Source organism: Anabrus simplex, chromosome 1 (genome assembly GCF_040414725.1).
Source record: "Anabrus simplex isolate iqAnaSimp1 chromosome 1, ASM4041472v1, whole genome shotgun sequence".
Lineage (NCBI taxonomy): Eukaryota > Metazoa > Arthropoda > Insecta > Orthoptera > Tettigoniidae > Anabrus > Anabrus simplex.
Window position 1 is genome coordinate 878,768,959 of NC_090265.1, and position 144,179 is coordinate 878,913,137.

Sequence of the window (144,179 nt, forward strand, 5' to 3'; positions counted from 1 at the left end):
ACTACCTCTAAAAATAATGTATGGAAGTAATTATATTGGCTATAATATATATTGGAGACAGAAGATGAAAGGCAAGTGGAAGCAACAGAGATGTGGGTGTGAATAGCCCATACAAAGAGAAAAACAAATACAGAAGTGCTCAGAGGGGTCAATGAAAACCACACACCGCTAAATGTAATAAACAAAAGTAAAAGAAAGTTAATCGGGCACATGGTATGGCACACCAGTTTTCTTTCGAACATCATGGAGGGGAAAATGCCGGGAAGAGAGGAAGAGGACAGCCAAGAAGGAAACATATGGAAGAAGAGGAGCATGATGAAATTCACAAGATAAGAAGAGTTAGTTAAAAAGAGTGTTCAGAAATAAAAAGAGATTGTTTATGACAAGGCAAAGTCTTCAAAGCATCAAATGAATGATAAAATAATAAGTATATTTTCCCTTTGAAGTGATAATAGGAACTGGTCAAAAGTATTCCAATTAAAGATCTGATATGGAAGGAAAATTTACTGTATCAACTATGCAGTACACTCACAGAAAAGAAAAAACTCACCGTAAATGGGGAAACGTGAAATATATATAACATTTATTTTGTCACTGAAATCCTGAAAGTTTTAACAGACTGAAATTTAAACAAACAACACCAAGCCAACCTACACAATCAGAATAAATACAAAGTATTTTGTATATTCTTACAAATTTGATATTGCACTCTACCACTCTGTTTATGGTTTACCCTTCCCTGCCTTTTGTCTTTGGTGGGCTGAATTCTCCTGGCATTATCCCATAATGTCGGCCAAAGTATCTCTGAAAGTGACACTGGGATGCTGTATACACCTTTAGTTTAATATATCCGCTCATATTCTAGATACTTGTTTACAAGAGTCGTCTATACCTTCCATATGTCACCAACTTCTCAATAGTAATATGTGAACACTGACATAAACAAGATTCCAGAATTTTACTTTTTCCAGTTCATGCAGTAACTAGACCTTCATGTCTTGTTCAATAGTAATATTTTCAATTTGACATGATATTGTGCCAGAATATAATCCGCCTGAGGGTGGGAGTGGTAGAACACATCCACAGTACACACAGGCTAGTGACCCATCCCAGCTTTGCACAGGACTTATTTTGAAAATAGGATAATAGGCCTTACACGATTTCCTTCAGGAAAGCATTAGTTACCTACCTCCTGACGTATGTACATAGCTCACCAAGACAATTTTCCAAGGCCCTTCCATTTGTTTACCCGTTAGTTTGGTCCTATCTCCCAATGCGATATTTTAAACATTACTGAGTTTTCACTAAATCAACAATGCAAGTTATATACTACAAAAAAAGTAAATAAACAATTTATTTTGATACAAAGTACAGTATGTAATTAATAAATAAATTATTTTGATACGTGCTATGGGATTAATCTCAAAATATTATTTCTAATTGAAGTTTGTATTTTTACTGCAAACTGTAACATGAAAACACTTACAAGGGGCTACCTTTTACAGATAACTGTATACGACCAAATAATTTTTTTTTTGTAGAGATCTTTATGTTCAAAAATTCCTTCTCTCATACTTGGAGTCCATTGATGATTTAGGAAGTGTAAGCCATGAAAGTGGCCGTTCTTCCTTTGACTTCCAATACTAAAATTGCCACTCCTCAGCTCCCAAAAATCATAGATTAATGAATGCTTCACACACCTAAACCTTCCCTGGTAATAACTCTATGCAATGGTGAAACCCCCATCGAAATACGTTTAGTGATTTTTCAAGATTAGCCCATTCAAACACAGACACGCACCTATCAGAAACTATATTTTATAATATGTATTCATGTATGTAATGATATTTTTAATGTTTTATCTGGGTCAGGATAGGAAAAGAAATAATCACAAACTGCAGTTTAGAAACTTCCAAAATTATTTTATTTTTAATAGTTTACAATATTTACAGTTTGAGGAAAGCCTTGGCCATGACAGTCCCCAGCAAAGAGGACATGAAGGTGCCCAAGCTAGTCATTGAGCCTTGCTGGTTTACTATCCTGACCCAGACTGTACAAAGGCAATGTTTTCTAAATTTGTACTTATTATTCTCAAAAGAATCTATCATATCTTCAATGCTGATATCCATTACGCAGTGATAACAATTTTAATAAATTAAACCAATTTCAGTACTGTCTTTTAACAGCAAATAAATAATCCTGTATAAGTGCTTTCAACAGTTCAGGAACATTGATTTGCAGAAAAACTTTTGCAAACATGGTTTTGAGGAAGGTCTTTACCAAATAGCTGAGAGCACTCTGAGGCAATTCAGTTACAATGAAAGACAGTAGCAAAGTTGGTATGATAATTTATATCTATTCTCAATGAAGTAGTAGGGTAACACATGCCGGTTTTGTTAGAGAGATCCAAATACTAAAATTATGATCCACATAAAATATACTGTCAATGCTTTTCTTAAAGGAATACCAAAGAAAAATCTTTTAACAACTACACATATTATTCCAATGCTTAAGGAACTGAAAATACCGAATACACTTTAGGCAACTAATAACTTAGAATGAAATGACGTGACATTTGGTGAGAAAGAAAATGTTCCCAATAGTTTCTATTTGATATTACTTTACAGCATGTGATTTATGCTGTCAATATTCTCCTGTACTTGTAAGGAAATACAACAATCTTCTCACTGTAACTGAATGTGGAAAGGAAGGGTTCTGACCCTCTGAAGGAAGGAGTTATCAGCAAGAGAAAAGGACACACCTGGAAAGGCTTGAAAATAAAACGCTCCAAAAGCTTAACAAGCCTCGTGAGTCAGGATCAGAAGATAATGAGAATAGGCTAAGGACAGCTGTATAAAAAAGACGAAAGTAAGAGGAAGCAAGATATTTAAATAATGAATATGATCATAATTGGTATTGATTTGGCTATCTGTTAAAATGTAATAAGCAGGTTTTCTTTACTAATCATTCACAATGTAATGCTGTTAATACTGCTGAGTTACGTTACAAACTGGTGAATGTTGGATAATCTCTCAAGGGTACTCGAAAAGGTAGAGTGGAGCCGAGTCTAGTATTGCTTCCTTTTACTTTCACCTTTCCTGTCCAACCTCCGTTAAGCAGCTCTCATTTTATTCTGATCCCTACTGTGAGGTCTGCATTGGTTTCACCAGAATAGAAAACTACAAGATTATATAACAGCACCAAAACAAAAAGCATTAACACTACAGTGAAATGCTGATGTAACAGTGTACAGAGAAAACAAGAGGTTTCAGATAAATTTAGTGGAATGCTGATGTAACAGTGTACAGAGAAAACAAGAGGTTTCAGATAAATTTAGTGGAAGTAATTGTAAAAGTGCATTTCTCTACCCAATTCTCAAGAATGCAATAATGTTGCAAGTTTAAGTACCACTAAATACTTCTATAGTTTTCAGTCACCGAGGTTGATAGCAACAGTCGCTTAAGTGCGGCCAGTATCCAGTATTCGGGAAATAGTAGGTTCGAATCCCACTGTTGGCAACCCTGAAGATGGTTTTCCGTGGTTTCCCATTTTCACACCAGGCGAATGCTGAGGCTGTGCCTTAATTAAGGCCACGGCCGATTCCATCCCACTCCTAGACCTTTCCTGTCCCATCGTCGCCATAAGACCTGTCTGTGTCGGAGCAATGTAAAGCAACTTGTAAAAAAAAAAGTATTAGCATGTACTATATGTACTTGACATGTCCTGAAGAAAATAAAAGCTGAAAAGGACACTGGCCATTATTTAGAAAATTCACCAAGAAATCAATTAAGCATCTTTCACTACAAATATTCATTTTTTAAGGCTCTGTGCAAAAAATGTTGGTAAGAAACAAACTTCTTACAATAGTCCATGATATTGCAGTATGACTGCATCATTGCTGCTGAACTCTGTCAACACACAGCAATGACCATTGCACTTGTTGATAGGAAAACACTGCACAGTTTGTTTTTAGTTGGAATGCTCTCACTGTATGTTAAAACTGACTCATAATTATATTCAAGCCTTTCTGTGGTTGAGTTAAATTTTGAAAGGGACAAAGGCTCATTCTGATACAAGACGACCAAGCAAGCTGGCTGCACTGTTCGTGTCATGTAGTTGTGAGCTTGCACTTGGGAGAGAGTGCATTCGAATTCCACCAGCAGCCCTGAAGATGGTTTTCCATGGTTTTCCGTTTCCACACCCCGCAAATGCTGAAGCTATAGCTAAATTAAAGTCATAGCCAGTACCTTCTAAACCATAGCTCTGTCCCATTCTTGTGTCACCAAAAACTTTCAAAGCATTAGCATGACATTAAACCACTACAAAAAGGAAAAGACACAGGATGACAAAAAAATTACTCACCGTCCTATTGACAACACGACAGTCAAAATATCAATATAATACATATGTTTGATCCATGCTCTTGTAATGAAAACTGAAATTATATAAAGGATTGAATTACCAGTATTTATGGTTTTGGATTGCCTACATGGAAAAATTAAAATATCAAATTATGATCCAAAAGACAAAAACATACGTTTTGGATCAAATGACAGAAATATACGTCATTGTTCATTACTCTTACAATAGTAGTCACGTCATTCCTTTTCAAATTATGTCTACATGAAAATGCTTTATTTTGGCTGGCCTTCTGCAAAGAAAGTAAGCCACATAATATAACATGAATCCTCACAGAGGAAAATACTAAATATTATTTCTGACATATATTAAATTGGTAACAAATGTTGTACACAAATCTCAAAGGAAAGTATAGTTCTGACCTGTATACAAAATGTATCATAAGGCACCAATGATCACAACAGCATAACACACACATATGGATAACCATTTCTTTTATATTTACATTATACAGTTTCACAATGTACAGTAATGTGAACAAAATATCACAGCACTTCAAATCACAGTCATCATTTGTCAGAGTAAAACACAAAAGCAGAAGCCTACTGAAAATATTTACATTTATACATAGTTTTTATTTATTAGTAATGCAAACTCAATGTTATTTCACTAATGCAAAACTCAAACATTCAAGGAACCGAGCATGCAATAATAAACAATATTTTTCTCTGATTACATGGCTGAAGTAGAAGAAAATAATTATATTATATAAATGAGAAAGGAGGGGGAATGGACGGTTAGGTATCAACAAACAAAACATAGTGAAACCTTGAAAGATCAACCCTGCAAATGGAAGGGATTCCTGGCTTAATGATATCTATATCCTTCAAAGTTATCTCATACTATAAAGTAAAAATGCACAATAGTAAATCATACAAAACTTGCAACAAAGTATGTACAAAAACAGAATATTCACTAATTTGACACATCTGTGTGTAAAATATTCACTTAGCAAATGAAAAATTGTGATGATATTCAAAGCAAATCATCAGCCAGCTTCTGGCTGAACAACCAGAGTAGAGGTGCTAATTTTTGAGGGGGTTCTGGGTTCAATTTCAGTCCAGGTCAAGTGAACCACATCTAGTTAATTAGTAGAGTATTACCAGGATGGAAAATAAATACGACAGTCTACACTTTGAGAGATAAAGGAGAAGCTTGTTTGAACATCTGTGTATTTAGAGATTCTGTACCCTCTATTTAAACCCTGAGTGGTTTTGGTAACAAAGTCATTGGAACAGAATTAATTATTGCTTATGACCAAGCGAGTTGGTCGTGCAATTATTGTCACGTAGTTGTGAGCTTGCATTTGGGAGAAGGTGGGGTTGAATCCCACTGTTGGCAGCCCTGAAGATGGTTTTCAGTGGTTCCCCATTTTCACACCAGGCAAATGCTGGGGCTGTACCTCAATTAAGGCCACAGATGCTACCTTCCCAATCCCAGCCCTTTACCATTATTGCATCACTGAAAACCTTCAATGTGTTAGTGCGACATGAAGACCAATGGAAAAAAATCCTCATACATGTTTTCTAACAGGAAAGTTAAATTATCTGGTCCCCCAACGATAACACCTAGGTCAACTGATAAGAACACGCTTCCACACCACTAGTATTACAGTGGGAGCAGGCGCAGTAACAACACTTCAACTCAACACTCTCTTATCACTATTATTGCACATGCGAGTGACAGAGGGCAATATCCACCTATATACAGGAACCCAGCAGTAATTAAAATCAATATTTAATACTGATGAACCTGCAAACAGGGATGGTTACCATGCATATAAACTTTATCAACCAGAGGAATCTGGAGTATTGCTATGATGGAAAATAAATATGCACAATTTTGGTGCATTTGGGTATCTCAAGAGCACAGAATCTCTCTTTTCACAAACAGTACTATGCTTTGATCTACCAGTGCCAAGTTCCAGTGCAACAATGACCTGGCGACAGCAGTCAAAACAGCTTTGCTGTGTTCTGTTCAGAGTGTAAACTCTCCTCCTGTCAGTGCCTCCATAGCCTGGATCGAATGGCTCGATTATCAGTAATTATCAGAATATTTACAGTTCAGAGGAATGGCAAGACAAAATAAGTAAGCTATCCAACTCCACAGCTCCACTCTGCCAATATCTGGACAGAGGCTGTTCTACTCGGTGAAGTAACTCTACTAGATCACGCGTCACGCAGACACAACAGAGCTCACAGCCTGCTTAGGGACAAACAATAAATTCAAATATGGATGAAGGGGGTAAGGACATACATCAGGATAAAAATGTATGAGGCATGGAAGATCAGAATTTATTATTCCCCTCTTATTGTTAAAACATATTTTTTAGGCAAGATTTGCATTAACAATGGTAAGACGCAGGAAGTATTGTAAATTAAAAATAGTAAATATTTTTGTTATTATTTGCCATGTGTTCAATGTGTACTTCACATAAGATGTGGAATTTTATTGTTAACAACTTTTGTTATATACAGGTAGCTAGCACTTATTGATAGGACTAGTATTAGCGAAGAAAGTTGGGCATTAATTTCCAGACCTTCCCCTGAACTACTGCTTCACCCACCAGGAGTTATTTATAATCTAGATTGTAATGCCTTTTACCCTGACCTCAAAGACTGATTTTAATTAAATTCTGAATAGCAATTTTCTCATGATACATGAACGTACACATGCATACACGACAGAAATTTAAAAATTACATTTCCTGCTTATTCTGGACATGGATACACAAATACCAATGCTTAAACATTCTGAATAAAGTACAAACAAAACCAAACAAAACCTGTATTTATGTAATGACTGGTTGATTCAATTAACTTTTTATGTAATATGTACTGCCAGCATGTCAGTGCTGAGTGTCGGTAAATAACCTGACTCCCTAAGAGAGTCAGCAGCTTCAGATGCAGATGGATCAGCTCCTTTAGGTGGGGTGATGGTCCCTCAGAGGAAGAAATGCCACTGAAATCCATCCCACCACAGGTTCATCACTGGATATTATGGGCATTACTGAATCAGCATTAATAGTCATAACACTGTGGTTTGGAACGTATACCACACTTTCTTCCCAAGGGAATCTTTATGGATATGGCTAAGATGGAAACACATGCCTGGTGCCATCCCAGGTCCAGACTGAATGGTGAGAAATTGGCGAATAGGCACACAAAGGCAGAATCCGAGGCCTCGTGTGGGGAAATATGTGACTGGGTGGACTAACACCAAAAGAAGACCATCTCTTTGATGCCAAAGTAAAACAGCAACATGGAATGCAAAAGAACAAAACGGAAAGCCAAAATTTAGTCTTACTAGGATTATCCAAAACACAATGGCATGATAATGGCTTCTTCTTAACTACAAGGGGTAACTGTGTATTTTTCTGGACCAAATAAAGAAAAATCCCAATAGCATTGCAATTATTATCCCACCCAATGTCTCACAAATCTAGTAGACAGATGCTCATGTATTGACACAATTATTCATGTAACACTGAAGACAGCATCTTTCTTACGCTCCAACATCTGTTTCGAGCAAAGAGGAAATTGAGAAATTCCAAGGAGAATTAGATGATGTAATGAATACCCTCCCAAGTTGGAAATAACAGTAGTTCTTGAGATTTGAATGCAAAGATTCGAGAAACAACCATTGACAATGAGCTTATATGCATCATGGGCCATTATAGCATAGAGAGTTGGTTATGTGTAACCACCACACTCATTAAACATCATATTTGACAACTATATACGTGATGCTCCCCTGATGTTCTTTACAAAAATCAGATCTATTTTATTTTGGTCAATAACCACTGGAAACCTTTTGTTATCGATGCAAAAACATACCCTGCTGCAGACTGCAGCACAGACCACAAACTACTGTTTATGGCTTTTAGGCTGAAGATCAGAGAGATGTGCTTGTGTTCCTTGCCAGATAAAGAAACTCAAAAATGTCTAAGTAGTTTTGGTGAGGAAATGTTCTAGTGATGACCAAAAGGGACCACAAGTACTGTTGCAATGTCCATATGAGAAGACTTAAAAAAATATAATGACCATTTCAATGGAACATTCGTCTTCAACACAGATCACCGGAAGTGCTAGATTAGTGATCACACATGGCAGCTTACTGAATATCAAAAACAACTGAAAGAATCAGGCTTGTACAACGAAGACAGATATTCTAAACTGTGTCATGAAATTTAGTGCAATTGCTGCCAAGATAAATGTGAATATCTGTCAGGAATCTGTGAGGAGATTGAAGCTTGTGGTCACCACAATGATATTTTAGATCTGTATCATAAGGTTACACTGCTGTCAAACAAATTCAAACCACAAGTGTGATTCATAGCTGATGCTAATTGTCATAAAATACATAACTTGGGAAATGTACTGATTTTTTTCTAGTGGTTTAACATCTCACTAACACATTAAAGGTTTTCAGCAACGGAAGGATGGGAAAGCATTAGGATTGGGAAGATAGCGACCATGGCCTTAATTAAGGTACAGGTAACTAGATTTGGTGAGGAAATGTCCTAGTAATGACCAGAAGGGACCACAATACTGTTGCAATGTTCATGGCCTTGCCTGGTACAAAAATGGGAAACCACGGGAAACCATCTTCAGGGCTGTCGATGGGAGATTCAAACCGACCGTCTCCCGAATGCAAGCTCAAAGGTACATGACCCTAACCGCATGGCCAGTTTGCTCGGTATGTACTGAAGAGATGGAAATAGTACTGTAAAGAGTTGTACAAAGAAGAAATAGTACAGCTAATGTTAACTAAATGGCAAGACTTTAACAAAGAAACAGACATCTTACTTCAAGAGATAAAAAAGGCAATCAAATCACTGCAACCACACAAAGCACCTAATTCTGACAACAATACAGATGAATGTTTGAAAGAGACTGGCGATACTGGTGCTCAAATTATCCCAGACGTTTGCAATAAAATATGGAGAAATAGCAAATGGCCAGCTGAATGGGTTACATCCATCGTAATCCCTCTGCATAAAAAGGGTTCCACGATGAAATAGGACCTTATCTCAAATCTTGCATGATACGAATATCATGTTGCATGTTCTGAAAGAGAGACTCCAAACTTACCTTACTTCACAGAGTCTGCTGGAACAAGCTGATTTTGTTAAAGGGAAAGGCACTAGAGAACAGCTACAGAACTTCCAACAGCTAACTAATAAACGTAGAGAATTCTATCTTCCTATGATCATCTGCTTTTTAGATTATTGGAAAGCTCTGAACTGTGTTGTGGCAAGTTTTATTGGAAATGGCAGTTCACAGGCATCTTGTCTGGTTGATTAAAAAAAGTTTTTCTGAGTCTAACACAGCAGCTGTCAGGATACATGGCAAGGTGTCAGAATCTTCAAAACACAAAGGGGTGTTTGCCAAGGCTGTATATTGCAACCAGTGCTCTTTAATATTTATGGTGAATATACATCATGAGAGCTACGATGAGTGGATGGATTGGTGGATTTCCCATTGGCAGCAGGAAGATATTGAATATCTGATTTGCAGATGACATGGACACATTGTTATGGATGACTGAGAAATTACAGAGTTTCTGGACCATGTCAGAAATGAGAGTATCAGTTTCATTTTGTAGATCAACATGCAAAAGACCAAAATGATGGTAGCTAACAGAGCCAGCAAACCGATTGAAATAAACACCTCCAGTGAAATGAAAACGGCTTCTGAAATGTTATACCTTGGTGCTATTATACACAGCAATAGCAGCTTGTGAAGCAGAGATCAGGAGAAGGCTTGCCATGGCCAAGATCATGACTCAACTACAGTATCTCATATTTGAAGAAATTACTCCACTTTAGTCAATCTAGAGATGAGACTAGTTCAAACTCTGGTTTTCTCTGTCTTTCTCTACAGTTCTGAAACATGGACTACGGAAGTTGCAGATATGAAGTGGAGCAACTCATTTGGGACAGGGTACTGGAAAAGAATGCTTTGCATTCCTTGGACAGTACTTCGTATGAATGAGTCCATCCTGAAGGAGCTGAGAATCAATACCAAGTTACCATCAACGTGCCAGCAAATAATTCTAGAATGCATTAGAAGTGAGCCTTGAAAAGCTTGTAATTTTAGGGAATGTGCTTGGGAAGAGGGAGCATGGACAAGCTCCTACACAATGAACAGATTAAATAGAACATGCCAATAAGACAACCCTCATACAAGCAACCCGTTTGGCAGAAGACCCCAAAGAATGGAAATGAATAAAAGAAATATCCTCAAAGATCACAATCCTCAGGATTGAGGGAATGAGAAGTAGAAGAAGATAACGATTAACTGCTATGGAGGATTACAAAAACAAAACTGACAGGAAAAACCCCAGAGAACCCAGTGGAAACGTATTAAGTCTCTACTTTGTTGAGCACCAGTTTAGACTGAGTCACTTATGTCTCAACCCAAAATGCAGGGGTGAGAACTTAGCATCTAACCTCTAAGTTACAAAAAGACCAGCATGAATGGCATAGGAAAGGAAAGAAACCACGATCATTACTAAAGTAACGAATAAACTATATAGTGATAGAATGCCTGCCATTACCAAAATGATTGAAACTATATGTTACATTTCACGTTCAAGCACACATAACTACTTCTTAAAAATGTGTTCTAAATTAGGGTACTTGCCATACAAAATACTAAGCACTGAGAGCAATTTATATGCCATGTTATATAGTATATGAATGGCCCAAATATATCATGCGTCTATCTGCTTTCTTTTTCTTATAGTATTTCATGATTCTGTATTTTCCACCATCATTCATCCTCCCTATGTATAAATACGCATCCTAAATTCAAACTATTTCATTTATAAATTAAAATCATAACATTCTCACACTCAAATGAAGAATTTCCAGGCAAGATTAGGATGAAGTAAGCAGGAAAGGACTTATTTACAATGGAATTCAGACCAATAAAAAGCTAAGTATACAAAATCATCATTGAACAACAAATTTCTTGCACAAAGGATGTTTAAAAAATATTTCCCAACTACCAGCATGTAACACAGAGAATATAAATTAATTAATGTTAACTGCCAGATTCTTGTAAAACATTAGAGAGAACTTGAACAGGAAAGTAACCTGAATTTAACAGTGGATAATCACTTCTTTTTTTTCTTTTCAGAATGTGCTAAACTATGGAACTACAGCACTGGACAACAAAGTCTATATTTTTTTAGATCAATAACACTTCTTTAACATTCATGCAAATGGAATCTGAGATACCTGAAGCAAATTAAAATGACCTGGAGTTTTACAGTAAAATGCATAAGACATATATAGTCAACAAACTATTTTATGTGTCGTTCTAAATATTCTTATAAAACCTGAGAAATGTTTCCTTTTCAAGTAAATGCTACAAACACCATGGCTATGCTTTCAGGTAGCCTAGGTCTGCCAGCATGTGCAACCTAGTCTTGCACTGTAGGTGTATTTAATTCTTTAAGCAGAATATTTAGCCCTGGTAGAGTCTACCAGAGAAGTCGGCAAAATATCAGCATTTATAAGAGATAACACAAATAATCTCTCAAAATGCAACATCATGGTTAACTATTGAAGTTATACAAAATATGCTCAAAGTATCGTACACCTTTGCATACTAAGGAATGACTCAGGAACTAAAATTAGCACAGAGCACAAATCTTCCCTTTGCTCTGAATATGGCGAAATTGTTCTTTCAAAATTATGCTGCTAGTGAGCAAACATTACACTGTTTTAAAACATTTTGAACATGTGCATAGCTTCTTAGCACAGCAAGTGATATGTCCAGTCAGTCAAGCTGATTCTAGTACAGCTGTCTTCAGTAAGTAACACAGATGCAACATCTATAAGTATTAAAAGAGTTTACTAAAAACAGCTTTGGCAAATCCGTCCGTCCATTCTACTGGACCAATTTCATTCATTTTTGTTTTATTCTCTTCAGAATCACCCTCTGGTGAATCATGCAGCATTGATAGGTCTTTAAGTTCAGCCAAATTTGAGTAATCATAAAATCAAATCATTAAATGATCACTCCAAGGGGTAATTGCAGGTGAAGACTTACCCTAACCCACGCCCCACGGGCTCTGAACTTTGGAGCATAGGTTGGCAACCACGGGGTCCTCAGCTGAGTCCTGGCATTGCTTCCACTTACTTGTGCAAGGCTCCTCACTTTCATCCATCCTATCTGACCTCACTTGGTCAACTCTTGTTCTTTTCCGACCCCGACGCTATTAGGTTTGCGAGGGCTAGGGAGACTTTCATTTTCACGCCCTTCGTGGCCCTTGTCTTTCTTTGACCGATATCTTCATTTTTTGAAGTGTCGGATCCCTTCCATTTTTCCCTCTGATTAGTGTTATATAGAGGATGGTTGCCTAGTTGTACTTCCTCTTAAAACAATAATCACCACCACCACCACTTACCCTAACCCACAATACATTCTGTACTTAGCAGGTTGCTAAGCGACTAACACTTTAATATTCTGATATATGTGATTTTCATCCTTAGTAATGTCATTGCATGCAGCCATGTTTGATTACTATCTGTCAAGCCAGAGATCTGCTGTAGAGATCCTCTGATCACGGAAGATTACTATTCCCTGCTAGATACTCTGATTCTCTAACCTTTCCCAGCAACAGATGGCAAAGCATTCCTAATAACTTACATGCTGTTAAGAGAAAAAAAAGTCTATGTACAAACAGACCCCATCATGACATACGCCTTAGATATTATCTGGAAACGCCTATCGAAGAATAATCTAGCTACACTAGAAAGAGCGAAGGCCATGTATCTTAAAAAAAAGTTCTTTGACTGGCAGAAAACGCTCCTTTGAAACTAATCTATAAGCTCACAAGACAACCATTCTATATAGAAAAACTGCAATTAAAAATACCATTGCCTTCTACGACAAAATACCAATCAAGAACTGCAGGATTAAAAAGCAAATATATGGATAGATTTTTACCAAACAGACGGTAAGATAACATCAGAGTGGATGCATTCCGACTATGAACTGCGGTATACCATAACACACTTCTAATTAAATGTTCATAAAACCACCGAAAGGGGCAGGCAAAACAATATGACAGGCATATCAAGGCGAGTTATCTGACCTATTACTAACTAATGCCGTGGAGCAGCACGGGTCCTCTAGTTATATCATAAAATACAATACAAATAAAACACTCCCTTGCATGCTTCCCTAGGTTGTATATATGAAGATTCTGCATTGGCTTGACCTTGACTATTTTATTGGAGGCCGTCTTCTTTTACCAACTGACAGAGTAGGCCTGCATGGTATATTATTATTATTCAGTTTGCTTTTCTATGAGACGATTTTGTCTCAATACAAGTTACTTTCATACCTAATTCTCAGATGTCACAGATAGTTTTTTGCACCTTTTCTTTGAATAAACCATAGAGAAGCTACTGCACACTAAATTCTGCCAACTCTTGGTCTTTAATAATTTATTGATGACAATATGGACTGGATAAGTTTGAGAACATCGGTGATATTTGGCAATCTAGCTGCAAGAAGAATCCACAGGAGTTAATGAAGAATCTTCCTCTAAGTACAGTATATTACCCGCTGAAGACAATTATTCACTGCACAGTATTAAGCAATTCAGGTTAGAAAACTAGCATGCCATGAGGCTGGAAGCACATTATATTACTCATGAATTAATTGTACATAAATTTCTCGAGTCATTCTAATTACAAATTTAAAACTGACCTATAAATAATTACTGACATATAAATAATTCATACCGTAGACTAACTATTGAACAATGTCAACATATTGAAATGTAACAAGACCAACAGTTCTTTAGTTCTAATATGCAAATACTGCAGAATCTTGATTATTATCTGTCCTAATGAAGGGGAGAGGAGGGGAGGACTGGATCATTGGAAAAGATAGACAATCTGTTTGACTTGTTCTCACTGTTTTTTTATATTCTTTTATTAAAGACGCCTAACTTTCTGAATAACTTTACTACCAGCAATTCTAAAACTCTGGAGTAAAATAATGTTTGAGAATTAAGTGTCATCTTATTGTTCCATAAAATGTATGAGGATTTCTGCTGATTCAAAAGCAGTTTGTAGAGGCATACAAGACTGAGGTACAGTCTCTTCTCCCTTGTCAGGCTCGATTTGCAGTTTTCAAATCTTTAAATTATTCTCTTTTATTTCAATATATTTTCTCTTTTTAACTTGTTTCAAAGACTCTGTTTCACAAAACGTTTTTTTCTCAAAGTGAGAACTGAAGCCAAAAAGACTATAGCTAAAGAGTTGCAACCTTGTGATTGGCTTTTTAAAACTTCCGCAAACAATTGGTGACATTCAATAAGCCAGTCTCAACAGCAGCCAACAACGCTCCCACTTATTCAACAGACGAGAATACGACATGTTGTGAATGGCAACTGTAACCTCACACAGGGTGTCTTTTTGAACAATTTATACCTTACCTTTGTAAGAGCTTTGTTAGTATACTCTAGTAGGCACACAGAATTTTAGTTTGGATTATCTATATAAATAATAATGTAATTTTTCCTGTACACTTCAAATTTTGGCCTCATATTTCGTATTTATCTTGGATTAGGTGTACAAAAGTCGAAGTATAGTTCGGCATCAACCACAGCAATTTTGATGTGTCATTTAGTTTCAAGTTTGGATGTGTTGTTCGGACTTCATCAATGTTTTAAATTAAGATTGTAAATTGTGGAATACCAAAGTGTTTAATTTATTATTGGTTATACGTGTGCATGCGTCTTCCAATTGTAGCATGGCTGAAGATGACCCAATATATACAAGGTCGAAACTAGTCCCAGTTTTATAAGACAATATACAAGCTTGTGGTATTGAATAGGTGGACACTTCTCTACCCTTTGATAGCTAAGTGATAATACAAAAATCGAAAGACTATTGGATAATCCAATGATCGGTTAAGTGAAACAGATAATCGAGGTTCTGCTGTATAACTGCGATGCAATTATTACATATTGTATAAGAGTGTTTTTTTCTTCACAGGTATGCTACAGTATTATAGGTGTTATAATTGAAGGCACCCCTGGAAGAAGGGTCTAAGCCACATTTTTCAGCAAGTTGAGTTTTTTGCGGAATAAGGATCTATATCATCTTAGGTTATTGCATGCGAACTATGATAGTCATTAACAGAAATAGGTCTTTTATCTGTTAAAAGACTTCTTTGCCTGGAAGAAGGGTCTATGCCACTCATTCAAGATGGCTGCCAGTGTGTTGAATGTTTCGTCCAACGAGTTAAAAAACTTGAATAAAACCAGAAAAACTAAGATAAATATGGATAACTGGAAGGATAATGAACGTAAAAGGAAACAAAATAGGGGTGAGGCTTATACAACAACCAAAGGCGTTATAAAAGAAGTAAAATCGAGGCCACAACAGGTGAGTGGAATAAGGGTCTATAATAAATGGATTATGTTGTGCTAAGGAAGATCCTTAGAATAAATTTGGTCATTGTTACATAATGTATTATACAAACCATTCATTTAATTATCATTATGGTAAAATGGTATAGACCGAGCTCGATAGCTGCAGTCGCTTAAGTGCGGCTAGTATCCAGTAATCGGGAGATAGAGGGTTCGAACCTCACTGTCGGCAGCCCTGAAGATGGTTTTCCGTGGTTTCCCATTTTCACACCAGGCAAATACTGGTGCTGTAACTTAATTAAGGCCACGGCCGCTTCCTTCCCATTCCTAGGCCTTTCCTATCCCATCGTCGGCAAAAGACCTACCTGTGTCCGTGCGATGTAAAGCAAATAACAACAAAAAAAAAATGGTATAGGGTATAACATTATAATAATTTTCTGCTTCTTCGTTGTTTCGGGGCCGTGTGTATGATCCAGAGTTCTGTAACAAGAATGGGTGTATTCAGCTCACTCGACTGTGAAAAGGAGGAGTAGTGTACAGAATACTATACCATGGACCTTAATGAGCAGTCTTTGTTTCTTGTGAATAAGAGCCTCAAAATCTCTGAACCGAAAAGGAGGTGTAATCAGAGAACAGACGCCACTTCACGTCGGAAACCTTTTGAATACCACGTTCCAGCAAAAGGTAGCGACAGTAGTTCACTGCAGGTTTGTAAATAACTTTTTCAGACATGTTTAGTCTGTCTGTCCAGAGTTCTGACTCTAAAGACGCGAAATGTTGGTCAAAGACCCTAAATTCAAGGTTACTGAAGCAATGTGACTGAAGTTTTCTCCCACATCTGTGTTTATGGGAAATTGCCACAATTTGATTGTTCCTCGAGAAAGATATACCTTAGTTAAAGGTGTCAAGAACAGACGGAATCAGCTACTATTCCTGCCTCAAGAATTTCCACAACTCTACTGCTCAACACTGCCCATTAAGAAAGAAAAAAGAATGACCTACTGAAGATGTGTGACTATATGTCTCAAGAATTCAGAGGATTCTATAGTGATTTAAAGTGATTCATCTCGCAGTAAGTAACACTGTATTAAACTGTGAAAATGTGGTTTAGACCCTTATTCCATGATTTCAAAATGAGAAGGTGCTTTCTTACTACATTAATAAGGTTAATTTGTGATCATTCGGTTTTCAAGTGGTCCTTAAGCATTCTGATTTATTTCAAAATACAGTATATATTTTTCATTTTCTCATTATTCAGACGTTTTTTCTGTTTCCTGAACATTTTAGTTTTGTGGCATAGACCCTTATTCCGGGGGGGACCTTCAATTAGTGTTTGATAGACTGGAAAAATTTTGAAGTTACATTAACTGAGTAAACACTAAAATGTACGTATAGCTTCCTTCTTAAATTATTACATGGGTTAATATACATTAGGGTATGGAAAAGCTGTCCACCAGGTTGGCTGTGACCAACTGCTATATTTATGTCACCTGCCTGCAGGCAGCTATTTGTGTGCCACTCTGTATATTAAGCATATCGACGGTGTCAATGCAACGTGTCATATCTACATTATTTGCAATTTTCAGATTTTTATACAGCTTTGTTCGTAGTACCGTCAGAAACTGTTGCCATCTATCAGACGCATGCGCACATTCAAATTCGTGTTTGTAGTAGCGATCATCAGAGTTACAGACTACTAATGTGTTGTTCGTACAAGGTTTTCAAACTGTTGGAAACCATCAACAAATCGTTGGAACAGTTTCTGATGCTGAATGAATTATTGCAAGCTTCTCAGAGTGCTACTCTGAGAGATAAAATTAAAATATCAGATGACCAAACGCTGCATTGCAGTTTGACAAAGCTGACTACTTTAGGAAGTGGTGATCCTGCTTGTGAATTCTACAAAGCTACATGTGTTTTTTATCCTGCAGAAATTGCACAGATGATTGTTAACCACTCAGGCCGGTTCAACGAACATCACATCCGTGGGCAGCTACTCGTTCAGCCAGTTTGACGTACCACAAATGGCTGGTGCAGGCAAAAGTTAGTATGCCTATTAATCATCTAACACTGCTGCTTCGCGGGATTTGTTTTCACCTTATGAATTGAGAAGTTACGTACTTCCATGACATCTCTGTTTCATAATTAGAACTAATATGGAATTGATCGATATCTGTTGCTTTTTAATCATATTGATAAGGGATAGAATATGAGACGCACTTTATTTAGTTTCAAGGTATTTGCTTTAAAAGGTATCACGTCCTTTCCTGCCATCTCGAGAATATTTTGTGAATTATAACTTGAAAATTCTTGCAACTTATGAAGGGGAAGCACGAAAGCAAATACTGCGCAGATATTTTTTTCTTCGCAGGCTAGCAGCTACTTAGTAATACGAACAGTGACTATGCATAGCAAGAGGTTGATGGAGAAGTGGCAGACAGTGCAGATGAAGAAGAAATAGCTTCAGCCATAACAACTTTGTCCGCTGTTCAATGGTTGTGGCGAGAGGTAGATATTGTCATGAGCACACAAAACATACTCTTCATGGGTGTGCCAGGTACAAGAAAGCATTTTGCATCTATTGTAGAGGGTTTTTTTTTTTTTTTTTTTTTTTTTTTTTTTTTTTTTTTTTTTTTTTTGCTATTATTCGACGACAAAGTGGTTGACCTAATTGTTTGAGAAACAAATACGTACACGACAGAGTGTATACTTGGCGTGCCCTTGAAACCAAGGTCGTGCGTCCGGAAGTGGAAACCAGTGACGGGAGGAAATTTATATGCTCTTGGGGCTTGTAATGTTCATGGGGACAGAAATCCACCCTGAAGAGCTATTTCACCATGGATGGACTTTTAGAAACCCCTATATTCCCTCAAATAATGGTAAGGGCAAGGGGAAGGTTTGAACTGATCTTGTGATATTTGTTGATAAGTCTACGCGGGATACATACACGGGACAAAGCTTTTCAAAATTCAGCCTTTCCCGGAAATTATAAACGGAAATTTTCAGATGGCCCACATCCCCACCAAAAAATTTCTGTGGACGAGTGAGTCCCTTACACCCTGGAAAGGCAGACGTGGAATAAAAATTCATATTTCCTTATATATTTTTGTAAATATTGCATGTGATTATGGACAACGCTGAACAGCAGCCATCACGTATATTGCTCAGAAACATAGGACTTAATGTCAGTAAGTAGTCCTAAAAATTTTATTACGTTATATTTCGTAGATTTAACATTATGAATTCTTTAACTTGATGGTGTCTAAACCTCAACTGAGCTTCAATTTAAATACCGCCTGAGAATTGAGCAGCTCTGGATTAAATTGCCGACTAGAGGGCTTAATGGAAATCTTTTAAGAAATGTAAAATGTCTGCAGTCCTGTTTGAATAATAATGTTATTTGCTTGACGTCCCACTAACTACGTTTACGCTCTTCGGAGACGCCGAGGTGCCGGAATTCAGTCCCGCAGGAGTTCTTTTGTGTGCCAGTAAATCTACCAACACGAGGCTGACGTATTTGAGCACCTTCAAATAAAACCGGACTGAGCCAGGATCGAACCTGCCAAGTTGGGGTCAGAAGGCCAGCGCCTTAACAGTCTGCGCCACTCAGCCCGGCCAGTCCTGTTTGAATCTAAGTGATACATTGATGATAATAGGCTACAGCAAACTGCAGAGTACTGAAAATCAAGCTTAGTTGTGATGAAGAAGGGGACATTATTTCTGTATTGCAGAGAATGATCATAAACTAAGCTGATTTTGGCACAATCTGTGCTAAAAGTAATATGGATGCCATATGCAAATGAGACTGTGAACCCTTTCTCTCATGTTACAATAATGTTTTGCCTGATAGGTGCCATTGCTTGTCTACAGGAAACATCAGTCTTTTTTTCTGAAATGTATTTTGAAAGCTAGATTCTGAAAATACCAAAAAGTTCAATTAGACACTCCAATTTTCCCATTTTAAAGTCCTGCTTTCTGCACTTCCACCTCAACAATTCCAATCTCTATCTATGATTTAACAGCTTCCTGACCAATCTTACTGAGGGAAAGGTTCTGGAAAAGAGAGGATGAGGAAGATCGGACTAAGTACCTTCAAAATCTGATGCTAAATCTTCGATATACTACCTACCAAGAGATGAAGCACGAAGCTGAAGACAGGAAATTGTGGTTGCATCAACAAGGCTTCACATTTAAAAACTAACACGGCGTAAAACACTAGGTGCCCAGGACAAACACAAAAGGTGAAAAGGAATGCAACAAGTGAATGTAAGTAATGTAAAGGAACAAACAAATGTCAAATCAAATTATGTATATAAAGATAGGAACATTAATACAAATGTTCATTTGTCACTTATACACTATGTTCCTTTCCATAACTTATAAATTTCATTTACGAATTATCATCCTAGTCACTGACTGCTTCTCAAGTGTTGTGACCTCATATACATATGTTCTAGATGTGACCGCATCATCCACTGTTATCTTTCACCTTCAACAATTAATACTAAAAGGATACCCCTGTGATTATCTTCACTTGGCCTAGGTTTGGGTGAATCTGTGGAATTTGATTTTGGCTCTTGTTCCTGTTGTTTCCTTTACTCACAATGAAGATATTGCAGGGGAAAATTTAATAAAGGCATCAGCTGGGTTTAGTACAATGATTTTTTATGTAGGATTTTAACAGCTAATTTCTTTTTTAGTCTCTAAAAGAATTAGCCTTCTTAAAATGGTGCATAATTTCTGTAAACTAACCAGTATACATTTAAGAGAATTCCCTAGTTCTTAACAGACTGTGGAATGATGATATTCTAAAGTATGAACAGATTAGATTAAGTTGATTTAAACAATCGGGACATCAGAAAGAATATAAATAGTGAGGAACATTTAATATACATATTTCAAAGAATTTGTAGACATGTCCAGTGCTAAATGCAGTATGTGTAATTAGTCAACTGCATGAACTTTCTACTCAGTAAGTTTTTACACCTCTGCAGGTATTCAATGTGTTTCATCCTGATGGTTACGTGCTATATTCGAGTGAGAATCGCATCAAATAGTTTGCACAACCAAACAAATTATCAGCTTGTCAAAAAAAAAAATTTACAAATCTGGCAATTACACTCAAAATGCATTAAGACATTAAAATTCACTGGGATTTTGTGGTAATCTAGAATGTTTTGTCAAGGTCTTAAAATTCACAGGGATTTAGTTACAAGTAAAATGGAAACACATTCAGAAAAAAGGTCTACTGACCTGCTCCTGATGTACTGCATGCTGAGCTTGTAGTTCTGATGTGAACTTCTCTTGTAGAACTGTTTCACGAATACTGAACTGCTCGTTGAGGTGCTGCCTAAGGCGAGCAAGAGCTTTCGAATGAGCTTCATCCAACTCCATACGCAATACTTCCAACATTTTCTGGGATACTTCTTCCCCTTTCTTGACATTCAAACCAGCAGTTTCATTCACATCAAGTTGTGACAAGTTTCCAACATCCATTTCGATCTGCACAAAACAGTAACATCACAGTAAGTAAGAAATTAAAATGAGAATAATCAGAAGTTAAACAATTCTAACAAAAAGAAAGGCACTTCCATTACAGAATGGAATATCATCAGGGGTCTAGAATGGAAGTCTCCTTGATGAATTACTGACTTTCCAAGTTACCTTATGTGAACTGATTAATATTAGTAATGACCCTAGTTCCTTTCACATGCAATATTTTCCATTTCTGAACAGAATAAACAACTTACTACTGTTTTCTTTTCCTAACTGGTCAGATGCATTTTTCCAATCCATCTCACATCACTCAATCTCACCCCCCACTCTTCCAATTAACTCATTGGCATACGTTGCCCGCCGCCTGCCAGGCGGTCTACTGAGAGGTAAGCTTTCTGTATAGTTCAAGCCTTCTGACTATAGATGGCATGACATGCAGTATTATAGTCTTATTAGTTTCATGACCATATTGATAGTTTAGTATATACAATTATAAAGATGGGAATCTTCCACCTAATCAATACTTTTTGATATATAGCTTCTAAAATATATCTGTATCACATTAGTATACAGGACTGGTTTCGACCCCTGTTCAGGTCATCTTCAGCTGATTATAGAACCTAATATTAACATAATGTACAATTCAAAGCATCACTAAATCCAATAATGATTATCACGTATATAATAATAATACGGTATTGTAGTGTTAAAATGTGTTTAGGTGTTTTTCTATTAGTCTAAAATGTTCGTCAATGTTCATATGACATGCAATGTGCGTCTCTAAAATTCCACTTAATCTATTTCTAAATGCCACATAATTCGTTAAAAAATCATGTATAATGTTCTTCTAACTTAAAATTGTTCTATAGCATTCTTATAGCACACATTAAAAACATTTTGATCTGTGTTCATAAAACATTTCATTAATTTGTAGTTTGGTGAATATTCTAGTATGTTCACTGGTGTGCACGACGTGCTCCCGAACAACACATACCAACAAACTAAGAATGGCAGATCAATTGACAAGTCCAATGGAACACAACTATGAAGATGGGAGCACTTGCACTTATTAAACTAGACAATGAGGCTGACAACATAAAATTAAATTACATATTTTGATGTTTTAATGTAAATTAAGTAGCATAATAACAAACACTGAATGTGTGTACTCATCAAGATCAACAGCCCACATCAGTGAACATACTAGAATATTCAGCAAACTACAAATTAATGAAATGTTTGATCAACACAGATCAAAATAATTTTTTTTTTGTGTGTGTGTGCTATAATACTGTAGAACAATTTTAAGTTAGAAGAACATTATACATCATTATTTTAACAAATTATGTGGCATTTAGGAATAGATTAAGTGGAATTTTAGAGACTCGCACTGCAAGTCATATGAACATTGACAAACATTTTAGACTAGAAGAAAAACACCTAACACATTTTAACACTATAATATTATTATTAGTATATACGTGATAATCATCATTGGATTTAGTGATGCTTTGAATTGTACATTATGTTAACATTAGGTTCTATAATCAGCTGAAGATGACCTGAATAGGGGTTGAAACCAGTCCTGTATACTAATGTGATATAGATATACTGTATTTTAGAAGCTATATATCAAAGTATTGATTAGGTGGAAGATTCCCATCTTTATAATTGTGTATATGACATGCACTATACTGTCTGAAAGCTGAGAATCTGCTCTCTCTCTCTGGAAGTTGGAATGAACATCATAGATTGCGTCATGCAGCGGGCAATTGCTCTCCAAGTAGGATGACTACCCATTTGATAATCAGCAGAAATGGCCGGCCCTAGTAAACACTGTACTACAAGGAATAAAATTCCCTCCAAAGTTAAATAAAGAAATCCTGCATATCTCAGAACGTGGCCAAACAACCTATCTCTTCTTAGAGTTAAATACTGCCAAATGTTCCCTTCACACCTACTCAGTTTAATACAAATTCATTTGTAATCCAACTGAGAATCTCGCTTTATTTATTCTACTATAACACCACATTTCGAAGGCCTCCATTTTCTGTTTTTCTTATGCAATTATCATCCATTTTACTTCAATCTTGTGCCACGCTCCAGGCAAATACTTTCAGAAACGACACTCTGATATGTACATTTATGTTTGTGGTAAATAGTCTTTCCTTTTTCATGAAAGACTTTTTTACTGATGGCAACCTACATTTTATGTCCTGCTTACTTTGTTCATCGTTGGACAATTCACTATTATTATTATTATTATTATTATTATTATTATTATTATTATTATTATTATTATTATTATTACTATTATTATTATTTTACTCCCTATCTCAGAGAGAGAGAGAGAGAGATTAATCCATGTATCCTCTTTCTTACATGAAACATTCAAAATGCCTGCCGTCGCAGTGAATCCCACATATCCCTGGATATTGTACATGTATGCATCAATGCTAATGGAGGACATTTTGAACATTTCATAAGATATGCTGGTATGTTCTGTTCCTGTATACTTTCCATGATTAATGAACTGTGTAGAATTGAAGAAAATTAGTTTTGAAATAAAGCATTTCCAGACCAATATCCAGATAACATATTTTCTTCTTCTAAGTGTGAGGAACGAGTCCTGAAAGTTTTGCCATACCTTATTATTACATTCTGTACACGGAACAGGAATCTGACCACTATGATAAAATATGAGGATTATTGGTTACCATTAAATCAAGAAGGGTATGGGAGGAACAAGGAGCTATGCTTATGGTATGGTTAGTCAGTTGTTGTGGTAATAATGTCATACTGCACGAATGGGATATATTTAGCAGTTGCTTTGTGTCACCTGTTGCCTTTGCTGAAGTCGGCAAATATTAATATATCGCATTTCTGCAAGAATTGTGACAACTCAAAAATGAACCTTTCTGAGAAAAGTTTAAGACACCATAAATCAAGGATATTTTATCAAACTATTTCTGCATGATAAAATTTAGCATATATTATATCACATTTTAATAGAGTTTCAATTAAGTAAATCACAACCAAGTAGTCAATATTCTTGAATGAAGATCTTCAATATGCTGAAGTGAAGCATTTGTGATTTTTTGCAAGAAAGAAAGGAGTTACACTTATGACAGTTTTCTAGATCAAAAGAGTGATTATTTTTGCATATGGTGCATGTCATAATTTAAAAACGACTTTTTGAGTTGTACCACTATTCTTACGGGGGTGTGGTATGTTTACAAGTTGGTAGTAATCTGTGTAGAATATCTTCAAAATCAGTCATATGTCCAACTTAAAGCAGGCCTGTAGACAGCACCAATTAAGACTTTTACAGGAGAGAGAGTTGTCTACATGAAAATGAACATGGGGTCTCAGTTCAGTAGAGTGGCTAGAGGTGTAAACAATTTTTGATATTGCCCCTAAAGTAAAAAGCTCCTCCTCTTCCACCTCTCTGCATAATGGACGCATCCCAATTTTCCCCTTAAAATTTTGGAAAATAAAAGACCTTCCTTGCTTAAAGTACACTTTTCATTTTCAACAAAAATCGTATTAGTAATATTTGAAATATTTAACTGGATGAATTGCAGTATGCAAGAAAACTCTTCCGACAGATCAACAGCTGGACACTCAGTTGCGCTGATTTTACAATCCACTTTCCATGAAGGATAGCAATTATTTCCATAGCATGTGTCTAAATTGGATGATAGAGAACTTTTAAAATGTGTGTTGTATTTACTGGTGGTGATGAGAAATGAAGGACATAGTAGTAATGTTCAAATTCATGTTTTAAATAACAATGTGTGAAAACTCTGAATGTGATTGGTTCCTTCTAATGTGCACAAAATACACTCAACTAAGTCTACATGTTAATAGTAACAGCCATAGCAATAAAATGGTAGTACCAGTAATATTTTGTTTTACCAATTATTACTGCTGCATAGGGCCTCTAAATATTAGTTCCTAATTAGCATCGACCTCTAAGAGCTTTTGTTACCATGTTTTTCCTTCACTCCCACCTAGATGTACCTGATTCCTTCACAAAGCTGCAGGTTGTTCTTACTGGGTCTTCTTGGATTTTTTCTCTCTTCACCTGGTAGTCCTAGAGTGGAGAGTCTGATTCTACCCAGCACCTCACATTCAAAAAGTATGTGTTCAGTTGATTCCTCTGCTTCATTGCATTTCCTACATATGTTGTCTCTTATTACTCTAATTCTATGTAGGTGTTTTTTCAGATGGCAGTGTCATGTCAACAGTCCTACTACTCCTATTATATTTTCTCTGCCGAGTTTCAACAGCTCTTTAGTATGCTTCTTGTTTGGTCCTTTTATCAGTTCCTTTACAAGCCTGCTGTAGGACTACTTTCTTTCCAATTTTAAGATACCATCAGTGTCTTGTTATACAAGTTACACAGCTGGTATTGGTTATTGATCAATTGGTTTGTAGCGAGACTATCAATACATGATAAGCAGTTGCTATTAGTTTGCTATATCCCTATTGATACTACTGATTCTTTCACATTCGAGATGGTTTTCAAATACTGTACATCTAATTTTCTTTTGTTACAATTCTTTCCTCCCATCAAAGACTCACCCTAGATTTTTGTTACAAAATTTGTAGAAAAAAGTGTATCCATTACATGGATAAATATGGTAGGCCCTAATTGATTCTTTGCTCGACTTCCAAAACCACTTTGAATTATTGTGGTTGTAGCTTGATTCCTAGCACAAGCTCTTTAGTTGGTTCGCTCTTTCAGGCTCCCGTGTTAAATTTCATACATTTTTTTTTCTATCTGCTTACATCACACCAACACAGATAGGTCTTATGGCAATGATGGGATAGGAAAGGCCTAGGAGTGGGAAGGAATTAGCTGTGGCCTTAATTAAGGTACAGCCCCAGCATTTGCCTGGTGTGAAAATGGGAACCCACAGAAAACCATCTTCAAGGCTGCCAACAGTCGGATTTGAACCCACTATCTCCTCAATGCAAGCAAACAGATGTGTGCCCTTAACAACTAAGCCAACTCACTTGGTGGAAGTACCTTCTAATCCATGCTAAATCTACTGGTCCCTGCTTTCGTTTTAATCTAGCCCTTCAGTACACTTTTACATTTTGGCGCTTATTTGAAATAGCCCCGCTGATCCTTGATTCAAGAATTCACAAGCCATTCTGGGTATTTGCTCTATACCGATGGTCATTCAAGCTTCCATTTTAAAATTTCATACATTCTCAGATAATATTCATACTGACAATACACCAATAGTTATTTCTTCAGAGTCCACAAGGAGTTTCCTGAATATGGCCATTTATGCTGCTCCCGAACAGTATTAAGATGCTTTAATATTCATTATAACAGTGTTATCCAGGGCCTACACAGAAGTTTACAACCCAATGAATGAATCTTCCCAAAATTATCAGACTCTTTTTGTTTAATTCATTTACATATTGCAAGTAAGGAATAGAGCCTGCAACAGGAATATGAATGATGTCATTAAAAATTGCTACAAATAGTGCAACCCACCACTATATGCCAGAATTTTATAAAACAACAAGACTTTCATTGTATGCTAGTGACACATACTTCAGATAAAATAATTAATAAAAATTGAACAACTTTCCACTAAATTGCTGGGGGAAAAAAAAAAAAGGTGTCCCAGAAATATCACAAAAAGGATTGAAGAAATATAGTGATAAGCTGCCTTGTTAGTTAGATTCAATTTTATTTTTGCAAGATAATGGGATGGAACACAACCAGAGTAACTAGGTTTTTCAGAAGTAAGGAACATCCAAGGATCTCCAACATGCTGATATGTAAAAGAAAGTTTGGTAATATAGTTGTCTGGGAAAACTAGTTCCTTAATGACAATCATCCTACACTTTCAAAGGTGCCCATGTATGAATGTAAGATCATCACATACAAAGGATCATAGCAAACACCGTATTATGTATCTGAAATCTCTGCAGTACTCAGTTCTTCACCACTATCATCATAATTTCACAGTTCCAGTTTCCCAGGTACTGTTAATGAGCCTCCTCCAGTTCTTCATACAAAGTCAAATTCCAACCCCAATTCCAAATTCTACCTGTCAATATCATGAAAAGTCAATCCCTGTAATCAGTAAACAAAAATATAACTCAAGCTTTCTCTCCTCTATCAAAATGAAGTCCTTCATACTCCCAAAAGTATCAGTTTCAAATGCTGAGAAAGCAAAAATTACATCACCTCAAACTGCAAAACATACAATCAAAGAACAATTAAGCTGCATATTAACACATTCGGTGGGCAATGCGGCGAGATCCGCGGCTAACAGCTAAAATTACATATAAAATAAATACAAAGTTTAATCCCCCAACTCAATACTTTACATAAACTGCGATGTTAACAAAAACATTACAATAAGTTACGAGGTACTAGTTTCGACCCTGTATGGGTCATCATCAGCCTAGCCAAGATACATATGCATATGCCAAAGTCTTGAAACAGAATTACATGGTAGAATGAAATATAAAAGAATGAATTAAGTATATGATGGAATGATGCACATAAAATGGTGAATCTATGCACTGTTATAGATGTAACAATGTTATGTTTATCAGTGACAAAATCTTTAGAGTTACGTCACGTATAATTAAACTATATGAACATTTATCGTACAATTATCGTAAAATTGAATAAAATGAGCTCTGTTGACGAATATTCTAATATTGCACATTTAAAATCGTAATATGCCGGTTTTAAAGTGAAATCCAAATGCTTCTACTGAGATCTAGAAGATATAAAGTTTAACATTGGCACAGAGGGAATCTTTCTTGCATGATGTCCAATAAATCCACAACAGAGGTTAAATGTTGATAGAACTGTTCGACATTCTTGTAATATAATAAAATCTTGCTGTGCTATACTCCCAATTCAAGTAGGAACCAATAGAACCTTGCGCGCAATGTAAAACAACCTTACCGGTGGAGTGCAACTGACAGAATGAATATTCAATATTCATCAACAGAGCTCATTTTATTCAATTTTACAATAATTGTACAATAAATATTCATATAGTTTAATTATACGTGACATAACTCTAAAGATTTTATTTATCACTGATAAACATAACATTGTTATATCTATAACAGTTCATAGATTCACCATTTTATGTGCATCATTCCATCATATACTTAATTCATTCTTTTATATTTCATTCCACCGTGAAATTCTGTTTCAGGATTTTGACATATGCATATGTATCTTGGCTAGGCTGATGATGACCCATACAGGGTCGAAAGTAGTACCTCGTAACTTATTGTACTGTTTTTGTAAACATCACAATTTATGTAAAGTATTGAGTAGGTGGATTAAACTTTGTATTTATTTTATATGTAATCTTAATTCAATACGGAACCAATAATGAAGTTTATAACCTTGAATAACAGCTAAAAGTCGCTTGCTCGGCAGGGAACGCGGATATATCTGCGGAATCTAATTATATTTTCTTCTCAGCTGTCTGCCTACAGAGGTTCATTTCTTTTTCATCAACGTGTTCTGGATGAGTCTGCCCTATGATGTGATATTTTTCAACGATGTTCTTTCAATACTATTGTGTCATCCACAAGTTGCATCATAAAGAACGCATCTTACCTCCGGGCAAGAACGACCTAAAGCCTAGCTCGCGCTGAAGCTTTATCTCATCGCCTACTCTCCCTTGGATGCAATAACATTGCTATAGAAGGGTTTTCTGGAGATACGATACTATATAGACAGACTTCTCTGATAACACATTAGAAGTGAAGCCCAATTTATAATCCTCAGTTTTCAGTTCTTCCTTCATGACAGGAGTGTGTGTTTACTGCGAATCACGAAAGTTGCACGGCATTTATTATCATCTGCATGTGTTCCCTAGTACAGGCACAATTCATAATTTCCTTCTAAACTCCAGCGACCAGGGTTCAATTCAATTGTTTTCTTATATTTTTTCTGCTAAAATGTCTAAAATGAATTACCGGCTCCTACTGTTAAAGGAGGATGATTTATGGACCATGATAAACAAAATGCTGGAATTTAGTGGGGAGGATAGTGATCTTAGTGAAGTAAGTTCTGCCGAAGGGGAATTTATGATGGGAATTTACCTGGAACAAGTACTGCAGGTTCGAGTGTACAGTGTTCAGGCCCAGATAATGCAAATATTCAGCAGTCACGAAAGAGATGACACTGGTTCGATTCCAGTTCAAGTAGCGATCATGACAGTGATGATAATACTGATAATATTACAATCAGTGCGACTTCTCCATCAACCTAGAGTGAAAGTGGATAAAGAGGCTCCTGCTTTGATCCGAAATTCCATCAGGGTGTAAAGGGAGAGTTTTCAGGGAAAACAAAACTGAGCAAAATATTTGCATTATTTTTTGATGATGAGAGATGCCAGAACATAGCTGAACAGACAAACCTTTATGCCCAGCAGAAAATTGCACATAAAATCCAGCTTAGTCGAGACCAAGACTGGGTTCTGACAAATGAGGACAAGATAAAGCTTCTTATGGGCATATTGCTGCTGCAGGGGATTGTACAGAAACCTAAATTAGGGCATTATTTTTCTCGCAATCGCTTCTTGGCCACACCTATTTTCTATGAGCTGATGACAGAAGAGGTTTTTCCTCCTCCTCAGCTTTGTACATTTCTCTGATAATGAGGTGTATAATGGACAAATTCCTCCCAGAATTTATTTGACCACCTAGTAGCAAAATTTTCAGAAGTTTATACTCCTGATGGTAGAGTGTCAGTTGATGAGAGCCTCTTGTTATGGAAATGACAGCTAGGGTGGAAGGTTTACATACCAAGAAAAAAGAGAGATCACGTTTCGGAATGGAATCATACAAATTATGCGAAGCTGGGATGAGGTACATATATAACAATCTTGTATACTGGAATAAACAGAGAGCTCCTCACCGAGATTCTCGGAGTAGATATTTCGAATATTTCAAAGCCTTCAAGAATTGTGTTTACGTTGGCCAAAAACATTTTGAATCAGGGGTATCTTATTGGCATGGACAATTATTACAGCAGTCCAGAACTCTTTGATCTTCTGAACCAATACAATACAGATGCCGATGGTACTGTACGAAGTAATTGAAAGCAACTTCCAAAAGAAGTATGAAACGGAATCTCAAAAAAGAAGTATCCGTTTCATACCAGAAGTTGATGGCTCTCAAGTGGAGGGATAAGAGGGAAGTCTGTATGCTGAATAGCATCCACAATGGCAAAATGAAGACGGTCTCAGATGGAAAAGGGGGGGACGAAACAGAAACCCCTTGTATGCACTGATTACAGTGATGCTATGGGAGGTGTCGATATATCCGATCAATATATTGTTACGTATGCCACTACCAGAAAGAGACTGAAGAAATATTACCAGAAAATATCTGGACATTCACTGGATCTCACAGTGTTCAACTCCTTCATAATACACAGGTAAAATGGAGAAATATACACTAATCTGCAGTTCAGAATGCATCTTATCAAAGAAATTCTGGACAATTATACAGGATCAAATCCTCAGGAGGCGAATCGTACAGGCACATCCACTATATCTGGCCGCGAGATTCACAGATAGACATTTTCCTGAAATAAATCCACCTTCTAAGTCAGGCAAGGAGAAGCACAAAAGCAAGAGGTGTGTGGTGTGTACTTCCAGAAAGGAAAAGCAAGACACTATCATTATGTGACACCAACATCATCATCAGCATCATTTCCCAACTCCAGTTTCCCGGGTGTGGTGTATCATTACGTGTCTGGATTGCAAAGTGCCCCTGTGTCCCACTCCCTGCTTCCAGGGGCCTGTTCTACGAGCAAACTTTTCAACTTTTCAACTTTACACTTTTCACTTCTTGAAAAGTGCAAAGTCTTTCTGTTCCACCAAGATCTAGGTTTTACTTTTCAATTTCTTTGCAAAGTGAAAAGTCTTTGTGAATGAGTGATCCAATCAAGTTTACTCCATGGGCAAACTGTATAATAATCTAAGATTGTAATACTTTATTTACTGCGGCGAACTTGACGGTATAATTGTGGTACCATTAGTTTTAAAGTTTGGATCAAGGGAAAGAAAGACTATTACAAGAAGCTGGCTGTGCTGGGAGTTGTCAAGGAGGAACAGGACATCCTCTTTTGGCAGCTTTAAAAAATAATCTCTCAAATGATGACTAGCCATCAATATTAACGGGAGTACCATCAACACATCCACACACAGAAGGAAATTCATCCTTCATTAGAAATTCCGTCGCTATATTATGTGGATTATCAGGCCAACGTACTATGTTAGAAAATATTACATTTACTAAAACATCTAAGACTTTGGTAACAGTTCTTCAAATAAGTGATTTTGATGTCCCATGCATTGCTGCTACACCATGCAGCTGGGCACCATTTCCTAACCAATGTAAGAATATAAGAATTTGTTCTTTTTCAGAAAGGGATCGACTTCTTTTTGTTGCTTTTTTCAATAAATGACTAACATTTCAAGAATATAGTCAGCTTGTGTTGGGAAAATACGAAAACACTCTCAAAATTCCATCGAAGTGAGGTTATGAAAATTAATCCTGTCTTTGTACATTCTCTAGTTGGATTCAGCATCACTGTCCTCACTTTATGACAAAAGCTCTCGTTGTAAAATGTATATCACTAAACCAATTTCTGAAAATTTTCACTTCATTTCTTTGCACTTTGCATTTTTGTATCAGTGGAGGAACATAAAAGGCTTAAAAAGTGAAAAAAGTCCTGACTTTTCACTATGCAAGCTAAATCTGAAAAGTGATAGTGAAACAAAATCTGAACTGAAAAGTACATATGTTGCGAAGTTCATTCGTGGAACAGGCCCCTGGTGTATCATACTCAACAGCTGTAAAAAACACAACGCTATAAAGACCGTAAATATTACCTGTACTGTAGTGTAGTGTAGTATAATCTGTGTGTGTAAGTTATGAATTATAAGTAGAACAAATTGGATCCCACAAAAGTGCTAACCAACATAACAGAAGATTTTGTGAGTATTATAATTTATTCCATCCTCAATCTTTTAAGTGCATGTAAAATTTGTAGATCTACCTTTTAAATGCACAAAATGTCTCTTTCCAGGCTTAAAATACTTAGGTATAATTTACTGTATAAACAAAAACCAGAGTTTTGCTATTAGGAAGAAACAAGCTCAGTATTATAGTGCAAAATCACTTAGTACGTTCTTTCACAAAGTATTGAGAAAAAATACGATTTTTCAACACTCAAATACACTATATTCAAGTAAATATTTCTCTTAGGGTCTTTCAACAGTTTATTTTAGTCTTAGATTCTTATTAAGCAAGTAATTAAATATTTTCTTCAGTCAAGGAAATCACTCCCCACCTAGAAGTGAGCCAGAGTGTACTGAGCTCCTCGCTTAAGGGGTTACGGTTTAGGAAAGAGTTGAGAGATTACAGTTATACTCACCTCCTTGGCACGAACTTGCAGTTTGCATTTGCGGATGTGAATATCACGGCTTCTGATCTGAGCCTCCAATTCCAACTTTTGTGAGTGCAGGCAATCAACTTGGTCACGCAGTCGGTCCTCTATGTCATGAAGACTTGCTTCCAGCACTGTCTTCTGACGTTGCAGTTCCTGTTAGTTACAAATACCACAATCATCACAACAAGCAACAATATATAATTATTACTAAGGACAATGGACTTTCAGTAAATGGAATATGAAAATAACAATGAGCAAATTGTAGGACGGTAAAAACAAGAGTTACTTTTTAAGTAAGGTCTGACTGGCTGCAGCTATGTACATTTTGTCTATCTGTAGAAACATGCATATGTGCCAGCTCCCGGCATACCTTACGCACAAACAGACTCCATTTGCACTTGTGGCATCACATTGTCTGCGATTCGGTTTTTGACAGCAAGAAATATGTCAGTGGCAGATATTCACCGCCAGATATGTGAGGTATACAGCTTCCATGCAATGAGCGACAGCAAAGTGCATAAATGAGCAAGATCGTTGAAGGACAGATGAACCGTAATCGGGCCGACCTTCTGTAATCGCTGATGATTTGGTACACGCAGTTGACACAAAAATTAATAAAGACTGGCGATTCACAATTTCCACTTTGTCACTGGGATTTCCACAAATTTCAAGGTTAGTGCTGCACAACATAGTTCTGAAATCTTGCCATACAGAAAACTGCAGACTCATCCATTAGGAGCTGTAGCTAGGAGGAATATTATCACAAGATATTTTTATTAACCCAGTCTAGAAAGTCAAGAATAACAGCTGAGAGGACTTGTCATGCTGACCACATGACACCTCATAATCTGCAGGCCCTCTGGCTGAGCAGCGGTCGCTTGGTAGGTCATGACCTTTCGGTGCTGTTTCAGCCATGGGGTTTTGGTTTATTTTTATTAAACTAGAGGATGCATTACAAATATTAATTTGAATTTTGTAAGGACATTATTTCACATGTACACAACAAAATAAATGCAAAAATTATTCTGGATTTATATTTTTTGCTCACAAAACAATAATAATGAATACAAAATTGAAAAAAGATAATTCTCTAAAATCTGGTATAAATCCTCCATGTGTTTTAACACGTTCACTCTCAGCTCCCTCCACGGCTATTTAAACATGCAGCCCAGTGATTTTTAGAAGCCGGCTTGACTCCTTAGATAACATATAACAGTATCACTCCTATACTTTAACACTAGAACAATGGAAGGAGTCAAAATAACACTCTCCTTCAATTTTCCTTTAATGTGTGCATTCTTGTATCATTTGTCTTCAAATATCTGAACTTTACCGTTTTTCGTCCTGTTTACGGTGATGTATCGCATCCAGCAAAATATTTACATTTTCATAGATTTTTTTATATGATATACCGTGGACAACGGTAGAGGTCATTTTGACACCTGTGCAATTCCTTATGACAACACAGCAGTTTGTACTGTCAGACAACAGAGTATACCCGGCCTGGATTAAGAGTATTGTTGAGCTCTTATTGTCAGATGAGTGTTCCAATTGTGGGATTATTGTACTCATCTCATCATTTACAAATTGCTTCTCGTACAGATATGTCATGTTTCAATCGTCTTTCTACTGACGATGTGTCTCGCATGCTAGAAAATTAAGATGTTGAGTCTGAAAGTGAACTTAACTGATTCAGATGGTAATTTCTTGCTTGAGACAAGCGAGACTAGTGAGGACGAAGATTACAAAGAGACAGAGGAGGAAATATCTGTAGGAGAAATCGAAAATGCTAATCTGCCTCTGAACTCACCCCAAACGTTTGTCTCAGATGTTTCATCAATGAAGATGGTCGCCTGAGATGAAACCAAGTGGGAGGTTTTGAATTTGGACTCCTCTGGAAGGCGGCCTTCAATGAAAGTCCTTAAAGAGTGGGGAGGTCCTACCATATATGCTTACTGCAGAGTTGACAACTCTGTCATTAGTGCATTTTGCCTCCTCTTTGATGAATCGATGCTTCGTCTAATGAAACGATACGCAGAATTGAACGCTAAGGAAGAACTAAAGAACACGAACTGGACCGTGTCGCTCGAGGAGTTGGAAGCTATGATTGCTATCGTGTATACCCGCGTTGTCCTGTGTTTGAAACGTGTCTGTGGATGATCTATGGTTGTATTTTTGTGGACAAAAATTGATGAACACAATGTCAAGAGAGATTTTGAGGGCTTCTCAGATTCCTCCTTTCCAACGAGAAATCAACCCGACCTGAGAGCCTACCAGCTAACAGCTTTATTCTTGTCTCTGAAATCTGGGATAAATTTGTGGAAAATTGCCTTCACTGTTACCACCCAAGTGAAAATATTACAGTCAATGAACAATTATACTTCCCAGCAAAAACCAGGTGCAGATTTACCCAGTTTATGACAAACAAGCCCGACAAGTATGGACTCAAATTCTCGACTGCTGCAGACATGGACTCAAAATACATCTGCAATGCCTTTCCATACCTTGGTAAAGTCGACGCATTTCCTGATAAGCAGCCACTGGGAGAGTACATCTTACTTTGCCTCATGGAGCCATTCCTAAGCCAAGGGAGAAATATGACAGACAGCATTTTTTCATCTCTCCAACTTAATATGAAGCTCCAAGAGGAAAAGACTTTGTTGGTGAGGACAATTAACCCCATTTGTCGATAAATCCCTACTGATGTGAAGAAGTCCAAGTATGAATTATACTCTACAACCACCTTGCGATAGAATGGGAACATACAGTGCACCCTGACAGTGTACCCAGGGAAGAAGAATGTCTTTCTCAGCACAAGTAACAATGAGCATGGAATGAAAGAAGAAGCCATAAACTAACTTTCTACAACATCACGAAACACGGCGTAGATGTCGTGCACCAAATATCTCATAAATATACCACCAAGGCTGCATGCAGGAGGTAGCTAACGCATGTCTATTACGATATCCTAGACCTACCAGCTGTCAATGCTTGGTCATTTGCAAGAAAGTAACGGGTAGGAAGATAAAACTGAAGAAGTTCATCCTGCAGCTGGCAAGTGAAGGTGGGAGGAGCAAGTGCAGCAGCAACAACAACAACAACAAGAGGAAGAAGGTGAAGAACCGTATCCATCTAAAATATGGAAGAAGTGCCAGGTTGGTCTGTGTAATGGCAACAAATCTAGCAATTCCTGCAACAAGCGTCTCAAAGCAGTGTGCGAAAAGTGTGCACAAAAAGTAGAAGTTGTGGCAAAATGTGTTTAGGATTTTTTTAATTTTAATAAAGTATTTCTGAAAAAGTATAATTGTTACAATGTGGATAACTAAGAAAACTTGTTCGATTGGTTAATTTTGTGAAAACAGAAACATGGTGCAGTTGTTTGTGATTATTCATGTGTCCATAGTAATAAAAAAAGGTCCATACATTAATGTCACGTCTTTGTGTATAAAATAAATCTGTGGAAACGCAGTAGAAGAATATGCATCTCTTGTTGTGGTCTACTTTGAACGTTTCCAAGCATTTCTTATGAAGTGTCAAAATGACTCCTTACTGCTGTTGTAGTGTTAAACCCTAAAAAATTTTAAAATTTGTACATAAGCAGTCACTGGGAGAGAACGTCGTACTTCGCCTCATGGAGCCGTTATCCAAACCAAGGGAGAAACATGATAAGACGATCTACTACAATTTTTTAGTTGCCATGACTATTCATTATATCACTCAGCGCCACTTGACTTCCAACCATGCACTTCACAGAGCTTGGGACTGGCACATGTTTATTTAGATCACACATCCCACACTGCAGGAAATTTCCTAAAGCTGTAGTAAATGTTCATCTGCCCACTATCTACCGACAGACTGATATACTGTGTCATCTAACGTTATCTTTGAACGTAAAAAGTTGGCGTGAATTCAAATCCGACTAAGGTTGGATACGGTACTTTAAATATGTGAAATCTAATCCGACCATGATTGGATACGGGAGCGAATGTATTAATAGTAAGCCTAAGGATCTATTCCTGCGTTGCATGCATACTGCATGCCCCTATGGGTGGGGGCGGTAGAATAACACCCACGGTATTCCCTGCCTGTCGTAAAAGGGGACAAGGGGTTCTCAACTTGGGAACATGGATTGGCAACCACTGTTCCCCTAGCTGAGTCTGACACTACTACTAACTGCGTTTGTCAGGCTCCTCGCTTTCATCTTTTCTAACCAATCTCCCTTAGTCAACTCTTGTTCTTTTCAGTCCACAAAAGGTATTAGGTTTTTGAGGCCTAGAGAGTCTTTCATTTTCATGCCTTTCGTGGCCCTTCTCTTTCCTTTTACTGATACCTTCATTTTCCAAAAGGTCCGTCTTCAACCATTTTCCTTTTGATCAGTGTTAACAGAAGATTTTTGCCTGGCTGTACTTCTTTTAAATAACAACCACCACCACCATTCTGCATGTATGATATTCACTCTCATGCTGCACCTTAAGTTGAAGAGTTCTTTCATTTGCTCCAGTTCACAATCTTTTCTTTCAACACAAGGTAATCTGCTGCCATTGCTCTTACTGAACATTACCTTCCCTACTTCTTGTTAAGACTCCTTATCCTGGGTAGAGGTAATGGGTCTTAAGCCTACATTAAGGCAGGAAGAGTTGCATCATGCACTTCAAATTCAACTTCATCACACAGTGCAAAGTAAGAAATTAAAACTTTTGGAAGAAGCTTAAAAACTGATTGTTAATAATGTATGTCATAACCTTTTTCCAGAATCTGATTATTGGTTACTGTAGATTAAAAGCATCTATAACTCCGCCATTGTCCGGTCCCAAGTCCGGAATGAGAAAGGAGGAGGGTTTGCTGGTCTGGCACCCAGCTGTAAAACTGCCAACGCCGAGTGTTGGGCGGCGGGAGATAACCTGACTCCCTAAGGGGGCCAACGGCTTCGGGCGAATGAGCCCCTAACACTGGACAACAGCCCTCATTCATCCACTGCACAAAAAAGGAGACTTTTTTTTTTTTTTTTTTTTTTTTTGCTAAGGGCTTTACGTCGCACTGACACAGATAGGTCTTATAGCGACGATGGGATAGGAAAGGCCTAGGAGTTGGAAGGAAGCGGCCGTGGCCTTAATTAAGGTACAGCCCCAGCATTTGCCTGGAGTGAAAATGGGAAACCACGGAAAACCATCTTCAGGGCTGCCGATAGTGGGATTCGAACCTACTATCTCCCGGATGCAAGCTCACAGCCGCGCGCCTACGCGCACGGCCAACTCGCCCAGTAAAAAGGAGACAAAACCGACCCTAATAACTACAGGGGAATCTCGCTCTTAGACATAACATACAAAATATGTTCAATAATTATCCTTAATAGGATAAGTTTACAACTTGAGAAAGAACTAGGAGAATATCAAGGAGGTTTCAGACCCTGGAGGTGCTGTCCTGATCAGATCATGAGTCTTAAGTTGATAATGGACTATAACAGGAGAAGAAACAGAGATATGGTGATAACATTTGTAGATTTCAAGAAAGCTTATGATTGCATCCATAGAGAATCTCTGTTTAAAATTTTAGGACACCTTGGACTACACCCCAAATTAATAAACATGATAAAATTGACTCTCACCAACACCAAATCAAAAGCAAAGTTTAGGGGTGAAACATCAGAGACATTTGAAATTAAAACTGGACTACGGCAGGGAGATGGGCTCTCACCACTATTATTTAACTGTGCTCTAGAAATGGTAATGAGGGAATGGTTTAGGAAATGTCCTCCCAAAATAAAGATTGGCCGAGAAATCAAAACAAATTGCCTGGGTTTTGCTGACTATTTAGCATTACTAGCAGTGGACATAAAAGAAGCAAAAATCCAGATATCAGAACTTCAAAACATTGCAAATAAAATTGGCCTCAAAATATCATTTGAAAAAACAGATATTATGCCCCAAAAATAAAACACAGCTAAAAGAAGTCACCATAAATGGTAATAAAATCAAAATAGTAACTCAATTTAAATATCTTGGAGAAGTAATAACACATAACCTAAATGAAAAAATCTCAATCCAAATAAGAACAAATATATTAGCTAAAGCACAAAAATTAACATGGGATATCTACAAAAAGAAATGTCTATCAATAAATACAAAAATAAAACACTACAACACAGTTATAAAACCGGAAGCTACATATGCAGCAGAAACACTCTTTTACCTGAATAAACAATCAAAGACTGACAGACTTCAGAAAATTGAAAGGAGGATTGGAAGAACCTGCATCAACAAAAAATACAAGAAAGATGGACAGTGGAGGTTAATACCTAACAAAGTCGTGTACAAAGATCTAGAATCCATTACAGATACTATGCGTAAGAGGAGACTGGGATTCTTTGGACATATCATGAGGATGCAGGATTCGAGACTTCTGAAACAACTAGTACAACACAATCTCGTCTCAAAAAATACCACAACAGGATGTAAATGGATCAGAGAAGTAAAAGAGGATCTGAAGGAAATAGGCCTTACAACAGAAGACACCACAAATAAGATAAAATTGAATACAAAACTCAAGAATACAAACCTCCGCTTGACCCTTACACAAAATAAACCAACAACACGCACATTTTCAACTGAGGAAAGAGCACGAAGATCGGAGCATCTGAAATACTGGGAGGACCGCAAAGCCCGAACAATCCCTTCGAAGAGACCTGAACGACGGACTGACTAAAGTGATCCTATGTGGTCATAAAAGAAGAAGAAAAAGAAGAAAAGCATTTATGCAAAAGTGGAATAGCTGAGAATCTATCCTGCATTAAATGTAATAAAGCAGAATAAAATGTTAAACACGTATTCTGTGACTGTAAAGCCTGAGAGTCACTTTAACAAAATAAATGAACTGGTTAAGGCCCCTTTAGAAGCCCCAAAACATTATTAATTTTTAAAAGTGAATTTATTCAAAAAAGAGGAGTATGACAGGGATGCTAATGTGACAGAACAAAACTTTACCTATTAATTAATTTAGATAAAATGAGGTTCAATATGTTTTCAAATTAGGTCACATAAGTGACGACTTCAAGGCTTATTGTCCATGGCAATACATAATAAAGGAAAAGTTTGAATGCCTCTCTCCTCCCACCTAACTCAACGCAGTATTGCTCTAGACGGAGAATTCCTATTTTAGTCGCAATAGGGTTGTCAAGTTTCCTAAACTGACTGAATTTCTCCTAGTTTTGTTTGCTATACATCAAGAAGTTTGGACATTCCTCCACAGATGACTTTACCAAAAACTATGCTATTAAATACTGAATATTTGTAGGTTAGGAACTGACTCAGCATTGTTCTAGTACTTACCAACTCTTAAATTAGTAAAGAAATTGTATGCTTTCACCAGAATCTATAATTTGGAACATTTTGGTCAGTGTTGGCCGGTACTGACCGTCACTCCGCTAACTCCGCAGTTTAACCCGAGGGAAAGGTCGGAATCCTTTGCAATGTAACAAACTTTTCAAACCTTCTTTTGGCTAATTTAAAAATCTCATAAAGCTATAACTTTAAACCGTGGATAGAGAGTGAATTACCCTCTTGAGCTCCCCTTCATCTTGGTTTGAGGTGAGTACGTTTTGTAACTGGTTTTCCCTCTGTAATATGTTAAAGTAATTTCTATACGAGTCACCTCAGTAGTTTGGGAATAGCTCCTGTTTCATCGGCCTAGAGCCCCTTAGGTTTTTTTTAGTGTTCATATTTAGGAGTGCAATTATACGCCTCCATTCATTTTGTGTTCGGGCCATTAATTTAACCTGTTATTCTTATTCCACGAAGGCCCAGTAGGTTGAGTATTTAATACCCCTGCAAAAATAAGTTCCACTTGCAAATGGTGGTTTGAGAGACCCGAGATTGATGTAATGTTGCCTTGAGTAGGCAGTATGGAACCAAGAGCCTGTTAGCTCTTTTTCAAATTTTGTAATAGTAAAGAGTGCCTCTGGAAGGCTAGATATTTGTATTTTGGAGAGCAAGTGCTCTTGAATTAGGCGATTTCTGCCCTTGAATAATTTGTGCTCTTTTGTAAATTTGAGCTAGGAGCTCAGGAAATTGTGAAGCGAGGGGTTTGAAGCCCAGGATTTGTAAACATCACTAAAACTTGGATCTGTCTTGTTTTGTTTCTAGTTTGTCATTGTACCTGATATATTATTGTGTTCACTCGATGAAAGATTGTTAAGTTTGAAGTTCTAAAAGAAAAATATAAACTTTTACAATTTTAATTCAATTCTTGATACTGTAGATAGACCCATTCAAGCCCGCACCTTCTTTCATCACCTCTGCGTTCCACAGACAACCCGGAATAATAATAATAATAATAATAATTTATTATTATTATTATTATTATTATTATTATTATTATTATTATTATTATTATTATTGTACCGGGAGGTACACCTCTACGCCGCACATTTAAATCTTGAGCCTAAAAGAACTCCTCTACAGGAGAAACACTGAACTTGAAACTAGACCTATTTAAACCTTTTCTCAGAAGATGTCACTACCGTAATTTTGTTATTGTGAAATTTCCAGTACTGTGTGAATTTCAACTTGTTTTGTTTTCCGTTCATCAAGAAGTTTGGACATTCTCTCATGGATGTCACTGCTAGAAAACTATGATCATGCACCCTGGTGCGAAGTGAAAGAAATTTTTTTAAGAAGTTTTGTATTCATAAGTTTTTTTTAATAATTGATGTTCATTTATTTTTGGGTTGGCAATATTTATCTTTTCTTTCCGCCAGCTTTGAAACCAGCCAATCCCTAATTTTTGTAATTAATTTCCAACCAATCCTGGGTTTCTTCTTCGACTTTTGAGTGTAAATTTTGAATTTTCCCATAAAATTGAGAGGGTGTGGCTTGATTATTCATGAAAGAACTCGAACTTTCCCCGAGGGTTTATAAACTGTGGATTTTCACGTCTCTTGGCCATTAGATCAACATCTAAGTGTGTGTGTGCGCGCGCGCGCGCGCGCGCCAAGCAGGAGGCGGGAGGCGCCTCTTTTCATCAGGCAGCAGTACTCCGACAAGGTATGGCCACTTAATATCTTCACTTTTGCTAGCTCCACAGTTTAACCCAAGGGAAAGGTTTGAAACTTTAACTTTGTAACCAACTTCCTTCAAATGTAATTCTCTGTTCGGCTCATGTAAAATTTCATAAATCTTTAACTGTAATCCGGGGATAGAGAGTGATATACCCTCTTCAGTTCCCCTTAATCTTGGTTTGAGGTACTGCATTTGTTTCTGCAATGTTTTGAAGTTATCTCCATGCGCGCTACCTAAGTAGTTTGGGATTAGCCCCTGTTTTCTTGGCCAAATGCCCTATAGGTTTTTAAATTTTTGGGGGGGAGCTCAATCTTTGACTCCATTCCAGTTGTACTCGGGCCGTTTATTGAACCTGTTCTTTTTCACTAAGGCCCTGTAGGTTGGGTACTAGATACCTCTGTGTAATAAGATGGCTATTTGTAAATAATGCCTTGTAAGGCCAGTGATTATTAGATTTTCATATTTTGTTGCCTGGAATACGCTTGAGAACTGAGAGCATGCGAGCTCTTTTTCAAGTGTTGTAAAATTGCCTCTGGGAGGCCTGATATTGCAATTTTGAGAGCAAGTGCTCCAGGTATTAGGGGATTTCTGCCCTTTGTGTAAAATTGTAATCTTTTATAAAGTTGAGGTGAGAGCTCAGGTAATGTAAAGCGAGGGGCTGGAAGCCCTGGTTACTAATCAGTCACTAAAGTTTGGGTTTTCTTGCTTGGTCTAAATCTTGTCATGGTACCTAATATATCATTGTTATCTCACTAAATAAAAAGTTGTTAAAATGATGTTGATTGTTGAAATTCAAAAAAAAATATAACCTTTGTTAAAGTTTTAAATTAACTTTGATTTAGTAGTTAGACCATTCCCCCCCTGCACCTTCTTTCACCTCTGCTGGTCCATGGGTAACCCCGTAACAATAATAATAATAATCATAATAATAATAATAATAATAATAATAATAATAATAATAATAATAATAATAATAATAATAATTGGCATAGGGATGTGGCGACCCGACTGCCCGGTGGGAAACCACTGCAATCAGCTACCCGAGTATTGGCGGGAAAACCATGACGTTTGCGGGGTATGGAGGAAATGCCTACTCCCTATCCTGAACAACTATGATGAAGTAAGGCAGAAAGCCTTCTTCAAAATTTCATAAAATCATCTTTCATCTCTCATCTTCACCTTTGTAAATAACACTTAGAATTGTTACTCAAGGTTGGCTCAATGCCGTAAAATAACAGCCAGAGAACATCTTGAGGCAAACACATTTCACAATCTCATTTTTCATCATATTTTTCATTTATCACCTTTCCAGATCACGTCTGGAATTGCAAACCCTGACCAAGGTCAGACTCTTGATAATTGATCAGGCAATCAACTATTATGAGAAGTCTTCTATTGACAGAATCCACCGGTTTGGACAGTTATATAATCTTCCAAACGAAGACATCATTCGTGTATGGTGGAGTGTCAGATAGAGGACTGTGGTGTGTCGGAGCGCCCAGAGACATAATAATCAATTATGCAGATTAATCAAACTAAGAATGTACTGAAGTTCAATAAACCAGAAAAGTTTTTGTATTTGGCAAGATTAAATATCAATTCATTGATGAAGGTTGGTAAGTTGAAACACCTAATAGATATTTTGAATCAACATAAAATTATGACCACAGCTCTTCAAGAATTATGTAATATTGATAAGAACTCAATTGAATCAGGAGGGTATCGTCTCTAAGTGAAAGAGTCATAAAGAATATTATTCGTCAATTTGGAGTTGGTTTCTAGATTCTAGATTGGATTATTGATTTTTCCTCAGATTCATCAAGAGTAGCATTATTAACGATTAAAGTGGAAAACAAGATCTATAAATTAATAAATGTTCATGTGCCAACAAATTAAAAGAACAGAACTGACAAAGAGGGAACAGATCAATTTTGGGATGAACTTGACCAATTAGTAACGAATATACCTGATACTAACATTAAAATTCTTCTTCCCAGACTTTAATGCAAAGATTGGACGTGAGAAAAAATGTTGTGGTGGGACGATGGCCACCACATAAATTAATGAACAAGAATGGCGAACAGTTAATTGAATTTTGTATTAACCATGGACTAATTTTAGGAACAACAGGGTTTAAAAGAAAAATTTGCATAAATTAATGACTTGGAAAAGTCCGAATTGTAAATTTCATAAAGAAATTTATAATGTTATGGTTCTGCGTGGTGTCGGCGTTGATTCAGACCATTACATCTACAAGATTAAATTTAAATGAATTCCTAAAAGGAAAAATAAACTGCATAATCTTAATAAGAAAAGATTGTACGATCCTAGTTCAGTCATTAATAATCGAACATAGTTTGAGAAATCCACAACACTTAAGTGATAGCTTGGGAACCACTATTAACAAACTAAAAGCCATAGCAGAGGAAGTTGCTCCCACTACAAAAAAAAAAAAAAAAAAAAAAAAAGCTTGGTGGAATGACGAGTGTGATACAGCAATACTATGCTGGCATAAACGCTGGTTGAATGATCAACAACAAACAACAGAAAGCTCTAGAGAAGAACTAATCAATGCTAGACGATTAACAGCTAAAGAAATCAGGAGAGTTAAAAGAAATTATCAGAAGAAAACATTAAAATCTATTGATGAAGCTTTCAATCAAAATAAAACAAAGAGACTATTATAGGACACTTAAACAATACCAAAAACATTACTCTCCTAATGAAAGATAAGAACGGAAAGGTAGCCCATAATTATTATGAGAATGCAATCATTTTGACTGAATACTTTGAAACATTACTTAATGGTGATGAACCTGAAAATTATTTTGAATTTGATCTATTTCTCAGAAATAAAACACCTTTGGAGAAGGTCATACCACCGGTTTACGATGAAGTAAGTGCAGCTATTGATTCAATGAAAAATTTGTAAGCAGCAGGAGAAAATCAACTAGTAGTGGAACTCTGGAAGAATGCAAAAATACAGACTATTCAGAATCTACACACACATCTCATTGACATTTGGAATACAGAAAAATTGCCTGAAGAATGGAATGTTGCAATTATACACCCAATCTATAAAAAAGGTGATATATCAGATCCTAGTAACTATCGGGGAGTTTCTTTGCTAGATAACACCTATAAAATTTTCTCTAAGATCCTCTATTCCAGAACCCATGACCGGCTTGATAATGAATTGGGTGAATATCAGAGCAATTTTCATCCAGGATGAAGTTGTCCAGATCAAATTATCAGTCTCAAATGGATCATAAAACATCAACGCATTAGGAGCAAAACTTTAGTGATCACTTCTGTTGATTTTCAAAAGGCTTATGATACTATCCATCGTGAATCATTACTACATATCCTTACGGAATTTGGTCTACATTGGAAACTTGTTAACCTTACTGCGGTCACGCTGAGAAACACAAAGTCTACAGTTAGGTGCAGAACTTAAATCTCTGAACCATTTGAAATTCACACTGGTCTTCGACAGGGAGATGGATTACCTCCATTGATGTTTAACTGTGTACTGGAAAAAATTATGCGTGAATGGAGTAAGGTATGTCCTCCGACTGTTAAGATGGGAAGAAATTTTCGACTAAATTGTCTTGCATCTGCTGATGGTCTGGTGCTTGTTGTTGTTGTTGTTTGAGTCATCAGTCCATAGACTGGTTTGATGCAGCCCTCCATGCCACCCTATCCTGTGCTAACCTTTTCATTTCTACGTAACTATTGCATCCTACATCTGCTCTAATCTGCTTGTCATATTCATATCTTGGTCTACCCCTACCGTTCTTACCACCTACACTTCCTTCAAAAACCAGCTGAACAAGTCCTGGGTGTCTTAAGATGTGTCCTATCATTCTATCTCTCCTTCTCGTCAAATTTAGCCAAATTGATCTCCTCTCACCAATTCGATTCAGTATCTCTTCATTCGTGATTCGATCTATCCATCTCACCTTCAGCATTCTTCTGTAACACCACATTTCAAAAGCTTCTATTCTCTTTCTTTCTGAACCAGTTATCGTCCATGTTTCACTTCCATACAATGCCACGCTCCACACGAAAGTCTTCAAAAACATCTTTCTAATTCCGATATCAATGTTTGAAGTGAGCAAATTTCTTTTCTTAAGAAAGCTCTTCCTTGCTTGTGCTAGTCTGCATTTTATGTCCTCCTTACTTCTGCCATCGTTAGTTATTTTACTACCCAAGTAACAATATTCATCTACTTCCTTTAAGACTTCATTTCCTAATCTAATATTTCCTGCATCACCTGCCTTCGTTCGACTGCACTCCATTACTTTTCTTTTGGACTTATTTATTTTCATCTTGTACTCCTTACCCAAGACTTCATCCATACCATTTAGCAACTTCTCGAGATCTTCTGCAGTCTCAGATAAAATAACAATATCATCGGCAAATCTCAAGGTTTTGATTTCTTCTCCTTGGACTGTGATTCCCTTTCCAAATTTCTCTTTGATTTCCTTTACTGCCTGTTCTATGTAAACATTGAAAAGGAGAGGGGACAAACTGCAGCCTTGCCTCACTCCTTTCTGGATTGCTGCTTCTTTTTCAAAGCCCTCGATTCTTATTATTGCAGACTGATTTTTATACAGATTGTAGATAATTCTTCGTTCTCGGTATCTGATCCCTATCATCTTCAGAATCATAAATAGCTTGGTCCAATCAACATTATCAAATGCCTTTTCTAGATCTACGAATGCCATGTACGTGGGCTTGTCCTTCTTGATTCGATCCTCTAAGATCAGACGTAAAGTCAGGATTGCTTCACGTGTTCCTACATTTCTTCTGAAGCCAAACTGATCTTCTCCCAACTCAGCTTCAACTTGTTTTTCCATTCTTCAGTAAATAATACGTGTTAAAATTTTGCTGGCATGAGATACTAAACTAATGGTGCGGTAGTTTTCACACCTGTCAGCACCGGCTTTCTTGGGAATAGGTATAACAACATTCTTCCGAAAATCGGATGGGACTTCTCCTGTCTCATACATCTTGCACACTAAATGAAATAACCTTGCCATGCTGGTTTCGCCTAAGGCAGTCAGTAATTCAGAGGGAATGTCATCAATTCCAGGTGCCTCGTTCCTATTGAGGTCTCTCACAGCTCTGTCAAACTCCGACCTCAAAATTGGGTCTCCCATTTCATCAGCATCGACAGCCTCTTCATGTTCCAGAACCAAATTATCTACATCTTTACCTTGATACAACTGTTGGATATGCTCCTGCCATCTTTCTGCTTTGTCTTCTTTCCCTAGAAGTGGTTTTCCATCTGAGCTCTTAATATTCATACACCTAGATTTCCTTTCTCCAAAGGTTTCCTTGATTTTCCTGTATGCAGCATCTACCTTTCCCAGGACCATACAGCCTTCGACATCCTTGCATTTCTCCTTCAGCCATTCTTCCTTAGCTACCTTGCACTTTCTATCCACTTCATTCTTTAATCGCCTGTATTCTTTTCAGCCCTCTTCATTTCTAGCATTCTTGTATTTTCGTCGTTCATCAATCAGGTCTAGTATCTCCTGAGTTATCCACTGATTCTTAGTTGATCTTTTCTTCCTTCCTAACATTTCTTCAGCAGCCCTACTGACCTCATTTTTCATGACTCTCCACTCTTCCTCTATAGTGTTTCCTTTAGCCTTTTCATTTAGTCCTTGTGCAACATGTTCCTTGAAACAATCCCTCACACTCTTTTCTTTCAACTTGTCTAGATCCCATCTTTTTGCATTCTTTCCTTTCTTCAATTTCTTCAACTTCAGATGGCATTTCATGACCAACAAGTTGTGGTCAGAGTCCACGTCTGCTCCTGGGAAAGTTTTGCAATCCAACACCTGGTTTCTGAATCTCTGCCTAATCATAATGAAGTCTATTTGATACCTTCCAGTGTCTCCAGGTCACGTCCACGTATACAGCCGTCGTTTGTGGTGTTTGAACCAAGTATTGGTAAGGACTAAATTATGATCAGTGCAGAATTCAACCAGCCGACTTCCTCTTTCGTTCCTTTGTCCCAATCCAAATTCTCCTAATGTACTACCTTCTCTTCCTTGGCCTACCACTGCATTCCAGTCTCCCATCACAATTAGATTCTCGTCACCTTTTACATATTGTATTAAATCTTCTGTCTCCTCATATATTCTTTCAATTTCTTCATCATCCGCTGAACTAGTAGGCATATAGACCTGCACTATTGTGGTGGGCATTGGTTTGGTGTCTATCTTGACGACAATAATTCTTTCACTATGCTGGTCGTAGTAGCTTACCTGCTGCCCTATTTTCTTATTCATTATTAAACCAACTCCTGCATTTCCTGTTTGATTTTGTGTTGATAATTCGGTAGTTGCCTGACCAAAAATCTTGTTCTTCCTGCCAACGTACTTCACTTATGCCAACTACATCTAACTTTAGTCTATCCATCTCCCTTTTCAGATTCTCTATTAGCAAATAGTATAGAAGAAGCAAAATTTCAAGTAGAGGAACTAGGAAGATTAGCAGCAAAGGTTGGGTTGCAAATATCTTTTGAGAAAGGGGAAATGATGCCATCCTTTAAAGATGACACTCCACATATTATATTAAATACTACTCAGAAAATAAAAGTTGTAAATAATTTTAATATTTTGGTGAAATTGTCACTTGGAATGCTAATGAAAAAGTATCCATAGATGACTGAATTCTAAAACTGAGACAAGCACAACAAATTACATGGCCGAGTTAAAACAGTCTTTCAATTAATGAAATTACATGGGCGAGTTAAAACAGTCTTTCAATTAATGCTAAATTTCACCCATATAACTATTGGTTACACGCTAAACTAAGTAATCTTCTGCTTTTCGGAGACGCCAAGGTGCCAAAATTTGGTCCCACGGGAGTTCTTGTAGGCGTTGGTAAATTTACAGGCAACGGGCTGATGTATTTGAGCACCTTCAAATACTACTGGACTGAGCCAGGATCAAAGAAATAGCCAACTTGGGCTCGGAAAGCCAGCACCTTAACCATCTGAGCCATTCAGCCTGGCTGCAGTTTTCAAATTCCTACACTTAAATTTGATATTATTCCAGCATTCTTTTAATTAGATAGCACTTCTTTTGATGGTATTCCTTGCTGATTTTCTCCCACACTTTGCTTTTTTTTCAGGGTCACATAGTTACCTTTTTTTTTTTTTTTTTTTTTTCAATAATATCTCTGAATTTTTTCATCAGTTCCAATAGAACATCCTTCTCAAAATTAGTCACTGGTAGCATATTTTTCCTGATCTATGGCTGAACAAAATAACATGCAAAATTACAATACAGCAGGCCAAATCAGCTGAGATAACAAAAAGCACTTGAATGAAGCCCCTCTTTTGTTTTCCATTGTTACTATAGACGTTATCATTGCCAACCTCAAATCCAATTCGTAAAAACAACTTTGTAAAGTCTACTTCAGCCGAAGTCGACTTTAATAATTTTTTTGACAGTAATAATATTATATTTATATTTTTTTATGTTATTTGCTTTACATCCCACTAACTACTATTTTAAGGTCTTCGGAGACGCCGAGGTGCCGGAATTTAGTCCCGCAGGAGTTCTTTTACATGCCAGTAAATCTACCGACACGAGGCTGACGTATTTGAGCACCTTCAAATACCACCGGACTGAGCCAGGATCGAACCTGCCAAGTTGGGGTCAGAAGGCCAGCGCCTCAACCGTCTGAGCCACTCAGCCTGGCAATAATAATAATAATAATAATAATAATAATAATAATAATAATAATAATCATAATAATAATAATGTTATTGTTTTTAACATCCCACTAACTACACTTTGACGATTTTTGGAGACGCCGAGGTGCGAGAATTTTGTCTCGTTGGAGAAATTCTCGCAGGAGTTCCTTTCCCTGTCAGTAGATCTACCGACACGAGATTGACGTATTTGAGCACCCTCAAATACCATCAGGCCGAGCCAGGATCGAACCTGCCAAGTTGGGTGGTCAGAAGGCCAGCACCTCAACCGTGAAAGCCACTCAGCCCATAAAAGTTGACCTTGGAGAAGGTAATGTCTATGAAACAAGACTTACAGCAATGTTAGATTTTTCTATCAAAGTAGACTTTGTAGAATATCCACAAAAATCTTGTTCTTGAATACAACCCTTAGGAATCAATACCGGCAACAAAGTTCACACTAAGCAACTGGAATTAGCCAACAGAAGGAACTCCAGCACATACTTCAAAACTTTAGCCTGCCTGGCAGGATATACTCAAAAGATGAGATTACACAAAGAATACTGATTATGACTATGCTGCAATTCAAGATCTTGAGTATAATACTGTATTTCACTGTCCAAACTGCCATGTAGAAACTCAACTCAAAGACTTCATTACAGTCAGTGATAAAGCTATTGTGGCTGCTTCATACCGGAGCACCTTCAACATTTGAGGGTACTCAGATACCCACCACTACCATCTGGCTCAGCTATTAGCAACATTGGAGAAGGACATTGTTACCAATATAACAACTACCCTGCACACAACAGTATTTAGATTAGGGTTCATTCTCCTGTGATTTCACTGGGAGAATATCCCACTGTGTACTGCAGTACTGTGGAACGCTGGTTGTCGTTATGATACACGGATGTGTTTTGCGTATCTGATAGTGTTCCTTACAAATTCTCGATTTTAATTACGGAAATTCTTCCCATAACACTTGAGTGAATTTGGATCCTGAATTACTGCCATCTTGTTCATTTTTATAGTTTAGCACTGATTGTACATCTTCAAGATTTCTAAAGAGATACACTATACGACACGTAACCCCACCTAGGTGGTAGTCGCACCAACCTTCCAACTTGATCGCATTTCCGTACATCTGTGCGCCATGTCTACTGACCATGAGTAATCTAGTATTGAATTAGGTTAGGTCTTGTAATACTTTCATCCGAGCTCTTTTTATCCATCATATGGTCAAGGTTTTATACTGGGTTAATGTCTGCAATATTATTTATTCTTTATATATTATTTTTACTTCAGATTAGTTTTAGCAATACATTTCTAAACTGGTTCTTATTTAGATTTGTTTATCACACATATATTCTTAATTTCATTACACTAAAATTAAAGCAGAATGACCCTTGCGATATCATCATTGACTTAATTTAACCTAGAAATGAAAAAAAGAACCCTCTTGTTCTATAGGAAATTCTCGAACACTCATGGAATGCAAATTATGTCACAAGATATTTACCACGAGAGGTATACATATTCACATTAGTTGTCACAATGAAGACCCTAATGATACACAAAATACTCCTTGCAATGCAACTTCTAAAAACCTGAATAATTTACCTCAATCACTGAAAAGAAATTAGAGTTATGCGGAGGGCTTTTCAAAAGTATCAATCGTCACGTGGTTCGATCTCATCCTGAAGCTCACCGGAACAACATTAGTCAACTCCATCAAAGCTCATCTTCGACAAATCCCAGCAATACTAATTCTGCAGCTCCAGCTATAAACCATCCACCTCAAAATACCTCAGATCTCCCACATGACGTCAACAATGAATGTAAGGAAGGGGAAAGTAGGTTTGAAGTATTTATCTCCTTAGATTCACCTAAAGATCAAGAGTTTGATAAGGCAGTGAATGACTACTGCGTATTTCTCAAGGAAGCTGTAAATAGCTGTAAAGAGCCACAGCACCCATCAGTAAATTACTATAAAAATAGGCAGGCCAGGAAAAATAATACTGATGGACTAACTTACAAGAGATTTAAAAATCTTACACAAGCCAGTAAAAAAAAATGCCAAACTTCGAACTCGCGCAGTTTCATTATCATTATAATCGAAGGAATGAGGTGAGGTAAATTCTCTCTTCCCCATCCTTAATAGATTGTAAACTGAATGTTACACTGTTTCTGCATATTATAGCAGTCTGTTTGGCTTTAGCAGTGTACACTTGGTTGATAAATACGACGAGGTGTGCAAGGCCGATAATCTCGAAAAAGGAGCAAGCTCAACTAGAGATGACATTTTTAATGCATGTTGGGGAATTCGAATAGACACCTCCCCCAGAGGAGATGGAGTAAGGCTAAAGGTTATTAAAGATCTCAATGCATACAAAACTATTTCTTTCACTGCAAATTACATGGTTCACTGGGGATACATCCCATTATGTTTCAGGCATGGTAGAACAATATTAATTCATAAAGACAATGTCCAGAACTGGCGACCAATAACAATATATTCCATATTGCAGAGAATTGTTGAAAGAGTGATAGATAAAATGCTCATGAAAAATGTCATGCTCGGTCCTAATCGGAATGGTTTTGTATCTTGCCCGGGAACTTTTATTAATTCATCTATTGTAGACAGGTGCAAGTAAGACTCAAAACTTAAGAGGAAGGATTGCTGCATTGTATTCTTAGACATCTCAAAAGCGTTTGATAATGTATCCTACGAGCATATAGAATGAACCAAAACTTAGAACACTAATTATGAACCTCCTTAAGAAAAATTCAACTAGCATACAAATTAACGGAACAACTAGAACAAATCAAATCCCTATCAAGAAAGGTGCTCCCCCCTCTCTCCTATACTATTCAATTTGGCAGTCGATCATGTTCTGAGGGAAGTACGTGAAGGAGAAATAGCCAAGGAATATGGGTACAACTTAATACAACGTATGGAAAATCTGACGGCGCTTCTCTTTGCCGATGATTTGGCGCTATTCTGTAAGGACAAAGCAACTGCTGAACATCTTACAGATCTAGTAACAACTTTAGCCAAGATCGGACTCCAAATAAATATATGAAAAGCACGGCCATATTGATGCGTACAGGTCAGCTGATCACCTCTGCTCTCTCAACTCTGGATGGGAATACAATAGAGTGCATTTCACCTGATGAATCAATACAGTACCTTGGGGTAACATATCAAGACAAAATTAAAGTTAATCCTTCTGCAGTAATCAATCAGCTCACAAGAAATTTGAACCAGTCGGTTAGTTCACCCCTTCTCATTTTGGATCAGAAGCTAAATATACTCAACCAATATATTTGGCCACAACTTATCTACCCATTTCAGTGTGCACCTTTGAAAAATCTCACAATGAAATTTCTGGTGACACTGATAAAATTATAAGCAGTTCCATTAAAGAAATTATTAGATTACCTACTGATGCCCCAGATGCAATGATTCACACACCATGCTATCTTAGAGGACATGAAATTTTCAAAGGTCAATGGAAGGCTTTCATTCAGCATATAAATATTTGCAAAAGGCTGATGCATGCGAGAAGCCCACACATCGAAGCCATAAGAGAGCTTCATACTGAAATCGCCCATTGCCTTGAATGCCTGCCACTTAGTAAGGAACAAGTCAAAAACCCTCTTCCCAAGCTCATCCGAAAAGTACTCTGCAAAGATTCCTTTAGAAGTTGGTGCACATTACCATCCAAGGGTAAGGGAGTGAAACACTTGGATCAGTAATACGAGAGGTATGTCATGCAGACAATGGACAGAAGCAATTAATATGAACTGTAATGTCATCCCAGTTCGTTCTCTCCCTGGAAGGAGCTTTAATTCATCCTGTTGCAGAAGATGCAACGAGTTAGAAATCTTACTTACTTACTTACTTAATCCGGTCCTCTTGTACCATGAGGTGTCGAGGATACGAGAGATCTCCATCTACTCCTATCTCCGGTAATGGCAACGGCCTCTCGTACCGAGAGTCCCCTCTCCTGCAGTGCTTCTCTAATCCCCTCCTCCCATGTCTTCCTTGGTCTTCCTCGAGCCTTCCTTCCTTCCACTCTCACCTCCCTCATTAACCTCGGCAAGCGGTCTGTCGACATTCGGTGGACGTGGCCAAACCATCTCAATTTATATTCTTGGATGGTTTTCTCCAGTGGCTTCATATTCAATACTTTCCGGATGGCTGTATTCCTGATCCTGTCTCTCCTGGTTTTGTCCTCTACTTTCCGGAGGTACCTCATCTCTGTCGCCTGGATTCTGCTCTTGGTTCTTTCTGTTAGCACCCAGGATTCGCAGCCATAGGTCAATGTGGGAATAAAGGTGGATTTGTAAACGGCTAATTTTGTGCCCTTTGAGATCTCCTTCTTGTTGAGGAAGTTTGTTCGGATGGCATTAAACAAGCGCTCTGCTGTTCCTATTCTTTCTGTTATTTCTTCCTCCATCTTCCCATCTGAGCTGATGATTGAGCCAAGATACTTGAACTTGGTGACTTGTTCTAATGGTTTACTATCGACCGTGATACAGTGTCTCTCCTCATTCCTGCTGATAACCATAGTCTTTGTCTTGTCTGCATTCACCTCCATACCTTTTTCCTTAAGCTCTTCCACCCATACATTGATGTTGTGCTGCAGGTTTTGTTCGCTGGAGGCAACAACAATCAGGTCATCAGCAAATGCCAGGTCAGAAAATCGTACTGGTCGCATGAGATAATTTCCGACCGTCAATTTCTTGATTTTCTCATGACACAGCTTCATAATATGGTCGAGGTATACGATGAAAAGAAGAGGGCTAAGACTGCAGCCCTGCCGGACTCCTTGTCTCGTAGTGAACTCTGCTGACCTCACATTTCCTGTCCGCACGTAATTCCGACAGTTCTTATACAGACTCATGATTGAACTGCAAAGTGACTTGCTAACTCCATACTCCTTTAGGACTTTCCAGAGTTTGGACCTCGGGACTCTATCAAATGCCTGTTTCAGGTCAATAAAGGCAGCATGAAGGGTCTTGTTCTTTTCCAGTAGCTTTGCACTGGCCATCCTAACAGTAAATATGAGATCTTGCGTGCTTCTATTTGGGCGGAAGCCACACTGGGCTTCTTCAAGTTTAGCCTCTACCTCCTTTCTTAATCTAGTCTCCAGGATCTTTGAGAAGACCTTCCCAGGCACTGATAACAAGGATATGCCACGGTGATTACTGCACTCTCGATTGTCTCCTTTCTTAAAGATGGGGACGATGCCTGCTACTTCCCAATCTCTAGGTACCTTTTTTGTTCTCCAGGCCTCCACCATAATCTTGAATAGAAAGTTTTCTGCTTCCTTTCCCAAGTTCTTAATCATTTCTGGGGCGATTCCATCATGTCCTTGGGCCTTCCCATTCTTGAGTTGTTTAATAGCCAACTGCATTTCATTTATCCTTAAGTCCTCTCCTTCTTCTTGTTCTCCTTCTCCCCCCGTCTCCTCTCTTTCCTCACTTGACCATGGGCTGTCTTCATTCCCATTTCCATTCAGTAAATCATTAAAATATTCTTTCCATCTCTCCATTATTTCTTTCTCTTCTGTTAAGATTTTCCCTTCCTTATCTTTTATAAACTTTAGAGGGCACTGTTTCTCCTTTCACATGTTTTTCAGTGCTCTATAGAACAGCTTCTGGTTCTCTTTATAATTTTTCTCCATTCTTTGTCCGAATTCTTCCCAAGACTGTCTTTTCGCTGTTTTCACTAGGTCTTTAACCTTTCTTCTTTGTTCCTTATACATCTCATGGTCCTCAGCATCCTTGCTTCTTAAGTATTTCTTCCACATTTCCTTTTTCTTTCTTACTTCTTTATTGATATCATCATTCCACCAGCTTGTTCTTTTCTTGTACTCCCCCACCTTTGTTGTTCCACATACTTTACTTGCCACTTCTAATAGTATCTTCTTGAACATATTCCACTTTCCCTCCAGGTCCATTTCCTCGATCCTCTCCTCTATCCTCTGACACTCCTCCTCCACTTCCTGTGTGAACTGCTCCTGTACCTCCCTGTTCTCTCTTAACTTATACACCTTAATCTTTTCTTGCTTCTTGTTCTTAGGTTGTTTCTATTGTTGTTATCAAGGGTAAATGGTCGCTTCCTATTTCATAGCTACGGTATACTCGACAGTCTGTCACCTTCTGGAGGTGATCTCTCTTCACTAACACATAATCTATGATGGAGCGCTCATCTCGGCTGGGTTCCTCCCTCGTGTACATATGTATCATCTTATGCAGGAACATGGTGTTCACTGCGACGAGATTATTGGCAACGCAGAAATCAACAATCCTCTCACCATTGTTGTTAACCACAGGCTCACCATGGCGGCCAACAGCTCCGCCACTTCCGTCTGGCTGGTTTCCGACTCTGCCGTTGAGATCTCCTAATACAATGATTTCCCCTCGAGTGTCATCCACCACATTCTGTAGCTCTTCGTGGAACCTATCCTTCTCCTACTTTCTTACATCGTCGTTCACTCCGTAAACCACAATAAATGTCATCAGCTCCATCTCTGGATCTAATCGTATGCTGACCGTTAGAATTCTATCCGTGTGGAATTTCCAATCCTGAATCTTGTTTCTGAAGTTCTTGTGGATCAGTAGTGCTACTCCTGATTTGGCCCTTAATCTGATGTTAACTCCACTATAAATGAGCACATGATCGTTCACCATTGAACAGCAGCTTCGATTAGTGTATTAGGAGAGAAAGGCCATATATGAACCATGCCTCGAGGATCTCAGAAAGAAGTACGAAATTACAAAATGGGAAGTTATTGGCCTTATGACTGGCGTTAGAGATAGAATTCCTAAGGAGACACTGAACTTCTCAAGAATAAACAAAATCCCGAACACTACTATCCAGACCATAGTGGACTCAGTGTTAAAAAATTCATTGGTGATTGTAAGACACAACTTGTACTCCCTAACCTGAAGAAGCATGTATTGGATTTTCTTTCTCAAAATCTGAAAGAGACAATCTGCCTGATGGTGGCAATAGTAATCCTGAGTTATGACTCAAGCCCTGCTTAACCCAAACAGGGAGGACTGGAAGTGTGTGTAGTTTTTCTATTTCTTTTGTTGTGATGTGGATTCCTGTTCATCGAAGCGGTTAGTCAGGTTAACTTTTTGTGTGTCTTTTTATGCGTTTGTTGCTTGTTCCGTAATTTAGTATTCCGTTCCTTCATTGAGAAAAATTAAAACACCATGGAAGTTAGAAGATAGCGCCCAAAAGATCACATAGTTTGTGTTTATTCTTTCCTGGTTACTAACCTTTCAACTCTTTGGTCACATTTTTAATCAAACAAAATTTATCAGTACAACTGTTACAGAGTAACATCTTATGGAAAATGCTGTATGCTCATAGTTATATTTCTATATCAATAATGTATTTGTCAGTTAAGACTTTACGGCCAACAGCATGGCTACTAGTTATCTTCGTTTCACTAGTTCCACCTTTCAACATTACAATATTACTTTACGGATAGCATCATGGCCGCTAGTAGGCCACAGAGATAAATTATTATATAAATAAGTTCTTTCCAGTGATGAGGAAAGACGAGGGTCCATCTGGCTCCGGATGGTAGCACCCTGTAAAGGCCCCTGCCTAGGGTTACTAGATGAAACCTGGTCAACGGTTTCAAAGGCGGAAGAGGAATCCGATTCCCAACGGCGGAGAGAGCGGAAGAGCCTAGTGGAGTTCACCACGAATTAAAAATCAAATCAAAATCCAAAAGCGACTGTTCCCAAATTGGGCGGCCTTTGGTCAGCGCCTGTCTCCATGTAAGGGGCGGCTGCGACTAATCCTCCGGGGTTAACAACCTCGGTTATAAGAAAAAGTGACTCTCCCAGAATTCAAAGAATTATCAATCATGGAAAAGTGTGATGTGAAACTAATTACCCCAGGTGCACATAAGTGCGCAAACAGACATTCAGATTCTGGGGGAGTCTGCAACATCACGCGAAGACGAATCGGAGCATCTTGGAAGCTCAAACAAAATAAAATAAAGGAAAGCAAACTACTTGGCCACTTTTAATGTAAATTCGCTTTTGAAAGTGGGGAAACTTAAGACTCTAACAGACACATTAAATGAACATAGAATCATCATAACAGCTGTGCAAGAGACCAGATTCTTGGATGAGAACAACTTTGAATCGGGAGGATTCAGGATACTTAAGGGAAAGACGGGGACAAGAGTTATGAAAAATGTTCCCCATCTTGGGACAGGTTTTGCAATCTACACGAAAGTATTAGACTCCATTACAAGCTTTAAGTCTACATCTATCCACACTCACGTTTAAGTCCACCGACAAAGTATATACAATTGTGAATGTTCACGTCCCTATAAACATTGACAACAAAAAGAATAAGGAGAATGTGGAACTATTCTGGGATAAACTAGATGACACGATCCAGAAGATGCCCGATAAACATAACGTCATCCTTCTAGCAGATTTTAATGCCCAAGTGGGGAGAGAGAAAAGGTTCAGGCACATAGTGGGGTGTTAAACAGCACAAAACAGGACCAACCAAAATGGTGTCAGGGTCATCGAATTATGCCAGGCGAACAATTTGGTCCTGAAGTCAACTAGCTTTAAGAAATTGCCAAGAAAGCAGAAAACGTGGATATCACCTAACCCTCTCCTGGAAGAATTCCAGTTAGATCATGTTGCGATAAAGCGGAAATTTCATAAGGAAATCCAAAATGTTAGGGTTCTCAGAGGGACCAAGATGGACTCGGACCACTACTTATCTAAAGTGAAACTGAAGATCATCCCCACGAGTAACTTTCAAAGGAGAAGGAAGGAGATATGATCCGGAAAAAATAAAGGAGAACAAGGAGGACTGGGGCAAGTTAACCAGCAACCTAGGAGGTCAGGAGTGGAAGCAGATGGAGAAGAGTCTTATAACCAAAGCAGAGCAGTTTGCGCCTGTTACCAGGACGAAGAAGCACAAATGGTGGAACGAAGAGTGTGATAGACTACTTGATCTGAGGAAGAAGGAGTGGCACATCTGGCAAGCAAAGAAGGACGAGAGTGCCTGGCAACACTTTGTGGAAACTAGGAAGATGGTGTCCAAGGGAATCAAGAAAGATAAGAAGGAACAAGGAGACCAACTACTCAGGAAGATAAATGATGACTTTGCTAAGAACAACATGAGAATCTATTATCGGATCTTCACGGAGAAGCTAAACAGATATGACCCCCCAGCTCTCCAATTTCAGGACAAAAAAAGGAACATGGCGTATAGTAATAGGGGCAACTGTAAGATACTAGCAGAATATTTCAAGGAACTTCTGAATTGCGAAGAACTTCGCCAAAAGATTGTGTTCGATGGTGGACCGAAGTCATCCCCCAACCCTGACTCTAAATCCCCATCTACAAGCAAGATCCAGCCAATACTAACTCATATGGAAAATAAAAGGCATCGGGGGAAAATCAGATAACAGCTGAATTATGGAAGTATGCAAGCTAAAATGCAATTGTCTCACTCCGAATTTTTTTTGAAGAGATATGGAAGAATGAGGTTATTCCAGAAGAATGAAAAATAAAAACGGTTCAAAATCGGATCCCAACAACTACAGAGAGATTTCACTGGTGGATGTGACATACAAGATGTTGTCCACAGCATTACTGCAAAGAGCTGAACCTCGGTTGGATCAGCAACTTGGGGAGTATCAAGTAGGGTTTAGGTAAGGAAGATCTTGCCCTGAACAGATCTTAAACCTCAGAAACATTTTAGCATACCAGAAGCAGAGGGCAAAACAGTATATAGTGACTTTTGTAGACTTCTAAAAAGCTTACGATTCCATAGACAGAAAGTCGTTGTTTAATATTTTGGAGGAGTTTGGCTTGTAAGGAAAACTTTAAACGTCATCAAGGAGATGCTCAGATTCATGGACGAACTATCAGAACCTTTTGAGGTCAGAACAGGGGTCCGGCAAAGGGATAGTCTCTCCCCTCTGTTGCTCAACTGTGCACTTGAAAAAGTTGTGAGGGAATGGAATGCAAGAACAGGAAAAGGAATAAGACTTGGAACAAAAAACAAAGGAATCACGATTAAGTGTTTGGCATTTGCTGACGACTTGGTGCTGCTCGCAGAAACGTGGGAGGAAGCAAAAGAACAAATCGCTGAATTACAAGAGAGGGTGGGGAAGATAGGACTTAAGATTTCTTTCGAAAAGACGAAGATCATGACAAATATACTTGACACTCCTAAGAAAATTATCGTAGGAGCTCAAAAAATAGAGGTGGTGAAGAGTTTCAAGTACCTAGGGGAATGGACTGAATGGAACAACCTTGAAGGGAAAGCAATGGAAGCGAGAAGGAACAAAATGAAACTAGCTTTCCAGAAAATCAAAAACACATACAATAAGAAAACTCTCTCTTGGAACACAAAAATAAGGCATTATAACACAGTAATTAAGCTGGAAGCACTCTATGCAGCAGAGACACTACTCATGGGGAGGAAAGGACAAATGGAGAAATTGGAAATCAAGGAGAGGAAAATATTGAGGAAGATCATGGGTCCCAAATTCCAAAATAACAAACAAGTTTTTTTATAGAAACGAATCCCTCTAAGTAAAGTCAAAGAGACACTCGGGTACCATGAGAAAAAAGGAGGATTGATTTCTATGGACACATATTCCGAATGAATCCTGACAGATTAACTAAACAGATCTTTGACTTTAAAAAAAAAAAAAAAAAAAAAAAAAAAAAAAAAAAAAAAAAAAAAAAAAAAAAAAAAAAAGGCTAAACCCAACTGGTTTAAGGAAGCTGAAAAGGATTGAGAGATCTTAAGATTACCGAACTCATGTTAAAGAATGGTACAGCCAAAACTGTGACCAAAGACAAAAATAAGAGGTTCCAAGTTAAGAACAACACCAGAAAACTGATTCAGATATCAGAGTAGGAAAGGAGGAGGAGGAGATCAATTAGAATGAAGAACTACTGGGAGAAGAAAAGAGCACAAGCATCTAAGAAGTGATTGATCTGACATACCCCAAAGACGGGTGATTCGAAATGAAGAATTGATTAGGAGACCGATCTTTTGATTCCCTAATTAGGGCAGCTATCAGGTGGATTACCTCTCTGGGAGATGGATAATGTGATAGGTTTTGTACAGAATGAAAAGAAAACGTGTTGTATTCGGACCTGCAAGTAAATTGTGAAGGGTTCTTATCATTATTGTTAGGTGATATTCTGGAACATTTCCATCATGACTCTGACTTTTGGAACAGGGTGTGCCTGTCCCTGTCGATTCTAGAATCATGTATTTACTAATTTTGGAAGATGGAAAGTTTGCGATTAAGGTTATGTAATGTTTTGGAATATTGTGAAAACATCGCGACTTGGTAAGGGGTTTTGATTGGTGGATCTGGGTGGTGAGAGGTAAGCTTCTGTGGCCTGATTGGTTACCTGGTGATCAGACCGGGGCCAGCCTCGGCCTTCTTAACAGAGCGAGGCAAGATTTCGTGGCCTTTCTTAGTTTCTCATCACTTCAGCGATCCTCCCTCCGCAGATGGCCTGCCTTGGGGTAAGCACTGTTGATTTCTTTTCCACCTTAATTTAAATTCAATGTTGGCTTTTCTTCTCACACAGGAGTTTACCCCTACTCTCCCAGACTTGCCACTCAATTATTAAAATGCCTGAGCTTTACGGCTGGGCCTGCCTGTTAGATTTTGGAAGCATTCCCCTTTTCTTTTGGTTTTGTAAACAGTGTAATTAGCAGATTATTTTTATTTCCCTCGGAGTTTGCCTCCAGTAACTTTGCATTACTTGATGCACGCTAGTTTTTCCTCTGCCCTGCATCAGAAGTGTTTTTGGTGTGGGAGTATGTTGAAGTGGCCTCTGCGTCAAATTTAAGTATTTCTGATTTCCATCTTGTTTCCGTTATGTAGTGCGGTTATTTGAAAGCACCGTTAATTTTCACCTAATGCTGCATTTTTAATAACATATGGTTCTTATTACCTTTAAACATTGTATTCTGGAAGTTGCATTATGTTAAAGTATCTCTGTACCTTAGCCTCTTTGACTTAAAGGAATAGTCCTTGGTATATTGCATTTAATCTTGTTGATGCTGAGATATGATAACCTATTTTGGATGGATGAATTTTATTTTGAAACGTTTATTTTGGAAAATTATATTGCAGATCAAGGGATCACCACTGATTTTTCTAGAAACCCACAACCTACGTACCCCCAATGGCCCTGGTAGGGTTCCCATGCCTGCTCCACATCCTTTATTATAGTCGCCACGTTGCCCAACTTGATGTTCATTTGTTTATATTTGATGCAGTTTATCTGATGTTTTGGTTTGTGCTAACGGTGTTAAAATGCCGTGTAATTTAAGTCTTCCTATTTTCTTTACTATGTGTCATGTAGGCAGTTACCGGTTACAGATAAGAAGAGGAAGTGTTCTCTCATTTGCTCCTTCAGACTTGTCCCCCTAATTACATTTTCTCATGCAATTATTTACAAATGAAGATGAAACCTACAAAAGTATTGATGATCTGAAGGATGCTCTAATCAGAGAATTTTCTATCATAAACTAGTGAGCCTGGGAAATAAATTTTGTAACTTTTGGTTGCTGAAGGAGGAATTTTTGGAGATATTTAAAAACAATGCTAACAATGTTGTTCAAGTCTCATTAATTTTTGTTGTGGTGCTCAGTTTACATTACATGTATTTCTGTCACAGAAAGTTATTAAAATAGTAACATTTTTCATGACTCATTGCTGGTATACAGTACTAATAAAAGCTGCAATTTTCCTATTTTTCTCTACAAGTAAATTAAATAATGGGACTGTGTCAGGGTTACAGCCGGAAGTTCTGGTGAAGAATATGTACCACGTGATAGATATTATCGAAATAAAATTTATCTAGTTAGTATAGATTTGAAACTTTCCCATCACTGAGGCAGTATAATTGGAACTTTGTGCTTTCTTATGTATATAAATGATATGAGTTAAGAACTGGAATCACAGAGAAGCCTTTTTGTTGATGTTATATTGTATAGAGTAGTAAGTACAGGATTGTGAGCAACTACAAAAAGACCTAGGCAATGTCGTGAGATGGACAGCAGGCAGTGGTATGATGGTATACGGGATGAAAAGTCAGGCTGTAAGTTTCACCCAGAGGAAAAGTCCTCTGAGGTTTAATTACTGTGTTGATGGGGTGATAGTACCTCATAAAGATCACTAAGTATCAAGGTATTAATATACAGAAAGATCTTCATAAACGAGGTTGTAATGGTTACAGATCTCTTCCAATGGTTATGATGGTATGTACAGGATGTATGTAAAGAAGAGGGTTTATACATCTCTCGTTAGACCCAATTAGAGTACGGTTCGACTGTATGGGACCCACACCAGGATTTCTTGATATGGGAACTATAAAAGATACAAAGGATAGACACACGGTTTGTTGTGGGCGATTTCCAACAAAAAAGTAGTGCTATGAAAATGTTGCAAACTTTGAGCCAAGAAGACTTGGAAGTGTGGAAACGAGCCGCTCAACTAAGCGGCATGTTCTGAACTGTCTGTGTTTGCCGTCTTGAGTGTAGCATTAAGATCATTTAATATACTTTCAGGCCATGCTGTAGGCACATGCACGAGCAATCCCACTTCATACATCCGGTTACCCACTAATAAGATGTGTGGAGAAATTAATCAAGAACAAAGATCCCAGCAGAAATATGAACATTTTAAAAGGATTGGTTAATGGACATCAATCAGGTAAATCCTGCAAGCTAACTGGTTCTGTAAATCTACTGATCTTTTGCCTGTTTGCTCACGCACACTTGCTTCCCAAGGGGAACACGTGTAGTGTGCCACACTTACTACTCGAGTCTCTTGTCGATTGGACCTGTTATCCAGTGAGCTCCCATTTCACAGAGAGCTGCAGCCCTGTCACTGGCTAAGCACTCTTTAATTTTTGGTTTAGTGATTTAACTTAATTTATTAACGTATTTACATGAATAATAGTCCCCACATATTTTTAAAAATATTTTCAGGTAAGAAATTGGGGTGCAGGTTTTATTTGTATCCTGGCTCACAGAATTTTCGATGTTGGCATTAGTTCACTGCTAGTGAGGATATATCAAATGCCTGGCAACTGAAAGGTAGTAAATGTACAAACTTTTACTGATATATACAAATCTGAATGGGGCTGCTATGATGGGAAACGTGTAGTTGTGCGTGGACCCAGTATTGCCAATTCAGTGGTTTTCCCGCTAGATCTGGAGGCTTTAATGTTAAACGCAGGTGAAAATCAACAACAGCAGTTAGCGGGTTTTCTGGCAGGTTCTAACTTATGAATAGCTGGAATCTAGCTGGAAATATCATTGCTATTAAATACGAGTATTTATCAGTATAGTATTGACAACCCTAAATATGTATTAGTAAGCAAGATTTTATTTTCATTAGCATTAAAATATAAAAAGTACGCAAAATGATGCATCATGGTTTTATTTCTTATTTTGCTGAAAATAGGAATTTAGGAAATTGGAGTCTTTCCATTGTAATCGCCTGTCTCGCTTTTTGTGGCTCTACTTCAGATGACAGGGGAACCGATGTGTCTCAGTCAGAAGCATACTACCTATATGGTCCTGGTCTCAGTGACCTGTCGACAAATGATTACAGCACTTCCCATCTGGTATGCGGCCAGCCGGTCCTTACCCTCCAGGCCACACTGTGTAGAATGTCAAAGCGTCTGGAAATGGTGGAATGCACCTATTTTGAATGTTGTATAATTTAGAGATTAATCTATACTGTGATATATTGCTCGTCATATTATTCAACACGTGATTGTGTACATTCAACCATGCCCCTAGAGCTATAACACGGCCAAAGAAAAGCTGCAGACATACCTGCCAACTTTTAGAAACCAAAATCAGAAAGATTTTTAATTTTTGGTTTTCACCAAAGTCTACATGAAAAGAGGTCAGGATAAAAGGCATACATATCTACAGTTACAATGCAAACTGACCATTAAATTTAAAATCTTAAAGTAAGAAAACATAAAAATGGTTACAGGGTAGTTCCCTTGAACATCTTCAGCCACTCTATACATGGCATGTGCAAGACATGTTACATGCACCATTTTTATGTTACAGAAATTGAAGACTTTTTGATGCTTTTACGACACTTGCAGTCATGCGAATAATATTATTTATGTCACACCGACCACACAACAAAATGCACAATACCGTATTTTCTCGCGTAATTAACGCACATTTTTGACGAAAAATACAGGCGAAAACTTCACATGCATAAATTATTCAAGGAATTCAGATCTTTACAAATTATTTACAGTTCATTTACATTTAAAAGATACATCAAATATAATATAAACACAATTGGTTCAACTCATTTGTGGTTAACGTCATTTGGCGTAAAATTCCGGCGTGAGACTTTTTTCTGAAAATTCAAATAGGATACATCAGGTAAGTTAGACACGTGGGTTTGAAATACCGACACTAGAAAATATTCTTCTCATTACGAGCTGACAATAGGACCTGAATGACATACCGGCAAAAAATAAAACTGTCCAACACGAGAAGGACCGGGCATTGAAGGAGGGACCCTGCTACATTACCCCAAACCATTCGTATCCAATCTTGTACGAGTGACGTGCACATCCACCCTTTTTCTTGAATACGAACGTGGATCACTCGCGGAAATTTTGCTTTAGGCATTGTTCTTCGTTTTGGAACAATGTAAGGTGCAAACTTTCTGCCTTCAACTGTTACAGAAAGCATTGCTGTACCGGTACATCGTTATTTTTTTGCTTCCGGTAGCGCATGTGATAACAATGTATGTTCCTTTATCGATTGTTCGACTTTGTGACATATGGAAACTGATTGGCGTCTGACCTGCGGGAGATAACCATTTTCATCGCTTTGTGACTGAGAAGCGTAAAGTGAAGTGCACTTCTTTTTTTTTTCTTGCTAGTTGCTTTATGTCGCACCGACACAGATACGTCTTATACGATGGGAGAGGAAAGGCCTAGTAATGGGAAGGAAGCGGCCGTGGCCTTCATTAAGGTACAGCCCCAGAATTTGCCTGGTGTGAAAATGGGAAACCACGGAAAACCATCTTCAGGGCTGCCGACAGTGAGGTACGAACCCACTATCTCCCGGATGCGAGCTCACAGCTGCACGCTCCTAACCACACGGCCAACTCGCCCGGTGAAGTGCACTGTTACTGTGGTAGCGCACATTTCATTTGGACACTGAATACTTGCTGCCTGCTGCTCTATTCCTGTATGTTTCAACCATTTTCATCGCTTTGTGATTGAGAAGCGTAAAGTGAATTTTTTTTGGCATACTGTTCTTCTTCGTCAAGGAGAACGTCCATTTCTCTTCATAAAATTAATCAAGACTCGGCTAACCTTCGAATCCGAGACACTGATTACATGTGCCGCGGCTATTGGCTATTTCTCATTCTTTAAAATACAGCATTTCGTGAGAAACGTCTTATCCAACATTGCGTAACAAAATCATATATTTAAGCAGATACAGTAAAATACCAGTATAACAAAATTTTGGGGACCTCTGAAATTAATTTGTTATACTGAAATTTTGTTATACTGAAATAAGTCAATTCGTAAGAACTCACCTAGTATTATATCTGTTAGTTATTGTTGTTTTTAGAGGCGGAACTACGAGGTCATATGCCCTGTTATATCAGCTGCAGAATCTATATAACTTCAAAATACCATTATAATAATAAGAGTTACAGTACGGACAGATGTTTTCAGAAAATCTATTTTTACATTCTATCAGCACACTGTTCCAGAACAACATTTTTTGAAAAAGTCTGTGATTTTCTTCTGAACAGATCCAGACACAAAAGCTCGTTCCAAATAGTCACCAACCACTGCACATGAATTTAAAACAGATTCTGGCACATCACTTCGTGACATGAGAAAATCTTGAAGGCTACGTGCCATGTTCGTTGCCTGCTGAAGAGTCAAGCTCTGTCGATCACAATCATTTTGGGGGTTGTCTTCCTCTTCCTCCTCATCGCATGGATCTCTATCATTCATAATGTCCTCCACAATTTCCTCATTTGTGATTTCTTTGTGGACTATTACATCACGATCTACATTGATGTAGTCGGTAAGACTTACCATAGATGGCACATCCAACGTTGTACACAAACGCTTCCAATTCTCCTCGGTTCCCACATCATCCAACACTTCACTTTCTGCGACGTCTTTTGTAAAAACCACTCCAGCTTTTCTAAAGCAGTTTGTGATGATGTCTGCATTCAGGGATTTCCATGCAGCATTAAACATCTGCATTGCTTCCAATATATTGATGTTAATGGCTCTATTCGTGGCAACGTTGCACAGCATTCGACGGACTATACGAGCTCGGTAATGCCGCTTTACTGCATGCATTATACCCTGATCCAGCGGCTGCAGAATTGAAGTTGTATTTGGAGGCAAAAATAAAACTTTTACATGCTCCAAATGGCGAGGCACACAATTATGAGAAGAGCAACTGTCCAATAATAGAAGAATTCTCCTCTTTTCGGCCTTCATCCGATGTTCCAAGTCAAACAACCACTCTTTGAATAGCACAGATGTCATCCATGCCTTAGAATTGTGCCTGTATTCACAGGGCAGATGTTGCACCCCCTTGAAGCACCTTGGCTTCACAAATTTCCCAATTATGAGAGGCTTCAGTTTGTCCGTCCCTGTGGAATTGGTGCACAAAAGAGCCGTGATACGTTCTTTTGAACGTTTGCCCCCAAAACACTTATTTCCCTTAAAATCAAGGGTTTTGTTTGGCATTAGTTTATAAAATAAAGCAGTTTCGTCTGCATTATAAATGTTTGCCGGCGAATATTCTTTCAAGGCATCCTTTAGAGTCTCCAGCCGCCATGAAGACGCAACTTCCTTCGGGGCATCGTTAGCTTCACCATTTATAATTTTGTGGGATATGCCATATCTCTCCCGGAACCTATGAAGCCAACCAGCACTACCCATAAACTCAGGTGACCCAAGCGAACGTGCGAAAGATCCCGCACGCTCACATAACAGTGGGCCATTTATTGGAATGTTTTTACTCCGCATTTCCACAAACCATGTATAGACGGCTTGGTGGTGGTGGTGGTGGTGGTGATTTTTGTTTTAAGAGGAAGTACAACGAGGTAATCATCCTCTCTTAGACGGCTTGGTCCACCTCCTTGTAGTCGGCTGTCCTGATCTTCTTACGCTGTGGACCTAGGGCATCAGCATCAATGTTTTCCTCTATCTTGCTTTTCTGTTTTAAAAAAAACGTAGAACGTGTTGACGGGCTAATGCCATACTTCTTCGCTACATCTCCTTTCTTTCCGCTTTTCTCTACTTCCGCAAGTATTTTACGTTTTTCACTCAACGAAAACTGCTGTCGCTTCTGCTTATCCATTTGCGATGATACTGTATGTACGGTACTTATTTATTTAATGAAATGCACACGAACTTTGCAAGTTTAATGATATAACCTTAACAGCAAGAAGTAGTAGTTCTCCAAGAGAGAAAGAGAAAACAAGCAGAAATCAGCATGGATTTTTATTCTTCTGATTGACCGCAGCTGGACCGGTCCAAATAATGACATGAGAAGTCAAAGAGAATGTGTGAAGTGCTTTGAATAGGCTTTGCGAATTAAATACGAAGAAGAAACATGCAATGCATCCGTCGCGTTCGTTGGTGGATTACAAACATCGCGATCCTACTCAGCCAATAGTGTGACGTCTTACATTGGTTGATGGACCAAGCCTATTGGTTGCAAACTTGGCGCTCGTACTCAGCTAATAGAGTGACGTCTTACATTGGATGACGGGCAAAGGATATTTATTTATTTAATAGCGTATAAATGTGCATTAAAAGAAAAAAATACATTAATCTTTCGCATATTCTAGTGAAGATTTTGTTCTCTTGTTGCACTTGCTGAAATGATAGCGATCGCAATGTTTATCACACAATGTAGGGACGGTTCATGAAAGACTGATCACCGGCATAGACTATGGTGAAACTCGTGTACCGCCAGCCTATTCAAAGCACTTCTCACGTCATTATTTGGACCGGTCCAGCTGCGGTCAATCATAGCATCAGCTGAATAAAAATCCAGGCTGATTTCTGCTTGTTTTCTCTTTATCTCTTGGAGAACTACTTCTCGCTGCGTATGTGAAAGCTGCATTCTTATTTTCAAATCTTCCCGTAAAAAAGTTTCTTTGGATGATTCATACGCAAGTCGTGATGGTGAAATCCTGGAGATGCCCAGTATTCGTTTCAGAAATCTGGCCTTTACATTTTCAATAGTTCGAAGGTCGGACACCGTTAGTCTTTCCCAAATAAGTTCCATACCATATGTGAGAACTGGGCGAAGCGTATTGGTTACACAAAAGCGATTGCCTTCTCGATCGCGTACGGTGCATGTATGGAAAATGGCGATCATATTGTCTGAATAACGAAATAATGTAACAAGAAAAATGTTGGCCATAAAACAGGATGAATTTTGGTTTTAATTTGAGAAAATATGGTCAAACTGGTAAAGAAAAGAGCTCAATTTTAATTCGTTGAACTGAAACTACGAAATTCGTTAAAATGAAATATTTTAACATACAACAAATAGGGAAAAAGGAAGGGACCAAAAAAATTATTCGTTATTCTGAAAATTTCGTTATACTGGTGTTCGTTACAGCGGAATTCTACTGTAATCCTCTACTTGCGGAAACTTGCCACTTTTTGGTCCGCGAAATGCTTTGCGAGACTTGTTGGCCGCTTGAAGTGCACTTCTGTTACCGCGGTAGTGCATGTTTCATTTGGACACTGAATACCACTGTTCTATTCCCGTATGTTTCGGCGTAACTGATCACCGCGAGTTTGTATGATGCAGTATTACTCCAATACTGTGGACTGAAACAATTTTGAGATCACAGAATGTCATATGAGTAACAACACAGTAAAGGTTTCCACCTATTCAATACAAATATATTCACAATATTTTAAAATTACACAGAACTAGTTTCGACCCATCTAGGGGTCATCATCAGCTACATCAAAGCAAAGATCACTCTTGACAAAATCCTAACAACATGTTAATTTTAACAGTAAGATTATTATGGAATAACAAGTGAATGTGGTAAATGAAAAGAGATGTTAGTATGGGACAGGTGAGTAATAGCTAATAAATATACAAGGAATATACATAAGAGGTTTAGAACAAAGTATAAAAGGGGGCTTAGTGTTGTAAAAATTATATAATCATGGAAAACAGTAAGTCCTTATAATGAAGAATGCAATGTGAAATGACACATATAAAATTATATATGGCTTAGGAAGAGTGGAGGTGGTTTAGGAGGGGAAGAGGGCTTAAGGTGGGTTTGAAGGGTGCGGGAGAAAGGGTAATTGTCTCGGAAAAGTACCTTTGATTAAATTTAGGATTGCGTTTTGGTTGGCTGCATTATTGTTTCTGAGGAAAGTGATAAATAGATCGAAGAGTATGTTGGGTTTATCTGAGATTTTATTGAGATTGTGACTGGCGTTAAAGTATTGGTCTAGGTGTATGTAGTAATTTTCCATTATGTCGAGTAAAGGGCCCTTGTTTGCTAATACGAGGATGTCCATGTCTTGTTTGATATTGGTGAAATTATAGTTATAATCTTGCATGTGTTGGCCGATGGCTGAAAACTTGTTGTATTTTATTGCGTTAGTGTGCTCGTGGTATCTGATACTGAAGTTTCTACCGGTTTGCCCGATGTAGGTTTTTCCACAGGTGTTACATTTGATCTTATAAACATGCAAGATTATAACCATAATTTCACCAATATCGAACAAGACATGGACATCCTCGTATTAGCAAACAAGGGCCCTTTACTCGACATAATGGAAAATTACTACATACACCTAGACCAATACTTTAACACCAGTCACAATCTCAATGAAATCTCAGAGAAACCCAACATACTCTTCGATCTATTTATCACTTTCCTCAGAAACAATAATGCAGCCAACCAAAACTCAATCCTAAATTTAATCAAAGGTTCTTTTCCGAGACAATTACCCTTTCTCCCGCACCCTTCAACCCCACCTTAAGCCCTCATCCCCTCCTAAACCACCTCCACTCTTCCTAAGCCATATATAATTTTATGTGAGTCATTTCACATTGCATTCTTCATTATAAGGACTAACTGTTTTCCATGATTATATAATTTTTACAACACTAAGCCCCCTTTTATACTTTGTTCCAAACCTCTTATGTATATTCCTTGTATATTTATTAGCTACTACTCACCTGTCCCATACTAACATCTCTTTTCATTTACCACATTCACTTGTTATTCCATAATAATCTTACTGTTAAAATTAACATGTTGTTAGGATTTCGTCAAGAGTGATCTTTGCTTTGATGTAGCTGATGATGACCCCTAGATGGGTCAAAACTAGTTCTATGTAATTTTAAAATATTGTGAATATATTTGTATTGAATAGGTGGAAACCTTTACTGTGTTGTTACTCATATGTTATTCTCAGTTCAATACGGACCAACAACATGAAATTTATAACCCTTAATCACAGAATGTCCCATACCCGAAACAATCGTAAAAGGAGTGCAGTGGGATTTCCTGACGGCTAATAACAGCGTGGTGTCCTGTGTTGGAATGCCCGCTTTCGCAATAGGAAGCCTGCTACTTGAGTAGTTGACATCTCTATTTCGAAACGCAACCGGAGATGGATGGTCGAAGTTGTGGGTGCGTCAAATACGTGAACGTTTCTTTTTCTCCACTTTGGACCCAAAAATACTGGGATGTGTAAATTATGCAAGGGCGTTAATTACGCTAGAACATACGGCAGTTTCCTTTATCAGACGGTAAAATGAATGGAAATTTATAGGTATCTCTGAACACTTGGAGATAACATTTGTAATATTTTTTGGCCATAACGAGAAAAGAAAATGCCAGAAACTGCCACCGACACAACCCCCTTAAAAACATTCAACTCATTAAAATTATGCGCTTAAATACGCAAAACTACCACATACAAAACAATTCAATATGTCCCATACATTATTAACATACGACTTTTTTTTTGCTAGGGGCTTTACGTCGCACCGACACAGATAGGTCTTATGGCGATGATGGGATAGGAATGGCCTAGGAGTTTGAAGGAAGCGGCCGTGGCCTTCATTAAGGTACAGCCCCAGCATTTGCCTGGTGTGAAAATGGGAAACCACGGAAAACCATCTTCAGGGCTGCCGACAGTGGGATTCAAACCCCCTATCTCCCGGATGCAAGCTCACAGCCGCGCGCCTCAACGCGCACGGCCAGCTCGCCCAGTAACATACGACTTTGACAGAGAGGGAAAGCAAAGAAATGCAAGAGAAAACACGTGGCCTACAACTCTGACGAAACTACGCACAGAAACGATGTTAACAGCGTGCGAACAACACAATAACAAACCCATTCTTTCGTCCTGATTAACTGAGTCGTTAGCGCGCACTAGCCTCTTGCTTGCAGGACGACCGCCGCCCCGAATCTCCAGCTGTATCAAGCGCACACGCTGCTGTGGTGAGCGGGAAACATGATACATGAAGGCGACGGACGAAGCACTCACGAAATAAATTATCAAACAAATACGCTTGAAAATGATGTTTCGTAAATTACACAAGCACATAAGAATTTATCCTTTATCCTAGGGGAAGAGTATTGGCTGTACTAGAGGTTATATTAGTAAAAAATCGGAAAAAGTAAAAATAAATCGGAAAATCGGAAGACAAGTTAAAAACCGGAAAGTATCTGGGTAAATGGGAAGGGTTGGCAGTTATGTGCAGATTATAGAAGACGTACAAGTAATAGTGTAGCAGGAAGAAAATACGTGGACGAGAGCAGTTATTCACGAAAGGAAAAAAAAAATACTGCTTCAGCAAACTAGTAGTAATTACCGGGCATTTCATGGACAGAAGCAAAGTTTCCTGAGACTGAAGCAAGATTATGTGCGAATATCAAAGAAATGAGACAATTCCGATGTGCCATTGCCGAGTGAAATGTGCCAACTTAAAACCCTATTGATTGCAAAAGAACTAGGTGTTACGGGATTCAAAGCTAGTCATGGATGGCTTCTGTGATTTTATGTTCGTTATGACTATACTTTTCGAAGAAAAACTACCATCGCGCAGTCTTCCTACTGATTATGAGGATAAAAATTGTGAATTTCTACATACGTGATCAAACGCATGAAAAACTCTTAAGATACATTCACAAATAGGCAACACGTACCAGATACCAATTTTCTTCGAAATGCTGATTGATTATACTGTAAATAGGAAAGGTGGCAGGAATGAGAAGCAAAAGTTTACAGTTATGCTTAATGTAACAGCAGATGGAAGAAAACTGCACCATAACAAAAAACAATTCCAAAAATAAATGTGTACGGCATTATCATAAAAGCGTGGCCCAAAGGTTGGAGGCTGGGTGAAGTAAGTTTGGCAACAGCCCCCTGGAGCATTACTAAAAGTCAGAAATATGCTTGTTTTAGATAGTATTTGCAGGCACACTACTCAAGAAGTTCACAATGTTTTGACAAGGAGTGCAAAGGACTTTTTAATAATTCCAGGAGGTCTAACATCTGTTCTCCAACCACTTGACGTGTGCATTAAGGGCGGCAGTGAAACAACGGTACAGTTGTTGGATGGTAGACAAAGCGGATTTACACCTACTGGCAAAATCAAGCGTCCAAAAAGTGAGGCAGATTTGTGAACATGTGCTTGGGATTCCATTCCTCTGCAGCCGGTGGAGAAGAGTTTCAAGAAATGCAGTTTCTCCAATTTGCTGAACAGAATCAAGGACGATGTGCTGTGGGAGAACGATGATGGTGATGACAAGGAGGACTGTGATTCTGCCATTGATGAAGAATGCTAAGAAGATTACAGGTAAGGGAGCATCAATGTACAGTATATTTTATACTGTTTATTTCAGCGCAATTATAAGATACACAATTACAGTGTCTTTTTTTTCTATTGCAGGATGCCGGATGGTACTGCTACAATCATAGTATAATAATGTATTGATTTTTTTGTTGTATGTGACTCCCGTACTTCACTAATTCATGTAGAGTCCTATCTCCTTACCAGCTATGATAAAGGAGATATTCACGAATTTAGACGTTTGTTGCTTACACCATATCAACGCCAAACATCGCCAACATGGAAATAATGTTCAATCATGTTAACTGGCGATAGTGGTGGTTTTTGTTACTATTGTCTTAAGGTGTAAAACAATTTGGTCATCAGCCCACATCGACAAGGGAAACTGTGAACATGATTATCAAAATGAGAAAAGAATCTTGAAGGAATGATTGATTGAGACATAAGACAAGAATGAAACATGAAAGGACAAGGGGGACTCCCCTTACATTGGATGTCCTAATATCATAGTCTGCCGGAATGAGTTACTCAGACGGTTGAGGCGCTGGCCTTCTGATCACACTTTGGCAGGTTCAATCCTGGCTCAGTCTGGTGGTATTTTAAAGTTCTCAAATACGTCAGCCTCGTACCGGTAGATTTACTGACATGAACTCCTACAGGACTAAATTCTGGCACCTGGGTGTCTCCAAAAACCGTAAAAGTAGTTAGTGCGATGTAAAATCCATTAACATTATTATTTAATCACAGAAGAAAACACTGTTCTTTCTTCTTTCTGAAATCCAACTAGACACTGCATGGCAGTGTGCGCTCGCACGCACTTCATGGTTTTGTCAGAGGTGCAATATCCTGCCCTGCTTTTCCCCGCTCTGTCGCCAACTGTGTCTCAACGTGCGCCCGACCTAAGTAGACTAGGTAAACAATTGAAACTGATAGGGAATCTGCCACATGGGCAACAGCCCTCAATGCAGATCATTGTAAACATATGAAATAGTTGATGGGGCTAGTGGTAGCAATGTAACCAAGTTGAGTGAAATGGTAGTTTACGGAAAGGTTTTAATTTTAATTCTCAAATATTTACGTCATTAGTGGTCCTATCGATAAATACTACATAACTAAAGTTATATGGAATTAAACTTCTGATCATTTATATCTTATACATTTTTACCGTACCGGCAATGATAACAAGAGATATTCATGAATTTGGAATTTTGTTGCCAAGTCCATATCAGCGCCGAGTCATGAGAAAATGTCTAAGCAGATGTTAATGAAAATCAGTGTGTGAAGTCGGGGAATAAGTAACTACAGTCAATGCTATAAATAACTTTATAAGATGCACTAATATCACAGAGTCGGAAGAAAAGTAAATGTGAAGGCTCATAAAATTGATCAACAATAACATTACATTGACCATTGTTTGTATGTGCTTTGTGTCTTCTGCTGCCACTCATCTCCAATAGATGGGATTACTGCTGTGTACAGAGTATAACAGCTTGCCTGAATATTGGTGGGGAGTTAGATCTCTCTCTTCTGCAGCATGCCATTCCTGTGGTTCATAAATTTTCCGATACAGCTGGTCCATAACACACTGGTTCATCATAGCATTCCAGCTATTCAACCCCTACTCTGAGGCACTGATTAAAATCAGCAATGTGCTCATTTAACGGAATAATGGCAGAGGATTGTTGGTGGCAGTCTGCAGCCTGGTCATTCCAGCACTGGAACTGGACTGTTAGACAGGCAACATAGTACTGTTCATTAAAAGTGGGAAAATGTGCGGTTTTTCATTTGATCGAGTATTTTGTATGATAACATTGCTTTTAATTGCTACATTGCTACTGACGTCATTGTAATGTCCGATGTCGACTTCAGTTGGGAAAACCACGAAGACAGTCTTTCTGAGAATTCCGTAGTGAAGCATGGGCACATCAGCTACTATATACACGTATCTGCATTCCATCGTAAATTGTAATTTTGTGCTTGTGAATCACTACTTCCCATTTCCAGTCCAGAATTCATAAAAATCTCCGCAATGCCATCACTTGCTGGCAGCCATTTTACTCATGGAACTCTGTCTGTCAGCAACGAATTACCACACGTGGTGACAAGTAGTTCCCAACAGGTGCTGCACCCTAGTGTATTTTTTTGTAAGTACTTGAAACCCTATGCCACACGAACGAATGGTGTTCGTTTAAATTAAAAACCTGCCATAATACAAACCGTTAAATGTGAAAACGAACTACACTCAGGCTTTGGGAGTGTTAGCTGACCCAAGCGATGTTTATGCATAGAGGGGAAAATTGCCTTTTTTTAAATAAGGGTGGAAAAGTAGTGATACTTATACCATATTGTATGAATAATAATAATGTCATTGATTTTCACATCTCACTAACGACTTTTTGATGGTTTTTGGGGAAGACCATATTGTATCAATGTATCAAAAATGAATGATGACCATCTCCGCTGCTAAACAGTTAGTATGCTGGCCGTTAGTCGAAGGGGTAGCAGGTTCAATTCCCAGCTGGAAAGGGGGATTTTAACGTTAGTTAGTTAATTCCTTTAGCTCAGGGACCCTCTGTGTTTGGGTTTTTTTTTTTTAAGTCATCATAAGTAGGGTCCCAACCTCACAGACATGCAGGTCACCTACAGGCATCAAATTGAAAGAGCTGCATCAGGGCTCCCCGGTCACCATACACTATTAAAAAAAATGAATGAATGCTAAAACAACAGAATTGCAAATTAAAAGAAAAAAGAGTACAATAAAAACACTGATGAGGGATGGACCTGATTTAAAATAACAAAAAGCAATGGGAACTGGACTGGAACATAATGATGGATGAGGAATGGACAAGAAATTAGCATAACTTGAAGGGGAACTGCATCTGCCCTAACCCAGCACATTTTGTATGAGATGATATCCCCAAAGTGAAGATTTTGAATGATATTAAACTGTCCACTTAACATACCACTTGGATGTTGTCCTTTTCAATCATCTGTTGTTCGAGTAACTGCAGTTTTAATTGGGTCTGTTTCAAGACAGCTCGTTCTGCCTCCAGACTCTGCTCAATTTCTAATTTCTCCTGCACAGAAAAAGGAAAGACACATTTTATCACATATTCAACTCTAAAGTCAACCACAAGAAAAATAGACCAGCTTTATAAAGGTACTTAGAATTAAACAAGTAAACTAATCAGGACACACATTGTCTGAAAGTTTGCAGTCTCAGTGAAGTGAGGTACTCAAAGAGAGATGGGTTTAAGATACCCAAACAATATTTTAGTATTTATTCTCTTTCTGTTTCAATTACATCTCTTACCACACTCCACACATTTCAAACAACAAACCTATAACTACATCCATTTTTTAACTACATTTTGTAATATCCAAAGCTAGTCTACATTGTAACCATACACAAGTATGACCTCCCAGTTTTAGATTTTAGATTAGGAAATTTCAGTAAAATAATTTGTAATATAAAGTAGCGAATAACATGCGAGTTTGTTAAATTAAGATATAAGAACTTAGTATTATAAGGAGGATTTGTAGTTAGGAAATACTGAACATGTACTGTATATCCTTATATTTGTATAACTTTTAATTTGGGTAAGTCTGTACACTTCGCTTAGCAGTGAAAATTGTGCAACATGGGAAACAGAGGCTATATAGGTAAAGATGACTGAAGTCTATTGAAAGTGTTGCAACAATAGGCTTGGAAACCCAGGGTACTGCTGGGAAGTATAGGCTGAAGATGTTAATTCCTCAACGTGGATGAACAGTAGAGATCACTAACTTGCATATTGGCCCCTTGGTAACCAATCCAAAAGCTCCAATTTTGAATGAGGTTGTGCTGACGGAGATGCTTGAAGATGTTACTGTTACAGTTACAGCGTTGCTACCAGTAGACTTTTAGCTTCACCAAAGCCACGTGGAGCAAGCCTATATATAGATGTGTGCGCGTCAGACGAATTCATTATTCACTACAGAGTCATAGCTGTACGAGTTCATTACAAGTGTATTGCGAGGTTATTACAAGTCATTCCCGGTGTGCTTTCTGTGCAAGTCAATACATAGTATTCATTTGTCAGTCACACTCTGATTTATTTCTTTCTGAGAAAATGCAGTGTGCATGGTAGTTTATATGTGCAATTGTGAGCACAGAACTGATTATTGCTAGATGAAATTGTAGGCCAAGTGTTCAGTGCTTGGTTATTCTTTGATTGATTCGACATGGCACTCACAGCTTTATTCCACAGGAGCCTTTTTACATGAAGAAGTTGAATGGTTTGATTAACAGAGTACAGTAAGGTGACTGGGATGGTTTTTTCCTTGTACAGTTATAACCCATGGTAAATTGATTCCATGGTGATGATGATGCTATTTTGTTCATGTAAATGGGGTTAAGAATGGGCAGTCATCTTATCCATAAGAAATCATGAGTCTTAAGCATGACCTTCAGAACTATGCATATTTGTGGTTTGTAGACTGTACATGTTGTTTGTGGATGTTTATTTTGTAAGCGGCAAAACTAGTTGGACTCGTCACACTACGATTATTGTTGGTGCTTCTTTGTTTTATTTTGTTTCGGGAGTAAATTCTTGTAGTGAAACTCATGAAAGTCTTATTGGTGGAGTAAGGAAAAACCTTGCATGCTACCCAAATTTATTTTTCAGAGTTAAATAGTAGCAAGTAAGGTAATGAAGCAAGTTTGGACCTTGTCAGCCTGATGGCCGTTGTCTTGGGAGAAGCAGTTCTTCCATGCTCTACAGTGTCAATTATTTCTGCAAATCTTTTGCAGGTGGTGTCCGATTTCATCATTTATATTTTAGTCATGTTACAAATTATTCATTTTGTGTTTCAATTTTGCCGGGAAGGTACAACACCCAATATCCAGTCCTCATAATCATCATCATCATCATCATTTCCCGCTTCAAGCGGGGTCGATGTTTCTGGCAAGTCTTTTCTATTTTATCCTATCCCACACATCATCTTCCCTTAATTTCTTCTCTTTCAGATTTTCTCGTACATTATCTGTCCATCTCCTTGGTCTCTCCCTATTTCTAGTCCCATCCACAGTCATATCTATCACTCTCCTCCCTACATAGCTTTCATCCCTTCGTATAATGTGTCAATACCATAGCAGTCTTCTCTCCTGTACTTTCTTAAATACTTCTGTCACTTTAACAGTTTCTCTGATTTTCTCATTTTTGATGCAGTCCATTCTAGTGACACCACTCATCCATCTTAGCATCTTCATCTCTGCAACATCTAATTTATTACATTGTCCCTTTGTTGTTGCACAAGTCTCTGCACCGTACAACATGGCTGGCCTCACTGCTGTCTTATAGGCTTTTCCTTTAACCCTTATGCCAAGTCTTTTGTCACACAGGATGCTAGACATTCTTTTCCAGTTCATCCAGGCAGACTGCACTCTGTGGACAATTTCCGTGTTTAGGTTGCCATCCTTAAGACAAAAAAGATCCTAAATACTTGAAACCAACCGTTTTTAAGCATGTACCATGCTAACAATTCATTCCCCTCACCTCCGAGGCACAGGTATTTGGTTTTCTTTCTATTAAGTTTTAGGCTTCTGTCTTCCAAGGATTTTCTCAAGCTTTCCAGCCTCTCTTCCAATGCAACACAAAACAATATCATCAGCAAACATCATGCACCACGGTGTTTTAGTTCGTACACCATCAGATAAGATCTCCATTACAAGGTTGAATATGTATGGACTCAGTGAGGACCCCTGAAAAACTCCAATTGGTATCCATCCAGTCAACCCTACACTGCTTCTTACTCTAGTTCTAGCTTCCTCGTACATATCCTGGATAAATCTCACAAACTTTTCCAGTACTGCCCTGGTTCCTCAAACATCTCCAGACTTCCTGGCGTGGAACTCTATCATAGGCCTTCTCTAAGTCAATAAAGACCATGTTAATCTTTTATTTTTCTCCCTGTGCCTCTCTATGGTTTGTTGGAGTGCAAAAATTGCATCAGTGGTACTTCCCCCAGGCATGAAACCATTCACACTCCCAATATCCAGTACAGGCCTTTAACTTGAACATTCTATAATGTTTAGTATATACCAAAATAAGTAAATTCATGAATTTCAGTACTCGTGATATACACTACACAGTCACTGATGACCATACCCCCATTGAAAGTAAAGTAGACTCATCCCATACGTACCTCAAGCACGTCACGAGACTATAAAGTAAAAAACACTCGCTACAGAGGTTGAAATGAAAGTATGATAATAGCTCAGCAAGGCTGAAAGGGGCATTATTATAATCGGTGGCCACCGATATGGTCATTCAATTCGTGGGATTTCTGGCAAGTTTCAGATACCATGTTCAACAGTGAGTGATGCAGTGGTGAAATGGAAACACCAGGGAATTATAAAATCCCCACTTTGACCAGGGAAGCCAATTTTAAAATAAAGACCTTCGATATGTGGTGAAGTAAAACTGCAGAAGGGGTTCAAATCCAACCCCTATAAACTGTGTAAGCTTCAGCAGTTGCCTAGTGCAGTTTCTAAGAGCACAAAATCCAGTGTCGTAAGATATGAATACATCAATCATTGTTCATCATCAGCAGCTTACTGTTGTCCCACTGGAGTAGAGTCCACTTAGAATCTTCCAACACCATCCACATTCTTTCTTCTTTGTGTGTATATTTTCATATTTTTATCTTCAACATAAGTGTTATTTGTAGTTCTTACTATTTTAAGTTTATCAGTGTCACTGTACTTAATAAGTAATAATATGTATGTGGTTAAGTGTAAGAAAGGGCCAGAAGCCCTAACTTCGCCACAGAAAATAAAGGCTTCATCTATCTATCAATCATGATTTAAAATCATTCTCTCCAGTAGCTTAGAAATGACACAGCAGTGCAACTAGTCTAAAATCTTTTGAAGGTTTCCTTTCTTGTCAGATTTCAATAGGGGCATCACCCTACTCTTGGGCTATACTTTTGCAATTTCAAATCTGTTCATGCAGTTGTTGATGAGTTCCAGAATCCATTCCTTAGTCCCCTATCACCACTCCTTAGTCCTCTACCAAAACTGCACTAACTGAATATCACTGAAGCCAACTGATTTTCCAGTTTTACTCTCTTTAACTGTCTTATTGAATGGTGCTGGAAGGTCATTTCTCCTATCTTTCTTTGTAGTTTGGCCGTTCTGGCTTCATGGGTTACCTTCCTGTTAGAGAACAGCTTAGGTGCTACTTGGTCTGCGGTGGTATTAGATTGTACTGTAGACTTCATCGAGCCATAAAAAATGCATCTCTGAAGCCTCTGGTTTTAATGCAAAGATTACTTTCTGCTGCTTTTAGAGTTGGAACAAGTTGCTTTTAAACTTTCACCATTTCTTCATCCAAGGAGAGTTTTGTATTCCATAAGCTAAGCAGCTAAGTCCAACATGAAAATAATAATGTTATTGTCTCGTGGACTGTCGAGATTTCTTCTGAGGACGCAGAGCACAGTTTTCTGTGAAACGTTAAGAATTTCACCTTATTTTCTTGACACGGCATAAGCCCAAAAGCCTATACACTATCATGTCTATAAGTATGGGCCGTGAAAGCATTAATGGCAACAGTAATGCTATTGGTTTTATGTCCTGCTAACTACTACTTTTTTGGTTTTCAGAGATGTCAAGGTGCCAGAGTTTTATTCGTTATGAGAAAATATTGCATACATACACAGACATTTCATTATAAACTGTTATGCCTTTCAGCATTCAGTCTGAAGCCTCTGCGAATTTACTAACCACCACCACAATCCTCTTTACAAAGATAAAATTAAGTGTAGCCTCCTAATTCAATACATCATATAATTCCATCATTAGATGGAGTAATCAAATTCAAACATGTTTCGGCTCGTTTGAGCTGTCTTCAGCGAAAAAAGGGAGGGGTTGAACTAATTTACATAATACAAACTAAAAATGTGCCAATAAACATAGTGAAGAGACAAATGAAAAAACAAAAGAGAGATGTGACGGAAATAAAAACAACCCAATATACAATATTTACATCATGTGGAGCAAAAAACAACCCGCTGCGTCAAAATTCAGTGAAAACAGGGGTTAATACAAAACATAATTGAATATAAAAATTGTGTTACCTAAGAAGAAAAGAAATGGAAAACAAATGATACAGATGGAAACGAACATTAAGTGCACATAGCGACGTTGCGGACCTCTTAGTTTACAAAATTTGTTTTTATAACAATTCAAAACAGGATGAAATCACTGTGTCGAAAACTCAGGTCGAAAGTCTGCCTTTGTAGAAATACCATCACATCGAATAGCTGGGAGGTGAGCGGGAGTGAAAACGTTTGAGAAACCAAGCCTAAGATAAAGTGCAGGTGAAATACATGTGACAAGTGATGGAAAAACGCCAATGAAATTTAAAACTTTAGAACAGCAGAATTCTCAATATCTTCTCAATCTAGCGGTCCTCTTCTCGATTATTGTTTCGCAATGTTGGCTGGTTTGTTTGCCTTATTTTAAAAGGTCGGGAGGGCCGTGATAAAAAATGAGAAGCTGTGTTAGAGCAGATGACAGATGCATGGCAAACTGTAAGTGACCTAGTGGAAACCATCAATGAAGTTCCAATCTGTAATGAAAAAAACGAGATTGTGTGAGAAACTTGGGCTGATGAGTAAAAAGTGTAAAACTGGTGTGAAGAAAGCTTTAAACTTACGGTGTTTAGACGGTGGTTGTCCTCTCAAAATTGCCTGGCCTTTTCAAAGTAACGGTCCCATTCGTATGATTGAGTCTATTGTTGGCTCAGCTTTGTTTGCGCAGATAGAAGGAGTGGAGGGGGGAAGGGGTGGTGTAGTACTGGTGGGGAGAGGGTGGGGACCCGGAGTAGTGGTGAGTTGGAGAGATAGAGGCAGGGTTTGTTTATATTATGGAAGTTCTGACAAATATATGGAATGAATGTTTCAAGAAGAATGTTCTCTCTTTTGTTGATTTCATTTAAATTGCGAGAGAGGCTCTTTTTGCTCATAATGCAAGATTTTAAGATCTTTATCTATTGAAGTGTATTCGTGGCTGGATGCTTTATGATGTTCACTCATAGCTGAAAAACGATTATATTTGAGAGCGTTGTGATGTTTGGCGTATCTTATGACAAAATTGAGACCTGTTTGACCTATATAGCTGGAATTACAGGATTGGCATTCTAATTTGTAAACTCCGGAGTTCAAATATCTATTATTAATGTTATTGTTGACAGTGCGTGGATTGAAAATGAGTTTGGATTTGGTGTGGGAGGTTCTGTATGCTATTTTGATATTGTGTTTTTTAAAAATATTAGAAATTTGGTAAATGCTACTATTATTGAAAGTGAATGTGGAAAACTTTTCTTCAGGAGTGGAATCTTTTTCTAGAGTGGTCTTGGGCCTGCTCTTATATCTATTGACGATTCTGCTGATGAAAGTTCTACTGAAACCATTGTGTTCTGCAATAATGTAAACAGTATTAATTTCCTTTTAGTAATTCTTATGAGATAAAGGAACAGTTGCTGCTCTGAGGACCATGCTATTGTAAGCTGCTTTCTTATGTATGTCTGGGTGCAGAGAGGTTTGATGGATGGTATTGATGGTGTGGGTGGGTTTCCTGTATATATCGAAGGATGAAGTGTTGTTGCTGTTGTGCAAATGAAGAAATTGTTACTCAATGTAAACTTCAGAATCTGAATAAATTAATCTATTTCGCCTATATTTAAATTGCTGAACTTGGAAAGATTGTTCTTGATCAACTGTACGGTGCTGTTAATGGGAACATTAGCATACATGTTAGTAATATCAAATGAATGAAGAGTGTGGTGTTTGGGTAAATTAAAGTGTTTAATTTTGTTACAAAATTCTATGGAGTTCTCTACTGAAAACGATAGTGTGACTTGAGGAATTTATGAATGAACCGAGATACCTCATAGGTTGGACTATTTCTGAAATTGATAATGGGTTTTATGGGGATGTCGGCTTTATGGATCTTGGGCAGCGCTTTTGCTGTGAGAACCTTATTCATGATAATCATTTCGGATGTTACAAGGTCATTAAACAGTTTTACTAACATTATTGTCCCCCTCCCCACGAGCTCGGTTGTTCACAATGTCACCAGGAAGATTTGCTTTAACACTGAGAAGAGTTTCAAAATATCCCTTCCACTTGTCTGGTGATTCCCCGGAATCTATTAAGAGTTCATCTGATTCACCTAAAACATTATTCATTTTGCAAGTTTTAAAAAAATGAAAATTTGATATATATATTGTAATATAGAAAATACACAGAAGATAAAAGTGTACTATAGATGCATACAAACATATACAGTAATACTGTTAACACCGAGCTCGATAGCTGCAATTGCTTAAGAGGGGCCAGTATTCGGGAGATAGTGGGTTTGAACCCCAATGTCAGCATCCCTGAAGATGGTTTTCCGTGGTTTCCCATTTTCACACCAGGCAAATGCTGGGGCTATACCTTAATTAAGGCCACGGCCACTTCCTTCTAACTCCTAGCCCTTTCCCCTCCCATCGTCACCATAAGACCTATCTGTGTCGGTGTGACATAAAACAACTTGTAAAAAAAAAAAAAAAAATACTGTTAACACAAACTTGCATATTCAGGAATACAAGTTCAGTTAAACATCTGTTGAGTCAAAGAATAAATGAAAGACAGTATTCCTTAGTGCCAAAATAATCTTCACATCAGAAGTGACAATGTGATGAGTGCTAAAAAGTATACATCCCTTACTATAACGGATTTGTTTGAACATCACAGATGCAACCTTTTTTTTTTTCTAGTAGGTTTAATGTTGCACTGACACAGATAGGTCTTATGGCAACGATAGATGCAACACTGCCACCTATGAAATGGTGCAATAAGTTGCAGCTGTAATGTCTGACACTTCTACCATTAACAATTACAGAGAAATACCAGAATTCCAATGTCTGATCAGTAAAAAAATAAGAGCTCTTACTTGCTTGATTATAGTGTACAAAATGGTATATGTGCTACAATCGAGAAAATTACACACTAGTCTCCCTTAAAAAGAAAAAGAAAGCACACACACAGAAGTAGCACTTTATTATTAATTATTTTAAATTTTTAGCCAACATAGGACTACTTTAGTTAGGTTTATGGAGGTTTTTCTTCTTTTTGTCAGCCCAATACGGTTTCATCCTTTCTGAACGTAACTTTTCTTCTGCTTCTGGAATCACTCTTCCTATTCTCTGCTTATTGATTTTCGTCTGTAGTCTAGTGTGTTTATCTTTCAATACCATGAGTGTATATGTTTTGTATTTTAAATCTTCTGTTGTAATATGTAACTCTCTCATGTCTTCTTTGATTTCTGTGATCCATCTAATATTATTCTTACTGTTACTCTTCCATAATTTTTCTATTATTTTTTGACTGATTCTATTTTCTGGTGACTGTATTAAATGCCCTAAGAATGATATTTGTTTCTTTTTCACTGTGTTAGTCACAGGTTCTATTTCTTTATAAACTGTTTCAATAGAAGCTAGTCTCCAGACGCCACTTACTTGATAATTTTTATTTAAACAGGTTCTCACTATTCTCCTTTCTAACTTGAGTACTCTATCTATTGCAACTGTGTTTGTTGTTTTTTGAATAATGTTTCACATGCATATGTAATTTGTGGCTTTTTATTGTATATATTCTTGGTAACATGCTGTGCTGTAACCCAGTTTATCTATTCTATTTTGCCATGCTGGTTTCTTGTTCTGGTTATATGTGATTATTTCACCTACCGGTATATATTTAAATTTTTCTACAATTTTCATTTCTGGTCTCCCAGCTTAATTTTGTTTGCTAGGGAAAGTTGAGTTAGAATAATTTTTTTTTTCAAATGAAATTTTCAAACCTGTATTTTTGAGCTATTTCCTGTAAAGAAATTATTTGTTGTTTTGTTTCCTGAATATTATTGGCCAGAAAAGCTAGAACATCAGCAAATCCTAAACAGTTCAATTTTATGTTAACCTTTTAGGATCCAATTTTTATATTTTTTGAGTTGTTCTTGTAACTTTCCCTCATAACGTACTCTAGTGCACAGTTAAAAAGGAGAGGTGACAATCCGTCACCCTGTCTTAAACCAGTTACGAAGAATGGTTTAGAAAGTTCTCCTCCGAACTTAATTTTAAACATTATATTAGAGTAAGTTCAACGAATCTGATTAGCTTTGGGTGAAGTCTGAAATGTCTTAAAATTGTTAATAATGATTGTCTGTGAATGGAGTCCTAAGCTTTCTTGAAATCTATAAACGTTATTGAAAGGGGCTTGTTTCGTTTTCTGTAATTATTTTAAAATTCGGTCCCAAGTACAATTGAAATATTTCTAATAACTTACCTGCAATTTAAGCATTAGTTCCTCTTTTTGACGTCTAACAGTTTCCTGAAGAATTCCAGCACTACCTAGTATCTCTGCCAAAGAGGTGTGCTGTTCACGGTAAGCTGCCAACTGCACCATCAACTCATTTTGCTGACTATCTAGAACTCCTTCCAGATCACTAGAATGTTCACCTCTCTGCATCAAGTAAAAAAAATGCAACTATCAATAATGCTGAACTATTCCCAATATACAAAACACACTTGAAGCTCAACATCATTCTCCAAGAGTATGTCATTATTCTGCCAGCATAAATGCAGTTTATTACGCAAGAAAAGCAGCTCAATATGTTCTGGTTGATTTCCAACATACGAGTAGTGTTGAAAAAATGTTGCAAAGTTTGGGCTGGGAAGACTTGGGAGAAAAGAGACAAGCTGCTCGACTAAGTGGTATTGTATTGAATAGGTGGAAGAAAAATAAAAAATAAAATACTATTTTTTATATAAATTACTTTCAATGCGGATTTCACAATGATTCTTACAACTTGTAAGTGGTATGTTCCGAGCTGTCAGTGGAGAGATGGCATTGAATGACAGTAGAAGAGTAAGTGTGAGTGGTGCTTTTAAAGGTAGGAAAGATCACAACATGAAGATAAAGTTGTAATTCAAGAGGACAAATTGGGGCAAATATTTGTTAATAGGAAGAGGAGATAGGGATTGGGATAATTTACCAAAGGAGATTGGGGCAAATATTTGTTAATAGGAAGAGGAGATAGGGATTGGGATAATTTACCAAGGGAGATGTTCAATAAATTTCCAAATTCTTTGCAATTATTTACGAAAAGACTAGATAAAAAACAGGCAAAGAATCTGCCATCTAGGCGACTGCCCTAAATGCAGATGAGTAGTGAGTGAATTCTTCAAACAGTGACATCACAGTTGGAATTAAAAAAAAAAAAAGAAAAAAAAAAGAAATGGCCCATATTTGTGACCTGTTGCGTGGAAAGGGACCAAAAGACGGATATTACATTTTTGAGAATTTCGTGGTTCTAAAATTGTCATGAGATACTAAGCATTTAAAAAAAGAGTTCATGCTTCTAGGTGCAATACTTCAGAAGATATTATTGACCATTGCTATTTTGAGAAAAAGACAATTATAGTTTTCATTAATTTTCTTACCAAATGTATATAATTTTCATAACATCGAGTGGCAAAGACCCTCGAACTGCTGCGCAACTTAATTTGTTGACCCATAAGTAGCACAAGAAATCAAAATATAGAAATGGAATATTTTTTACACCCCAGACACTTTTGTACAGGTCTCCTGTAAAATTTCCCTTGCTGACTTTGGGTCCCTTTCCACAAACACGTCACATTTTCATGTACCTACACCCACACGTACAAAATACCTTCCTTAATAATGAGAAATTCAGATATGATACCTGAGGATCAAACCAGAACAGAAAACGGAAACTCAACATATCACCTAAAAGTCCACCAACGCCATAAAAAAAAACATTAGTACAATTATAGCAATCACAATATATACAAGTAATGGAAACGAACAGACAAGTGTCAATCAAGTCATATACAGGATGGTCGGAAACAACATGAACAGAGTATATGAGTGTTAGAGCGTTGGTCACACTGATAAGTGATTTGAAAAAATTCTATCGATATCTTGCGCCATTGTCATTTTACCAGTTGATGAAGTTTGCCGTTCAGATCGAAATTCAAATAAAGGCTTTACAAGGCGGTGTTGCTAAATCTTCATGTGGCTTGGTCGGGCTTGAGAGCCATGCCCAGAAATGAGCATCACACACTAACACACTGTGGGTTTCAGCCAATGCCACCGTAGCATGCTTGCTACGGGATGAGCCTATCAGCAGGGAGATCCTTGTTCAAATCCCTCCCCCCCTGGTGCAGTTTACTTCTTCTATTGGCATTCTCAAGGCGGTCATAAGCCACGTGCAGATTTTGCAACACCACTTCGCAAAGCCCAACTGAAGTTGCCCGTGAAGCGATCTCATTGGCTAACTTCAGCAGCTAATAAAATGACAATGCCGCGGCATATCTAATTATATTTTTCCAATTATTTACCTGTATGACCAATACTTTAAAGCTCATATATCTGGTTCACGTTGTTTCCAACCACCCTGTCTAGAAATACAGAAACATGAATACATAACGGGATAAACACAATGACCAATCAGGAATGGGAAAGAGAGATATAGGAAAGGAGAAAAGGACAAATATAAAAATGCAAAAGGACAAGGACAATCCATATCTTCATGCACTAGCACAGGGCCTCTCAGAGTGCACGGTGCAAAAGATGACTTCGCTTGGCTGACCACAGTGCAGATCCCCACTCCTCGATTTGGAGCAATAGCGCTGTCTCTCTCTTTCCCCACGCCTATCTCGCTCGCTCCTCCTGTCTCCCTCTTCCTCACTTGCTCCGTAGCGCTCCAAATCCAAGCAGAGTTGAGTCGAGCTTAGCCGAGTAGCCCAGAGACGAAGCATTGGTCCTAGCCAAGCCGAATGGGACCAACGCACTGTGCACAGGAACTCTACGCCTCAATTCGCACGCGTGAGATTTTGGGCGTTTGAGAGGCCCTGCACTAGCACCTTAACCCTTTGGGGTCCAATGTCGGACTCAGTCCGACATCGTTAATTTTCAGTTCCGGTCCTATGTCGGACCTAGTCCGACACAACTTTAAGGTTATATATTTCGTATGCTGGAGCAGAAATGGCGCCGAGCTTTACGCAGTATACAGCCTTGGCATTTCTCTCTTGCCTTCTGCTATCTGCTGTTCATTCCTTTAAGCTGAATTGTGATTTCTTTGGAGATAGTTCCTCACTGTCACAGCTGTGTTTACTTTCGTTACCAACATGGCGTCCACCAGCCGCAGCATGGAGCCTGATGATATTTACGAACAGTTATGTGATAGTGGCGATATTGACGATGATTTGTTGACGGATTCTGATGGTGACATTAGTATTCCTGAATCTGAGTATGATATTTCAAGTGAGGAGGAAAATGACATGGAAGATAGTGGCGAAAGCGCTGATGTAGTGGGTGATGAATGGAAAGTTTGTGAAGAAGGTGACCGTATTTTTCCCAAGTATTCTCACAACAGTGCTATGGGATACAAACCTCCTACTACAGGAAAGAAGCCGGTAACTCCTTTGGATTTCTTTTTGTTGCTGTTCCCGGTTTCACTGTTCTCCGAAATATGTAAGGAAACTAACAGGTATGTAAGAGAATGTATTACCAAACGTATGCCGTTGCAGCAACATTCGATAGGGTGGAACTGGGTCGATGTTACCGTCGATGAAATGATGGCATTTCATGGTGTTCTTCTGAATATGGCACGAACAAAAAGGAAAACTCTAAAAGAACATTTTTCAGACTTGTGGCTCTATTCATCTACCTTCTGTGAGGACATTTTTTCTCGGAAAAGATTTCTTCAGATATTCTGGGGCTTTCATGTTTCACCCCCTCCACAATAAAGTTCATCAACAATGGTAACAAGAACGAGTAAAGTTAGAAGTGTCTTAGAATGTGTAGGGAAGTCATTCTTGGAATTTTATAGGCCAAGTCAGTATCTTTCACCTGACGAATCGACTGTAAGCTTCAAGGGGCGTGTCCTTTTCAAAATGTATAATCCACAAAAGCCAACAAAGTGGGGGATTAGGATATATGTTATTGCTGATGCATTGAATGGGTATGTTCTGTCCATGATTCCTTACTTTGGCTCGTTTACTACGCTAAATTTACTTTTCCCTGATTTGACATTTGGCAGTAGAATAGTTTTGCAGCTGGTGACAGACGTACTTCAAGTTACTCAAGCTGTAGGTTATCATTTGTTTACTGATCGATTTTACACTAGTATGGAACTGGCAAGAGAACTGTTGAAAAGGAAAATTCATCTAACTGGGACTGTGCTATTGAATCGGAAGGGACTACCACCTCAGCTGAAAGATAGGAGACTAAATCTGAAGAAGCATGAAATTCGTCCTCTGTGGAAGGAAGAAAAGTTCATGGTATTTTCGTGGAAAGACAAGCGCACTGTGTCAGTTCTTAGTACATGGCACAACCCATCAATGGTGGAGGTAGTCAGACACAACCGTAATGGGCAAGGAGAAGAAAGAATTTTAAAGCCTGTTGCCATTATAGATTACACAGGCAAAATGGGAGGAGTCGATCGTGCTAATCACTACTGCTCATCTTATGGTTTTGTAGTGAAAAGTCTGAAGTGGTGGAGGAAATTGTACTTCTGGGTGTTGGAGGTAGCTTTGGTGAACAGTTTTCACCTATATAACTTGCAACAAAAGGCAGAAAATAAGCCTGAGGTGAATCACAAGACTTTCAGGGACCGAGTTATTATGGGGCTTGTTGGGGACGTTAGGAACAAAAATGCCCGTAAGCGCGGCCGACGGAGCAGCTGTGACGAAGAACTTCGACTGAACGGGAAGCTACACATCATAGATGCTCATCAGGACAAAAAAACCAAGGACTGTGCCGTGTGTTTCGACAGGAAAGTGAAAGGGGGCAGAAAGGAGACATTTTTTTGTGAGACCTGTCCAGGGAACCCAGGACTACACCCGAACAAATGCTTCCGGAAGTACCATACTTTGAAAAAATATCGCTGATAATGTGGTTAACTTGACTGATAATAAATAAATTTGAAGTTCGTATTATTAATGTAAAAATTCACCTTTTTACTTATGTGAGTACTTCCTTCCCATATTTGCCTAATGTCAAATTGGACCTGTGCAGGATGCAGGTAGAAAATCAATTGGACTCCAAAGGGTTAAAATACAATAGATAGGCTCTCTCATCAATGCCAGTTCCTTCACAACAGTTTCTTCTCAGTCCCTGGCAAGCTCTGGCCTGATCTATCATTGTGTTTATCCTATTCTTTATTTTTATACAACAAGTTCCCAAAGTCGCCTTCTCTCTTGAAATGAACTGAGAAGATTACAGAATTTACTACACAACATAATTTTTTCATTTTAAGACAAGAGATCACATCTCAGTATCATATTATAACTATGCTTTTACACGTTAATAATCAAGATTCAAGTAAGACTTATTACATTAGTGTCCATTAACTTTTATTTTGATGCTGCTTAACTATAGGCTGTGTACTTCTAAGATTCAAGATGTCAGCAACTAGTGTGTAGTACTAGTGTCTAGCTTTTTTTTTTTTTTCCTCCTTTTTCTTTGCCATTTGTTTTACGTTGCACCGACACAGATAGGTCTTATGGCGACGATGGGATAGGAAAGGCCTAGGAATGGGAAGGAGGCAGCCGTGGCTTTAATTAAGGTACAGTCCCAGCATATTTGCCTGGTGTGAAAATGGGAAACCATGGAAAACCATATTCAGGGCTGCCGACAGTGGGGTTCGAACCCACTATCTCCCAGATGCAAGCTCACAGCTGTGCGCTCCTAATAGCATGGCCAACTCACCCGGTTGTCCTTAAGCTTTTATTAGTACATCACTGAACTGTACATTATGTACCTTCAAAAATCAATCCACTGAAGATGACCCAAAATAGTGGTCGAAATATGTATGGTCGATAATGTAAAAACGACATCTTCATAGATGAAGTAGATAATGTTAATGTATCTAATAGGAGGGCTCAAACATTTAATGTATGTTGTACAACTGATATAGGCAGATATATGAAGAAAGAAAACAAAGAAGATATTCATAAAATGGTATAATTGTAAATTGTTTTAATGACATGAGAGCCATGCTAGAGATTACTAGTACTAGAAAACAGACTTCTCACAAAGTGGACAATAGGTCATCCTATATAATAGGATAACAATGTTAGATAGAATACCTACAGAACAAGTGGTGCCATCTCACTGTGAATCACACAAAATACTTGGCATTACACAGACACATGATGGGCTACAGACCAGTCAAGAGATCAACGGAGTTAAATCAAAGATGACATCTAATGAGCGACGAGTCGATGCAATGGATGCAAACAAGCGCGGACAGGGACAGGTGCTATCTGGTGGACTAGTGGCTATCTGGCTACCACAAACCTAGCCTAGGTGAAATTCAAAGCTTACACCAAGATCGAGACACAATGATACTAAACTTCAAATGGATCTCCGTGAGAGCCATATATTCAGGGCCACTAACACCTGTTGAAGAGCTGATAGCAACCATCATATTTTCCATAGGTCACGGAATAATGGAGATAACATGGAGATTATAACTACTGAGCAAAAATTAGAGACTATGAACTCTGATCAATGCAATCAGGACCAGATGCCATCTAGTGGGCAACCGGACAAGTTCCAGCTGGGCAACAGAGATAGCCACATGGAGTGGTGGTGGTGGTGGTGGTGGTGGTGACTTTTTGTTTTAAAGAGGAAGTACAATTAGGTAATTATCCTTTCTGAACAAATTAAGGGGAAAAGAAATTTAAAATAATACAAAATTATTTAATCAACGAAGGAATTTCGAAAAAAAGTACAAAATATAACATAAAATTATTGTATTAAGCCACAGAAATCACTAAGGATCAAAAGGAAAAGTGAGTTCCCTGAGTAACAGAACACTTTCAATTTACATACCCTTGATTAATCCACTATTGCACAAAAAGCGGATGATGAGATCAGCAGTAGTTGCGTCATTGGCTAATATGCATTTGAGTGCTTCCTGCAGACCGAGACTCGGTCTTAGGCCAGAGAGATCGGCGCACTCTGTGAGGATGTGGGCCACGGTGAAGTTGGCACCACAAGAACACACTGGGGTGGGGTTCTTCCTTCTTTAGGAGATAAGAGGGAGTAGATCGTCCGTGACCTATCCTTAGCCTACACAATAATATGGCCTCTCTCCATGAAGGCCGGAAAGAGGACCGCCACACGGTGGTTGTCTTCTTAATTGCTCTCAGCTTGTTGGGAGTTCGGATAGCTAGCCACTTCGATTCCCAAGACGCCAAGATGGTTCAATGTAGCTGAGAACAAATATATCTAGCAGGTACATTCATAGATCTTGGAGATAAAAGTACCGATTCCTTTGCAGCTTCAGCCACCAGCATCACTTAACCTGGCTAGAAGGTCATGAATCTACTGCACCCGTGGGCGTTGTGAGAAACAGGTTTCAATAGACTGCAGACAACTTAACAAATCAGTACACATAAGAACATGGTTTCTTGTGTCACCCAGCGCAAACTGCAGAGCTTCTAAGATGGAGTAAAACTCCGCAGTATACATGCTGCTTATACTAGGAAGCAAGATCTTCATGCTCATAACATCAGTGATAAAAGAGCAACTAATATTTTCTCTGTATTTAGAATCATCTGTGAAGATATGTCTCATGGACGGATACTGGTGAATGAAGTCCTGGAAATACCTCTGATAAATGGAGGAATCCGTGTACACCTTGAGTCCACGGAGTAGATCTAGACGTATACCCAGTCGTGGAACTAACTATGGAGGTACCTCGCAAAAAATCTGTTCAAGACAACCACCGATATATATATTTAATTCACGACACAAGCTATCAATCTATTAAAGAAACTATTTAAAATAGTTTTATGTTGAGTCCACCTTGTCAATACACCTTCTACATTTTGAAGCACCCATCTTTGGGGTACATCAGATCAATCACTTCTTAGATGCTTGTGCTCTTTTCTTCTCCCAACAGTTCTTCATTCTAACTGATCTCCTCCTCCTTTCCTCCTCTGATATCTGAATCGGTTTTCTGGTGTTGTTCTTAACTTGGAACCTCTTAGTTTTGTCCATGGTCAGGGTTTTGGCTGTACCATTCTTTAACATGAGTTCGGTAATCTTAAGATCTCTCGGATCCTTTTCAACTTTTTTAAACCAATTGGGTTTAGCCTTTTTATTTTTTTTTATTTATTTTTTTTGTAAAAGAATTCAAGGATCTGTTTAGTTAATCTGTCAGGTTTCATTCGGAATATGTGTCCATAGAAATCAATCTTCCTTTTCCTCATGGTATCCAAAGAGTCTCTCCGACTTTACGTAGAGGAATTCATTTCTATAAACGATAGGAAATTATTTTATCATACATGTTTCAGGAAAATCATCCATTCCCTTCATCAGTAATGTCAGTTCAAGGAATAAAACAATATAACACTATCTTTCATTTTTTTTTTTTTACAATTTGAAAAAGTATTGTATCCTAATCCACCATACCAATGAATAAAGAAACTAATGAAATATTATGAAAATGATCATTACATAAAATTTAATATTTTGTTGAATTGAATGAGAATACCTAAATCAATTTAAGATCTTCAAGTTTTCCTTTTTTTCTTTTTCTTCCTTAAATGATCAAACGCTAGTTTATAGAAAGGGTTCTATTCTGTACGTCTTTCATTTAAACTTGATTCAAAGTCATTTTTTATGGAAGATAAATTTCTAAACTTTCCAAAACATTCATGAATTTTTCCTTTTTGGCCGAATGTACTAACTCCATGTCATTAGAAATGTCTGTAAACTTATGATTCTTTTCAACCATGTGCTCTCCCATTGCCGAATGTCTTTTATGATTGACTACATTAACATGTTCCTTGTACCTTATAGCAAAACTTCTTCCAGACTGTCCTATGTATCGTTGTCTACATGTTTGGCATGTCAATTTGTAAATTCCTAATTTATTAAATATACATTTATTCTCTATTTTATCTGAATCAAAAACTTATCTTATTAATATTATTATCAATTTGGTATGCGACATTGATGTTCCTTTTCCTGAAAATTTTAGCCACTTGATAAGAGTGCTTATTTCAAAAAGTTACAAATGCAAATTTCTTTTTCTCCTTTCGCTCTTGAATTAAAGTTGTTTTTGGTTCATTTTTCATTTTATTTATCATTCTATTAACAAATTGTCTGGAGTATCTGTTCCTACAAGCAATTTGGTGGATTATATTTATCTCTCCATTATAATTCTTCCCAGACATAGGAATGTTCATAGCTCTATTAAACTGTAAAACGTTGTATTTTTATGTTGACCTGGATGATTGGGAGTCATTTCTGATAACAGTATCTGTTTGAGTATCTTTTCTCAAAATTTGAAAAGTAAAATGACCAGAATTTCTAGTAATTGTTAAATCTAAATAATATAAAGATCCATCATTTTCACATTCGATCGTAAAATGCACTTGTTTATCCAAAGTATTTAAATACTCTAATATATCATCAAGTTTAACCTTTTGTTCATCGATAATAACATATATATCAACATATCTTAACCATGTAATCAATCCATCTATTTTATCTACTCTTTTATTATATTCCATGTAATCCATGAATATGTTTGCTAAAATACCTGAAGCCGGCGAACCCACTGCTAGGCCTTTAGACTGTTTTGTAAATTTTGTCAAAAATGAAATAGTTATTTTCCAAAGTAAATTCTAGTAATGTTAACACATTGGAGACCGAGCCCGAGTGTGTATCTGGGTGGGTAACAGCGCAGACTGACCGCGCCCGAGGCTAACTCGGGCCCGTGTATTTGTTATATTGTCAACACAGCCAGAACGAGAACCGCGTGGAAACTATACATACCACTTTGTAGAACTCTTATTACAGTCATACCGTGCACTCGTCTAGCAGCTTGTTTTTTTGAACGAGTTCGCTTCTACACTCCATGCTTCCAGCCTTGCTTCCAGATGCTCAAGGCGCATGCTTTCAGAGTTTTGGTTACATCATGCTAGGTGTTTAGACTGTGTTTTGTTTCTCCTATCGTGAGTGGATCATTGAAGGAGAGATTTTTGATGACAGTGGTAGATGATTCAGACCTAGACCCTGATTTCGAACTTCATGTTAGTGACGAAGGTATTTATAACCTATTCTATCATATTCCACTCAGGTTTGATATTGCACCTTGTAGTTTATTTAGCTAATGTTTCATGATCTTCATATGACTAGAGATTCATTTAGAACAAAGTAATGCAAGCGATGATAATTCAAAGTCAGGGACTGATTCACATTCGCCGGGTACTTCTGGTGATTTGGATGCACTTGCAAAGTCTGTGCAGCTAAAAGAAAAGCATAAAATGGGAAAGTAACTAGAAAAGAGACTTGCTAGTGGTGTCCAATGTGTTCTGTAGCACAGTGTGTCCCTGAATACTTCAAACTACTCCACACTCAAGCTCATTATTTGTAAGACTTTGTTGTCAGACTTTTTATTTTCTTTGCTGTTGCAAAAGGCACACCATTGGAAAATGTGTAATGTGAAAAGTATTCAATAGATCTTAATGCAACTTTTTTATCTGGAGAATAGACACTTTAAATTTTTTGATGACACGTGTGTTACAATTGCAACCTACCTAATATTTCCTATAATTTTTTAAAAACCTTCAAAATATGGCCGTCTGCCTGCCTATATGCCACCTTAAGACACTCCAATGTGTTAATTCTCCTATTTCCAGCTTACTTAATTTGCTGTGTTGCATTAAATTCTATCTTATTATTTTTACAGTATCTACAATAGGAATGTTGGAGTACATATCTTTCTTATCCAAACTATGTATCTGTAGTAGTCTGTTAGCTAAATGTTTTTGATTCTGTTACAAAAGTCAACAGTATTAATTAGGTGCATCTGGCAATTAAACTTAGTGTTCTTTCAAAAATCTTTGTAAAACTTTGGCCGTCTTATATACCGAACTATTTCTAAAATTAATTATTTGTCTAATAGGAATTTCTTGTTGATGAATTTTCAGTAGTGCCCTAAAAGTAGGTATTTCTCGGCTCAATAAAAATTTTGAACAGTTTCTTTAATAGATTCAGACAAGTCAATACAGGATCAAATAAAATACTTATGGTTAAGTTTATCAACAACAAGTTATCAATTCGAAACCTGAGCGGCCATGTGGTAGTATTGGGTACTAAAGATGCATTGATAACTTGGAAGTAGCAGCATTTCATGAATTTTGGCAGCATACATGAGGAGTAACTGCTGCCTCCTTATTCATAAAGATGGAACTCCTGCTTCAGTGAGTAGTCTGGGAATGGGGCTAGTATGGAAAGCTCCCGCTGTCGGCCTAACTCCAGTGAACACCGTCTAAAAGGCTCAGTGTAGATTTTGATGCTGAGCCGTAAGTCGCACTACCATAGTCCATTCGGGAAAGGACCTTTGCCATGTAGTAACGTAACAGCACCACACGGTTAGCCCCCCATGAAGTGCCTCTGAGAAACTTAAGCATGTTAAGTCTCTTCATGCAGGCAACCTTCAGCTAACGGATGTGGAACTGCCACGTTAGTCTCTTATCAAAACAGAATCTGCAGGTGTCTACCACTGGTAAGACACTGTTTCACAAGCGAACCTCTGGTTCAGGATTCACATCCGACGTTGACAGGAGTGTACAACTGAGGTTTTCGCCACTGAAAATTGAAAACCATGTTGCAGGGCCAATCACTCGACTCTGTTAAAAGCTTGCTGTAGCTGTCTCTAGGCAAACGCCACCCTTCCAGAGCTGTAATGTAGAGCTTAATTGTCTACATACAGTGATGGCACGACTGCAGGCCCAGGAACGGCAACTATGCTGTTGATGGCGAATGCGAACAGCGTAACACTCAGCAGAGATCCCTGTGGTACTCAATTTTCATGAACATAATATTGAGAAAATGCATTCCCTACACAAACTCGAAAGACCCAGAGGGACATGAAGTTCTCAATAAACGTTGGCAAATTTCCCCTAAATCCCCATTGGTGTAGTGTGGAGAGAATCCCATATCACCAGGTAATATCGTAAGCTTTCTCCAGGTCAAAAAATATGGCGACCAAGTGTTCCTTTCGGAGAAAGGCCACCTGAATGGCACTCTCCAATCTGACCAGATGATCGGTGGCAGACCCTTGAGAGCAAACACCACACTGGTATTAAGACAAGAGACCTTCCTTTACCATGGCCCACACAAGATGCCGTCATGAAATGGAGGAAAGAATTACAAGGAAATTAACAGAGTATGCAAGTCATGTTGGAGACTTGATCAGCCAAACTCAAGATGATAGTACATGAGGAAATTAACATGCAAGCTACAATGCATGATGGTGAACTTATCTCCCAATAAAGTAAGGTTGATTTAAGAGGAAATATCTTAAATTCTGAAGTGGAGCAATCAACCGCCTCAAATGTGACATCTATGGACACTTTGATGAATCAAAATCGCACATACAGTGATGTGATTTCAGATTCTCTACCTGCACAACAGAAACCCACGTACTTCAACACACAGCCAACAATCTTGACAACAGTAGATGCACACATGATCAACTAACAATACATCAAATATATTTGAATTACAGACAGCAGAACCAAGAACATCGTTATATATAAGACGACTCCACTATAATATCACTGTAGAAATGGTACAACGCCACTTAATTAATCTCAATGTGACAAATATTACTGAATGCGAAGAACTTCCTACCAGCAAAACACTTAAAAGCTCTAAGAGTACTTACACCTCTACAGGATCTGACAAATGTTTACGCCCCAGGAGCGTGGCCGAATGGTATCATCGTGAGAAGATGCCGGCTTTTTCGCTCCCGCAAAACAGGAATTTCACTCCCACCCTAATCAGCTGAACATTTTATTATGGAATGATGAAGGCCTAAAGAGCGCCATAACATTGGCAAATATTTACCTACTGTATTCACATGATTTACACATACTCCTAGAAGCTCTGTCATCAAACCGATAGACATTAATGGATTCTACGCACAAGGGCCAAGAGGGAGACCGTTGCGCGGCACTTCATGCTACTACAAACATAGCCCAAGTAAAATTCAAAGCTTACACCAAGACCGGGACAAAATGATATTAAACTTTGAATGGATCTCTGTGATAGCCATATATTCAGTGCCACTAACACCTATTGAAGAGCTGATAGCAACAATCCTGTTTTCCGTAGGTCACGCAGCTCCGGACAGAGACAAGGCAAGTATATGCAAAGTAATTCAAACCTTCGACCTCCATTTCAGTGTCAGTTTCACCGGCAAATGTTGGAACAGTATCATATTTGCCTTCTTCAAAATAGCTTTCAGCAGGAGAATATTGTAACTTCTTCTTGAGGCGCCTTCTCCTAGCGGAGGTTGGCAGTCCACATAGCCAGCTCTGGACGTGATGTTGCAGCATGGAAAGCATCTTCTGAAGTGCAGTTGTGCCATCTTCGGATGTCTTTCAGCCATGAATTCCTCCTCCTGCCAACAGACCTTCTCCCATGTATTTTACCTTCAATGATGAGTTGTAATAGCTGGTACTTCTCGCCTCTCATAATGTGCCCTAGATATTGGGTTTTTCTTTTTTTAACAGTAAGTAATAGTTCTTTTTTTGTTTCTTCATGCGATGAAGGACTTCGTCATTTGAAATTTTCAGCACCCAAGGTATTCAGAGTAGGCGGCGATAAAGATACATTTCAAAAGCATCAATTCTTTTTTCTAGATTTTGGTCAAGGGTCCAGCTTTCACATCCAAAGAGAAAAATGGAGAATACATAGCACCGAATCATTCGCATTCTTAATTGCACAATCAGATCCGATTTTGTAAATAGCTATTTCATGCTAAAAATTGCCTCCTGGCCTGTTCTATTCTAGATTCTATCTCTCTCTTAGAATCATATTCCTCATCTAGCACAGCACCCAAGTATTTGAAGGAGGATACTTGTTCAATCTTACTGCCATTAATGACAGGGTTACTGGAATTTTTCTTTTAGAGAAGACTACAACTTTGGTCTTGGAAGCGTTGACAAACAGGCCAAACTCTTTACTACGCTGGACTATTTTGTCTATCGTGCGTTGGAGCACAGGTAATTCATTTGCTATGACAACAGTATCTTCTGCGTACCTGATATTGTTAATTGCCTGTCCATTTATAACTATCCCGCTGTTTTCCTCCAACGACACCTCCCTAAATATTGCCTCAGAATAAATATTGAATAAGAGAGGTGACAGCACACAACCCTGATGAACACCTTTTCTGATTGTTATTCCGCACTTCCTCAGCATTTGTGATGAGAGATATCCATAAGAGGTTTCTGTTTGTGTGTTCTTGTGTTTCTCTATTTCACCAGCATTATTTCCGAGAATAATCATCCGAAGATGATAAAGAACGTTCAGCGGTGTAAGGTGGTCGCAAAATACTCCTCGAGAACGGATCTGGGAAACCAAATTCTCGAGTGAATCTTGGTTCAGTTGGTGGGTTAAAATGTACTTCATTCCTAGATTCTGAACTTCTGAGATGATAATAATAATAATAATAATAATAATAATAATAATAATAATAATAATAGTGTGTGGACTCCGTAGAGACCTGGTGCACGTCATTCGAGATGACGCCGTATAGGTGACCTGCGCGTCTAAACGTTCATAATGTACCCGAGATTCTGTTGACAGAAGTGTTCTAGTTTCATCATATCGCGGTGATATAGAGTCCACGTTTCACATCCATATAGCAGGGTGGAGATGACAACTGCCCAATATATTATCAATGTTGTGTATTTTTTAAAATCTTTATTGAGCAAGACCCTATGTGTAAGATATCTAGAAACTATATGGACAGCACGCAAGGTTAGTATATCCACTTCTTCCTTACTTCATCATTTTTTGGGAAACAAATATTTTATATGACTTTTGGAAGGATCATTCCTGGTTTTCACCAGCTGTTAGTGCACACAGCAACTGTACGCCTCATAGCAGGCATGTTCATATGCAACCGGAGACAAATCAATTCAAGTCAAACATGAAATAACACTGGCATAAGAAAGCAGCTATTCACCCAAGGACTAATAGAAAACACCACGAAACTATAAAATAAAAACTGCAACTCACATGCACATATAAATAAACTCGCACACTACTTGCATACAGTATTACTGCACAGACTTTTACCACGACTGGCGTTCAAGGTTATTGACCTTCGCGGTGAGTAACTGGCTGACATCATAACCAAGCGTAGCCGAAGCCCTCCGAATGCAGAAAACCTTATTCTGGGGGACCTGTTTTATACTAACCTTGGGACAGACAGACAATACTAGCAGGAGACTTAAACTGCCAACTGGACCTCAAGAACCATAGAGCGAAAGAACTACTAGATATAATGGTGGAGGAAGGTTTCATCCTTGTCGACAAGGCTGAAAATAGAACGTACTTTACACATTCAGGGAGCTGCACTACAGATTTAGTTTTCTATAAAGGTCACAACATTAAGCTATTAAATTACACTGTGTGTCTTACCACAAAAGAGGCTATGATAAAGAAACATTGCCCAGTTTCGGCACAATTTACCGTCTCAGGAATGGAGAAGAGACAATAATAATGTTATTTGCTTTACGTCCTACTAACTACACTTTTACGGTTTTCGGAGATGCCGAGGTGTCGGAATTTCGTCCCGCAGGCGTTCTTTTACATGCCAATAAATCTACCGACACGAGGCTGACGTATTTGAGCACCTTCAAATACCACCAGACTGAACCAGGATCAAACCTGCCAAGTTGGGTTCAGAAGGCCAGCGCCTCAACCGTCTGAACAACTCAGCCTGGCAGGAGAAGAGACAAGAGCCTGAAGATACTAAACCCTCATGACAGATCAACAAAGATATTCTTTAACTGAAAACTGAGGAATGGAAAGAACTTAATACATAAAGAACAACGACATAGACGTAGCCGCCCTTTTCACAGAAAAGACAATTAAATCAGCAATTATATATGTGGAAAAGGAATATCACGAATATGGTTCGACAAAGAGCGCTTTATGATGAGAAAGAGTGTCATGGATGTTATGCACGTAGCAGAATTTAACCCAAGCCAGGAGGCAATAGAACAATGAGGCATCATCAAGAAGGTATACAAAAGGCTACTGTTAGTAAAACTCAAGGAACACCTGGAAAAAGAGGCGAAGAAAAACTCATGAAACTCATAAGCAACATTCTGACAACTAACTACCTACAAATTGATGACCGTTTTACAACTCTGAATCTGATAATGCAAACCAATGGAGTACTGCAAGGTGACCCACTCAGCAACATATGACGTGGTGGTGGCAACCAAGCTTGCAACCATAAATGTTAACATATTCTTGTATGGGGATGATATGGTCAATGGTTCGAGTTCCCTACCTGAATTGCAAAAGGTCATTGACAATCTAGAGAGATGGACACAGGATAACAAGATGAAAATCAACACCAAGAAAAACGTAAAAATGAAGTTTAGGAAAGGAGGTAGAGAAGCAGCTAGTGATGAAATTTACCTAAAATCAACCCGCCTCAAGTCAGTAAATACATTCACATAAGTAGGATTGACATTACAAACAACAGCTAGAATCTACGGAGCCCACCAAAGTCTCGAGCAACGGCGGCAACCAAAGCAATATATGAAATTCAAACAATCACGAAGCTTTCACTGCGAACTGCTGAAAGATTATTTGACACAAAAATAGGTCCCATTGCCACATGCGACCAGGAAATCATCGGGAGAAGCTGATCATGGCAGTCTTAAGTTTTCACTTGTAAAGTGTACAGGGTGGGGCAGAGTGGGCTCCCTGATTTGATGGGTTAACTGTATAAAAACCGTACAAGATTATTACAAAAGCTTTTTATTTCTGAAATCTACATACAATGCCATTTTTTTTCATTTGGTTCTAAAAATGATATCGTCCAGGTGACGACCTTGATGAGCGACCCACATATTCAGCCGTTCAATAAAGTTTTCAAAAACTGTGCGCAGCATATCTGGCGTTATTCCAGCGATGACATCAGCAATTGCTTCCTTAAGGGCTTCCACGGTCCTTGGTCGAACTTTATAAACCTCAGATTTGAGGTAACCCCAAAGAAAATAATCGCATGGGCTTAAATCGGGGGATCGAGGGGGCCATGAAACATCCCCTCGTAATGAGATCACGCGGCCGGGAAACTGTTCTTGCAGAAGTTGGCGAGAGCGACGGGCGGTATGAGCCGTGGCACCATCCTGTTGAAACCAAAAGGCTTCCATTTCCATTTCCTCACCATACTCTTCCATTTTGGGGAAGAAAAAGTTCTCCAACATCTCACAATAGCGCACAGCGTTCACAGTAACGGTTGCATCTTCCGATTCAAAAAAGTAGGGGCCAATAATGCCTATGGAGGACACAGCACACCACACAGTCACTTTTGGTGAATGAAGAGGTCTTTGGTGAAGATTGCGTGGGTTTTCAGCTGCCCAGTAACGAAAATTTTGCTACCAAACTGCCTACGAAATGCCCTCTGCGTCGCCACCACACTATCGTTATTTTTAAAAAACGTTTCGACTACAAAACCACGATGCTCGCCAGTCCACGGCACGGTGGCTACTGAAATGGCGTCTTTTCCCCCACCAAATGCTACTACTCCCACTCCTCTTACTCACGTGCACGCTCTTCAGTGATTTATTGAAACTAAGGAGTCCACTCTGCCCCACCCTGTATTTACTGGGTGGACTATTAAACTTAACATTAGTTATTAATTTGGTTCTTAAGACACTCGAAGCAGTCAAGTCATACTTTCTAAAAGGTACCATGGGGATACTGAAATACGCAAAATCTTGACTAACACATGAACTTGCCAAGGAGACCTTCATCGAGGGCCTTCAGATGAAGAGGGGGCTACCATTTACAGATGCCTGGGAGAAACAGTTCAAACAGGACAGAGTGAAGAAAAGAGACAAAATCTGGATACACTTTTATACAATGGAGGCCATGATGAATAGGACATGAACAAACACTAACCAAGACCTGCGACACTTTGTTAACTCAATGGCGGTACAAGGATACCACCATAAGCTGTGTAATACCCAGTACTTATATAACCCAGACAAATCCTGCATATGTAAATCATGCGCTGTGCAATGCAGCCGATACTATCTACTCACTTGTACAAATCTGAGATCTTCTATTGGGATCTTTTGTAAAAGTGAGTGATGAGGGCATAAATGATAATTCTAGTTTGTTCTCAATTCTATGCACAATTTGTGCACTGTATCTTCATATAAAATAATTATTAGCTACTAATGGAATAATTAAAACAGTAGGGCCTCAGCTACCGAGTGCAGACATTTTAATATGATGCTATTTAGGCTGCCTGCATGTCAATTTTACAATTCTGCTTTCCTCCACCAGATTGACAGAGAAACTGTATCTCTGTCAGGTGATCCATGACTAAGTTTTAATTAACTTTGTTGGATGAACACCAAATAAGTCACCAAGTGTCTTTTACATGCCAACATCGAATGACTGCTAATAGAAAAACTTGTCCACAGGAAACTGATGGAAAGTTTACCTTTGGGTGATGCAGAAGGCACTACTAAACAGTGTCAAGCAATGGAGCAACACTGAATGAATACGGAAGTAATAATACGACATGTTCAATGTTGGGCTCGAGACCCCAGTGAGGAATGAAATTATTGCAAGCAAGTGTAAACAGCCCAAAGTGACACACAAATAACAGTTCAACAACTACTCTGACCATTCAGTTAAAAACATTTTACTTAATAGTTGGGTGTCAACATGTAAACTGAAGAGAAAGTAGTTCAATGTTTTTGTGAAACTTGTAATCCAGAATTATTGTCGCTTAGCAGATGCTTGCTTCATGCATCTTGCTCCATTCCCCTCTTCCTTCATTACCTCAAATCTGCAGGAGGTATCAAAGCGAGGAATCGTACAGTACTTTGCGTGCCACGATTGGTTTCCACTTGCATGACCACCACGACCCCAACAGACACTGCTCTCTCTCTCTCTCTTGTTTTGACATTAATTTTGTACTTTTCAGTTAAATGGATGGTGGAACATTAATACTGAAATTTAGTAAAAACGTATTTTCGGTCCACAGAGGAATATTTCTGATTTTTTTTTTTTGCATGATGCTCAACATGTTACACACATGGATATATGTCCCTTACGTAAAACAACATGAAATGAGTTTTCAACGGACAGATGATTCCTCTTGAATGAAGTTCAATAAGAATGCTGTCAAAAATGAAAATATTTTGGTTTTGTGATGACAACTGCAAACAATACAACAACAAAATAAAAATATAAGTAACATAAGTTATCTTACTTTGCAGGAAGAATTCACACACTTGTATCCATCAGAAACCCAAACCGATAGTGTTAAACAAAACCGAGACTAGGAGTGGCCTACAATTCCAAAGTCTGGATGAAGGGTCATTATACAAAAAATCCAAAGGAGATGGAAAACCAAAATACTTCAGAATGTAGAGATGGTGTCAAAAGACAAAGCTGAATAACTTTGACGGAAAGGAGGAAGTTAAAAGATGCAGGACTGTCGTAATGAACAGTAAGGTTTCGGCCATAAGAATAAGAATTCAAATTTTGCAAAGAAAGTAATACCAAGGAGCTGGCAATTTAAATTTTACCTGAATCATTACATTACATTATATTTCCAATACACTGATAAAACTGAATATATACATAAGTAATACCTGCAGTTTCTCCATAAGAACTTCCTTCTCTGAGAGAAGTTCCTTATTGCTCTGTAGAACTAATTCCAGCTTTTGTTGTAGTTCCAATAATCCACCATCTTTCAGCTCACAGGAGAGTTGTTCTGAACGACACCGTTCAGCCTGCAGAGCTTGTTTCAAAGCAGCTACTTCAGCTACAAGGTCCTCAACCATTTGATGAACTTCTTGCTGTAGAGAGAGAATTGATCGTTCACTCATATCACAACTAGAATCCAACAAGCGACTTTGGCTTGTCTCAAGTTGACTCTGACGCAGCTGTAAAAGTACTAACTCTTTACGAGCATGTCCTAATTCTTTTTCTGTACCCTCATGCTCTTGCCAGGCTTCTTCAAGTCTTCCACGCATTTTGGCCACTTCATCATGAAATAATTCAAACTGCTTCATAACATTAGCATTTGATTTTTCTAATGCATTTATCCTATTATTCAATTTCTGTATCTGATATTCTGAAGATGTTAACTGTTCCTTTACCACAATAAGATCTTTGGACTTACAGCTCAACTCCAAAATGAGAGTTTCTATTTTTTCATCATTATTACCTTTCAATAACTGGTCCTGAAGACACTGCTGTAATTTCTTCTCATACTCTAACTTTGTCTCAACCTGCTGTGCTGACAGATTGGCTTCTATATCTTCCAATACCTTGTTTTCACTTTCCAGTTTTTGTAACTTGAACTCCATTTCAACTTTTGCTTGTATTAGTTTTTCAATAGTTGATTCACATTTCTCAAGTTCAATTAATCTCTTCTCCAGCTTTTCACAACGTGACTGTGCTGCCATCATGTCCTCGTTGAACAATTTTTCATGTATTTTCCTCTCTTCTAGACTTGTTTTCAATAATTCACATTCCATCACCAGCTCTTTTTTCTCATGTTCGAGATTATTGCATTGCTCCATCCATTTCAGAAGATTTAATGGTGATGAATCACCTGTCACATTCAGTTTCTTTAAAGAATAATCCTCCCCAGATCCTTTGTCATTTGAGGGTAAATTATTAGGTTCAGATGAATTAAGTGATGCTGCAAACTGATTTTCACTATTCAATGTTGAAACAGGGTCAACATTTAAAGTTATTTTATGCTGCAAATTTTGAATCTCTGTTCTTAATTGTTCTACTAGTCTTTCTCCTGCCAGTTTCTCTGAAGTTAACTGATCCTGCTCTTCCTCCAATGATTTGCATTTTAATCTTGCTTCATCTCGTTCTGCCTTCAGTTTTTTCAATAATTCTTTAGCTTTGACAATTTTTAGACTTAACTGAATATTTTCTTGTTTCAAATGCTTTGAATTTTCTATTGCATCTTGGGAAGATCTCTCTAATTCTGCAATATGATTACTGAGTATCTGCTCTACTTCTTCCTTCCCAGCCATGAGACTTTGAACTTTCAAACAATGAACAGGCAATTCACTTAAATTTGCATTATCATCATTTATCCCTCGAGATGCTAGAATTCTTTCCAATTCCACAATACGATTTCCAAGAGATTTTTCAGTCTCTATTTTTTCATTCAACACAGTCCTTTGTTTTAGGTACTGATCATTTAGTTCATTAAGGTTAGTTTCCAACTCGTGAATACGCTCACTTAAAGATAATTCACTTTCATCTTTGATATCAGAACCGTAACTTTGATCTTTATATAGAGCAGGATCATCCATCTCTTCAAGATCAGCTAAAGGAGCTTGCTTTTTGGTAGATGTCTTGCTCTTACTTGATTGAACACTTACTTCTTCATAAGTTTTACAAGCAATCTTCGTGTTTTCAAGTTCATTCCTGACAGAAGCCAATTCTTCACGTAACTTAAAATCAAGTAATCTAATTTCTTCTTTCTTCTTATCCAATTCCACCTGACAATCTCTTATCTGTTTGGAATAGTTCTCAATGGTAGCATTTTGTTCACCCAATAGACAATTACTATCATCCAACTTCTTTTGGTATTCCTCAATGACAAGAAGAGACTTTTCGTGTGTGACTGTAAGTTCTCTCAACTGAGACAGTAAAACAACTTCTCTCTCTTTGTAAGAAGTAACAGATTGGTTAAAGTCTTCATTTATTTTCTGAATTTCCCTGGTATATGATTCCTCAGCCTTCAATTTTTCATGTTGTACTTTCTCAGCAAGATTCTTCATTTCACATTTAACTTGCAACAATTCTGCATCAAGATTGCTTATGTTTTCATTAAACTTCAAAATTTCAGAATCCCTTCCTGAGAGCGCACAACTAATTTCATTTAACTTCTTGGTGAGGTCATCCTTCTCTTGCTGACAACTTTGATAAGAAGAAGACAGTTCACTTAACTGTCCTCTTAAAACATTTTCCTGTTTCAAGAATGCATCAACATCTCTTTTATGATTACTTGATAATATTTCAATCTTATCATTGTAAGACTTTTCTATATCATTTTTACTGTTTTTGAGATTTTCTATTTCTTCCTTTAAAACAGTAATAAAATGTTCTGTATCACTTTTAGTTTGAAGCATTTCTGACTGATACTTTGTTACTTGCTCATCACATTCCTTAACAACAGAATCTTTCTCAGATAACTGAGTACATAGCTTAGTTAGCTCCTGATTAAGTTGTTCTTTTTCCAACATACATCTTTCATGGACAGAAGACAGATTGTCAAATGCATCTTGTAAGGCATCCAATTGTGATTTGTAAGTGCTTATTTCTTTATTAAGGTTCTCTATGTCTAAGAGCAGACATTTCTCACCAGCTACTTTTGCTTCATGGAGAGTTTGAATTTCTTTACGCAGCTCAAAATCCAAATGTGTTTTCTCTTCTTCAGCAAGTTTCAAATCTACCCTAAGTTTTGTAACTACTTCTTCATACTTCTCAAAAGACTGCAATTCTTTATGCAACTTGACATTCAAATAATTTTTCTCCTCCTTAAGACTAACCAACTCAGCTTCAAGGCTGGAAATTTTCTCTTCTAATGTCTGAATAGTAGAGTCCTTCTCTAACAGTAATTTTTGTACTTGATTCAAATTTTGTTTTAGATCATTTCTTTCTCTGGAATGCTCTAGGTTGATTACAGATAGCTGCTTCACTTCTGCTTGTAATGCTGCTTCTTGCATCTTAACAGCAGCAATTTCTTCACTGCTCTTCTCTTTCAAGACTTCAATTTCGTTCCTAAATGATTCTTCAGCAAAAGCCATTTTTGTATTAAGAGTGTTTATTTCTTCGTGGAATTTTGATTCTAGCAATTGCATTTTCTCCTCAGTATCATGTAGCCTTGACTGACTTTCAAGCAGTACTCTTTGCTGACTGTCATGGACAGCATTCTTCTCAGACAATTCTGAATAAAGCTGTTCCAACGTTTTCTCATACTCCTCTATTTTCAATACACAATCTTTATGACTTAAAGTTAATTTATCTATCTCAGCTTGCAAAGCCTCTTCCTTTTGTACTTTCAAAGAAACTTCTTCTTTATGTGATTCAATGAGGTTCTCAATTCTTTCATTGAAGTCTTTTCCAGCATCTGCTTTCTCTTGATGTATTTTCCAATTTATCTCCTCTGCTTGACTTAGTTTGTCCTGAAACTCCTTTGAACATGTCTCAGCGGTATTAAGTGCATTACGAGTGCATTCAAGGCTGTGATTCAATGACTTAATTTGTTCTTCATGAGAGAGTAATTCTGATTCTAAGGCATCTATGGTATGTTTATAGGACACTAATTCTTTGGAATGTCCTTCTTTATTCTCCTGGAGGTTTAGATTCAAACCATCCAATTGCTGAACATAAGAAGTAATTTGATCTCTATACTCCTCTTGCAAGATTTTGCTTTCTTCTAGCTGTTTATTTAAAGTATCTATATCTTTCTGGTATGCTAGCAACTTCAAATTACAGTCTTCATCTCTTTTAGAAGCTTCCTGGAGCTTCCTGCTAAGACTCTCGATTTGCTCTTTACATTTCTTCAGCTCATTTTTTGTCTCAGAAGCTTCTTGTTTCAGAGTTTCTAACTGCTGGTTGTTTGAGGAAATTTCTTCAGAGTATTTCAACTGAACACGAGTTAGTTCTTCAGTAAATTTGTTATTGAGTGCCTCCAAGCGCAATTTGTAACCATTTAACTCTGACTGACGAGCACAAATTTCTTCTAAATGTTCTTCTTCTGCTTTACGAGTGTCTTCCAATCGAGTATTTAGAGACTTGATCTGCTGCTGATATTTCCTTATTTCCGACTCATAAGACTGACGCAACATAACATTTTCATCAGCAATATGCGATTCTTCATCTAGCCTTGTATGCAAAGTATGAAGCTGCTGTTTGTAGCTTGCATCATCCTCCTTCAGGGATTTCACGCTGTCAGAAAGCTCATGAATTAGTTCCTCCTTAATTCTTGATGAATCTGTAACTTGTTCCTTTATCATTTCTAACTCATGAATATATAATTTACATGCCTGAAGCTCGTTTTGTAATTGCTCTACTTTAGCTTCCAATGGAGAAGTTTGGTTAGCATGTAACGACAACTCCAACACTCTGGAATTTAGAATTTCTATCTCCTGTTTGTGCTCACCAAGTTTACATATAAGATTTTCTTCAGTCTTCAATCTCTCCTGCAGCACCACTTCTAGTTTCTTAAGTTCATCCCGAGCTAATCGTAGTTCACCTTTCAGTTTTTCTTCAGTCTTATTTCTCTCTTGAAGTTGAGTGTTCAATATATCCAATTCCTGCTTGTACAAATTTACTTCACTAGACTGTTGAAATTTCATTAACTCTGTTTGAGTTTCCAAAAGCTCATTTCTGAGCGCTGCTTCTGATTTTGATTTTTCTTGATACTGTGAGTTTGTAGTATCCAGCTGCATCTTGTATGACTGCATTTGTTGACATACTTCTATGTCTAGCTTCTCTTCCATGGCAGGATTAAATGAAAAAGACTGTTTATCAGGCGCTTCCTTTATGGCAGCCAATTCATCCCGAGTAGCCTGTAGCTCATTCTTAAGTACTTCTTCAATTTTAGCCTTCTCTTGCAACCGTGTATTCAGAAGCAATAATTGGCATTTATAACTTTCCACTTCACTGGAATTTGGTATTTTTTCCTTAAGTTGAACTTCACTCTTTGCATCACTTGCAGATAAATCTTCTGCCTGCAGTTCTGCATTCATCACATCCAATTGCTGCATGTAGGACTGCATTTCATTTGTTTGTTTCAGGGCAAGAAGCTCCTGTTGAATAGCCTGGAGTTCACATTTTAGTCTCTCTTCAGTCTTCGCTTTTTCATTAAGCTGTTTATTTAGCTGATCAACCTGCCACTTTTGAGTCTGAACACTAATAAGCTGCTCATTCAAAATTTCTAATTCTGCTTCATGAGTCTGTTTTAAGGCCATTAACTCAGTTTCATACACTATCCTAGAATCCTCTAACTTTAACAAATGACTCTTAGCTATTTCTGATACTTTCTGTAATTCTATGTTTAAAGAATTCACTTGTTCCTGCAATGCATTCACTTCCATTGCACATGACTGCCTATACAATTCTAGTTCTTCAGATTTACTCTTGCAGAGTTTATGTTCATTAATCAGACTTTCCAGCTGTTGTTCATAAGAAGCTAATTCAGCTTTATGGGCAGAATTTGCTTCAATCTGCCCTCTATAAGATGACAGTTCTGAAGCCAATGACTCCCGAGCAGATGAAGCCTCGAACAGCTGCTGATTCAAGTCTTCAACCTGTCTCTTATATAACTCAAGCTCTCCAAATACATCACCCTCCACTTTCTTTGCCACAGTTTCCAGTTCTTCTCTATGTTTGGCAGTGAGTGAAGCCTTTTCCTGATTACAATGTGACCTGAAAAAGAAAATGAGAAAGCAACAATGAATCATATACAAAAATAATGAAGCATACAAAAGGTCCTATATTTGCTAAATTAAGATATGTATATAGAATTCCCTGACATGAAAACAAATGCCTAAAATAACAAACCTTCTGCTTTTAGGACGTTATTTGCTGGCCCAATCAATTTAACTTTATTTTATAATTATGTTAAAACAACCCAGTTTAATGACAAACAAGTTAATAAAAAAATTCAGTTTAACACATTGCTGATGGCACTGGAGTCTACTCGTATTTGGCTAGTCGAACCTTGCTGGCGTGTCCCAAATTGATTCGTGTTCCTGAGAGTTGTACAATTGGTGACATCTGTTGGATTTTATTACAGTAGTTGGTGTCAAGGTTGACAGAACGTAGATGTTAAAAGCTTGGTTATTCCATGTTACTATTCCTTTTTGTTTTTCTGTTTTATGATTCATCTGCTTTGTTTTTTCCTAACTGGTGTTTACGTCGCTCGAAGAACCATGTGGTATGTGAGACGGCGCTTCCCCAGACTGACCATATGTTTAGATCTGGATTAAATATTTAATGAGTTGTATGCAGGTAAGTACTCGGAATGCCCAAGAGATATTAAAGAACGCGAGCTCGATAATGAAAGCTCTTCTGAAGAAAGTGTCAGTAGTTATGATGAAAATCTAGATACATCAAAACAATGTGGAATTGTGGTGGTTGTGATCGACGCTGTAAGTGATGTGAGTGTGAATGGAAGTGATTTTTCTATTTCATCAAATGAGTAGTCTGTAAATAATATTGCACCGACATTAGAAGGTTTCTCAGGAGTTCCAGGCATGTTGATGAATCTGAAAAATATTGTACAAGCAGTAGGTCTTTTTCTTTGAGATTTCTTTTAACTTGTGACAGACCAAACAAAATTGTATCACTAGCAAATTGCTTGAACACACAAAATATCCTGTAAGAGCTTGGAGTGGTCTGAAGTAACTAGCTTGAAATGAGGAGATATTTTTTGCTTTGTTTATATTGATGGGGCAGATGAAGTCACGAGCAGTGGCAAAACAGACTGAATCAAGTTGCACCTGCAAACCTTGTCTGCCCCTTCACAGAGGTCATTCCTACATAATCTACCACACCACGAAACATTATGACTCTTTCACAAGGCCTCCAGTAAATTTCATCACACACAGTCCAGCATTAGTGAAACCATGTTCACTTGACTCTATGCACGTGCTTTAGCGTAAAGATGGTCAGGAAATGACCATGCATAGGGGAAGTGCAGTGTGAGAAGTGCCCAGTTAGCAATGTGTCAATGAATATAAGTTAATCCTGCTTTAAAAAAAAAAAAAAAAAAAAAAAAAAAAAAAAAAAAAAAAAGCAGCAGGATAAGAAATTTATAAATAGCAGAACATTTGCCCCATGCATCACATCTGATTACAGGTACCACTCACAAATTTAACTATTTAGCTATTCATCTGATAAATTATTAGCGCCGTATCTTGTCTCTGCCATTACACTTCGAGGCATTGTGAGGATTTTACTTGTTAGTAACCATGTGAAACTGACAACAGCTAAAAACAGAGTGGTGGTGATGATTTTGAAATTAATACTGGTTTTAGATCACACTAGCATGTTTTTATGGCTTTTGAATATGCAGAGGAGTCAGAATTTTGTCTCACAAGAGTTATTTTATGAGCTGGTGAATCTACTGACGTCTACTGCCAGACTCAGCCACCTACCACCTTCTACTGCCTAAGCCACTCAGCCCAGCAATACTTAGTGAATTGGTAAGTCCTTTATGCATTATAATAATAATAATAATAATAATAATAATAATAATAATAATAATAATAATAATAATAATAATGAATTCTTCTAAACACAGAAACAAGCCTCAAAAATCATCAGATCTGAAAAACGAAAATATGATCAAAACAGACTGGCAGAAATCGATGAAGATTTCAAGAAAAACAATACACGGAACTTCTACAGAACATTCAGAGAAGAATTATCCAATTACCAGTAGATGTTTCAAACGTACAGATGTGACTGTGGAAACAAGTAATAAGGGAAATTGTGAACTCCTAGCAAACCATTTCATGGACCTTTTAAACTGTTAATCTCCAAAAGAACAATTCACCTATGAAAAACCAACACCTAATCCAGATTCAGAACCCCCCACATTACAAGAAGTCAAACAAATAATCAGAGATTTAAAAGACAACAAAGCACCAGGAGAATATCGAATAATCACTGAAATGTTGAAAATTGGTGGTGACAAACTGGCCCAGAGTATTCAAAAAATCTTACAGGACATCTGGTTTTCTGAAGAAATTCCGGAGGATTGGAAATGTGCATTGATTCACCCACTTCACAAGAAAGGAGACAAATCAGATATTAATAACTACAGAGGAATTTCTCTCCTGTCACTCATATATAAAATCTTCTCTAAAGCTCTACTTAAATTAGAGAAACAAACAGACCACCTGATCGGAGATTATCAGGCTGGATTCCGAAAAGGGAGATCCTGCGCAGAACAAATCCTAAACCTAAAAACCATACTACAGATTCGCAAAACCATACAAACAGTAATCACCTCTGTTGACTTCAAAAAGGCATATGATTCCATAGATCGGCAGACCCTGTTCAACATACTATAGGAATTTCAAGTCGGCAGGAAAACGAGGGAATTGATTAAACAAACTCTGACCAACACATCATCAAAAGTTAAGTTCTTGGGAGAAATTCCTGAACCGTTCGAAATCAGAACTTGTGTCCGACAGGGAGATGGACTATCCCCACTACTATTCAATTTAGTTTTGGAAAAAGTGATTCGTGAATGGAGAAAAGAAACTAAAGGTATAAACATTGGCAGACTTCTTAAATTACAAATTGTCCATTTCATGACCGTATCGATGTTTAATCAAGAAGTATAAATAACCACCTAATCGATACTTTATTAATGCCTCAGGCAAAATTGAATAAAATTAAAACTTACAGGACATGTTTCGACCACTTAGTGGTCCTCTTCAGCTGTATAAATAAAGAACTGAAAAGAAAAACATTATGACAATAAGCACAAATAAAAGTTCTTTGGAGACTCCTTTGATAAAAATGGAGGTCATCAGAATAGGTCATCTTGCCTCTCGTTCTTGTTTGGAAAAGATGTTTATTCTGCGCTGTCTAGAGGGTCTGTCTTTGAGCGCGACCTGGTGAAGTAACGATGTGATACAGTTTGACAGTTCATGGAAAGCTCTGGAGAGAAGGGAAGTAGAGTTTTATCGTCATCTAAAATAACATGTGAGGGAGGAGGGAGATTGGGCTGTGCTTCTGCGATGTCGTGTTTGATTATATCTCTTGTTCGTCTAGTCTGTTTCATGTCTACCCATTCTAAGTATTTGCTAATATTCTCATATAAGATGTTTTTATGCTCGTTGTTTTCGTTGAGATTCTCTTCACCGTTTTCCAATTTATCAAGAACGATGTGGATGTTTTCCAGGTTGTTCATAAGATTACCTTTATTAATCATACCACAAATTCACCAATATAAAACAGGACCTTCAAATTATATGTATGATTAATAAAGGTAATCTTATGAACAACCTGGAAAACATCCACATCGTTCTTGATAAATTGGAAAACGGTGAAGAGAATCTCAACGAAAACAGCGAGCATAAAAACATCTTATATGAGAATATTAGCAAATACTTAGAATGGGTAGACATGAAACAGACTAGACGAACAAGAGATATAATCAGATATAATCAAACACGACATCGCAGAAGCACAGCCCAATCTCCCTCCTCCCTCACATGTTATTTTAGATGACGATAAAACTCTACTTCCCTTCTCTCCAGAGCTTTCCATGAACTGTCAAACTGTATCACATCATTACTTCACCAGGTCGCGCTCAAAGACAGACCCTCTAGACAGCGCAGAATAAACATCTTTTCCAAACAAGAACGAGAGGCAAGATGACCTATTCTGATGACCTCCATTTTTATCAAAGGAGTCTCCAAAGAACTTTTATTTGTGCTTATTGTCATAATGTTTTTCTTTTCAGTTCTTTATTTATACAGCTGAAGAAGACCACTAAGTGGTCGAAACATGTCCTGTAAGTTAATTTTATTCAATTTTGCCTGAGGCATTAATAAAGTATCGATTAGGTGGTTATTTATACTTACTTCTTTCTTAGACTTCTTAAAGACAAAATTCACCTTGATTGCGTAGCTTTCGCAGATGACCTTGAGATCCTTTCGAACGACAAGAAGCAATCCACTCCATAGAAAAATTGCATGATATAGCCCCAAAAGCCGGACTTCAAATTTTATTTGAAAAGACGCAGTTTATGGAAGGAACTAAATCAAGATTCGACAATCAACCATTAATCACCAAATGTGGAATAATTTCCCAAGTAGACAAATTCAAGTATCTAGGTGAAATTATTCAGCCAGCAGGGTTAAATCAGGAAGCTAACAAAGAAAGAACTGCTAAACTGCAAAGGGCTTACAAAATCACATGGATCAGATACAACAAAAGATGTATATCAAAAAATGCAAAATTATGACACTCCAATACAGTCATCAAACCAGAGGCACTTTATGCATCTGAAACACTGATCATTGGCGGCAGGTCACAAATGAAAAACAATGAGAAACAAGAGAGGAAAATTCTCAGGAAAATCCCAGAACCAAAGTTCGAAAATGGAATTTGGATGAAAAAGAAACCACACAAAATTTTTCAATTCACAGAAAAAAATCACAGATACCATCAGAAAGAGACGACTAAAATTCTACGGACACCTACACAGAATGGATAAAAACAGGCTGACAAAGAAAATTCTAAATCTAGCTCTAACCCTGAAAATCTGCAACAATTGGTTAGCAGAAATTCATGAAGATCTACAAGAAATGGGTATTGAGGACGAAACCATTCAAGATAGAATGAAATTTAGAAGCTTAGTAAACAAACAAATTTGCAGAGAAACCAACAAGAAAAAATACAGGCTGGACAGAAACACGCAGAAAGGAACAGAGTGAAAAAATTAAGAGATACAGTAAAACCTCGTTAATTCGAAGTCGTTGGGACTCAAAAATCAGACTTCGAATTACGTGATTTCGAATTAACCGCCAATTCGTAATTCAGAAGTTCCAACCCTTGCTGCTTTACAAAATATTCTGTGGCCCGTTATTGCATGCAGTTAACCTTGATTCACAGTTTATACCCTTCAAATGCCACGAAAAAAGAACTATTTCCAAAATGTATCCAAGAAGGTGCATTTACAGTATTCAAGTAATGCACTCGTATATCTCACTAGCAAACATAACCTCACGCAACGAAAGAAAAAAAAAAGCATAATTCAAAGACGAGGAGAAATCTATGCTGGCTCCCATGTGCAAGTGCTTTATTAATTGAATTAGTATACTGTATGCATTTTAGATGCCTTGTATTTACAAAGGAAGTACCCAATGCCCTTAAAATCGAACTTTTCTACGACTCTATCCTTGTAGGATTTCCCGCCATGGCACTTCTCTCGTACTTGAGAAATGTAAACACTTGCCGCGTCACAAAGTATTCTAAGACCCATTAATACATGCAATCACCTCGATTCACAGTTTAAACCTTTCAAATCCCATGGAAAAAACTATTTCCGAAATGTATCCAACACGGTGCATTTAACTTACAATGTTCAAATAATGCACTTGGATAAATCCCTGACAAACATAACGTCACACTACGAAAGAAAAAAATAACACAATTCAAAGACGAGGATAAATTATGCCGGACCCTCTGTGTAAATGCATTATTTTTTGGATTTCTGTACTGTTTGCATTTTTAGATGCTTTGTACTGGCATGGAAAGTGCCCGACGCCCTTAAAACATTGTGGTTTATCAAACTTTCCTATGACGAGGGGATAAAGTTGCTCGCTTCCATCCCATGTGCATTGCAACGCACTACTATGACCCATTTAAAACCACAAGACCGTTTGGACTTGCATTAAAATAAAGCAATGCAGTTTCACCGGCAATGACAATATTGTTCGGTGCCTATGGATTTATTATATGAGCTACGTTTTTTCGTCAACTGTCAGCATCGCCAGTGTTCGCGGATTCTGTTTTTCCGCACACTGTCTGTTGCGTGATTTGATATTACGGTGTTCCTTAAAAGGTTGAATACAAAAGAATTCCGATTTCATTCAACTTAGCAATCATGAAGCGCACTGTAGACCCACCAAAGTGAGTGTAAGTGCGAAAAACTACCCTTCCACGTTCCGGAACGCGCGTTCTATTATGACGCGGAGCGGATAAATTTTGAGTTGAAATTACTCTGAAACATACTATTGTTTTAAAATGTAAAGGCAGTTTCGAATTAAATATCTGAATTTCGGTAATGGGACCGACATTGTACTTCGAATTACGAATTATCCGTATTTCGAATTAAACAATTTAAATAACATGCAAAACTGTATCTCATGTTTCCGGGAACGAGAGCTTCTTCGAATTAGGCGGGATTTTGAATTAACCGATTTCGAATTATCGAGGTTCTACTGTATTGGGAAGAAAAGAAGAAGAAACATTGTGCAAAATAAGTTCAAACGTGCTCCACAGTTGGGTACAAGGAATAAAAAATAATAACAAAAACAACAACAACACTCCTTGGGGAAAAAAAAGCAGGCTCCTTTTGCTTTTGTAAATAATTTCCTCAGTTGTATATTTGTGAGCAAAAAAAAAAAAAAAAGGAAGGAAGGAAGGAATTCCATATAAAAGTACACAACAAAAATATGGCATCAGTATGTCAACATACTTTTGAAGAACACAGATCAAACATTAGCAGCGGTCTGTAAAGAAACTAGATACAAAATGTTGGGAGGTGGACAATCCAGGAAGATGATGCCTGTTGTTTAAAGGGGCCTAACATCTAGATCATTGACCCCTAATGGTACGAAATGAGATTAAATGCAATGACAATTTAACAGTCCAGAATCATCCACTGACCAGATTTTAAAACAACGTGATGACGAAGAATGAATGGATGGATATGAATTTAAAACTATCAGTGGATCCGACCCGCAATGTCCCACATTCCCAGACACTAGCATTAAACAATAGTATTATTGAACAAGGGACTGCTTCTAAAGCACAATCCTGAATCAATGATGCTTGTAGTCTAAAGGGGTCTAAAATCCAGGTCTTCGGCCCCTCATAATGGTACTTTTTGCTAGGTAAGTAGAAACATGGCATTTGTCATGTTGCGGTACTAATCAAAAGTAGTGTAGACTCGCGATATTCCACACATTACGGTACTACTCACAGGTAATGTAATGCGCATATGTAACACAGACCTATGGTGTTTCTCACATAACGGCGCCATTTACAGGCAACACAAACCTATGGTATTCCTCACACAGCTGTATTAATCACAGGGACTCGTACTATCCCATGGTGTTCCTTACACAGTGGGTACTAATCATAGGCAAGGCAGACCCATGGAGTCACTCACCCATGGTGTCGCATAGAGTGGTACTAATCACAGGTACTGTAAAACTCTCTCTGATTCACACACTAATCTCAAACCTATATTGTACCCAACATAGTGGTATTACGCGCAAGTAAAAGCTACCCATGGTGTTCCCCGCATGGTGGTACTAATTACAAGTAGTCTCATAGTCGTCCCATACAACAGGCAGGGAATACCGTGGGTATATTCTTCGCCTTCGTTTCCCATCCACAGGGGGGATTCCAGGAAGAAAAACATACGAATATCCCCCTTTAGTGGAGAGAAAGCACAATGACCTGAATTAACAAAGTTTGATGGAAGTACTGGTTGACTTAACGCATTTACTCCCATATCCGACCAAGGTCGGATTAAGTTCCATGTGTGTAAAAAACCATATCCGACCTTAGTTGGATTTCAATTCGGTCCAACTTTTACGCTCAAATATACATTAGAGGCGAATGGACGAGGATAGGTTACCTAGGAGAATAATGGACTCTGCTATGGAGGGTAAAATGAGTAGAGGGAGACCAAGACAATGAATGAACGAGGCCTAAGAACGAATTAGAAATAGAGGTTTGTGACACTGATTAGTAAATTCACAGATGTTTGTAGACTGAATGACAAAATGCATATTCTTAAAGCGTTCAAATCCGGGAGATAGTGGGTTCGAACCCCACTGTCAGCAGCCCTGAAGACTGTTTTCCATGGTTTCCCATTTTCAGACCTGGCAAATGCTGGGGCTGTACCTTAATTAAGGCTACGGACGCTTCTTTCCCATTTCTAGGCCTTTCCTGTCCCATCGTCGCCAAGACCTATCTGTGTCAGTGCGACGTAAAACAAGTAGCAAAAAAAAAAAAACAAAAAAAAAACAAACAATAAAGCATTCAAAATATCGCTTGTAAAAACAAGCATTTGCGAACAGTGTGTCGCCTGCCATAACCCTTCACCAAGAATGAAGACTTTGAAGAAGAGCCATGGAGAATAACTAGATAGATAAGATCGGGAACAAACGTCGTAAAGTCACAGGATGACAAAGGCAACATCTGTGATCTCCTTGGGCTAAGTTTGGGTGTACAATAAATTTCAAAGAGTCGGCCATGATACTGAAATCAATGAGTACACGAGTAGTTTATCCGTAAGCCGAACCAGATAAAGACAGACATGGCCAGAATATGGCACAGTGTTCTGGTGTCAATGACAATCGACATATGGAATGGTAGGACCTCAATCCAGTGGATGCGAGTCGTCGAAACACTGTGGGAATTCACAGGATGTTGTAGAGTCTCAAGTACTTGTTCACGGATGACGGGTGCCGAAGTTATGGGATCCCGCAATACTTTGTGCACGTGTTCGCATATGGCAGGTGCCAAAGTTATGGGATCCCGCAATGCTTGGTGCACCATACGATGGTCCTCCCTCGGGGTGGTGTTTCTTGATTGACCCGAACCTGCACGACGTGATTGGGTGCCCTCATGTATTCATTGAGTCCATCTCGGGCCACTGTGACATCTGATTGTCCCACATTCCTCGATTTCCAGTTTTGGGCTCCTCGTGAGAGCAAGGCAACTGTCTGCTTCTTTTGAATACGCGTTCTGCATCCGTCCCGCCTCAGGACTCCTCCTTCTGGGGTTGCCTGCCTCTCACGGTAAGTGCCATTTTCTGTTTGTTGATTTAATTTACTTTCTTTCTCGCGTTTCGGCCCCTTCTTAGTTAATGTAACTTTGGCGATAATGTGAATTTGTTCTACACGTCTGAGTTTCTACTAGACTTCCACATTCACCCATTTTGGGTTTTCTGAATGACTGTGCTTCAACAGTTATAGCATACTTTTCGGAGGCAAATCATCTTTGTTCTAAATTTGTAACCTATGTAAATTGTAATTAATGTTAATTTAACTGCCTTTGATTTCACCTCCTGCAATCCAGAGTCAACTTCTATGTTAAAGGTTTATCTTCTATTATCTGAAGAACTGGATTAGATGGGAGTTTACTTAAACATCCTTTGATTTAAGTGTTCTTAATAGTCATCCACTGTCATTTTTTATTTTTTTATTTTGTATCCTTTCTTTTATTAATAATAAATAGATTGAGGGTGATTATCGAAAACCTTTCCTTCCCCACAACGTTACACTTTTCCGTGGCCTCATTAGGGTTAATTCCACATTTCCACATACTTCTGTAGTTGTCATCTGAACTACCTGTAAGTTAAGTTTGGTCTCGCATATGGTTTTTTGAATTGCTTATGTATGACTTGGGTTTTCGTATATTGATAAGTTTACGGTTTTATTCCCATTACTTTATGTAACCCTATCCTTTTACCGCCGCCACATGCACAAAAGCAACTTGATACTTTACAAGAACAAGCAGCAAAAATCGGACTTCAAATATCATACGAAAAACTAAATATATGACCGACATCAAAAATGCACCACAAGAACTTATCATTGGCAATAACAAAATATCAATGGTGAATGAATTCAAATACCTAGGTGAATGTATTACAGAAAATTGTAATGAAAGGAAATCCATAACTTCAAGGATTCAAAAGATGGAAACTGCTTTCCAACTAACAGGAACCATTTACAATAAACAATGTCTTTCTTGGAACAATAAGATACAACATTACAATACAGTAGTTAACATTAGAACTGGCGGATTATATACCTTGAACCACTAATGACATTATTATATATTCGTTCCCGATATGCACAGTTCCTCATTATTGTCGTTTTGCCTCTGTTTCTGTACATTGCTTTATGAGTTTCAACATTGATTTATCAATAAAAAGACGCCACGCACTCATACTGTCGTCAGAAACTTGCCGCTTTGAATATGGATTAAGTTCTGGATTTACTTTCGAGGGGATATGGCGAGCAAACCTACCAGATGTAGTCTTCCCAAAGTCTACTACAGTCCACTCCGTGATGCCATATGTACCTAATGGCACATTATCTGGCCATAGGAGGCTTTTACTTACGTTGTCACATCCCCTATGATATCATGCTTTGTGGGTTACTGTTTCTATGGCTGTAATAGAATAATTGATAATTCGTCAGTACTCAGCCTATGCGAGGCATCATAATTTGAATACGGTATAAATCAAGTAATTTCACCTAAGTTGTTATGCAGATAGTTATAATTCCGTAATACTAATATCAACTTACCTTCAGTCTGAACAATTCGATTGTAAGCGTGATCTGAATCACTGCTTTACGAGTTATCACTTGATTGGTAGTAATCTTCGTGTGCGTTTTCTCTTCTTAGGTCCTTTATACTATATCTGGACCACATTCTACATCAGTCATATCTTCAGAAATGTCATCCAATAAACTCGGCAACTAATGGTTAGCGAGACATGTTTACTGTACTGTGACAACCTGACGAAAAACAACACTACCGGAGACGCAGCAGAAATAATGCTCGTACAATTCGCAATATATCCGAGTTCCATTTTTGAGTTTTTAAACATTACCGTTGTTGATACACTTGTCATCAGTGTATCAAGTGGGGAGATAATGAAGAGGAAGTACAGACGCAAGTTGATTTATGAACTGAGGAGATCAGAAATTTTAGAATGAAGATTAGTACTGTGAAATGCAAGATTTCGATCATGACGAGAGGTAACAGAAAATCCAGGGGAATGATAAAAATAGGAAATGAACCTCTTGAACTAGTGAAAAATTTTAAATATTTGGGCAGCGTGATGTCACAAGATGGAAATTTGGATGGAGAAATTGATTTAAGAATACAGCAGTCTGCAAGTTCCTACCAGTGTGTGAGAGACATTGTATGGAACAAAAATATACAAGGTTTTATACTTGTCCTATTATAAACCTATTCTGACCTATGGTTAGGCAGCTTGGACGCTGACTAAGCAGAACCAAAGTAAGATACAAGCAGCTGAAATGAGGTTCTTGAGGAGCATACAGGGAAAGACAAGATGAGATAGAATACGAAATGAGGAAATAAGGAGAAGCATGGGAGTGTGTAAACTTCAAGAAGAGATTGATATAGCAAAGCTAAAATGATTTGGACACATGATGAGAATGCCAAGAGAGAGAATGTCAAAGAGAACATACATGGATAAAGAGACTGGAGAGAGCCCTAGGGGACGGCCTAGAATGAGATGGAGGAGCTCTGTTGTGGACTGTATTGCAAATAGAGGAGTCGATAGCAATAAAGTACTACAAGAGGAATGGTGGAAAGATCAAGTAAGATGGAGGGCTTTGGTACACTACCCTACCCAGAGAGAATCTGGAAAAGGGAATGGATGATGATGATGATGATGATAAAGATGGAGAAGAAGAAGACCATTGTTGATAGGATAATTATGAGCAGATTGTTATATCTCAACGAGAGATATGTGTTACTATACTTTTTATTACGATGATAAATACAGCAGTCAAAATGAATGCTCTGGCGGTAGTAGGTATACCAGTTACTACCGCCCCATCCACTGATCCAAAATTAATTATATTTAATATGGATTTTCCTGACCACTAATCAGGAAAAGTCCCCGTAGCTCGATATCCTACAATAAAAAGTGTAGTCAAAATGGAGTTTGAAAAATGTGTAGCGGTCATCCTGACCGCTCCGGTGGTTCTCGTGTTAAACCAGAAGCACTCTACCCTGCAGAAACTCTCAATTTACAACAAAAGGGATTAAAGGAGCAATTAGAAATTAAAGAACGAAAAATCATGAGAAAAATCTTAGGACCAAGAATCATAAACAGAACTCATCATCCTAAACCTAACAGTGAAATATACAAATATACAAGCACATTTCCAAAATTACAGATGCAATTCGAATGCCACGGATCCAATTTGCAGGGCATTTGGAACGAAAGAGCCCTAACAGACTTTCACATCAAAATTACAAATTTCTACAACACAAGCCACTAGACCAAAGTGGTACATATTATTAGAGAAAGATTTCACTGAATTAGGATCGCCAAATCTACAACATCGAAAGGAAATAAAAAACATCATTCAAACACGGGGATTTGAGGAATAAGGAAGGAAACCAACACGATCGACATGGTCGGAGGACCGGAGACGTGCACAATCACTGAAGATGAAGAACTACTGGGCAAAAAAGAAGGCCAAAAAATGTTGATTCCACGTGGTCCTAGGTGATCTATTCGTGAAGAAGAGGAAGAATAATTACACACCAGCCTTTACAGGCTACCTACGAAATCATTTCTGGCACTGCATTAAGAATTGCTGTTGCTATCACTCCATAAGAAGTCATCTTCACTTTTATCAAACGTATTTGAGGTTCCAATTTTCTTGAAGCTCTTTTCAATCACCTTTGAAGAAATCATGTCCTCTCACAAAGAGTTCCATGTAATTTCCGAATTTTACCTGTTGAAGTAATTTTGTGCACATTTTCCATCATCCAGCACTAATAGAGTTTTCGCACGTTGTCCATGAAGGGTTCATTTATCGAAACATAACTGTTTGGTCTCTATACACAGATGTCCGTGGAAACATAGACGTGATATAACATGAATTTAGATGAATATTAATAGATTCTAAAAGGAAAGGTACGTGAAGATAATTTATTGGATCTTTAGTGAATGCAAAACTGAGATACGAAAGAATGTTTCCTATATATGGAGCGATTGACGCTGCAATCTTAGACTGTACTAATGTTATTTTTACGTCCCACTAATTACTTTTGACGGTTTTCAGAGACGCCAAGGTGCCAGAATTTTATCCCGCAGGAGTTCATTTATGTGCCAGTAAATCTATCAACATGAGACTGACGTACTTGAGCCCCTTCAAATACCACTGGACAAAGCCAGGATCGAACCTGTCAAGCTGGGGTCAGAAGGCCAGCGCCGCAACTGCCCGAGCCACTCAACCCAGCCTTAGACTGCATCAGTCGAATTTAACATACAGTTGGTCAGATGACATCCTCAATACATGTTCTGGGGAATTTTTAAATCAAGGAGTACAATTTAAGTGAGAACTTTGGACTGATTTAAATTGTATTAAATGTCAATCATGTATGGCTAACTCTCAGAATGTCAGACTAACATGAGAGGGCGAGGTCACTGAGGCAACATCTCAAAAGGATCCTTTAACAATACATATTTGAACCACAGCATCATTATGTCTGTCTTTGGTCAAATGAAGTTGTGTTTGTTCACTGCTTGCTATCTCAATGCTTACTGGCATAGCAGATGGCTATTTTTTTGAAGCACCCATTGCAGAGAGAGAGAGAGAGAGAGAGAGAGAGAGAGAGAATAATTCAGCATCTTTAGCATAATAATGCTCGTCACTGGAAAAGTTCATTTCTCTTCATAAAATCAAACCTGCAGCCTTGCAAACCTCAAAATTCGAGAAAATGATCATGTGTTGCAGCTATCGCTCCTCCTAAAAAATACAGCATTTCATGAGAAACAGCATACCCATCGTCACGTAATGAAATACAGTAAACCCGCATTTAATGGGAGAAATTTCCAGTCCCGAAAATTATTCCATAAGAGCAATGCAATTTTATACAGTATAACCTCAATGCATCGTTTTTCAAGGGGGAGGGGGAAAATGATGACGGATGTGGGAAAACAATAAGTGCAGGCAACATAAAAATATGGGGAAAGCAAAATAATAAAGTACGAGTACTGTATTTGGAAATTTTTCGTTATGTAAATTTATTCTTCTTTCTTCGTTTCAGCCAACTAGGGATCACGTCAGTTCAACTGTCACCTTTTACGAGCTTTAACTGCCACCCAATGCTCCTGCATTCGTCTCCGGTGTTGTTCTTTTCTCTCTTGGGTCCACGCCTTCCCTGTCTTCAGCTTCGGCTTTTCCTGGAAACCTTTGTGTGTACATAGTTTTTCCTTAAGTGGAACACGCTCCTGGATATCTGTAGGAGAAATTTCCACTTCTCGTAGATCTTTCTCAACTTCTGTGAACCATGCCCCTTTGATTTTCTTATCTTGAAAGTATGTTAATATCAGTTTAGATATCCTGCCTGGGCTCATTCGTGTCACGTGGCTATAAAAGGCAATCCTTTTTCGAATCCTGTCACTTATCTTCTCCACGTGCTTGTATAATTCGTGGTGTGACACCTTCTGTACTCGCTGTTTTCTTTGATGGGACCCAGGATTTTTTTCAAAATCTTCCTTTCTTTAGCCTCTAGTTTTTCCATTAGACCTTTCTTGTTCATTGTTAAGAGTCTCTGCCACATACAGAGCCTCTGGTCGAATAACATTGCAGTAATGTCTAATTTTGGCATTTAAGGATATCGATCACTTATTGTAGATGTCTTTAGTTAGTTGGCAGGCCATTTCCATTTTGGAAATGCGGGGCACGAAAGCTTCTTTCTCTGATAGGTTAAGCTCTATCCATTCACTGAGGTATTTAAACTTTTCTGCCTGCTTAATTTTTCCTAGTCCGACCTCCAGTTCCCTTGGCGCTGATTTTATGTTTGTCATGAAGTGCATCTTCTCAAAGGAGATTTGAAGCCCAGCCTTCAATGCTCGAGTTTTCAGTTGGTTAAGTTCTTGTTCTGCCGTTAAATGGAGTCTGAAATCACTGGATCATCTGGAAAGGCTAGACAGTCGATTGTAAGATTAATATACTTGTAGCCTAGCCTTACCCCATTTTCTACCCCTGAACTTTTCATTTCTTTCTGCCATTCTTTCTAAAACACAGTTGAAGAGAAGAGGTAACAGCCCGTCTCCTTGTCTCACTCCTGTCCTGATTTCAAAGGCATCAGATATCTTTCTTCTGAACTTCACTTTGGAGGTGGTGTTAGTCAGGGTTTGCTGGATAATTGTTATTGTCTTGTTATCTAAGCCAAACTCTTCCAAGGATTTGTAATAGGGTGGTTCGATCAATTGAGCCGTATGTTTTCCTAAAATCAACTAAGGTCACCAAGAATTCCCTGTTCCTGAGTTTCAGATATGAAAGGATGGACTTCAGATTCATAATCTGCTCAGCGCATGATCATTCATTTCTGAAACCTCCTTGGGTATTCCCCCAGTTGTGGATCGATTTGTTGTTCCGCCCTATTCTGTAGAACTTTTGAGAGGATCTTGTAAGTTACTGACAGAAGAGAGATGCCACACTAGTTGTTCACATCTGTTATCTCCCCTTTCTTATGTAGTGGATGATTTACGGCAGATGCCCACCCACTTGGGAGTTTCTCGCTTTCCCCTCTTGAATAATTGCAACAAGCTTATCGATTGCCGTATCCCCTGTATGCTTCCACAGTTCAGCAATGATCATATCTTCACCCCGTGCCTTGTTGTCCTTCAGCTCTTAGATAATCTTCCTGATTTCTGCCTTCGTAGGTGGGGACGAATCTGGGTGGATGTATAGATTTTTTTCGTAAACGAATGTGGTTTCTGAAGCCTCACAGTTAAGGAGGCTTTCAAAATAACTTGCTAGAATCTGACAATTATCATCGTTGGGAGCTAGTTTCCCATTGGAATCTTTAAACTATAGACTTAGGGGGGTTGTATTTGTTCAGATTGTGCTTGAAGGTTTTATAGAACTTGTGCGTTATTTTTCTGGAAGCCTTGCTGTACCAACTGTTTCTTATTAAACATACGTTTCACGCCACAGATGGTTTCTGATGCATATTTTCTCACGTTTAGGAAGTTGATCCTGGTCGCTTCATTTTTGTGGCAATTCCATTTAACACGGCGCGTCTCAGACGATGTCACAGAAGCCTGTGCAAGCCTGCTGACTTAGGAATTAGTTACAAGACTAGGCTATGAGAAAAGATTATTGATCTGGCTTGGTTAGGTCCGGCTTGTAACAAGACTATTGGGCAGAGGGCAACAAAGCGGTCAACAGGCCTCTAGCATCCCACACACTCCACAAGGTACGACGCGATTAATCACCCTGTGAATAATTAAAACGTATCCGGCGCACTGCGCAATTTTCTCATTTTCTCAACGAAGTTGGCAGCCCTAGCCAGCCTATACCAAAAGAAAATGGTATGTTTTAATTCTTGTACATAAGAATACTTCTAGGGTTGGTTAGTGGGTTGAGGAGAAGCGTTGGCACCAGCAGGCTGATAGTAAGGTTGCACATGAATAATCTGTGCACAGAACTCCAGCCTACAAGATCCTTGTTCAAGATTAGCAACTCAGAATCGCTCGTACACTCTCCCGTAACAGGTTGCCGCTATTTTATGCTAAGAGTATTGAACAGTCTCTCTATATTCAAAAATGTTTTGCGTATATTTTTCTTACATACGATAGATAAAGCGTGAAAACTGTGGCTGAGGACAACTAATTTTTCGATAATCAATGCGATAAAACGACAGTTCGAGGAACAATAAATGCGGAGAAATTTAACATTGGTTTATATGGAACATTTTTGGGACTGAATAAAGTGAACAATGAATACGGGAAAACTACAGTTCCAGGAATGATGCATCGAGGTTCTACTGTATTTGACTGAACATAATTCACAATAAGGCAAAACCCGCATTTAGCGTTAAGGAAATGTTAAAATTCTCAAATGCTTATTTCTATTCGTTTTGGTTATGGGACATTAAAAACCTATAAAAAAGAAGTCATAAGCTTGCAGAAAAGGAATTTAGAGCACGGGCGCTTAGGGATAAAGTGAGATGTTGTACTCAGATGCACATCCGACCACGGTCACTGTAGCAGAAGAGAAACCCCGTTTTAATGACAATGTTATTATAACCTTCGAAAATTCCTATATTCATCTGTGCAATATCCTTCGGTTACAATCAGATCCCTTTTACTGATTCATCCGTTATTACGAGTAAATTCGGGCGTGTTAGCTATTGGCTTTACGTCGCACCGACACATATGTCTTATGGTGACGATGGGACAGGAAAGGGCTAGGACTGGGAACGAAGCGGCCGTGGCCTTAATTAGGGTACGGCCTGGTGTGAAAATGGGAAACAACAGAAAACCATCTTCAGGGCTGCCGACAGTGGGGTTCGAACCTACTATCTCCCGAATACTGGATAATGGCCGCACTTAAGCGACTGCAGCTATCAAGCTCGGTCAGGCGTGTTAGTTTTTATCCGTTATCGATATTCACACACCCAACCAAATACAGTATATGACTCTACTCCAGCGTTTATAAATAACACGTTCAGTACCTGCTTGCTGCTTCTGAGCGGGACACTTGAATGCCTGGACCAGCCATTTTCATGCCCGGCCCTATTGACGTGTATCACTTAATACAATTGACAATTACTCCTAAACTATAAATGTTAGAAAAAGATACTTTGTGCTTACCTCTAGTAAATATTTAGGGTGTGATATCTGGTGTCACAGGTTTCAAAATACGTCTAATTTTATACAGCCTATCTGTATTTTCGGCATAATGATTACTGTCACCAAAGTGAAGAAATGAAAGAATATGAAGGAAACGTATTCGGAACATTGTATTGGAAAATATCGGGGTATGAAAAACAGGGTCTTCGGTCCAGTGCATTTTATATTAGGATTTTGGACTAATCGGTTTCCACGATTGCATGATCGAATTCTTTGTGAAAGGCCGGGGCACCGCACTTATCACTTGACTCGCGTATAGATTCGTCTGCTCACACACATACTGATAAAATTCATCATTCATGAAAATACTCACGTAACTCAAAATATCCTGCTTATTTTCTATTTGAACGTTTATACCTGAATTCACTCTAAATAGCGGAACGGGTGGACAATAACTAGGATGATATGTATCAGGCACTTCACTTTTCTCTATAGGCCTATCGGATTCGGGAATCGAAATTTCCTCGTCACTCTCACTTTCACTATCTGATTCTATTTCAGGAATAAGCTCATCACCAGAATAATCATTGTGAACAATATCTAATAATTAATCTTCCGTAAGAAACTTTGTTTTATAAGCCATTATACTACACTCAGTAAGAACGACACGCACTGCATTGGAATCTCCAGTACCGTCTTGACGTGCGAGGAAGTGCCGAGATATTCCCGCTAAAACAGCTAAGATAAACATGAGCCCACCCAACGCGAGGGTTATCTCAAGAAGGTCAACCAACTTCCTGCTACAACTAATAACGCTGAATAAGGTGTAAGAATGCATAGATGACGAATATAAACAGCACTGCTTGGCGCGGAACATTAAACGTCTTACGCCGTCCACGCCCCGCAGCATAGGGGCAAGCTTAAACGTCTTTCGCCGTCCACGGTCCGCAATGAGTTAATGCGATTAATCATCTTCTGTATCAATTCCTCGCTACGCGCGAGCGAGTCGATCTTGAGCGAGCCTGAGGTCTCTTAATAACTCAGACTCGTATAAACAAACATCAGGATAATGTTTTTGCAATAAGTGCAATGCCAGCAGTTTTTAACTCCTTTGAAATAAAGGCTGAAGCAAACGATTGCTTCATTTTACTACTATCTACTGAAATGAAATAAGAATGTGATACTTCTCCTTCTCAAGGTACAGCAGTGTGCATAACTAATTTCAGAGGTTAGGTTATGTACTTTTGCCTCTTGTTAAATTTCAGAAAGGCTGTTGCCATGTAAATTTATAGTGAAAATATTATTCTACAGGGAGCTTGAAATATGTTTTCATAATACGTGCGCCGTAAACGTAGGTTAGGTGACGCCGTTTGAAGTAAAAAAATGGAAACGTTTGCCAGAAGCCTCTGGAGTGATGCTATTACAATTCTTAAGAACGAAACTGAATATGAGTGTTCACATTATTGGAATTAGAAAATATGTGCTAATGAGTAAGCCGCTGCTTGGGAAACCTCTGCGAAAATGTTTAAACAAACCGACTGATGATTCATACCGATTTTAATGTGTTTTTGTGCGAGTTTGGTATCTTTTCCCACTTTTATGAAAAACCATGTATAACATTATAAGAACAACCTTAAACCGAAGCGGTTTTGCATTCACCGACAAATCTGTCAAAATGAAGAACAAACAGTAACCGTAACAGTACAGTGTGTAGTGTACATATCTCCTTGTTTTATTGCTGTCACTGTGTAAATAATGTATGATGATACAATTTATGTTAATACAGACAAAGATCTCTGGAAAAGGTGTGCTTTCTACTGAAACCTCGATTTAAGGTAAACCCCCAATCAAGGTTAAAAAAATCAGTTCCCTGCAGAAATGTTAAATAGGGGTTCTAATGTAGCATATTGCTGCAGATCTACCTGTACTTGCAGACACTGGCCACTTTTTTGGGCCACAAACTACTTTGTAAGACTTGGTGGTCGCTTTAAGTGCAATTTTAAGTTCTGTCAGTAGTGCACATTACACTCCGACACTGAATACTTGTGGTCCACTGCCCTATTTCCATGTGTTTCAGTGTAACTGATCACGGCAAGTCTATATGATGCATTAATACTTGAATACTTGCTGACTGTGGATTAACAAACAATTTGAGATCACAGAACATGCATGTACCAGAAACACTCATAAAATATGTTGTAAAGACTGGAACACAGTGTCACTATTCTGGTTTGCCCTCATTCACTCAATGAGCTAGTGCAGTGGAACTTCGTAATGGGCAATAACAGGAAGCTGTGCATTATTTGGAATGCCAAGTTTCACAATACAAAGGCAGCTACTCAACATATTTATTTTGAAACACACCTAAAACTATGAAATGAATCATTGAGACAGTGGGTCCATCAAAAAGACAAACATTTTCTTCACCCACGTTGAACCAAAAATATTTGAGCAGGCCTAAATTATGCAGGGGTGTTAATTATGCAAGAAAATACAGTGGAACCTCGATTATCCGTTCCCGGGAAATACGTTTTCCCGGAATATGCGTTCAAATTACGTGGTCCCGCGAGCATCGTAATTAAATCACGTTGTAAAAGTCCCGCATTATCCGTTCCTCGAAGAAACGATTTTCCGGATCAACTGTCCAGAAATTCGAGTCTCATCAACGCTAAATCCTCGATCAATCGTTTTTTTAATAAACTGTATCTCACGAAAGGACGGCTATGGCATATTTATGGATCTTGGCGTTAACGCCCCGTCACTGCGATAATTAAAGCAAGTACTGTACCGGTACTGGAAAAGCGATCGGCGGTGAACTTCCATAAGGGACCACCTTAGCATCGCATTCGGGTGGTATTGTTTAGAGAATCTCGGAAAATCATAAAGCAGAAAGTGGCCACAACAATAATTGCAAGGAGACACGGCACATTTCGACAGCTCTGCTTGAAGACGGAACGAGTTTCGTCGAATGTTCGCACTTATAAAACGTCCATATTATGTCCAGGGTTAGATGTTTATATTTTTACATTTTTTTCGTTCGTACTGCCGAAGAGGTTTTCGGCACTTTGCTCAGGGCACTGCAGAGTAACTGGGCTTTCAGGCAGGAATCGAAACTGCTCTTTCTTAACACAAATTCAGTATTTTTGATATTATCCTACATGATTATGTTAGCGAGACCAAAACAGATGTTGCACCTTACATTTAAAAAAAGAAAGCCATGGGAGGTTTTGGGATTGCCCATTACTGTAAGACTTGAAATTTTACGTTTTCGTGTTAAAATACCAAAAACCACAGTCGTTTTATTTGCGCACGTTACATTTTAAATGGTTAGTTTCATTTCAAACTCGTACTGACATGTGCAGCGAGCGCGCTTTACAGATGACCTCAAGGTCACGAATAACCGTAATTTCTGAAGTTTTGATATTTCTTTTATCTTTCTAATTTGATTGGATTTGTGACGCGCAGAATTGAATATAATGCATTCGAGAACTATTAAGAATCGATACTTACATTTGAAACCATGTTTTCGAGTTCAACATAACCTTTAAAAAGTCAATGTAGGCCTAATTTGCGCGGTACGAGATTTTCAGAAACTGACTACGAACAGTATACCGGGGACCAAATTACAATGAAAGATTAAGAAATGAACGGGTTTCGCTATCATTTTGGGTGCTTTCGTATCTAATGTGCTTTATTTTATTAGATGAGAGAATTAAAAACTACTTGTGGTCGATTGTCGTTTGGCTTGGCGTTATTAGATTTTTCGAAGAGTTTAGCTAGGCTAATCAAAGTTGCTGAACTGAAAGTTGTTTTCACGGGAAACTGACGAAGATTCCCCTGTAAAACTGAATATAAAGTCTCGAGATTTTGAACTCGCGTATCGGTAATTAATGCGGTTTCGCGGTCTAACATGCCTGCCTCCCATCCAGAGGGCCCGGGTTCGATTGCGACAAGGTCAGGCAATTTTACCTGGATATAAGTCTGGTTCCAGGTCCACTCAGCCTACGTGATTACCTTTAATTGTGCAGCTATCTAATGGTGAGATGGCGACCCCGATCTACAGAGCCAGGAATATCGGCAGAGAGGATTCGTCGCACTGACCGTGTGCACCTCATAATCTGCAGGCCTTCGGGCTGAACAGCAGTTGCTTGGCAGGCAAAGTCCCACTGGGGCTGTAGTTTGGTTTGGTGTAGGAGTTTTTGTAAGATTATAATTATACATATTTCATTTTTGTGATGTTTAGCTAAATTGTTGATGGTTTTCATTCATTCCCGGATGTTCCGTTTTCCCGTGTTGTACGTTTTATTTTCATGGTCCCTCGAAAAACGGAGAATCGAGGTTTCACTGTATTGAGTATATATCTTGCATTAAAACACTACATGCCAACATTATTCAGAAATATACAAAAATTGCTGTTCAATTATTGTTTATTTTCAGAACTTCATATTGTTCATTGAACCCCCACAAAGAAAAAATTGACTGGGTGCATCCCTGAGTACAATGTGTACAAAACAAACTACTCACTCAATCTCAATCAACATTTCTCTTTTAATATCTAATAAAGCAATATATTAATATTCACATTAAAATCTTCATAACTCTGACACAGAGGAAGGTTAAAAATGGTGTGTACATAACTGAAAAGTGTGGGCAAAAAGAACAGTTTGATTTTACTCACAAGATCTCCTCTTTGATCTGGCTCAACTGTAAACCAAATGATTCTTCTAATTCAGCCCGCTGGGCTGCAAGTTGCTTTTCATGTTCTTGCTGCAAAATTGCTCCTACAGCAGCACGCTGATGTATTTCCTCAATTTCACGCATTAGCTGCTGCACCTAACATACAGAGCAATACTAATTTATTATACATACGCACATACATACATACATATATAAATACTTCAATCTCAACATCGAAGGTCCAGCACAACCCAGAAAACATCTACATACCACTACTCGACATATACAATTAGAATGGGTACCCCTGACCATAGAGAAAACTAGAATCGCTATAGACAGCACCAAAAACAAGAAAGCCGCAGGTCCGGACGGGATCTATAATGAATATGTAAAAGACACTGCACACCTGCTAGCCCCTATATGGACAACATTATATAACAAATGTATAGAAACTGCTTCCATTCCCGACCAGTAGAGAAAGTCAATTGTAAAAGTTCTATATAAAGGCAAAGGAGGCCGAAGAGATCCCAATAAGTAGAGGCATAGCACTGGAAAACTGCCCCTTCAAAATATTCACCAAAATTATAACAGGAAAAATAAATGAGGAAATAAATGAGCATCTGCCAGAGAACCAATTTGGTTTTAGGAAGGGACGATCTACCCTAAATGCTATTGAACTCCTGCTAAACCAAATCTGGGATGCCTTAGAAGACAACAGAAAATATTACAGATTTATAGATTTTTATAGATTTTTACTAAGGCTTTTGACCTGATAAACAGGAAGCTAGTGATAGACAAGCTTAAGGAGATGCTAGGCACGAACAACATATGGACCTATCTCATCACATCAATACTGCAATGGAACGAAGTACGAGTTTTGGATAACCTCACTCTATCAGATCCAACAGCTCAATCAAACGGGGTCCTACAGGGTGACCCACCGAGTCCTTTGCTATTTATAGTTGCAACCGCAGATATCCTAAGAATTACCCAAAAGGAGGGAGTATTTTCTTGCGTGTATGCCAATGATATTGTAATTGGCTCAAGAGACATAACAAAACTACAGGAAACTGTAAATCACGTTCAAAACTGGTGCTCTGAAAACAAGCTGTTCATAAACTTCTCAAAAACAGACACCATGGTCTACAGGAAAGGAGGGAGAGTACCCGCCTCAGCAGAGACCTTCATTCGGGATAAAAAATTAAAGATAGTACCAGACTTCAAATATTTAGGCATCACCCTGCAATCGAGCGCATATTGTTTCACAAAACATGTCACAGAAAAGGCAACTCAAGCAATGATGATAATGCATGAAATGAAAGACATTAGATCACTCAGTCTTTTTTTTTGCTAGTTGTTTTACGTCGCACCGACACAGATAGGTCTTACGGCGACGATGGGACAGGAAAGGGCTAGGAGTGGGAAAGAAGCGGCCGTGGCCTTAATTAAGGTACAGCCCCAGCATTTGCCTGGTGTGAAAATGGGAAACCACGGAAAACCATTTTCAGGGCTGCCGACAGTGGGGTTCGAACGATCACTCAGTCTGAAGACAGCAATGTTGCTATTCAGAGTAAAAATCTTCCAATAATGACTTATGGCATTGAAATTATCTGGACATATTTAACAATGAGGAACTTATCAACCTTGGAAAAGGTTAAAGCGAACTATATAAAGAAGGTGATAGGTGTATCAAAAACGACACGATCTAGACTTGTATACCTCCTCGCAAGGGAATAATTTCTCATAGAAGATCTCAGGAAAGGTATGCCCCTACCGAACACCGGTGCATCAAAGAAACTGCTAGCAAATCTGACGGAGAAGAGAGAAGAAGTCCAACCAGACTTCTATGACACAGGGGCAATGATAGATCGCTCGTGGACAAAAGCTAACTTTGAATTAAGACATGTCATTACAAGATTAGCAGTTCACGGTTTTCATCATCTACTCTGCAAATCAAAACACTTTCATGACCCAAGTATAGACTGTGAGTGCAAACTATGTGAAAAAACATGTGAACAGTACCACATTGAATTCTGTACAAGAAGAACACTGTCTATAAGTGATTATGCAAATATGTAACCCATCAATGTAATCTATATTCTCTGTTATGGCTATTTGGCTGCATTAAATATATTATTATAAATACTTGAATCCTACATTATAAGAATTACATTAGATTTCTATAGATTTCTGTCAAATTATTTCCTACAAGTCTCTGGTAAAGCTATTATTTCAATAACCCCATTAAAATCTCACAACCTCTGAGAGACCAAAGTTAAAAATAGTGTGAACATCAACTTTACAAAGAAAATTATGAACACAACTTCTTCAAAATCTTGTGTCCAAAGTTAAAAATAGTGTGTACATCAACTTTACAAAGAAAATTTAGAACACCTTCAAAATCGTGTGTCCTAAGAGGACTGCTACTATTAATTGTAATCAATATGTTCACTAGGGTTCATCGCTCCTGGTGATAGTGTCACGTATGTTATCATGTTGCCGTCATTTCATTCAGTCATAAGCCATTTCAGTGGGTAGATTTACTCCATTTTATTGTGCACAGTAACAGCCCATTGTTGTGCTGGACATCCAATGGGTCTGTTTCTGACAACTTCCAGAGAAAACTCATCTTTTAACTAGTATGATGTTCATGCTTCGATCCAGTTTTAAACTGAAGGTCCCTTTGCAGTAAATTTTAACTTTTGGAGACCATACTGCCGATGGAGGTTCTAGGATATATGCTAAAGGAAACAATTTTTGGATTAGGTGGCAGAAATAGAGGGAGAGAGAGAGAAAGAGGAATATAAAAGGAACACATACAAAAGAAAGAACACACTGGCAAGTCAGTGTGGGAAGAGGGAGCAACAAAATAGGAGAGTAGGACAAACATGGAAACACAAAAGGACAAGGATAATCTCCACACCTCCATACACTACCGTCTTCCAACAGATAGGCTCTCTCCTCGTCAATCCTAGTTCTTCTACAACCATCTTTTCTCGGCTCCTAATCAGTTAGTTTCTGTTTCCCAGCTTCATCAGGAGGGTGGACATCAACATTCACCTAGAAGCCATCTTGACAGATCTTCAGTCATTATAAGTTAAAAACTTCATTTTCCCGTATTGAACTGAGATTCACAATTAAAATATCAAGGGAGGTTCAACCTTTTCAATACAAAACGTGTTGCATAAGATGTTCACAACATAATATTTTTTAAATAGAACCGGTTTCGACGCTCATTGCGTCATCATCAGCTACAAAAAGCACAATGGGCAAAGTACATATCATAAAAATTGCATTAATAACTCTTGCATGGCTGAATACAAATGGTAGGCTGCTTTTTCTTAAAAGCTAGAAGAACTTGAGTAAAATATGATGTGATGTGACACATAAAAGCATAGTAGTTTGATGGGTGAGTATTGTGCATAAAATTGAACTGGTGCTTTGAACATAAAAGTCTGAATATGATGATAAAACGATGTGGTAAAAACAAAGTAGTAAAGTAGTCCACTCTTCTGATGTTCAATTCAGGCACAAAAGTCCAGGTCCGATGTTATATAGAAATACCAACAAAAAGATTTTTTCGAGGCCGGGACACCTGATGTTGGGCGATTAAATAAGGTTGATCTTCGAATTAGTCTCAGCTCAACAGGGTGGTAAGTCTTAAAAGAAAGGAAAGAAAAACTAAATTAGTGAAATGGAAGTCTAAATGGAGTCGCGGCCAAGGATGATAGGATATGAGACTCACATTGTTTAGCATGCTGAGTGTGTGGTGTAAGAAGAGTTGTGGACAAGTGAGATGGGTGTGACTGAGTAGCGAAGTTAGAGTGAGAGGGGTGGAAAGGGGAGGGGGGAGGGGAAGTGGAGAGGAAAGGGGGTAGGGAGGCGGAGTTTAAGGCTGGTCAGGAGGGCGGAGTGGCAGTGGTGTGGGCCGTAAAAGAGTACTGTGGAGAGCGTGAAAGATCGATTTTCCTCCCGTGGTTTTTATACCTCTAAAGACTTCTATTAGGAAGTCGAAAAGAATGTTGGATTTTTCTGAGATTTCGTTAAGATTTAAGTTAGGGTTAAAAAATTGGTCTAGGTGAATAAAACAGTTCTCCGTAACGTCGAGTAAAGGGCCTTTATTTATGTTTTTGAGAATTTCTAGGTCTTGTTCTATGGTAGTAAAATTATGCTTTAAGTCATGTATATGTTGGCCTATTGCGGAAAATCTATTATATCTGATGGCATTAACGTGTTCTAAGTATCTAACTTTGAAGCTGCGCCCGGTCTGTCCGATGTATGAGGAAAAACAGTTTTTGCATTGAAAACGGTAAACGCCTGACATTGCGTAAATGTCAGACCTGTTAACTGATTTGAAATTGTGAACTATATCTATGTTTCTATTGCTGGTTCTGTAAGAAATTTTAATATTATGCTTCTTGAAAATATTCGTTACACTGTGTATGTTTTCGTTAAAGGTGAAGGTGGCCAATAGGGCAGGGTTATGTCTTTCTTTGGTTAACACGTTGGGTGCCACGTGCCGCCATATGGCGTCACGGTGGTCTACAAATTTGAGATGGCGTGACGCCATATGGCGGCACACCGTTCTTGAAATCAGAGTTGGCGTGACGCCATACGGCGGCACAGTTGAGTTTCAGGCGATGCGCCGTAGATAATCAGCTGTGACATCTATGCGCGTAAAATTGGTACTACGTGAAGGGCGAACTTCAGGGTCTATTCCAGCTATGTATTTTTACTGTATGCCACCATGTGGCGCCACAGTATTCTTCCGAAGCCACTGACTGGCCAGTGGTCTTTGTCACAGGTGAAAGCGCGCCAGGCTTTGTTTATTCCTCGTTTACGTACGTATTACCACTCAGTTTATATAGCTGTTCAAAAATATAAAAAAATGGAAGATATTGGTAATAATCTTACGAGGGAACACATACATGTGTTAAACTCGGATTCGGTTGAAATTTGGTAGGAATATTCGTGGGAGGCAGTAGAATGCCAAGGTGAAAACTGCATGTACCCAGCGCAAGTTTAAACGCCAAAATTGAGCAAATAAATAGTCATAAAATTAGAAGTACCACGGGAGTATCGGGGTGTGGCGGAGAGGTAGGGAGGAGCGAAGCATCGGACGTGAACCAACCGGGCTGCGTCGAGCTGCGCCAGCAGCCAGGTAGCGTACAGTTAGCGCGTTTCCCTTAACTTCCCGATCAGATGTGCAAAACGTAAATATGAAAACAGCACATGAAACAAGTGTACAAAGGACGATGTTTGAACAACGATGCCAATAAGGTTTGAAAAATTACAACGAGTAACAAGAACTCGGGCATGCCGCGACGCATATTTTCATTGTTTAGAGTTATCAGAAAACTGTTCACAACAATATGTAATGCAATATAAGTACTTGTTTTGCATTTTACTAGGTTTTCATAAATATTGCGTTAATTTGAATTAGGAAATAAATATCCCGTATTGGAAATTCGTATTGAACATTCCATGTCAAAAAATTCTGTGACACCATATGGCGTCACGCTAAATTTTATCTTTCCTAAAAATTGATGTGACACCATATGGCGTCACGCATGACCATGGTATGGTGAGATAAAATTTACTTAGTACATCATATAAATACATCCCAAGATTATATAAACAGTCTACAACGCGTACAATTGCTTTGGCACCAGCGGAATGCAATTCAAAAACATGCCTGGCACCAGTGGAATAGTGTGCTACAATCGGCTCGGCACTCAACGTGTTAATGTTGTCTTTAGTCTATGTTTACATTTGTTAATGATGCGTTCTATGAATGAGAAGTTATAACCGTTGAATTTAGCAATGGCACGAATGGTGTTCAATTCCTTCTTTAGGTTTTCCTTGGATAACGGTATTTTTAGTGCACGGTCTACCATACTATAGTAAGTGGCGCATTTATGTGTGTGTGGATGTGTAGAGTCGTTTCTGATAGTAGTCGCTGTTTGGGTTGGTTTTCTGTAGATATTGTATTCTAAAGAAGAAGGATGTCGTTTAATTGTAAGGTCTAAAAAATTGATCGAGTAATTGGACTCTGATTCTAATGTGAATTTTATATTAGAATCAATCTTGTTTAAGTTATTAAGAGTGGTAGCTGCATTAACTGTTCTGTCATCTAGAATAACCAGAGTGTCATCAACATATCTAGACCAGAAGTGTATATTTGAAAAAGTGTTATTGGTATTAACTGCAGTGTCTTCTAGGAAATCTATGTAAATTTCAGCCAAAATTCCTGAGGCTGGCGACCCCATAGCCAGTCCATCTTGTTGGTAAATGCATTTGTCAAATGCGAAATAGTTGTTATGTATTACGAGTTTTAGGACCTGCATAAAGTCTTGGATCTCTAGTTTACTTAGCCCACTATATGTTTCTAGGTTTTTTTTATTATTATGGGAAGGAGTTTTTTGGTGTTGATACTGGGATATATATTATTAATATCGAATGAGTGAAGGGTGTGAAATGGTAGTATTTCAAATTTATTCAGTTTTTCAATTAGTTCGATGGTGTTTTTTACGGATTTTTTCGACTGAAATTTATAGTTTTTACTAAGAAATTTTTGTATGAATTGGGCCAATTTATATAATGGGCTAGGTCTATAGTTGATGATGGGGCGTATGGGCACGCCGGTCTTATGGATTTTGGGGAGAGCTTTAGCGGTAGGCAGGCCGGGGTTCATATTAATTAATCTCGTTTTTTCTTGTTCTGTAAAAAGGAATGATGTATTTTTTAAAGTTTGTTTTAGAAGACGTTGGATTTGCTGTGTCGGATCTATTTTGACTAAAGAGAAAGAACCAGTATTGAAAAAACTTTTTGTTTTTTCGATTTAATCATTTTTATCCATGATGACCGTTGTATTGCCCTTATCAGCTTTTGTGATGATAAGGTTATGAACTTTAATTTTTTCCGCGAGTTTGGTGATGTGTTCTCATTCTGCGAAGGCTTTTTTATGTGAACTAGTATTAGTGGGAGTTCTGTTTTTTAGGTTATTGATTTTGTTTAAAGTTCGTTTGACATCGAATCTAACCTCATCTTGTGCGTCTAAAGGTATTTTATTTATGGCTGTTTCGGATTCTATGACTAGTGTGGTAGCGATGTTAACTTTATTTGGATTAGGCCAATTGTGTTTCGGTCCTTTTTCGAGGATCTCGTTTTCCTTGTCTGAAAGTGTTATTTCTGTTAAGTTAGCTACTGGGGGATGGAAATGTTCTATTAAAGACTCTAGGTTACGGGTACTCGATTCGTTAGGAAGTGTCGTAGTTGGACTATTCAGCCTTGCGTTATTTTTAAGGTTCTTAAGTTTCTTCTCATGTGTTGCTTGTTTTTGTTCAAGTATATAGAATAGTTTGTCCGCAATTTTATTTTGGAATATATTCCATTGAGCTTTAGAAAGTAAATGTGCTGTCTCAAGGTGCATCTCATATAATTTGTTATTTAAAAAATATTTTTTCTTGTATAAAAATCTTATTTCATTCTTAAGCCAGATTTTATTTACCTTGGCTTGGGTTTTCGAGTGTTGAGGAGATTTTCGTTGTATTTTTTTCGAGTTATTTTTAAGAAAGTTCGGAGTTAAATTGTATAATAGACATTGTTTTAAGAAACGAATGTCCTTGCCCAGTTTTGCAATCTTTATTCTTAGGCCCATGTATTGATGGGCTTTAAATTTTGCTTGGTTAGCTTCGTCATTATAAGTTAAAAATTTCATTTTCCCGTATTGAACTGAGATTCACAATTAAAATATCAAGGAAGGTTCAACCTTTTCAATACAAAACGTGTTGCATAAGATGTTCACAACATAATATTTATTAAATAGTTAGAACCGGTTTCGACGCTCATTGCGTCATCATCAGCTACAAAAAGCACAATGGGCAAAGTACATATCATAGGCCAACATATACATGACTTAAAGCATAATTTTACTACCATAGAACAAGACCTAGAAATTCTCAAAAACATAAATAAAGGCCCTTTACTCGATGTTACGGAGAACTGTTTTATTCACCTAGACCAATTTTTTAACCCTAACTTAAATCTTAACGAAATCTCAGAAAAATCCAACATTCTTTTCGACTTCCTAATAGAAGTCTTTAGAGGTATAAAAACCACAGGAGGAAAATCGATCTTTCACGCTCTCCACAGTACTCTTTTACGGCCCACACCACTGCCACTCCGCCCTCCTGACCAGCCTTAAACTCCGCCTCCCTACCCCCCTTTCCTCTCCACTTCCCCTCCCCCCTCCCCTTTCCACCCCTCTCACTCTAACTTCGCTACTCAGTCACACCCATCTCACTTGTCCACAACTCTTCTTACACCACACACTCAGCACGCTAAACAAGGTGAGTCTCATATCCTATCATCCTTGGCCGCGACTCCATTTAGACTTCCATTTCACTAACTTAGTTTTTCTTTCATTTCTTTTAAGACTTACCACCCTGTTGAGCTGAGACTAATTCGAAGATCAACCTTATTTAATCGCCCAACATCAGGTGTCTCGGCCTCGAAAAAATCTTTTTGTTGGTATTGCTATATAACATCGGACCTGGACTTTTGTGCCTGAATTGAACATCAGAAGAGTGGACTACTTTACTACTTTGTTTTTACCACATCGTTTTATCATCATATTCAGACTTTTATGTTCAAAGCACCAGTTCAATTTTATGCACAATACTCACCCATCAAACTACTATGCTTTTATGTGTCACATCACATCATATTTTACTCAAGTTCTTCTAGCTTTTAAGAAAAAGCAGCCTACCATTTGTATTCAGCCATGCAAGAGTTATTAATGCAATTTTTATGATATGTACTTTGCCCATTGTGCTTTTTGTAGCTGATGACGCAATGAGCGTCGAAACCGGTTCTAACTATTTAATAAATATTATGTTGTGAAGATCTTCAGTCTTAATTTGGGATAAGTGTAGGATAAGAAGAAAGCTTAATAAAGGGAAGTAATATAAGACAAAGATAAATACAGGTGGTAAAAGAATAGAAACACAGGACAAACACACCTGTATGGAAGGAGGAGCAAATTAAGGAGACATTAAGATTGCAACTTTCATATTGGTATTATTTGTCAGTAGCAGGCTATCGGCTTTACATCCCAGTAACTAGTTTTGCAGTCTTCAGAGATGCCAAGGCGCCGGAATTTAGTTCCACAGGAGTTTTTACATGCCAGTAAATCTATCTAAATGAGGCTGACGTATTTGAGGATCTTCAAATACCACTGGGCTGAGCCAGGATTGAACCTGCCAAGTTAGGTATATCACCCTCTGAATGGCCATTTGGTAGCTATGACATCAACCCTCCGAGGTGGTGGTCTATGTTTTAGGACAGGGCCCTTAGAGAAAAGAACCTCAATCTTACTAGTATGAAGTAGTCTTGTGAAGGCCAGGACAGATTTCCTGGCAATGCACACCGTGTAATTAAACTGGTAAGCAGCATAGAGAGAGAAGGAAAAACATATGTACAGAGAGAGAAAGAGAATTTAAAGCTTCTCTAAACTTACATCATTCAATGAAAATCTTGTGAAAGCATTTGTAGTAAGACTGTATGCATGGAAAGTTCGTTAGTATGTTCCTCATTAAGACCTTTTCTCGCTTAGCATGCCATAAATTTGCCTGAATCACATCATATTAAATCTATATTAAAATACCTAAACAGATAAATAATTTTTGCTATCAAGACTTAGTACTATCACATTTTCTCCAGCCCTCAAAATGTTTGTCATCCTTTGTGAATGAAATATGATTTTCCACACACACAATAGCCCTCGCCAAATCCTTAACTTCACAAGGTAAATTGCACCTTCGAGAAACAAGGGACTATAATCAGTGCTTTATTTTGGTAAGAGTGAATACAAATTGAACACAACTGGTTAAAAATAAATAAGCATTGATATATGAATATTTGTATCATATAGTATGTCAAGACAAGCGAGTGGCTCCATGGTTTGGAGCTGAATATATGAATTACCAAAGGAAACTGTCCAGCTCCATGGCTAAATGGTTAGCATGCTGGCCTTAAGCCCAGGGGGTTCTGGGTTTGATTCCCAGCTGGGTGAGAGATTTTAACCATCATTAGTTAATTCTGCTGGCTCAGGGGCAGGGTGAGTGTGCTATTTTCATCATCAGAATTCATCATAGGTATAGCCACATGCTCATAGATGTGCAAATCGCCTGTACGGCTTCAACTTAAAAGACCTCACTAGGCCTCACCCAGTGAATGTGTCTGTGTTTGTATTTCATATTCTGAGTTCTGTGTTGAGATGTACAGTGAAAGGTAGTGAATATTTGTCGCATGACAGGCTACATACATATCAAGGTACAGTAAATCCTCATTAATTCAAAGCTGTTGGTACGCAAAAGTTGGACTTCGAATGATGTCATTTCGAATTCAATGCCACCAACTTGTAAGGCAGAAAGACCAATCAACTCCTGCAGCACCAAACAATATTCTAAGACCTATGAATGCATGCAATCATCTTGATTCACAGTTTAAACCTTTCAAACGCCATAATACCAAAATGTATCCAATAAGGTGCTTTTATTCAAATAATGCACTTGGGTAACTCAGAAGACAATGACATCCATAACCTTGTATGAGGGAAAAAAGATGCAAAGACAAGGAGAAATTTTTTCTTTTTTTCTATTCGTTTTACGTCGCATCGACAC

General features: G+C 38.1%; 1 protein-coding gene across 2 annotated transcripts; it reads right to left on the reverse strand.

The window, feature by feature from the left end:
- Window positions 1-7,342: 7,342 nt before the first annotated feature.
- LOC136857364 (uncharacterized) lies at window positions 7,343-106,816 on the reverse strand. 2 transcript variants are annotated; one of them, XM_068225270.1, is made up of 6 exons: window positions 105,290-106,816; window positions 85,872-86,048; window positions 76,466-76,579; window positions 32,777-32,944; window positions 21,076-21,324; window positions 7,343-7,380 (listed from the first exon to the last, which is right to left on the reverse strand). In XM_068225270.1, the coding sequence occupies exons 1-6, from the start codon at window positions 106,694-106,696 to the stop codon at window positions 7,363-7,365; spliced, it is 2,133 nt and encodes a 710-aa protein (XP_068081371.1). In that variant the 5' UTR covers window positions 106,697-106,816; the 3' UTR covers window positions 7,343-7,362. The 2 variants fall into 2 exon arrangements, with proteins under 2 accessions (XP_068081371.1, XP_066992088.2); XM_067135987.2 differs by lacking the exon at window positions 7,343-7,380 and adding an exon at window positions 7,511-7,654.
- Between the last annotated feature and the right edge of the window lie 37,363 nt (window positions 106,817-144,179).

Excerpts from the sequence above, each read along its gene's own strand:
- LOC136857364 (XM_067135987.2), bottom strand. The coding sequence starts at position 106,696 with ATGGCTGGGAAGGAAGAAGTAGAGCAGATACTCAGTAATCATATTGCA. Across the intron at positions 76,580-85,871 it reads AACTAATGCTTAAATTGCAG|GAGAAATTAGAAATTGAGCA; the intron begins GTAAGTTATTAG and ends TTTTCTGTGCAG. Across the intron at positions 32,945-76,465 it reads AAAAGGACAACATCCAAGTG|GAACTGCAACGTCAGAAGAC; the intron begins GTATGTTAAGTG and ends TGTAACTAACAG.